Here is a 144179-nt window from a genome sequence, read left to right as displayed (position 1 = left end):
CAAGTAGAGTTTGAGTAGGTCAAGTAGAGGTTACATATGTCAAGTAGAGATCAAACAGGTCAAGTACAGGTCAAATAGGTCAAATAGTGGTCAAATAATTCAAATAGAGGTCAAATATGTCAAATAAACGTCAAATAGGTATAATAGAGTTCAAATACGTTATATAGAGGTCAAAGAGGTGAAATAGAGGTCAAATAGGTGAAATAGAGGTAAAATAGTTCAAATAGAAATCAATTAGGTCATATGGAGGTCAAATAGTTCAATTAGACGTGAAATCGTTCAAATACCTCAAGTAGAGATCAAATAGAAGTTAACTAGAAGTCGAACAGGCCAAGTATAGGTGTAACAGGTCAAGAAGGGGTCAAGCGATTGAAGTAGAGGTCAAACAGTTCGAGCATAGGTCAAAGAGCTCAAATAGGTCAAATATAGTTCAAATGGGTCTAATAGAGTTCAAATAAGTTAAATACAGGTCAAATAGGAGTCAAATAGAGGTCAAATAGAGTTCAAAAAGGTCAAGTAAAGGTCACATGGGTAAAATAGAGGTCAAATAGATGAAAGAGAGGTCAAATATTGATCAAATAGGTGAAATAGAGGTGAGTTAGGTCAAATATACGTCAAATAGGTGAAATAGACGTCTATTAGGTCATATGGAGGTCAAATAGGTCAAATAGGGGTGAAATCGATCAAATAGACCAAGTGGAGATCAAATAGAGGTCAAGTAGCGGTCAAACAGGTCAAGTAGATGTCAAACAGGTCAAGTAGAAGTCAAATTGGTTAAGTATAGATCAAAGAATTCAAATAGGTCAAATAGAGGTCAAATAGAGATCAAAAGTTCAAATAGAGATTAAAAGGTCAAATAGACTTCAAATAGGGGTCATTTAGAGTTCAAATAAGTCACGTAGAGGTCAAATATTTCAAACAGGGGTCAAATAGAGGTCAAATAGTTCAAATTGGTGAAATAGAGGTCAAATAGACGGCAAATAGAGGTCAAACATTTCAAGTGGGGATCAAATAGGTCAAGTAGAGGTCAAATAGGTCAAGTAGAGGTCAAACATGTAAGGTAGGGGTCAAATAAGTAAAATAGAGGTCAAATAGGTCAAATAGAGGTCAAATAGGCGTCGAATATGTCAAATAGGTATAATAGTGGTCAAATACGTAATTTAGAGGACAAATAGGTGAAATAGAGGTCAAACAGATGAAGTAGAGGTCAAAAAGGTGAAATAGAAGTCAAATAGGTGAAATAGAGGTCATATAGGACAAATAGAGGTCAAATAGTTCAAATATATCGAATAGAAATCAAATAGACGGCAAATAGAGGTCAAATAAGTCAAGTGGAGATCAAATAGGTCAAATAGAGGACAAATAGGTCATATAGAGTAGAATAGGCCAAATAGAGGTAAAATCGATGAAGTAGAGGTCAAGTAGAGGTCAAATATGTCAAGTAGAGGTCAAACAGGTCATGCGGAGGTCAAACAGGTCGAATAAAGGTCAAATAGGTCAAATAGAGGCCAAATATGTCAAATAGATTTCAAATATGTCAAATATATGTCAAATAGGTCAAATAGAGGTCAAATAGGTAAAATAAGATCAAATAGTTGAAAAAGAGTTCAAATAGGGGTCAAATAGGTGAAATGGGTGAAATAGAGGCCAAACAGGTCAAATGGAGGTCAAATAGAGGTCAAATAGGTGAAATAGGTCAAATAGACATCAAATATATCAAATAGAGGTCAAATAGACGTCAAATAGGTCAATAAGGGTCAGATAGTTAAAACAGAGGTCGAATACGTTATATAGGTGTCAAATAGATGAAATAGAGGTCAAATAGGTGAAATAGAGTTCAAATAGGTCAAATAGAGTTCAAATAGGTGAAATAGGTGAAAGAGGTCAAATAGGTCAAATAGAGGTCAAATATGTCAAATAGAGTTCAGATAGGTCAGGTAGCTTAGTTGGCAGAGCGCTGGTACGTTCAACCAGAGGTCTCGCGATCGATACCTGGCCTCGGAACTATTTTTACCTTGAAATTATTCAAATCTGCTTTACAGGGAGCGTTACCTGAAAGACTAGATTTGTAGAAATTTATCCTTTGAAGAGGAGGAAAAATTCAAATATCTGGGAGCAACAGTAACAAATATAAATGATACTCGGGAGGAAATTAAACATAGAATAAATATGGGAAATGCCTGTTATTATTCGATTGAGAAGCTTTTATCATCCAGTCTGCTGTCAAAAAATCTGAAAGTTAGAATTTATAAAACAGTTATATTACCGGTTGTTCTTTATGGTTGTGAAACTTGGACTCTCACTTTGAGAGAGGAACAGAGGTTAAGGGTGTTTGAGAATAAAGTACTTAGGAAAATATTTGGGGCTAAGAGGGATGAAGTTACAGGAGAATGGAGAAAATTACAACACAGAACTGCACACATTGTATTCTTCACCTGACATAATTAGGAACATTAAATCCAGACTTTGATATGGGCAGGGCATGTAGCACGTATGGGCGAATCCAGAAATGTATATAGAGTGTTAGTTGGGAGACCGGAGGGAAAAAGACCTTTGGGGAGGCCGAGACGTAGTTGGGAAGATAATATTAAAATGGATTTGAGGGAGGTGGGATATGATGATAGAGACTGGATTAATCTTGCTCAGGATAGGGACCAATGGCGGGCTTATGTGAGAGCGGCAATGAACCTCTGGGTTCCTTAAAAGCCAGTAAGTAAGTATGTAAGTAAGTACGTAGGACTATTGTAACAGTTCAGCTTATCTAACTTTTGAGGTTAAGTATTGTTGTTTCGTATTTCCGTTCAGTATTTGGCAACAGTGGCTCTAACTTTTGGAAAACATTGGGTGGGCTCGAACATTCGAGTTATAAGTTAAAATAAATAAATCTGATTAATAATAATAATAATAATAATAATAATAATAATAATAATAATAATAATAGTAGTAGTAGTAGTAATAATAATAATAACACGACAAATTATTGGGTTGGTTCGAGCCCCATGGGCCCATTTAAGTTGGCGCCACTGGTTTGCAATAGTATTTAGTATGCCGTGATGGATAGCAGTTTGTTCTTAGCTTCATTACAAGGAAAAATAGTCTAATAATGTCTTATTGCTGTGTTTTATAACAATTATTAAATTTTACTTAAGTAATTGGGTTTTGCAAGTTATTTAATTTTATTCGTTGAATAACCGACCACCACTACTCGTACTCTTTAGCGTTTAAGTAAAAATTCTAACAAATGTGAGAACGGGACACGTCAATGTGCCCAATCCTTGTACTCTGGCGATCAGTAAATTTATTCCCAGCTACCGTGTAACAGTTTGAGGTTTTGGTTCGCTCTGTGCTCAAATCAATTTATCGCATAATGAAGTTCAGGAAATAGTCCAGTTTCAGGCTTGTGCTGCTGTAATGATGAAACTTCATGACTATAACGCCGGCAGGGAGTTGGTTATTGTAAGGGAAATTACATCTTCGGTTACAGGGATGAGATAAGGGAATATCGATTTCTGTCTACTATTCTTTCACGCAAGAGTAACTTTCTGGAAGCGAAACTTTGATATGGAGGAGTGAAATGTCCTTTACTATAAAATTTCAGTTCAACTTTTGGGTCTTGTTCTGCTTCATTGTCGTTGTAGTGACGCATTGATCGCGAGAATATTCTTTTTCCTTTCATAGCGCACTGTAAAGTTGCAACCCACATGTACAGTACATAGGAATACTAAGAATGCAGAAACATCGGAAATTCTTCATTAAATTTCCTAACAAATCATATTATGTACTAACAAAATCTATTAACTTTTCTCTATTGGTCACAAATAAATTTACGCAAGCTAACTGAAACTTTTCAATAGAATTTGCTATGTTTATCAATTTTAATAAGAACACCTATTAAAACACCTTATTCTCGGTGGCATAGGGGTTTAATATTGGAGTCGATTTTCCCGCTTCAAACCCGATCGAGGGCAATAATTTTTAAAGACGACTGTTACACTTACTACTTTTGGCCATTAAAACGGTACGAAACAACGTGTTTCAATCAATCATGGCTGCTTATTCTATAATTTTTATCACCTCCCTAGCATTTGTTTTTATCACCTCCCTAGAATTTGTTTGTTTTTAACAACTCTCTAGCATTTGCTTCTTTGTTTGTCAACATATTGTGCCTTTTAAAATGATTCATGTTTATTTCATCATCCTTAATTAAAACTTTTCTAACATTTATCTTGTTTATATTGTGACGGCGACGTGAGATTCGAACTCACGACCAGCGTCCCGCAAGAGAGCAGACCGCGCGTGAGCCGACACAGGCTCCACGGAGCACTGAGGGATGGCGCGCGGCGGAGAGAAGAGAAGGGAGAGGGCCTACGCGGCGAGGGAGTTCGCGCGCATCTGGTGCTGGTAGAGAGGAGAGGCCTCTGGATTGTTCTGGAGTGCTATCTCTGGAGACGCGTCGAACTTTCGAGGCTACTTCGCTGTGATTATAAAAGCAGAAACGCCAGCGAACTCGGGCAGTTTTCAGTTTATTCATTCAGTGAGTAAGCCAGAGCAAGCAAGCCAGTCTTGTGTACCGGAGTTCGACTCGAGTGTGCGTCCGCAACTGTGACAGCATCCGAAGGCCTGAGTTCGAGTGCAGTGGACCGCAGTTGGAGGGACCTGAGTTCGAGTACAGTGGACTGTCTCTGAAGGTCTGTGGTTCGAGATGCTGTGAACTCGAGTGACTGAGCTAGAAGAACTGTGAACTGAGAACTAACAGTTCTGATTTGTAAATAGTGCTTTGTAAATATTAGTTAAGATTAACAGTTCATTGTTGTTCGTAATAGTCCAAGTAAATTGTCATTGCCGTAAGTGGAGTGCTATAACGAATACTGTGTTGAGTAAAGATCCTATTGTTGACGAGAGCGTTTAAGGTGAATTGTAGAAAGGAATTATTGTTTGAAGAATAAAATCCTATTGTTGAGTTGAAATAAATTTACAATATTATTTAGGTTATGTTATAGATTCTGCTATATGAGATTATGAATAGTCATGTATCAGAGATTGTTTAGTATATATTGATAAATGAAGAGGAATGCAACTGTTTTAGTAAAAATGAAACTGAACCAACAAAGTCTTCTTGACTATTAATCGTCCATAGAATTCAATGAAGATGGTAACAAATTGGTAACAAGAGAACAGCCGATTATAACACACTACTACCATCTAGCAGAATATTTGTAATGATGAGATGGTACAATAATACATTTTCAATACAGTTTAGTATTTTAGTACGTCATTTAATATTTTATGCTCGACCATGCCGAAATGTAGTAATTATACACCTGTTAGCAGTCCTTTAATGCATGTCATTAAAGTACACCTATTCATTAAAGTTCAGGTTTTCGATTATTCTCGGATATGCAATCGAAAGACGAGGGAAACGTCACGGAGGCTGGAAATCCAATACTGTCGCAGAAGGTTATGTTCTGTTACTATAATAATTAGCGTTAATTGTAAATAATATTCGAATAAATTCAATTTGTCATCTCGTTTTTCAATTCTAAATCAGTTTTCAGGTTATAAATTCTCTGCATTACATCAAGGTCAATGACATTATTGTTCCTCGGAAAAAATCAATACTTTCGCGTCTGCGCACATCTCACAATTTCGAGCTATGAACAAGGTCACTTCCGATCTTCTGTCAGATACAAATTAAATTAATATTTCTAAATAATTTCAAGTTAGAAATATGGTCGAGCATAAAAGGAAGTTTGAAACTTGCCTATAACGGTAATTAAGACGCTCGTATGAAAATTATGAAACTCGCTTGCGCTCGTTTCATAAACAAACATACTTGCGTCTTAATTACTATCATTAAAGGCTCGTTGCATAATGTACTATTATTGTATTAGAGTATTTTATTTCTTCTAATCTTTATATACTTTCTTCTAATCGTGTAATAGTCAATTAAATCCGACTCGAGTTTTGATTTTCTCTAGATAAATCAAAACCACTAGTGAGATTACTATAGACTATTACACATTTACTACGCCATACTACGTTTGACCAATAAAACTGTATGAAAGGACGTCTTTCAACCAGTCATGGCTGCTTATCGCACAATTTTATCACTTCCCTAGTATTTGTTTAATTTTATCACATCCATAGTATTTGTTTGTTTTTATGATTATCTTAGCATTTGTTTTTTTTGCCAACATTTCAAACTGTAAATTCTTTACGGTACTATAAAATATGCTTTGCGATTGTCATTTGTTTTTCGCATAGATAGTCAACTAAAAATGGCGGCTCCGTTCAAACGTTTTGGTGAAGCTAACATTAGTGAGATAGATTTATCGATAAAATCAAAACTTCTAGTGAGATTACTGTTGATAAAATCCTTTGAAAAGATTCACTTGGAAATTAAAGAAAGCTTATAGCTAAGAGACCCGCGTCATAGATCTATGTCAAGTAAAAACATCCTTTCCTTACATTAGAGACATTCAGTTAAAATTTACAGGCCATTTGTGGAAAAGTGATATTTTGTTCCTAAAGGATATATCTACAATTTGTGAAAATAGCAAAGCTGTAGGATAAAAACGTAATTTTTTAATAAATGTTATGCATTACTTTTGGAGTGAACCTCGTAATAATGAAACAATAATAATATAGTAATAATATAATAATAATGATAATAATAATAATAATAATAATAATAATAATAATAGTAACAAACAAAGAAATGAGTGGACATAAAAGTGTGGCCATTCATTCGTATTGATCTCGTTCGTTTTTAGGAGTAGGTACTTTGATGGATCTAGGTCAAGAGTTCTAAAATACGGTTTACTGTATGTATGATAATTTTGATATTTGGACCAAAGCGGCACCTCGCTGAAAGCGACTAATGCGATACTCGATTACTTCTGTTTGGGAATATTTGAGCCCCCTATCAATTACAGTACAGCAGCGCTTAGAGTTTGTTTGTGCAGTTTGTATATGACACGCTGGAACGGAGAGAGCTCTTGTGTTGCGAGTTGAAATTAACATTAACAACGGTTGACGCACGACTTCCCATACTCAGTTTAAATCATTTCAAACGATTCGTTAATTTGTACATTACTGTGATATTTCGATAATGCGATTTAAATTCGTAGAGTTTTAATGAAACGTGCTTGGATTATGTGAACCTTATGATTAACATTACGGTGCACATTCTCTTCTATCTATCTATCTATCTATCTATCTATCTATCTATCTATCTATCTATCTATCTATCTATCTATCTGTCTGTCTGTCTGTCTGTCTGTCTGTCTGTCTGTCTGTCTGTCTGTCTGTCTGTCTGTCTGTCTATCTATCTGTCTATCTATCTATCTATCTATCTATCTATCTATCTGTCTGTCTATCTACCCATCCTCCTATCTATCTATCTATCTATCTGTCTGTCTGTCTGTCTGTCTGTCTGTCTGTCTGTCTGTCTGTCTGCCTGCCTGCCTGCCTGCCTGCCTGCCTGCCTGCCTGCCTGCCTGCCTATCTATCTATCTATCTATCTATCTATCTATCTATCTATCTATCTATCTATCTATCTATCTATCTATCTATCTGTTCAGTCTATCCTGTCTATTCTATCTGCCTGCCTGCCTCCTGCCTATACAGAGTGATACGTAAGCTATGCCATTAATTTCAGGGGGTTATTCTTTGAGATATTTCAAACAAAAATGTTTAATACAATTTTGCTCGTTTTTGCTTTCTTTCGAGATAAAAATTGTTTTACATGAAATATTTCATAGCGTGTTTTGAGAAAACCATTAATTTAATTCCCAATATGCTCAGTCATTTAAGAGAGCAGTGCATTATGTTAATAGATGATTGAAAGAATTTTAGTTTCGCCCTTTAAATATGCAGAAATTTGATCGTAACAAAGGTAACTTTTCGTTCTGAAAAGGAATTTTAAAGCGTGTGTGCATTGTATTGAAATGTGCGGGAAGCACCGAGTTGAAACCCCCATACAATCTGGAACTCTGCACTGGAGGGAAGTGAAGAGGTTAACAAAATGCTCAAGTCTCCTTTTATCCCCATAAAAGAGAAGATGCTCACATTAATAGGAGGGTAATTGGACCCAGAAATCGTACTGGGTTTCATGAGATGAAAATTCCTTTATTCCTGGTTTTAAATCTGCTTCCTCTCTGTCTATTTGTCTGTCTATAACAACTAAACTCAGTTTATTCCTAGACAACTGTTTCCTTTTTTATGTTATTTATACTCCCTTTAACATCTCTAGTCAAATCTCGAGCTAATCTTTTGCGTGAAATCTGAGGGCCTGTGTACTATTGCTGAGACTGGTCTATTGTTGTGAACTAGATGGCATCTGTAGATATATTACTGATTTGTTATGGATATTATTTTGGTGATGAATGAAGCCGATGATATTCAGGACTATTGTGGTCCGAATTTCCTGGCATTTGTCTTACGGTTGAGGGAAAACCCTGAAAAACCTCAACCCGACCGGGAATCGAACCCAGGCATGCTGACCCCTACACCACAGAGGTGATCCTGTTTCCTTTTATTTAATTGAAGTCTGCATTTATTCAGTGAAGAAGATTTTATTGTTTACAGCATGAGGGTGAAGAGTGTTTTCTTTGTTGAGAAGTTACTAAAGCAACTAAGACTCGGCATAAAATGTGACAAGAATTTATAAATTTTCATCTCATATAACAAACGAAGGGTTCAGTTATTTAGGATGAGAAATACTCTTATGGAAAATCAACTTACAGAATTCCAAAACAAATGTGTAAGCATTAGAAAATATTTAAAGAATAAGGCAAGAGTAGGCAAAAAATTTCTGTAAAATAATGCTGCCCCAGTTATGAAGTACAGCACATGTCAGAGTCGTGGACATTAAACAAAAATTTATAAGAAAAATAATAGAATCTTTGAAAATGCGATTGCTGAGAACAGCATCGGGAGAATAAATAAGAATATTTAAATAATATGAGATATAAAGAGAAATCTCAAAATGAATTAATTGAATCAAGAAATATGAAATAACAGTACATCTCACTCGACGATATTTGTCAGAAGAAGAACAATTTCATTGTTTGTATATATCCCAAGTCTGATTAGTGATATAGGTTACAAGTTATCGATGTATGCGGTTGATGGGGGAAAGGAACTGGCCCAACACACTCATTATCTCCTGGCTTGGCTGCCTCATGAGTGATGCCTTATTGGTGTCATGAGGTTGCAACATGTCTTCTGACAGACATATATTATTGAGGAGTTTAGAAAGATTGAGCAATCAAGCAATAAAAATATTATTATTATTATTATTATTATTATTATTATTATTATTATTATTATTATTTCGAGGCTTACTGTTAGGTTTCGTAACAAGCTGTTTTTACGGTGATGGGTTGTTAGCCCTTCGCCCAACCCCCAAGCTGGAGGACCACCCCTTATCGGCTGTCCACGACTGCTTATTCAATATATTCGCAGCTACCCTCTATATCTGGGGCCGTCTTCTTTATCCATTTATCATTTATCTCTATTCATTTATCCTTCGAAGAGGTGGAAAAATTCAAATATCTTGGAGTAACAGTAACAAACATAAATGACACTCGGGAGGGAATTAAACGCAGAATAAGTATGGGAAATGCCTGTTATTATTCGGTTGAGAAGCTTTTGTCATCTAGTCTTCTATCAAAAATTCTGAAAGTTAGAATTTATAAAACAGTTATATTACCGGTTGTTCTGTATGGTTCTCTCACTTTGAGAGAGGAACAGAGATTAAGAGTTTTTGAGGATAAGATTCTTGGGAAAATATTTGGGGCTAAGAGGGATGAAGTTACAGGAGAATGGAGAAAGTTACACAACACAGAACTACACGCATTGTAATCTTCACCTGACATAATTAGGACCATAAAATCCAGACGTTTGAGATGGGCAGGACATGTAGCACGTATGGGCGAATCCAGAAATGCATATAGAGTGTTACTTGGGAGGCCGGAGGGCAAAAGACCTTTGGGGAGGCCGAGACGTAGATGGGAAGGTAATATTAAAATGGATTTGAGGGAGGTAGGATATGATGGTAGAGACTGGATTAATCTTGCTCAGGATAGGGACCAATGGCGAGCTTATGTGAGGGCGGCAATGAACCTCCGGGTTCCTTAAAAGCCAGTAAATAAGTAAGTATTATTATTATTTCTTCCACGAGACAAGACTGAAATAAGAGATGCGTTCCAATATGATTAGTCATTCTGAAGTATTACACAGTTACAGGTGGAGGGCAATACATGACGCTCTGTGTGAACCGGAACAGAGGCTTAGCCTTGAAACTCGGGAATAAAACTGCAGCACGCGTCGTTATAATTACCCCGAATAACGACCTCTTTTCGTAAACGCATTAAGCAGTAAATCTTAGGTGCTGGCGACTGTAATAAAACAGGAATCATTTTCTCAGGCTCCTATTGTGAGAGTAGAGAACAGAAAATCTTGGCTAAGTGTAAGGTAACTTCAAATTAGCAAACATTGCTTTAATTTTATTATTGTGCCATTGTACTCCCTATATCTTACTAAGTGAGTTCTCACCCGCTACAACTAAATACCTTTGTTAAATATAATATCTTTTGAAATACCCTACATTACATTCAGTTGTGTCATTCAACATGAGACTGTACACGTACAGGTTAATTCATGGATTAAAAGAATAGATTGATAAAAGGAGGGCTGGAGGGAATGGAGGTGAATGGACGGATGGAAGGATAGTTGGTATAATTAAAAGAGATTTGATTGATATATTTATTTACTCTATTCATTGATCGATTGATTGGCTGGATGGCTGACTGGCCGGTGTGTCAGTCGATTGATTGATTGATTGATTGATTGATTGATTGATTGATTGATTGATTGATTGATTGATTGATTGATTGATTGATTGATTGATTGATTGATTGATTGATTGATTGATTGATTGATTGATTGATTGATTGATTGATTGATTGATTGATTGATTGATTTTCGTTCCGAACAGACGGATTGATGGAAATACATATGCATGAATGAATGGATACTTGGGTAGACAAAAAGGTGGTTGGATTGGCTGTCCTTGATGTGGACCAGACCTTGAACCAAGCTGTTATCTCTTTCTGTAGCTGTGACTGGTACCTAACCCTTCACTGATGCCTACCATCCTTGATCACATAATTATATAACAGATTGGGCATTCCCATGTTTTTAATTGGTTATTAGCCACGCTGTATCAACGAGGTTATTTAGCGTCGATGAAATTGGTGATAGCGAGATGATATTTGGCGAGAGGAGGTCGAGGATTCGCTATAGATTACCTGCCATTTATCTTACGGTTAACCTCGGAAAAAATCCAACCAGGTAATCAACCCAAGCGGGAATCGAACCCGCGCCCGAGCGCAGCTCCTGATCGGCAGGCAAGCGCCTTAGCCGACTGAGTTACTCCGGTGGCTATCCCCATGTTAAAATCGGTAACATGTGGAAGAGAACAACCGTCAGGATCGCCACCTTCGATTGAGAACGACCGTTAGATGGAAGTACAGTTGCTCCATGCAATTCGAATGAGAATTATAACGTGACTTCTTATGCAGTAGCTAGATGGCAGTATAGTGAAATTGATAAAAGTTGTTATCGTCAAAGCTTATAAGGCTGAGCAAATTGTTAGATATGTGATCTGGGCTACCACTTAATCTCCTGATCGCCAACTCTCCAGCTCCCAACACTATGTCTTGCACTATGAGCTGGATACACATCTTGCTGAAAACATTCATTTTTTCATGCAAGGTTATGTGACATATATGACTTATACACGACTTGCTAGTGTCCTGTGGTACATGCATAAAAAGTCACAAACGACATAATTATAATCACACAAGGTATGCTGGAACCTGAATGATTCGAAATTGATTATCTCATGGCTATTATCCTAGCGATAAGCGATACAGAAGTGGAGATTGTGTGTCAATCTTCGAACTTTTGTGGCATTACTAATAAAATAAATGTTTTTTTACATCTAATAGTGTTACGCTGGTAGTAAACTTTGCATTCGTAAATATAAAAAGTAGCTACTGAAGCAAGTATCTGCTAGATAATGGCTTCATAAACCACATTTCTATCTAGTTCTACTTTATGACCAACTCCTCCGAGACAGTCGCCATGAGAATGTAGTAAAGTACAATGGCAAACTCGCAACTACTTCGTAGAAACTCCGAATTAATTCCTCCGGCAACTTCCAGTCTAACAAAATTCAGATGATCCACTAGCGAAACTTTCTGACAACTGCTGTTTTCTCTGTAAGTAAATACGACGTCTTTTCTTCTGGTTTTTAAACAGAGAGACTTACTCGTAGCCTACCGTATAAGGATATCTGCTTTGTACAAGTTGTTATAAATTGTACTAATTAAAATAAAGTAAGATGCAAGCTTCTATTAACGTAATTCTAAATTCTTTTTATGAGTATGACTGTCAAGAAATTGACACATTATCTTCCTTTATTATTATTTTGTTATTATTGTTATTATTATTATTATTATTATTATTATTATTATTATTATTATTATTATTATTATTATTATTATTTTAATTTTCGCAACAGTTCAGTTTCTTTATCATGTTTTCGATTATATTGCTGTCCATAGTTTATTATTTCTCTGTGTATTTTATTGTATATCGGCCATGTCTATAGCATATGTCCATACTCATGAGTAGGTCCAGGAAGTTCATGCTCTAAAAACCGAGAATGGGAAAATATCTATTTATTTGGGAAAGTGAATGAAAATATCATATAAAAATAAAAGATGTCAGAAGTTCAAAAAAAGAAGGTTAAATTAGCTATATAAGGCACCTACAATTTCTGCAAAAGTAAATTTTAAAATAACTAGCTATGCAGTTGCATGAAATACATAGTCAAACTACATCATACTGTAGTTCCTGGCTAACGCTCTGAATAAATATCATTATCATTCACAATACGAACGGGATTTCTACAAAACGTGTAAAATTCATAAAAGGAAAGTATGTTTCGTCTTTGTGATATTTATTTTTATTGTCTTTGTTTTTACTGATTGTTTTATGAGTGCATAATTCATCAGACCTGAACGGTTTTCTATTTCTTGTTTTATCTTTGTGATATTTATTTTTTATTGTCTTTGTTTTTACCGATTGTTTTATGAGTGCATAATTTATCAGACCTGAACGGTTTTCTATTTCTTGTTTCACCTTTGTGATATTCATTTTTTATTGTCTTTGTTTTTACTGATTGTTTTATGAGTGCATAATTTATCAGACCTGAACGGTTTTCTGTTTCTTGTTTCATCTTTGTGATATTTATTTTTTTATTGTCTTTGTTTTACTGATTGTATTATGAGTGCATAATTCATCAGACCTGAACGGTTTTCTATTTCTTGTTTCATCTTTGTGATATTTATTTTTTATTGCCTTTGTTCTTACTGATTGTTTTATGAGTGCATAATTCATTAGACCTGAACGGTTTTCTATTTCTTGTTTCATCTTTGTGATATTTATTTTTTATTGCCTTTGTTCTTACTGATTGTTTTATGAGTGCATAATTCATTAGACCTGAACGGTTTTCTATTTCTTGTTTCATCTTTGTGATATTTATTTTTTTTATTGTCTTTGATTTACTGATTGTTTATGAGTGCATAATTCATCAGACCTCAATTGTTTTCTATTTCATGTTTCATCTTTGTGATATCCATTTTTTATTGTCTTTGTTTTTACTGATTGTTTTGAGTGCATAATTCATTAGACCTGAACGGTTTTCTATTTCTTGTTTCATCTTTGTGATATTTATTTTTTTTATTGTCTTTGTTTTACTGATTTTTTTATGAGTGCATAATTCTTCAGACCCGAACGGTTTTCTATTTCTTGTTTCATCTTTGTGATATTTATTTTTTATTGTCTTTGTTTTTACTGATTGTTTTATGAGTGCATAGTTCATCAGACCTGAACGGTTTTCTATTTCTTGTTTCATCTTTGTGATATTCATTTTTTATTATCTTTGTTTTTACTGATTGTTTTATGAGTGCATAATTCATCAAACACGAACGATTTTCTATTTCTTAGGCATGCATGAATTCAAGGAGTTGGAAGAGAAAGAAGGGACAGCGTAGAGCTGCATCACTACCTCCCAGACTTGTCGTCACACATCAGCCTCTATCTTGCATCAAATCGCGATTTAGCCTCCGGTGCCAGACACATTCTGACTCCGGAGAGAAAAGTTGTAAAAGCCTGTCTGAAAGCACATGGGACCCTAGATCCCGTATTAAATTTTCAGACTTCTGAAATATTTCTCTCCTGGTTTCTAAAAACCGACACAGACGGCTGATCAAGAACTCCTCACACTAGTCGTGACTTTTGACATTTTCGAAACCCTCACAGAAACTAAAACTTTTTGTCGTGTGTACAGGGCTGTACCATGCTTGGTGCAAGTGGTGCAGCCGCACATATTTACACTTTCCTACCGAAGCTTAGTGCTAGATATCGCTCATAATTCTTTGATCTCTAGTTTGAAACTCCTACATTAATTTGAGTTGCACTTATCATGAACAAGGTCTAAAAAATGATAGAATTTTTCGGACTTCTCCCGTTTCACTCTGGAGGTAAAAATAGATTTTTTGTATTTTTATTTTAGATTTGGTGACTTTTATACGTTCTCTGTTGATTTACGAAAGGATTCAATCCAATTAGAGTTATAAATAAGTTAAAAATATAATTTTTAAGGAAACGTAGAAATTTTTTTTGTGAAACATTTATATTTTTTGTTTTCAACTTTAAACAATTGTACATGATTCAGAGAACCTTTCCACAAATTTTCATACAGATAGACCTCTTCAGTCAGCTGTTTCGGACCGTCATTTTTAGACGGTTTCACTCTCCTCTCCCAGTGCTCCAATTCATTTTTTTTTAGTCTAAAATGGTCGTTACTTCTCCAAATTTTGTACTATATGCATGGTTTTTGTATGCTTAACAAAACTTGTCAGGATTTTCTTTTAACTTCAAAATTTCTGGGAAAAAATCTTTTTTCTGGTAGGCATCATAATTTTACTGATTTTTATATTTCACTATATAGAATAAGTACTGCCATGTATTGTGGGTCCCTATCACCACGGCATGGCGCGTCCTCAGATTGCGGATCGAGGAGACGGCCTCCAGATATGGAGGGTAGCTATGAATATATTGAATAAGCAGTCGCGGACAGCCGATGAGGGGTGGTCCTCCAGCTTGGGGGTTGGGCGAAGGGCTAACAACCCATCACCGTAAAAAAACAGCTTGTTACGAATCCTTCAAATAAGCCTCGGAATAGGACTGATTCTCTGGCACGACCACAGTTATTAAAATGGATTTGAGGGAGGTGGGATATGATGATAGAGAATGGATTAATCTTGCTCAGGAGAGGGACCAATGGCGGGCTTATGTGAGGGCGGCAATGAACCTCCGGGTTCCTTAAAAGCCAGTAAGTAAGCATAGTATAAGTACTGATCGGTGATGTGTTTGGGCCACACAGCAGCGCCACCCGTAAGCATTGCTAAGTGGCTGTATCTGAAATGACACTTATAAATTATAATAAAATAAAATAGTTATCATTAAGGTTAATGTTGTAAATTAAAATGTCATCATACGAAAGCGAAATAATCGTACTTTGCGGGTGATACTGGAATGACAATTTCCAGACATCTACATAAGACCGTGGGGTCAGTTTCAACGAGGACTGTGAGGTGGAGCTGCTATTGAATTATCCACGTGAGGCAGGTCACCACCTCTCAAGAGAAATTAGATTAAGCTCTACTACAGCAACCAACAGAATTTTGTAACGTCACTTGAAACTTTCCGTTGCTCGATCCGAGCTGAACAACTCTTGAATGCAAATAATATGAGGGCCAGCAACTCACACGTAGAGGGTCTGGAATTAAATCACAACCACAAGTATGTGCAGACGCAATTTGTCTTCATGCGTATACGAATAAAAACCTACACAGAACTTAAATTAACTTCTCCTTTTTCTTAATATTAGATGATAAAAATGAGTTTAGTTTTAAAAAATAACAATGTGTAAGTATAAAATAGTATCTGGGTCATTTGCAGAATTTGCATAACAAATTATGTCCATCAATTCTTACCTTTCCCATTATTGCATTTATAACGATAGAACTATAAATTCCTAACAGTGAGTAGTTTCAATACTAATGTAGTAAACGCCACAAGAATTATTTCCTTCATGCGAAATATTTCACGAGAATAAAATAAAATTCCCATAGTGACAGCTAAAATGTCGTGTCCATACTACTTAAGTTTTTAAAATGGAGCATGATTATGTCTAGATAAAGGTTTGTTTGATAGTGTAATTGAGAAAAAAATTAAAGAAACATTTGATATTATCAAAACTTCTTCATTTATGTCTGAGTTTATATTTCCTTAAACATGATTACATAATTTTATTACTCTAATCCAGTAAGTCAGTCAGGTCTGTTACACCATTTTTCAACTGTGTATCCATGTTCCTATGGATACACAGTTGAAAAAGAAATCCCACAGATGTCAGCACAAGCCAAGATGATGTACAAAGACCCATTTTGATTGTACTGCTATACTCATCCATTTTGATTTGGCGAGTTTGTGTGTCTTGCTTTTAGTCTAAGCGTGCATTTTTACTCTGTCAGATCTGTTTGTGTTGTATTTTCCACAAATAACAACATATAAAGTCAAGATCAAGAGGACATAATAGTACACGTGTCCAGTAGTTAAGTTGCTATTTTGAAGATTTTTAAGCAAAGAAATTTTAGGTTAGCACATGCTTGTTTGCTTTGTTAAGTCTGTTACCTGTCAGATCTGTTACTCCATGTCATGTCTGTTACATCATTCAAAACAGTGCTGTAAAGCAAGGTGAGTGTACAGTGGTTGATTATTATGGCAGAGACATTGCACTGTATTAATACATGCAGAATATGCACTAAATAGTACTTTAATTTTGACGTTCTCAATCGTCCATTTGTTATACAAATTTTGCAAATGACCCATCTACATGTTATAGCATAATAATTCCATTAATACTGGAACCGCTGAACTTATTGCTTATCGATTCTGTACGCCAATAATGGTCTTTATTTACTTCTATATGAAAGATAAAAGGCTGTATTTGATGCTGCAAAAATTCTATTTTGAAATGGTAAAAGAAGACGTTTTCAGCGTCCCTCATACGGTGAAAATGGTTTCGGATTTATCATCTGTCTCTCCGTATGACCGTGTACAGCGATTTCTCCCAAATTTTGGTCGTATTTTGTTCATATTCAATATCAACGAATCAGTTTATCCAGGAATACTGCACATAAGACATGCAATAATTTTTCAAAAGACTAACAGGTCTTTATTTGAAATTACACACACAATGGCGGTCCACTTGAAGATTCGTCATATTACTTAGCCTACTATACTTATTTGTGATTTTTGTATTACGTTGAAAGAACTGAAATGGCAAAATGAAGAACATATCAAGTAAAAAGGGATTTCCTTAAAGTAATTAATTATTATACAGAGTGAGCAAAATAAACCTGGCCCGGAAAATCTGTAATATGTATATTTATACATATTTATAGTTATAGGACCTGCATCTGTAATGTGTAAAAAAATATCCCTTGGAAAGAAAGAATGAGTAAGCTCGTTGCTCAGTGGGCACTTCACTTTCTATCACAATTTCACAACAGTTCAATGTTTCAGGAAATTGTTCGCAGTTCTCTTCATCTTGTTGATGGCGTTATTTTTCGTTGCGATTTCGTCGGACTTCGTTCCAGGCTTTCCTGCACTCGAGCAATGTTTTCTGGTGTTCGAACTCTTTTCGGATAGTTACGGTTTTTATTCGCTACAGAGCCCGTTTCACGCCATTTTGTCACTAAGTTTTGCATTGCTGGAGGTTTTGCCAAAACACGTCCAGTCTGAAACTCTTGCGCAAAAGTTCCGCACACCTTTTCCATGAATTGTGCTTCGCATAACACTCGACAATGAACACGCATTGTTTCATCGTGAGCACCATTTTGTGTTGCATTCAACTGGCCACTAAACACGTCTGCTCCTCTCACTCACTCAAATGTAATGACACAGCGAAGCTCGGGACAGAGCATGCGGGAGATGCGCATGCGCGGCCATGTGTCATCAGCCCATTGTTGTATCGAAGTCACGGTTTCCTGCATTGTCAGAGCATTTCCACTTCAGTCTTATACATATAAATTAATGTATTTCATATATATTTTCCGCGGGCCAGTTTTATTTTTCCCACTCCGTATAAGGATTTGTCCTTAATTTTATTTTCGAATTTTCTAACACGCTTGAACTGTAAAGTCACTAAAATCGGTATAGTGTAGGTTAAAGGATTATTACGGTCTCTGCTATAAGTATTTTTTTGTCCGTCTGTCCGTCCTTTCATCCATTCTACCTGCCTGCCTGCCTGCCTGCCTGCCTGCTCTTATCTACCTACATAAATAAATACAAATAAGGTACTTATTCTACAAAAGAAGGCGGTAAGAATTATACCAGGGGCATCATTTGTCGCTCACTGCAGACCGATGTTTATTCAGGAAAAAAATATTCTCTATAATAAACTCTTATATTTTTGAGTGTTTGATTAAAATTGAACATTCGTTACGAGAATATTATACGGGTAAGGATCGACATTCCACAAAAAGTAATTATTTATTGGATAAGACCAAGGTTGGATTGGTTAAATCAAATAAATGGTATTACAATGTGGCTATTGACCTATTTAACAAATTGCCAAAAACAGTGCATCAAGTAAACCCGGAAAGGTTTCAAGCCTGTTTATATGACTGGTTACATGTAAATCCCTTTTATGATATTATACAAGGGTACCTGAATTCGAATATCAGTATACCATTCAAGTTCGATTGTTCATTGACATGTCTGAAACAATGTATCATTGTTATTGACTTATTTAAAATACAATACATCTATCTATCTATCTATCTATCTATCTATCTATCTATCTATCTATCTGTCTATCTGTCTGTCTGTCTGTCTGTCTGTCTGTCTGTCTGTCTGTCTGTTTGTCTGTCTGTCTGTCTGTCTGTCTGTCTGTCTGTCTGTCTGTCTGTCTGTCTGTCCGTCCGTCCGTCTGTCTGTCTATCTGTCCGTCCGTCCGTCTGTCTGTCTGTCTGTGTACCTATCTATCTATCTGCCTGTCTGTCTGTCTGTCTGCCTGTTTAGCTGTCTATTTATCTAACTATGCAGATCCTCTGTCTGTCTGTATGTCTGGCTACTGCCTGTTTACCTATCTGTCTACCTGCCTGTCTGTCTGTGTGTGTCGTTCTCATTCCCCTACTAGAGGTAACTATCCAAGTCCATATACTTTAATTTCTAGATAAATTCTTAGACAGCAAGTGACGAATTTCCGTTACGTACTGTCAGCACGAGAGAAAGAAAGAATTTTCCTTTACTGCCTGTATAGGTTTAACAATTTGCACTCTGTCATGGAGACATTTGTGTAAAATATATATATATATATTTTTTGAGTCCTGACGCAGAGAAAGGAACAAAGAAACAAAGAATGAGTAAAAGGAAGAAAGAAACAAAAACGGCACGCTGGCGACTGAGTAGCATTTCTTTTACTGTGAAACGTCTGAATGGTTCGATTTGAGAAATATATCTTTCTTTAGTTTTACTTTCATGAAAACGAAGAATTTACTTCAAAATACTTTCCCTTTTTTTATTGTCTGGCGTAGGAGTCTGAGAACACAACGACATCCGCAAACATCAGCCTTAACCATTCTGAAATGGAAAATTTAGGTGCAACTATGTATCAAAAGAGACACCATCAATTTGTTGGGAAGTGTTAAGTGATTTCCACATGAACTAAAATAAGGTAGAATTCTGTGCGATATATCATTGATTTTATTGCTCTGCTTTCAGAAAAACTCCAACCTTTATGCCAAAAACACATCAATTTTAGACTCTACGAAACCTTTAGGGTTTTTCATTTTTCTTATTAAATGGCATCACATAAGTGGCTATCCGTTTTCGAGTTACGATCAGAAGTTAGATTTGGTATGTGAGCTGCGCTTAAGGACGAAGGTTGGGCGATCTGGAAGAAAGTTTGGCGCTTGAGAGATATTGGCCGTTAATTTTTAATTGATTATTTTACAACGCTTTATCAACTGCTATGGTTATCTGGAGTCCGGATGAGATGAAGTTGACATTGCCAGCGAAATTAATCCAGAGTCCCAGCCGAAAGTTTTCCAGCATTCTCTCTCAATTGTTTGAGGTAAACTTCCAGAAAAATCCTCAACCAAGTAACTTGCCCCATCCCGGATTTGAACCCGGGTCAGGCATACTAACCGTTACTCCGCAGCTGGCTGCTCGGTCTTGGCCCTTCATGGGCTGTCTCGCCACAGATTTAATTTTGTTTTAATTTAATGTTTTGTACGATTACTAATATTCGTTAATATTGCACGAATTTACCGAAACGGAAGTTCAGATCAGACTAAAATTGAATCCTTCCTCTCCACACCTACTGATGATACAATCACAGTGATGATAAGTAACGAAGGAAGATTTTTGCAGTCACGATAAATGCGAAATGTGCCAAATGCTGTCAAAATAAGTAATTTTATGTTTAAAAGCAAGTTAACTATATTACTGTAGTTTTTTAATCCGCGATAAAATGCAAAATTGAGTACAAAATGCGAAATATAGGTGCTTCTACGAAATAGCGAAATTACATTATATCGGACATTTTTGTGTTTTTTGTAAAAAGAAAAAAGTCAGAATCTATCTAAAGGCCCCGCCACATACAGGGTCTTACATTTTTTTAAATAATTTGGTCACCGTGCTAACTACACAATACCTCCGTTCTCGATTGATGATCGTTTACCTCTGCTGAAGTATGTGAAAGTGAGGCTAGCAGCTGGCTGATCGGTCTTGGCCCTTCATGGGCTGTCTCACCACGGATTTAATTTTGTTTTAATTTAATGTTTTGTAAGATTATTAAATTATTCTTTCTAGTAAGCAACACGAAGAGAGGAGAATAACATTGACATTCTTTCGTTCTAAACACTGCTGAACTAATTTATTATAAAACTATTTGAGAACAGGACGTCAAGTCATCCTTCAGCCATATGGAAAACTATAACACTGTTACAATGCACGTTAATTAATTAATTTTTTAGACAGCTGACACAGCATCACTTTGTAGCTGCAAGTGCAAGGAAAGGAGCGAAGTGTTTAATTTAATATTAACTTATAGATATACATTAATTTGTCCTACAGAATTTATCTGTAATATTGACACTTAATATTTTAGGAGAAAAATTCGCTCCGGCGCCGGGGATCGAACTCGGGTCCTTGGTTCTACGTACCAAGCGCTCTGACCACTGAGCTACGCCGAATTCAATCCACAGCACCGGATCGAACTTTCCTCTTTCGATGTTTCCCTTTGTGGCCTGACTCCAAGTTAGGCATATATATATATATATATATATATATATATATATATATATATGTTGACGTGTATCCAATGTCAACTGCCATTATACTAGGAGCGCACTCAGCTGAGTGGAGTCAAGCCACAAAGGGAAACATCGAAGGAGGAAAGTTCGATCCGGTGCTGTGGATTGAATTCGGCGTAGCTCAGTGGTCAGAGCGCTTGGTACGTAGAACCAAGGACCCGAGTTCGATCCCCGGCGCCGGAGCGAATTTTTCTCCTAAAATATTAAGTGTTTAATTTAATGTTTTTCCTTATTATTACTGTATTGTTAACATCGATTCGGTATTGAATTACATTGCGTCTAGATGACCAGGTTGGTTTTGTGAAGCATACGAAATCGACATACAAGTTTTTCACATTTAAATAGATGGCTCGTAAGTCGTAAGAGATACGAGCTTTTCATTTTAAAATTAAAGCATAAAGAGACATGTGTTTTCCAATTTTTTTTTCTTTTTACATGAAAAAATAAAAGTGTACATTTTGTCATTGTAGACCGTAAGAGCACGAGTTTTCCTATAAATCTGAGTGAAAACCGCATTTTCGAAAAAAAAAAAAAAAAAAAGTCGACTTACGAGGTTTTCACTCTAGGTGTCGATAAAATGTTTGATCAATGTAAGCCTACATTCTTCATGATCGAGTAAATAGTAAAATTAGCGTCTTCTAGTGTACAGACCAAGAAACAAAATTTGGGGCACCTTAATTTTCCCCAAGTTCTAGTTATAACGTATTGCACATACTCACCGCTTACTGAGCATGCGCATTATGTTATAACTGGAACTTGTAAAATTCAGGTGGCCCAAATTTTGTTTCTGGCTTTGTATATAGTGTAAAGGGACTGTCAGATATTGACTACTTTCAAAAGTCAGTTGTCAAAAAACTGCTTTTCGTCTTTATAATATAATGTTTCTTCAAATATTACTTTTGTAGAATATAATTTTTATTTTAAATATATCAATTTTCCTCATTATGCAAATCATTCCTTTGGTCCAAATTGTCTTATTTAACTACTCAATTGTAATTGTTTAACTCTTAGAATTACATGTATCTAAACACATTTCCATTTTGTAATATAATATAATGTTTATTTTGGTATTCAGTCTAAATTACTTATCATAGTTTGAAAAACATCAACAACACCACCAAGAACGGCTTATCCTCCCAGTGAGAACCTTATCTACATTCCAAGTTTACAACCAACAGAAAATTATCTAGATTTTGGCACATTATGAAGCTTAATATTGTTTAACAACAACCATATGATTTTACTATGTTGTATTAATAATGACACTATTAGTAATTAATTAAAATATACGATCAATAACAACATACATTTTAAAATAACAATCAAATTTATTATAGGACAATTTTATACAAATTTAATCCATTTTAATTCCGTAACTTAATTTGAATTCCATGGTTGTTTGTTTATTACCATAGAGTTGATGATAATCATTTCAAACCGTTATTCAATCATTGATTTGTACACATGATTTTTAAATATGTTAGCTATAAATTGTTTAATATATTATATACTCTACAGCCAATATATTATAAATTTATATATACGATATTGTTTGATCAAGTGCCTGAAGACGCCCGAGGGCGAAAAAGTTAGCACATTAGTTTGTCCTTAACTTTCAATGAATATTTACATTTGTAAGTGTTGTTTATGTTTTTTAAACTATAAGTCATTTAGACTGAATACCAAAATAAACATTATATTGTATTACATTGTATATTGACTATCTGAAAATTACTACTACTATGCTTACTAACATTTACATTTTGCTCTTACTATTATTATTATTATTATTATTATTATTATTATTATTATTATTATTATTATTATTATTCGATCGTTTTCTGTATTTCTGTTATTTATAATATTTACTATGTATTTTTATACTGGGTGAATGGAATACAAGGCCTAAGGCCTCAACTCTGCCAGTAAAAATAAATCAAATAAAATAAATCAATAAACAATTTAAATTGTAGGACAGGTCATCGTAGTATCATTCTCTATGATGAGAATGTAATGTGAACAGTCTGCGGGGTTTAGTTTTGAATCATTAATATAATGTCAACTACATCACAAATAAGACGCAAATGTCCCCTAATAATACTTGTGTCGCTCTTGAAACATGACGTCACGTCAATATAGTACATGAACAACTAAACTTATCTCCATACTCCCTGGGACAGATTGTGGTCCGTAATGATTACACGCATTCGTGTGCTGCAGCCTCATAAGAATGCATGTAATAACCGTCACATCGAACAGTTCGAGACAAAACCATCCTGTCCTAGATAGAATGTCCAATGCAGTATGCTACGAATCTACGACTATTCGTCCCGGAAAAATCGTACCGCGACAATTCGTCCCAAACTATTTGTCACAACGCTTTTTGGTACCGCTACAACATTTGTACCGTGACAAATCGTTCCAAAGTATTTGTCCCAACATGTTTTAGTCTCACGTTTGTGCCAAATAAGTCATAAATATTGCCAGTTTATTGTCGGCATTGAAAGAGAGGAGCCACCGTCTGCCATTCTTAGCAATTTGGAAACGGTCTGGTATGACTTCCAAATCATCCAGGGATTTAGCATCGGGAGATAAATTTTCTTTACGAACTCTTGCACCAAACGATTTATGGTTTAATTTTTTTTTTTTTAAGTTTTAAGTACGTCTCACTTGACCCACACTGAAATGACGATTCACTGTTGAAGTTGTTGCTTCGTTGGATGACTGCGCTCACTCTTTGATCTCTGCTAAAACTTCGATAGCTCTGCACTTTCCCCAATCAGGAGCATACGTATGACCACTTTCTTTTAGAACTTGACCCTACTTCTAAATGAACTCTAGCAGAACATTCTCCTCTTCTTTCACATCTCAATCCTGTTTCCTTCCTTCCTTCCTTCCTTCCTTCCTTCCTTCCTTCCTTCCTTCCTTCCTTCCTTCCTTCCTTCCTTCCCTATGCTTGGTGTACAAATATCCTTTCCAAATTAATTTGGTTTTGCCTTTCTGAGATATGGTGAGATGTGAACGTTCCATGATTTTAACCAGTTTGTACAACGAATTTTGATCTTGTTTTAAATTTTCGCCTGTTATTAAGTAACTGCTAAGGTTTATTCCTAGACAATAATTGCTTCATTAATCAGGTATTCTTGTCGTACTTTAATTTTTATTGTAATTATAATTGTAAATTTAATATTAATTGTAATCTTATTGTTCATGTTATAGTTGTAATCCCCTGGTAGAGGGGCAGAGAAGTCCTGACGGCCTTATCTCTACCAGGTTAAATAAATAAATACTAATACTAATACTTAATTATTGAAATTTCTTAATTATTAAAATTTCGCAATGGGACAATATATTTTATTTATTTTATTATATTTTTTATTTATTTTTATTTTATTTTAAATCCACCACCAACAGAAGCAAACTTCCAATTACAGGTGGCTTACATGGATACATATACAAAATACATAATAAGGAAAAAACAAAACAAACAACACAAACGAAAGAAAGAAAATACATATCGGTAATATTGTGGTACGTCGTAGATTCGGGACGAAATATTCTTGGAACAATTTGTTGTGGGACGAATTATTATTCTTGGGACGAATTGTCGCGGTACAAATTATATTCTTGGGACGAATTGTCGCGGTACATAGTTCCCGGTACGATTTATCGGGATTCCGTATGCTACCGACCTTACATGACGCAATCTGAAAGGCTTTCTTCTTTAATGAGATTTGGAATAATCAGAATAATCACCAAATATTTCTAGGAGGAGCCAACTTATAACAATTTATTTTGGCCATTTTGTATAATCAAATATGGGTCCTCCGGATTTGTAGCTGGAAGCGCTATCACTTGATCCACAATATACGTTATGTCCATTGTAACTTGCTATCTGTTTTTTTTTTTCTGTCTCTTAAAAAACAACATATCACAGAAGTCGTTTCCAAAAGAACGGATTATTTATGTTTATGTCTATTACGTAGGTAGATGAAGTTGGCAGCATTGTCTTTACGTGCTCCACAAACACATTGACGGTATGCGAAATATGTGACCTGATTGAATAGCTTCTGTGTAATCGGATTAAGCGCGGTGATGTCCCCTTCCAACCCCCTCGCTACAACGCTTTGGTTTGAAATCCCAATCGCCCGGCTTGTTGACAAATGTTATAACATACCATACATTTTATATGAATACTTCGAAACAGGACTCGCATTCAATGCTATTAAATCGTAAGCAAAATATTCCAAAACATCAAAGTGATTTTTTTTACACATTTACGACTATATGTATGGAAATAATATCTGCATGTTTGTCTCTCTCATTTCGAATAAAATTTATTAATATCACATACTCACACAAAGCAAGGATTTAAAATATTTATATAATATTTCATAAAAAATTAATGTCGTAGCCAGAAAAATAGTCCATAACTTCAAGCTCAAAATGAAATTTTTTAAATAAATATATTTTAAAATCTATAACAATACCGAAATTCCGTCAAATGGAAGCTGTTAGATGCTGCTTTTCATTTCATATACTAGGTAGAATACATTGCACGTACTGTTCAACGAAGAAAAGCGTTCAATTTATATGAGTGGTTGTGAGATCAACTTAAGCTTAGGTACGTGAAGTTTGTTATAAGTTATAAAAAAATACGTCATTTCAGTAATCAAAAATTAATAAATGTTATTAAACTGTTGCAGAAGTGTCAGAGAAAGATTTAAAAAATATATTTAAACAAATGTTTTGAAGAAATCACGAGTATTTACGTAGAATATGTTTTTCTAGCACCGAGCATGGGCACTCTTATAATTTATATGGCTAGATATATACAGGATGTTAAAAAGTATCCAATATTTTAGGAGGTGCTAGTATGCATCAAAACAAGAAAATAATGTCTAATAAACGTGGATCCTACAACACATACTTTCTGAGATCTGAACACTTCTTCATAGGAGATGTTCAATCTGACGTCCATTCATGGCAATGCATTTCTCTGCCCTTTGGTGTAAGGAATCACGCACTCTTGAAATTGACCTGGTTCTTCATGTGTCCCTATAACCAAAAGTCTAGGGGATTTAGGTTTGGGGAACGAGCAGGCCAAGATTTGGGGCTTCCCCGATCAATACAGCGGTCCTGAAATGTCAACGTCAGGTGTTCACGCACATTGCGGAGAAAATGTGCTGGTGCGCCATCATGCATGAACCACATCTGTAGTCCTGTTGACATGGCACATTCTCCAGCAGGGCAGGCAATACGCTAATAAGAAAGTCCTAAAAGTCTCTGTGGCACCGCGTATGGCCCTATTAATCTATCACCAAGAACGCCTGCCCATACGTTAATTAAGAATCGGTGCTGATGTCTTGTTTCTTCAACTGCATGGGAATTTTCATCAACCCACACATGCTGATTACGAAAATTCACACCATCTCTGCTGAACTCCGCTCATATCCGCAACCAGACTTTTGTTTTCAGTATTCCTTGCGACGTATCAGTATTCCATGCCAGGATGTCAACTACGATATGATTATCTGGTAGTCTGCTGTATTGTAGGGCAGAGGAATGCATTGCCATGAATGGACGTCACATTGAGCACTTCCTATGAACAAGTGTTCAGATCTCAGAAAGTATGAGCTGTAGGACCCATATTTATTAGACATTATTTTATTATTTTGATGCATACTATCACCTCCCAAAATATTGTATACTTTTTAACACCCTGTATATTTTTTTGGTTTATCTCCTGTTGAGATGTGTGATCGCAGTTTGAGGGGAGAGTTGAACATGAGCTCGTTAACAGTTCCTTTATACTGTAATTACAAGCATAATATATAATTTTCTGTAAACCTTTCTATGGTTCTCCCGCTACTGGACCTTTTGCAGAAGAACCAGCGCTTAATAGACCAAAAATAAATGCACCGTCGAACGCAACGGTACTACCGAATCATATCGGTTCTTGCCATTAGGTCTACTGTCACAGAGAAAGTATGAAATGAAGAGAATGCAGAAAAAAAAGGACAGCATGGAAGAGGAGGATTAATCTGGACAATAGAAGAAGTAAATGAAAAAATTACAATGAAGGAAAGGCAGATGCAAGTAGAACAGGAAAATTACAAGGAGAAAGGACAACGAAAGAGAGAAAATGACAAGAGAAGGGTAAAGTGTAATAAAAGGACGAGAAAAAGAGGAAAGTACAAAGAAAAAGGGAAAAGAGGAGAAAAAAGCACAAAAAATAGGACAAGGCAGCACAAGTACAAGGGAAAATGACAAAGACGAGAAAATTGTACAAAGAGAAAGGAAAAGGCGAAGAGAAAAAGAACGAGGAAAAGGGACACGAAGAAGAAATTACTGCAAAGAAATAGGGAAAGACTGAGAGGAAACGTAGAAGGGTAAATGATAAAAAGAAGAAAAAATACAAGGAAAGTGATAAGGACATGAAAATGCAAGTGTAAACGACAAGAAGGAGGACACGACAAGTACAAAAGAAAAGGATGCGGATGAAAAAATGTACAAAGAGAAAGCACATGATGAAAGGAAAATGTAAGAGATTAAAAGACAAAAAGGAGAAAAAGTACAAGAGAAAGTAAGAAGAACAGAAAAAAGTACAAGGGTAAAGGACAAGGCGGACACAATAAGTACAAAGGAAAAGTACAAGAACAAGAAAATGTACAAAAAGAAATCACACGGCGGAGAGGAATATGAAAGGACAAGGCGGAGACGAAAGTACGAATAAAAAGGACAAGAAAGAGAAAAAGTACAAGAAAAATGACACATAGAAGAAAAGTACAAGTACAAGAGTAAAGGACAAATTGGAGAGGAAACGTACAGGTATGAGAAAAGTGTACAAGTAAAAATGACAAGGAGAGGAAAAGTACTAGGGTAAAGGATAAGGAATTAGTTAAGGACAAAGTATGAGAAGAAATGAAAGGAAAAAGAAGAGAATATATAAAACACAAGGAGAAAAAACAAAGAAGAGAGGAAATATGCAAGGAAAAAGACAAGGACTAGAGAAAAAGTACATGGAAAATTAGAATAAATAAAACAATGAAGATAAAGGAAAATATAAAAAGCAGGAGAAAGAAAATGAGAAGATCATAATTATGAAGGACAACAAATATGGCAGAAGCCTTGGATGGCTGTTGCCAAAAGAATAGCAGATATAAAATGCCAATATGAAACTATGCCAATTTTATCAGTTTCCCGCTCATAAGGTGTGCACATTCATTTGGTGGCTTGATCTTAACCTTTACCTGGGTATAATCAAACTAAGTCTAATATAATTGCTATCCATAAATATGACATAACATATCGTTAAAACGAAAACAGTTATGTTAAATGAGGTAGACATGACGAGAAAAATAATTTAGGTTGTATCTTGTAGAATCCAAGTTAATGGGAGTAAAGTATGTTTAATCCCTCATCGACATATTTTCTGTGCACATATACTGGTCACAAACATTCATGGACCTGTGAATCGAAAGGATTATATGTGGTTCAAAGAGGATTTAGCTGTCGAGCAAGCGGAGAGGATTAGCCAATGCTCCTGGACATCCTTGTCCACCTTCATACTCCAGTTTTTTTACTCGTACAGCTGATAGAAATGTTTTCAGATTTACGTGGTACACTTCAGAACATCACTTTTTCACATTTGTGTCATCTACTGGAATTATACTCGAACTGAAATGTATTCACAATTCATACTCGCCATAAATAACATGAAATGGCCTACTTAGCATTAACTTTATAGCAGGGAAGCAAGAATAACACATTACTGACTTACTGACTGACTGACGAACTGGTTTATTGACACATTTACCGACTAATATAGCTTTGACTGACTGACTGACTCTCTGACTGACTGACTGACTGACTGACTGACTGACTGACTATCTATCTGACTGACTGGCTCTGACTGACTGACTGACTGACTGACTATCTATCTCACTGGCTGGCTGACTATCTCGCTGACTGACTGACTGACTCCAGACTGACTGACTGACTGACTGACTGACTATCTCACTGGCTGACTGACTATCTCACTGACTGACTGACTGACTGACTGACTGACTATCTATCTCACTGGCTGACTATCTCGCTGACTGACTGACTCCTGACTGACTGACTGACTGACTGACTCACTGACTGACTGACTGACTATCTATCTATCTCACTGGCTGACTGACTATCTCGCTGACTGACTGACTCCTGACTGACTGACTGACTGACTGACTATCTATCTCACTGGCTGACTGACTATCTTGCTGACTGACTGACTCCTAACTGACTGACTGACTGACTGACTGACTATCTCACTGGCTGACTGACTATCTATCTCACTCACTGACTGACTGACTGACTGACTGACTTACTGACTATCTGACTGACTGATTATCTGACTATCTGACTAACATACAAACACGTTCATGTCTGAGTATTTCTGACAAAGTAAATATTATTCAACGCCTTGAAAACGGTGAAAGTATTAAAGATATTGCTGGAGTGTTCCAAGTAATATTTATTTATTTATTTATTTATTTATTTATTTATTTATTTATTTACTTTTATAAATATATATTTTATAGGAAATAAAATTAATTTTATTAGCATTGTATCAGATTCACTTTTTATAATGAATTAACAACCCGTATGAACATTTTTTTACTGTCCATAACATTCCTTGACTTTCGTGCTCTACCTAACCATGATGCTTGCAGATTGCAGGGGACTTGCTTCGTGTGTCGTATCTAAGTCGGTAAACATTAGCTTTCTCCTATATGGACGGAGCCGTGTACACCTTTACACACTTTAGCAACCGTTTCAATTCTTATCATACTCATAGTATCATCCTGTATAAAGAAACGCCCTAAAAATATTAAACATTTTGCAGTTGTACAAATTTTAAACATTCTACACAGAATTTTGAAAATCGTTGTTTGCATTGCCTGGAAATGAGAATTTCCATTTTAAATAGGCTTGTAACTTCTTGTAACGTATTCATGAATTTTCTGCACAACAAACCTATTGATATTAATATTCATGAGCTTTAAATTTAATATTCTGTTAAAATCCCTTTTTAAACACTTTGGAAAGCTTCACAATTTATTCCGAGGCAGAAGATATGAACAAGTCTCTTGTGGCACAGGTAAATGTGTAGGCATATCAACGTCCACAACTTTCTGTCTGTGCATGTGTGAGTCTTCACATACCGTACTCGGGGATCACATGAGAGAATCCTGCGTTAACTGACGAATCCTTACTAAAGAGGTTGAGGTTTATTCTCTGAAATTTGTGACATAGATGGCGGATAGAGACCAGGTATTCTCAAAACACTCCACTCCCTTCGTCATTACCTTTCCACTATGTCTGAATTACAGCTGTATGATAATCTCATCGCTTCTGGATAGCTTCTGTAATTTAAAATTGACGTTAAATAGAGAGTATAATTGAATTGCTAAAGCATTACCGGAGTCGTGTTTTTTACGAAAGATAAACGCGAACAATCATTTACAGGTGAAACCAAAAGTGTCATGTGAATAGTAAGCAATTTATATTAATATTTTAACTCGAATTTTCTTGAGTTTTAGCTATTTCTCTCAAGTATTAACCGTTTACGCGATAAATACAATGTTACAGGTAATTTCGTCCAATTTAAAATGTCCACAGACAAAAAGGTCCAGTCAAAAATATTCAAGTAAAAATCGTCCGAGAAGTTTAATCCAAGCAATAAATGCCCAAAAAGCAAAATGATTCAAAATGTAATACATCCAATATACGAAATGGACCAATACGCAATAGGTCCGATATATTAAAGGCCCAATATGTACGGAAGTCCAACATGTAATAATACAGTATAACTTGTGTAAATATTTGGCGTTTTATTGAACATTTCAAACAGCAACAAAGCCAAATAGAAACCATGGCCTTACAATTACTTGCAGATCACACTAATATAAAACAGGCCCTAAATAAAAGGTATATAGAGAACCAATAAAGAATCGCCATTCTAATAAACAGCTACAAGCAATATAAAGCTGAAAATTAATTGCCTAGCTATTTAAGAGCAAATTCATATCATCCCAAATTATACAGTAACCCGGATGGGCCTGAAAATGTTGACGAATACTAAATTAATGTTATCCTACGTTTCCGAAGTCCATAAAAATTTACTGCTTATAATGTTTTTGTAATAGCTATTATAGCCTATTAGCAAATAAAGTTATATTGCAGACATCGTTATGTGAGTAATTGTGTTGTTATATTATATTTACATTTGACTTTTTCGTATCTTCTACATTACAATCACATGGACATTGTCGTTAATTGGACATTTTGGCCTTTGGTCTTAATTACTGCGTGGATATTTTTGCGTTGGACATTATACTGTAGTACCTTTCAGTAAATATTGGACATTAGAAGCATATGGGCATTTTCGTATGTTAAAGCTTTCTGTATTGGACATTATCTCTGTTCACCAAATACAATAGAATAAAATTGTTTTTTTTTTTTGTGATTTAATTTTATGTAACAAACATTAGACATTCCGTCGTCACTACTATTGAACTTTATACAATTCTATACAATTATTAACCACATTATTTTCTGAATCACATACATAGAGCTATTTCACCTTGTTTAGTTCACTGTTTTTTTTTAATTTAGCTTCCTTATGAATCAAAAAAGAGTCACAAAGGCTCTTTTAAACTAGTTTTACTCTATCTATTTTTGAAGACTGTTTCGTTTATATGACGTCATTCCATTTTCGGCCAATGAAGTGTGATGAAATTTTGAATTACAACCAATCATAGTCTTACATCGCGATAATTTCTGCAGCTCGATTTATCACTATCAATTTATCGCATGGTCGTTCTTTTGTTTAGTCAGTGTCGCCAACTGTTTCTACGTAGATCGATGAGCATGGTTCCATTGTACTAAATCAATTGCGAAAGCCTACTTCCACATCTATATCTTCATCTAATTCCATGTCCATTGTATCTAAAAAAAATTACACTCCTTCATAACAATTGTTCATTTAATTAATGTATTAATCAGGTTATTTGTAATTATACTATACAATTTTTAAATTAAATTATGATTTCAGCAGATAATGAAAACGTATTTCTGTTATAATAACAAGAAAAAAGCGCAGTACATGTAATTTACATATTTAAGCCTGTATTTCACTTTTCTCAATTGGCATTACTGAATAAAATTCAATTTCTTTATTGCAGTAATCGTTATTCATCTATTTCGACTTCACAGTGTCTGAATAGGTTAATTATTCATAAATATACAATTATTAACATTTTGTGAGTGAATTTTAGGGATATATTATTTACATTTCACGAAATAGTCCTAATAAATCTCAGACCTGTTTTGACATTACTATAGATAATTTTTCATAGTCATAACTTTTTATTTTTAACATTTAATAACATTTTTCTACGATAGTGTGTAAAGTTGCATTTTATCCACTGTTATTGCGTAAAGTGAGTCTTTAAAACACTAGTGCGCAAGAAAGTCAGTAATCACTTTACACACTGCTATTTATTTTACATATTACCAAAAAAAATGTAATATTCAATGTACGAACTTCATTCAATAAGGAATTAATACATTACTTCGATTTTTCATTACTTAAATATTACACGTAACATTCACATTTACATTTTATCCCTTATTAATTTTGAAGCTACATGTTACTCATTGCAACAAGAAGTAACACTCAACTTTTTCCAACCGCTTTGTTGATTATGTCCGGTTAAGATGGCATGAAATCGTGATTATTAATAAATGAGGCTGTAATTCCATGGTTACTTAATTCTTAATGATTCTCAATGTAGACGGCCATGACATCGTGATCTTATAACCTCTCCAATTCTAAATATTATTATTTGATGTAAATTTGTGATATCGTAGAAAAAACATTGTACGATACACATTCGTAAAGTTATTTTTTGGCCCTTGTATGTTTGTGAAAGTCGACTTCGCCTCGTTCCATAAATTTTACACTCGTGCCAAAAAGAGAACCTTTATGAACTTGCCTCATAAATAGCTATTATCTACGAGCCTGTACTAGATACAAAATGTAAGTCACGCTTACATCGTGATCTTATAACCTCTCCAATTCGAAATATTATTATTTGATGTAAATTTGTGATATCGTAGAAAAAACATTGTACGATACACATTCGTAAAGTTATTTTTTGGCCCTTGTATGTTTGTGAAAGTCGACTTCGCCTCGTTCCATAAATTTTACACTCGTGCCAAAAAGAGAACCTTTACGAACTTGTCTCATAAATAGCTATTATCTACGAGCCTGTACTAGATACAAAATGTAAGTCACGCTTACATCGTGATCTTATAACCTCTCCAATTCGAAATATTATTATTTGATGTAAATTTGTGATATCGTAGAAAAAAACATTGTACGATACACATTCGTAAAGTTATTTTTTGGCCCTTGTATGTTTGTGAAAGTCGACTTCGCCTCGTTCCATAAATTTTACACTCGTGCCAAAAAGAGAACCTTTACGAACTTGTCTCATAAATAGCTATTATCTACGAGCCTGTACTAGATACAAAATGTAAGTCACGCTTACATCGTGATCTTATAACCTCTCCAATTCGAAATATTATTATTTGATGTAAATTTGTGATATCGTAGAAAAAAACATTGTACGATACACATTCGTAAAGTTATTTTTTGGCCCTTGTATGTTTGTGAAAGTCGACTTCGCCTCGTTCCATAAATTTTACACTCGTGCCAAAAAGAGAACCTTTATGAACTTGCCTCATAAATAGCTATTATCTACGAGCCTGTACTAGATACAAAATGTAAGTCACGCTTACATCGTGATCTTATAACCTCTCCAATTCGAAATATTATTATTTGATGTAAATTTGTGATATCGTAGAAAAAAACATTGTATGATACACATTCGTAAAGTTATTTTTTGGCCCTTGTATGTTTGTGAAAGTCGACTTCGCCTCGTTCCATAAATTTTACACTCGTGCCAAAAAGAGAACCTTTACGAACTTGCCTCATAAATAGCTATTATCTACGAGCCTGTACTAGATACAAAATGTAAGTCACGCTGGCCAGTAACATCGTTAAATGCTAATGACTCAGTATTTGTAAAAGCTAGACAACAAAAACCTGTATCTAAATTTAAGAGTAAATACAGAATTTCTGTGTAATTTAATTTTACGCCATAATGAATATTTTACACGTTGTTACAGAATCACTATATGAAAATATGCAACAGTTTTCGCTCACCCCACACCTTCAATTGCTTGACACGCCCATAGTACGAGAGGTGAATCTATACATATTGCGAGTGAAATATGTAAGTGAACATGAGCTTTTCAAATATGTACTCATATTTTAGCTAGCTTTTATGGTTTAAGATCTTTGGTACAATTTGTTAATAAAGTTCTGTTATGTTGAAGAAACTGTTACTTATGGTCCGTTCCAGAAATCTGTGGAGTAGAAAGACGAAATAAAACCTGTGCGCAAATGGTATATGGGAGGGCTAGGACCAATAACCACTCTGGGGGAGACATTGATTGAACGAAACTACCAATCCCTTGCAGAGAGGGGATCATTTCTATCTGAACACTCTACCACGAGCATCTTACCCTTTAGCGGCCTCGAACTGATGCTGACCGCAATACACTGCGGCACAGATAGATTCCGCCCCCACATGTGGCGGTTCACTGTACAGATTCCTGGGACGGACCATAGTTTGTTGTGACGTTTGCGTGCCGAGTACGTGAATATATTTTAATATTCAATCAAATTCAAAACGTACGTATTCAAACAACATAACGTTATTCAACAACTTTAAGTTGAGGATCGAATTTCCCTTGTATTTTTTTAATTGTTTAATTAACGGCGTTATATCAACTGCGAGGGTTTTTTCAGTATTTTTTAAAGATGGAATCGAGGATGTATCATCATTTACCTTACATTCTCCTTACAGTTGAGAAAAACCTCGAAAAGAACCCACTCAGGTAATCAGTCCAAGAGAAATATCCACGTCTGTTCCTTACCCCAGATATGTCGGTGACTTACTGATTACGGACCATATAGACAACCTGAATAACAAGTAAAGGTAATCCAAAATAGTGGCTGGAATGATACCATGTCGAAATAATTAATTTTTTGATGATTATGATGATTATGATGATGATGATGATGATGATGGGGCCTCAAATTTTTAGGTTTGTTTAGCATAGGCTGAAACATACGTTCTTTAATGCCCCTAATTTTAGACAATATCATCGCTCTAAAGTTTCTCGTTTTGCGTACATTTAGGGATTTTACACAAAATTGTTGCAACCTATCCTATTCGAGCCTAAAAATCCGAGGTCTAGATGATGATAAGGATGACGATAATGATGACGATTATTATTATTATTATTATTATTATTATTATTATTATTATTATTATTTTCCCCCTTTGATTTCTTACAGTGTAATAAGAAAATGCAATGAGACCATAAATAAGCATAAGTAAATATTTTATTCCACCATTGAAAATTTGAACAAAAACGAATTAACAAGAAATTAGAACAATAAAAAAAAAATATTTCTATTAAATATCCTCTCAGTTCTTAATCTCTCACGAAGTACTACGAAGGAACTCTGTGAGTCCGCTAGAATCATAACTTACAATATCCAAAACCTTGTTCTTCGGCAATTAGCCTAAGCAAAAACTTACATCTCACTAATTACCATTTGGCAGTAATTATTTTAAATATACCGTCTATTATAATTCTAAATATTAATTACTGTTTTAACTAAAATCATTTGTTTTATATAAGTTTACGAATTATTAAAGAATAAGTAAATTGTTTGGATATTGTGAATTATGATTCTAGAGGACTCGAGTATTCATCACTGCAGAAAACGTTTAATCAATCACTCAAAGCAGGTGTAAAACGAATGTATAAGAAAGCCCTCAAATATTTGTAAGTTTTCTTAATGTTTAATTTAAATAAAATTTTTGATTGTAGTCTATATTATATTTTTATCCGTAATAAAAATCTATTAGTATATTATACAGGCATAAAATGTTGTTTTACTATTTTTATCATTACCTTCACAATAAATGGACTGCAACAGCTTCTTTCCTACACCCAGAGGTCACACGCCGCGCGTAATTATTAATACTACAACGTTCTTTTTTTTCAACTGCAAGGATGAATATTTAAACTTACATCACACCTTTGTCTTTAAACTTCATGTAGTCTAGCTAGTATTAAATGATCTGATATTTCTGTTAAGTATCATTATTGTGTTCATAATTAAGCACTGAAATGAAAAACAATTTAACGTCATAGTATATTCTGTATTTCTGAGAAAATAATAAACACGTGATATCACACGAAAAATCTCAGTGATAGCTGCGAGCGAACGGTTGCTCCTCTGTCGGCTTGAGGAAACGGCCACGCACTGAGCTCATAACTTGGCAGCCTCACGGAGCAGAGAGGGTTGCGTTCTGGGTGCGCCTGCGTTGTCGTTCAAAATTAAATGTTGGCATCAAGCCCCACATTATTAATGTTACTACTACCAGTAAACTCTAGTTCGACTGTTTAACTACGCGTTGTTGTGGTTCGCGAGTGTTTTGTATACAGGGAGATCGTAGTTCGAAACCTAAAACTGATTTATTTTTTGCTGCCTTCCATTTCTGTGCTCTACTATTCGTTTATGAATTTTAGGTACCTAATGTAACAAAGTTTACAGCTATTAAGGAAGTTCAAATTATCTATGCATTTTATTATTATTATTATTATTATTATTATTATTATTATTATTATTATTATTATTATTATTATTATTGATATTATTATTATTGTTGTTGTTATTGATATTATTATTGTTGTTATTATTATTATTGTTATTATTATTAGGCCTATTAGTATTATCATTGTTGTTACTGTTATTATTATTGTTGTTATTGTTATGATTATTATTGTTGTTATTGTTATTATTGTTGTTATTATTATTGTTGTTATTATGTTGTTATTGTTATTATTGTTATTATTATTATTATTATTATTATTATTATTATTATTATTATTATTATTTGCTCTTGGAAAGATTTATCATTTATGTATTCTTTTAGGCATTATACTCAATTATCATTGTCTCATAGTATTCTTGGTTAGCCTATGTATTTTAAAGTCATCCATTATTTATCCCTTCATCGTCATTATTGTAATTAATTGTAATTGTATTTATGTGTAATAATTATTTTTGTATTATGTTTTTGTTATATTATTTGTGCTGAACTGTAATTGGCCACTGGCTGTTGTACAGCACATTAAATATAAATAAATAAATAAATAAATAAAATAAATTATTATTATTGATATAAGCAGTTGACCTGGTATGGGCATGTGACAAGAATGCCAGAAGAAAGGTTAACTAGAAAGGCGCTGGAATGGTGTCCGTCTGGGAGAAGAAGGAAAGGGAGATCTAGAAATTCATGGTTGCAGGAGATCGGAACAGGGATGAGAGACTGCAGACTGAACGACATGGATTGGATGGATAGAGAAGAGTGGATGACAATAATAATATTTTAAGACTTTAGGCACAGAAAGATGTGTAAACATTAGAAATATGTATATAAATAAAAATTATTATTATTATTATTATTATTATTATTATTATTATTATTATTATTATTATTATTATTATTATTATTATTATTATTATTATTATTATTATTATTAAAATGTGTCTCAGTGAAACGTACAGCAGACTCCGTATAGGTCAGTTTGTCAGATGCATTTCCAATTCACTGTGGGCTAAAGCAGGGAGATGCACTATCACCTTTACTTTTTAACTTTGCTGTAGAGTATGCCATTAGGAAAGTCCAGGATAACAGAGAGGGTTTGGAACTGAACGGGTTACATCAGCTGCTTGTCTATGCGGATGACGTGAATATGTTAGGAGAAAATCCACAATTAGGGAAAACACGGGAATTTTACTGGAAGCAAGTAAAGAGATAGGTTTTGAAGTAAATCTCGAAAAGACAAAGTATATGATTATGTCTCGTGACCAGAATATTGTACGAAATGAAAATATAAAAATTGGAAATTCATCCTTTGAAGAGGTGGAAAAATTCAAATACCTGGGAGCAACAGTAACAAATATAAATGATACTCGGGAGGAAATTAAACACAGAATAAATATGGGAAATGCGTGTTATTATTCGTTTGAGAAGCTTTTGTCTTCCAGCCTGCTGTCAAAAAATCTGAAAGTTAGAATTTATAAAACAGTTATATTACCGGTTGTTCTTTATGGTTGTGAAACTTGGACTCTCACTTTGAGAGAGGAACAGAGGTTAAGGGTGTTTGAGAATAAAGTACTTAGGAAAATATTTGGGGCTAAGAGGGATGAAGTTACAGGTGAATGGAGAAAATTACAACACAGAACTGCACACATTGTATTCTTCACCTGACATAATTAGGAACATTAAATTCAGACGTTTGAGATAGACAGGGCATGTAGCACGTATAGGCGAATCCAGAAATGCATATAGAGTGTTAGTTGGAAGGCCGGAGAGAAAAAGACCTTTGGGGAGGCCGAGACGTAGATGGGGAGATAATATTAAAATGGATTTGAGGAAGGTGGGATGTGATGATATGAGATTGGATTAATCTTGCACAGGATAGGGACCAATCGCGGGCTTATGTGAGGGCGGCAATGAACCTCCGGGTTCCTTAAAAGCCAGTAAGTAAGTAAGTGCAAATTATTTCGGGACGCGGGACGCAATGGTCGAAATAGGGACTGTCCCGATAAATATGGGACGGTTGGCAAGCCTAACTCCATACCTCTATTTGTATTCATCATCATCCATAGCGCTACAGCCCGGATCGGGCCTCGGCTTCCTTAAGAATTCTTCTCCATCGGTCTCGATCTTTAGCCACCGTCCACCAGTTCTTCACTCCAAGCCTCTTAATGTCATCCATAACACAGTCTATCCATCGTAGCTTTGGCCTTCCAACTCTTCTCCCTCCAGCAATCCCATGTTCCATCACATTCCTAGGTATTTCACATTCATCCATTCTCTTAACATGCCCTGCCCATCTCAGACGAGCAATCTTAATGGATGTTATTATATCGGGAGACTCATAAAGCTGGTATAATTCGTTGTTATATCTTATTCTCCAAGTTTCACCATCCCTTACAGGTCCAAAAATCCTTCGCAATATCTTCCTTTCGATCCATTTGTATTGCTGGGTCCTAATTTTTGGTCGAGCAAAAATACTCGTATTTTACGAAAACACTCGTCTTATTCTCTGGTTTATACTATGAATCACCATATAATAATAATAATAATAATAATAATAATAATAATAATAATAATAATAATAGTAATAATAAAAATAATAATATCTACCGTAAAAACAATAATAATAACAACTATAGTTTTATGAGTAGAAAATAATATATTTAAATTATAAGTGTACCTAGCAAACTTGGGATGGAACCCTGCATGGGACAAGTTGTCGGGTTGAGGTTTGTTCGGGTTTCGTCTCAACCCTTTAAGAGTGCTGGATAACTTTCGGTGTTGGACTCTGGGCTCATTTCGCCGTCATTATTACCTTCATCTTCATCCATCCTGCCTACTTCCATACTCATGTCATCCTATCATACGGGGCGAAGAGAATCCGATCTAATGAGTGCCTCAAGCTCAGAACAGGATTCTTCATTATAATCGCCAAAATGTTGGCAGAGGCACATATGGTCACGAGTCAATATGAGCAGCATTAGCTAAAAATAATTGTGAAAATTTTGAGTAAAACTTCTAAAACAGAAAATTACAGTAACTACCAATAAAAATAGTACCAATAGTACGCTAGCCTGCCAACACAATGCAATTTTTGCTAACATAATTACGCTTTCGATATACGAAGTATAGCAAAGTGGCATGATATGAGACAAATCATATTACAAGAGCGTTCTGCATCTTGATATCGCAAAATGAAATATGGTGTGTAGTTTCTTTGCCCGTATGTTTATATAGTCTTCCCATGCGAACCACTGAGCGGATTTATTGATATTTAACACTTACGACGTCAATAATATTCAAGACGCATATTGTACACATAACATTTTAATAATTTTAATTAGAATAATTACAGCATTTTATGTGGAATCATTTGTAAAGCAAGACGTAATAGTTATTTGTTACTAAATGGCCACAATAACTTTCATAACCTAAATGAGTCTCTGCTATAAATATATTCTTTCAGAGGAAAGGTTCTTATGTGTAGAAGTAAATACTTTATTATAATAAAGTATTTGGTAGAAGCACGTAGAAGTCTTAGCTGAAAATTGTACTCAGAGTTGCCAGATTCTATCATGAGGAATCCAAGGACAAATGATGATACTGTGTTCCTATCTTAACGTAACTAAACATTTGAATTAATTCAACTTTTAACACAACCGATTTTATTCGTTTTATGTATTTATATTAATTATTACTAAGGTGATCATATTTTTGAAACAAGAAAACAGGACATTTTACATTTTTTCCTCAATGAAACAAGGGACAAAATAGGATGTTTAATTGTTTCTTCATAAATACGAAGATTTCGAAATAAATAAATAATAACTAATATAATCTATATGCATTTCTGAATCCGCCCATACGTGCTACATGCCCTGTCCATCTCAAACGTCTGGATTTAATGTTCCTAATTATGTCAGGTGAAGAATACAATGCGTGCAGTTCAATGTTGTGTAACTTTCTCCATTCTCCTATAACTTCATCCTTCTTAGCCCCAAATATTTTCGTAAGCACCTTATTCTCAAACACTCTTAACCTATGTTCCTCTCTCTAAGTGAGAGTCCAAGTTTCACAGCCTTAAAGAACAACCGGTAATATGACTGTTTTATAAATTCTAACTTCCAGATTTTTTGACAGCAGACTGGATGATAAAAGCTTCTCAACCGAATAATAACAGGCACTTCCTATATTTATTCTGTATTTAATTTCCTCCCGAGTATCATTTATATTTGTTGCTGTTGCTCCCAGGTATTTGAATTTTTCCACCTCTTCAAAGGATGAATTTCCAATTTTTATATTTCCATTTGGTACAATATTCTCATCACGAGACGTAGTCATGTGCTTTGTCTTTTCGGGATTTACTTCCAAACCTATTATTTTACATGCTTCAAGTAAAATTCCCGTATTTTCCCTACGAAATAATTTGCACGCGCATCAAAATGTCCCGATTTTATGGCGTTAAAGACATTTACAGCTGATTTCAATTTGTAACAAATGGAGAAATAATTATCTATTTATACTATTTTTCAACTTGTTTTGCGGTCATTAAGTTTTGTAATTTTTTTTTACATATATTACATGAAGAGAGAGAGTGTGCGTGCGTGCGTGCGTGCGAGCACGCATGAGGAGGGGATAGAATCATAGATAGAGAATACCATACATAAAATGATGTGTGTGTCTAAGGCCTACCCACTTCACTTTACGTGATTCCTCATTCGACCCATTCGATACGGCTCAACGCTTGGTTGCACTGAGTTGCTTGTCTTGCATCTTGATCATAATAATTATATCCATGAGCAGGCTTAAGAAAGGACGTGTAATTCCTAAGTTATTGATTGCTGTCAGCTTGTCGGTGATGATAATACATGAATATTATTTTTTTGCTTACTTTATACTGTAGCCTACTTTATAAAGTATACTCGTAATAAAACAATTATATTCTGTGAGGGAGGGAATAGAAGTTATCCCTGGCAGGGATGTAAATATAAATTTATGAGAGGGGGATAATCTTCCAACAGGGGGGAAATTCCCCCCATTCCCCCCATTAATTCGTATCCTGGTTCAGTATATGAATTGATAGGTGCAAGTAATTATTTTCACAGAATTGTCGGTAGTGTCTGTGTCCATAATTTTTACTTATGAAAGTTGACAAGCCTATATGGATTCAAAATATTTGGGCCAAATTCATGTACTTAATACACATAACCGTGAATCACTATGGCTGTTCCACTGGTGATAAAAGTCCACTTTAAACCTCTTCTGTGTTAATAATATATTTATTCAGTTTTAATATTCACTGTCAGCGCCTTTACAACGTAGATTTCGTGTGATCTGTGCCAGAGCCATCTTCAGTTACAAGCCGGAGCATGGGTAGGTTTGGCAACGCTGAGTGGAGGCGTGCAGAGGCGAAATAAAGGCATGACGTTTGACGTTTTAGTTCTTTGATTTCGTTGTCACGTGTACATTTTCGACATTAATTGATACAAAACTAAGTGCATAAGTTCAAGATTCAGTGTATTGATGTACGTAATTTATTACGGAATCCGAAATGGTATTTTGAGTTTCAGAATACCGCGTAAGTACTTGCATACAGCCATTTATAACTTTAAAAAATTAAAAGCATACGTGTTTTTATTGATGGTACAACGGAAAATAAATAAATACTTAAAGAAATGTTACTTGTACCAAAAATAAATAAAATAACGACGTACTTTCGCAATACACTATTCCAATCGATTGACTATTATGTGGCTAGTAAATTGACAATGTTTTGCGCCTTTATGTCGTTTCATCTCTGACGTGAAAGGTCTAGGATATCATATACATTTTAATTTCATGTGATTATCTGTCGTGCTTTTCTAGAAATATTTGAGATGCCCAGGAAGCCAGTTTTAGTTTGAACCTCGCCAGTCACCATAACAATACTGTTATCCTAAATTATTTGTTATAAATTTTCTAAAATATAATTATAAATAGGCCAAAACCAAGTATGAAGATCTATGAAAAAATGAAGAAGCATACCTTCAACATAATACGTAACAAACAACATTATTATCTATTAACTATATTAAGAATGTGCCAATTACTCGTAGCGTAAAGTCAGTGAAATTTAGATCTTCTAAATAGGAAATGAAAAGAAACATGTTTATAACTAATTTATTACAAAAGAAACAATATTAATAAAATACGCCGTGCGCTATTGTACTAGCCCGTGCGCAACCGTACTATGCCGTGCGCAACTGTACTATGCCGTGCACTGCTGTACTACGTGGTGCGCAACTGTACTGTGCTGTGCACTACTGTACTACGTGGTGCTCAACTGTACTATGCCGTGCACTGCTGTACTACGTGGTGCGCAACTGTACTATGCTGTGCACTACTGTACTACGTGGTGCTCAACTGTACTATGCCGTGCACTGCTGTACTACGTGGTGCGCAACTATACTATGCTGTGCACTACTGTACTACGTGGTGCTCAACTGTACTATGCCGTGCACTGCTGTACTACGTGGTGCGCAACTATACTATGCTGTGCACTACTGTACTACGTGGTGCGCAACTGTACTATGCTGTGCACTACTGTACTACGTGGTGCTCAACTGTACTATGCCGTGCACTGCTGTACTACGTGGTGCGCAACTGTACTATGCTGTGCACTACTGTACTACGTGGTGCGCACCTGTACTGTGCTGTGCACTACTGTACTACGTGGTGCGCACCTGTACTATGCCGTGCACTACTGTACTACGTGGTGCGCAACTGTACTACGCTATGCACTACTGTACAACGCCGTGCACAACTGTACTACGCCATGAGCAACTGTACTACACCGTGCACTAATGTACTACGCCGTGCGCAACTGTACTACACAATGCGCAACTGTACTACACAATGCGCAACAGTACTACGCTGTGCACTACTGTACAACGCCGTGCACAACTGTACTACGCCATGCGCAACTGTACTACACCGTGCACTAATGTACTACGCCGTGCGCAACTGTACTACACAATGCGCAACTGTACTACACAATGCGCAACAGTACTACGCTGTGCACTACTGTACAACGCCGTGCACAACTGTACTACGCCATGCGCAACTGTACTACACCGTGCACTAATGTACTACGCCGTGCGCAACTGTACTACACAATGCGCAACTGTACTACACAATGCGCAACAGTACTACGCTGTGCACTACTGTACAACGCCGTGCACAACTGTACTACGCCATGCGCAACTGTACTACGCCATGCGCAACTGTACTACACCGTGCACTAATGTACTACGCCGTGCGCAACTGTACTGCGCTGTGCACTACTCTATTACGCCGTGCGCAACTTTACTACGCCGTGTGCTACTGCACTATGCTGTGCACAACTGTCCCACGCCGTGCGCAATTGTACTATACCCTGCACTACAGTACTACGCCGTGCGCAACTGTACTATACCGTGCACTACAGTACTACGCCGTGCACTATTATATTACGCCAAGCGCAACTGTAATACGCCGTGCATTATTTTACTACACCGTGCAATATTGTACTACGCCGTGCGCAACTATACTACACCGTGCACTATTGTACTACGCCGTGCGCTACAGTACAATGCCGTGCGAACTGTATTATGCCGTGCGCTACTGTACTACGCCGCGCACTATTGTACTACGCCGTGCAGAATTGTACTATGAAGTGCGAAACTGTACTATGCGTGCACTATTGTACTCAAACGTGCACTAAGCCGTGCACTACTGTACTACGCCATGCACTACTGTACTATGCCGTGCACTAATGCACTACACCGTTCGATACTGAAATATGCCGTGCAATATTGTACTATGCCGTGCACAACTAACTACGCCGTGCAATATTATATTACGCCTTGCGGTAATGCACAACGCCCTGCAATACAGTATTATGCCGTGCGCAACTGTACTATGCCGTGCATTATTGCACTACGACGTACACTACTTAACTACTCTAATAAGTCGTGCACTACTGTGTTTATGTCGTGCGCTACTGCACTACGTCGTGCACTACTCTACTAAGTCGTCCACTACTGTACTTATGTCGTGCACTACTGTACTACGTCGCGCACCACTGTACTACAACGTGCACTACTCTACTAAGTCGTGCACTAATATCCTAAGACGTACACTACTGTACTTATGTCGTGCGCAACTGTACTGTGTCGTGCACTACTCTACTAAGTCGTCCACTACTGTGCTTATAACGCACGCTTCTGTAATACGTCGAGCACTACTCTACTAAGTCGTACACTATTGTACTTTTGTCGTGCGCTACTGTACTATGTCGTGCACTACTCTACTAAGTCGTGCACTATTGCATTTATGTCGTGCGCCACTGTACTACAACGTGCACTACTCTAGTAAGTCGTGCACTATTCTACTGAGTCGTGCACTATTGCATTTATGTCGTGCGCCACTGTACTACAACGTGCACTACTCTAGTAAGTCGTGCACTATTCTACTGAGTCGTGCACTATTGCATTTATGTCGTGCGCCACTGTACTACAACGTGCACTACTCTAGTAAGTCGTGCACTATTCTACTGAGTCGTGCACTATTGCATTTATGTCGTGCGCCACTGTACTACAACGTGCACTACTCTAGTAAGTCGTGCACTATTCTACTGAGTCGTGCACTACTGTACTTATGTTGTGCGATACTGTATTACATCATGCACTACTCTACTAAGTCGTGCATTACTGTGTTTATGTCGTGCTCTACTGTACTACATCGTGCACTACTTACTAAGTCGTGCACTACTGTACTTATGTCGAGCAACTACTGTACTACGTCGTGCACTACTCTACTAAGTCGTGCACTACTGTACTTATGTCGTTCACTACTGTACTACGTCGTGCACTACTCTACTAAGTCGTGCACTACTGTAAATATGTCGGGCGCAAATGAACTACGTCGTGCACTACTCTACTAAGTCGTGCACTACTGTAAATATGTCGTGCGCAAATGAACTACGTCGTGCACTACTCTACTAAGTCGTGCATTACTGTACTTATGTCGTGCGCTACTGTACTACGTCGTGCACTACTGTACTTATGTCGTCCTCTGCTGAACTTATGTAGTGCGATACTGTGCTTATGTCGTGCGCTACTATACTACGCCGTGCACTACTCTACTAAGTTGTCCACTACTATATTTATGTTGTGCGCAACTGTACTACGTCGTGCACTACTGTACTTATGTCGTGCTCTCCTGTACTTATGTCGTGAGCTACTGTACTACGTCGTCCAGTAATTTACTTATGTCGTGCGCTACTGTCATACATCATGCACTACTCTACTAAGTCGTGCACTACTATACTTATGACGTGCGCTACTGTATTAAATCGTGCACTACTGCACTAAGTCGTGCACTAGTGTACTTATGACGTGCGCTACTGTACTACGTCGTGCACTACTCTACTAACTCCTGCACTACTCTATTAAGTCGTGCACTAATGTACTTACGTCGTGCGATACTGTACTTCGTCGTTCACTACTGTACTAAGTGGTACACTACTGTACCTATGTCGTGCGCTACTGTACTAAGTGATACACTACTGCACCTATGTCGTGCGCTACTGTACTAAGTGGTACACTACTATACCTATGTCGTGCGCTACTGTACTAAGTGGTACACTACTATACCTATGTCGTGCGCTACTGTACTAAGTGATACACTACTGCACCTATGTCGTGCGCTACTGTACTAAGTGGTACACTACTATACCTATGTCGTGCGCTACTGTACTAAGTGGTACACTACTATACCTATGTCGTGCGCTACTGTACTAAGTGGTACACTACTATACCTATGTCGTGCGCTACTGTACTAAGTGATACACTACTGCACCTATGTCGTGCGCTACTGTACTAAGTGGTACACTACTATACCTATGTCGTGCGCTACTGTACTACGTCGTGCACTACTGTACTTACGTCGTGCGCTACTTTACTACGTCGTGCAGTACTCTAATAAGCCATTTACTACTCTACCTATGTCGTGCGCTCCTGTACTACGTCGTGCACTACTCTACTATGTCGTGCACTACTGTACTTATATCGTGCGTTACTGTATTACGTCGTGCACTACTGTACTTATGTCATTCGCTACTGTACTTATGTCGTGCGCTACTGTACTACGTCGTGCAGTACTCTACTATGTCGTGCACTACTCTACTAAAGGTACGGTCACACGTCGCTACTTTTGCAGCGCTACTTTTATACTGCAGCTGCAAAAGTTGCGTGTCGTGTTCACACGTAAGCCAAAAGTAGCGCGCTGCACGCTACTTTTCGTGCTGCGCAACCCGAGTGCTGCAAAAGTTGCAACTGGAGGTTGCGAGTCTGTTCACACGCAAGGCACTACTTTTGCAGCCGCAGTCATGCTGCAGGTTCCCATCTCCGTGTTGACTTCTCAATATACATTTTGTGGTTATGTTCGCATTATTAAGAAACTCATGCGAAAGCTTCCTTATCTATTATTTGCCTTTCTGTCGTATCTAGTATTCAGAAATTGACATTATTTTTACTATAAAGCTTTTAAAAACGCCTATATACTTAAATGATAACCAACAGTATATTCACGTAATCAATGTTGGCAATCCTCCTGTTTGGAACTACGCTACGGAAAATTTAAAAATTGAATTATATCGTCAGCAATTATGCTCAGACTGTGTTGTGTATTTAATAACTGTTACAAATAATTAGTTTTCATCACATTTAACATTAAAATATATCCAAACAATAAAAGTAACATTGACACATTTGGGTGGTAACACTGGTTGCAACCGCAGCAAAAGTTTCAACAAAACCGATATCAAAAATGCTGCGGCTGCAACCCTGAGAACCCTGTTCACACGTCGCTACTTTTAAGTTGCGCGCAGCATGGAAAAGTAGCGGGCAGCAGGGTCGGCAGCCGCTACTTTTCGGGTTGCACCGTTGTTCACACGTCGCAGTACAAGAGTTGCGCAGTTTTTTGTACTGCAGCGCTGCAAAAGTAGCGACGTGTGACTGTACCTTAAGTCGTGCACTACTGTACGTATGGCTTGCTCTACTGCACTACGTCGTGAACTAATCTACTAAGTCGTGCACTAATGTACTTATATCGTGCTCTACTGTACTACTTCGTGCACTACTACTACACTACTAAGTCGTGACCTAATGCCCTTATGTTGTACGCTATTGTACTACGTCGTGCACTACTCTACTAATTCATGCTCTGCTGTATTTATGTTTTGCGCAACTGTACTACGTCGTGCACTACTCCACTAAGTCGTGCACTACTGTACTTATGTCATGCGCTACTCTACTTAGTCCTATGGTATTAAGATGCTAGTGTGTACTCTATGTATTCTGTGCTCGTTGTTTCTTACTAATATTGGCTGATTTGATTTCCTGCAACATATCTCCCTTGATGGATATGGGGTTGGGCATGGTAATATTATTGTGTCTCATAAAGTTAATTATATCTTTAACATCGCTGTTCATCTATCATTGCTATCTTGGAATTGTAAAAAAAAAAAAAAAAAAACTAAGGAATGTACAAGACTTTCAAACAGCAAACGAAAACACTTGTGAATTGTTTGAACATGTTAAAAAAAAAGACTGAAATTAGTGTTAGCATTCAGGGGAGAATTGGCAACATTTATGTTTGCTTCAGAAAGCGGAAACAGAGATTACCCCATTCCCCGAGTGGACAGAAAAGTTTGGGGGGACCGTCTTACTTCAAAAGGCAACCGCTCAGCGCAGTGAAAGCAGAGAAACGGGTGGCGGGAAGGAAGTTTCACGTCCGTGAAAACAAAAAATTTCGGTGGCGATCGAAAACGTTTTGCAGGCACGGATCACGGAGAAACACTGAACGTGTCAACGAATGCCGTTGCAGGAGATGTAGGAACGCACCGCTTTGTCTGCAAGGCGACGATATTTTATTTTCTCGGAAGATGCCGCCACGTCACGGAAAGCATCGTCACGTCCCGGAGATGTGTGAATAGATCTTTATTGAACATATATTCCGATCTCGCAAGGGAACTGAACTTGGAACCTCTAATCAACGAATTCATCAGCAAAATAACTGTCAGGAGGAGCACGTTTCAGTCTCTCCCTATTTAGGTGAGTGATCATGTATTTTAAGTTAATTTTGTAGCATTTACATTTACTATAATTATATAAGGGGTAATTATGAGTTTTAAAGTGTAACATGATAAACATTAAATCCAGACGTTTGAGATGGGCAGGGCATGTGGCACGTATGGGCGAATCCAGAAATGCATATAGATTATTAGTTGGGAGGCCAGAGGGGAAAAGACCTTTGGGGAGGCCGAGACGTAGATGGGAAGATAATATTAAAATGGATTTGAGGGAGGTGGGATATGATGGTAGGGACTAGATTAATCTTTCTCAGGATAGGGACCAATGGCGGGCTTACGTGAGGGCGGCAATGAACCTCCGGGTTCCTTAAAAGCCAGTAAGTAAGTAACATGATGAACATACTCCAAAAATTTTCAAAAGTCGGCGCCTCTGAGGCAAACACTTCATAATTCCGAAAACGATATTTTAGAAAGGTATTGAGGCGCCGAGCAGTGCAGTCAATACACAAATAATTATATATGAACATTAATAACCGTGGAGGCCTACCTGACCCCCACGCGCCTACTTACGGGTTAATAGATAATGATGTGTTTTGTTACGTATTTTGTTGAAGGTATATTTCTTCATTTTTTCATAGATCTTTATACCTGACCTAGCTGTATTTACATTTTCATACTTTATTATAACATGTCAATAATTTCCTCTGTTTGCATGTTTATTTTATTTGCATAATTTACATTCTTAGCTAGTTTTCTATAGTTATATTTATTTAAAATTATATTTTAAAAAGTTTATAACAAATAATTTAGGATAACAGTATTGTTATGGTGACTGGCCAGGTCAAACTAAAACTGGCTTCCTGGACATCTGAAATATGTACGACAAATAATCACATGTAATTAAAATGTATATGATATCCTACATCATTCACATCAGAGGTGAAACAACATAAAGTCGCAAAACATTGTCAATTTGCTAGCCACAAATTTGTTAATTGAATGGAACTGAAGAATATTGCGTAGGAACTTACGTCTTTATTGCATTATTGATTTCATTATTTTCGGTGCAAGGAATATCTTCTTTATTTATTTACCTTTGTACTAGCAAGAAAAAACATATTTTTTTAATTATTATTTTAAGTGGCAGTCTTTGTATGTAAGTAGCCTACTTGCGCCGTAAAGCTAATTGATTGCAATAAAACACTATTTTCGAATCTGTAATAATTTACATCACTAACCTGAATCTTGATCTTACCTTTGTGCATAAAGTAATATTGAAAAAAATGCATGTTACGTACAACGAAAGCAATGAGCAAGCACTATTACTTCAATATTACATTAGAATCTCCCGCCTCCACTCAGCGTTGCCAAACCTACCCATGCTCCGGCTTGTAATTGAAGAAGGCTCTGTCTGTGCCAACTCGTTGGTCTGTCTGTGACAGAGCCTGTGACCAATGATGTCGATACTAGCGACATCTGTAGGTCAATTTATATGACTGCTAAGTACTACTGTCGGTCATACATTGCATTAATGGTCGTGTCGATCTGACTTATTCGATGTATCGATCATTTTTGCATCATGTTAAATTTTGTGACGTCATAAGGTCCTGTCTTCATCTGTTGGGAAGAATTCTAAAATTCACCATCTATCAATAAAAAGCGGTATATAATTTACACCAGTGCAATGACAGGTTCGTAAGTATTAATATTGTTACACTTAATATCCATTACAAGTTTTGTTTGAGGAAGAAAACATCAAACTAACGCATACTCGTGGTGAAACTGCTCTCCGTAATGCAAGGCGTCTAATCCAACCTCCAAGATTGTTTGGAGTGTAAACTCCTGAGGATGATTTTATGGTATACTCTAGATTCTTTAGTATTTCATTATATTTGTAATTCTAATTTGAAATACAAAACATCTTTATTTTCTTAAATGAACAACAATTTGCATTGCTGTTTATAGAACAAAGGAAATGTGTACGTTGAATAGGTTATTACAAGCATAATTGTTATCTTAATCTCTAGCATTATTTTACCTACCTTTGTTTGTATAATTTTCCCCTATTTTACTAATTGATTATAGTTACGCAGTAATTCATGAAGTCTTTTATCTTTCAGAGACATATGCTGACCAATGAAAGTGTTCTGCGTTTGTGATGTGAATATCATTGCTGTAATTGTGGATACGCCAAAGAAGCCAGATAACAACCACTGCGAAGTGATTAAAGGAAAGGAAAAGGTACTGCATTTTGTTTATTGAAGTCTTATTTATTTTATAATAGACGAAACAAGTGATTATTCTCAGAGTACAGTTATTAAGATAATAGTCATATAACCTCAACAAATTGCACAACAGCTATTCAGCTCTGTCATGTGCATTTAGTTCTAATAACATAACCTAATTTTTCTGGTGAGTTTTCTATCATGAAATATTGATTAACTTATAGAAATCTGAAATAGTTTTTCCTATAATGCTAAATTATCAATTTCATGACACTGTATTTACTTAATTTTAAGACAACCTTACTTTTATTTATACCATCGTAACATAGCCTATTAAAATATTGTACTCTTTACGGTCCACTTTGCAAATATATTTCTTCAGTATGCCTTTGACTATTGGCTTGTTTGAAGATATAATTACCGAAGATGAATATGTGTGATAGACTGATGAAGTCTTATTTTCAGTGTATCTGTATTGTATGTGACATGTGACGTTTTGAGGTAAAATTGGAAAATACACTATTGAAAGCATTTTCCGTAAATTATGAATGGAAGCTTTGTGTGCGATTTGTACAGTTTTTGTTTAGGTCTAAATTTGTGATTTGGAGGTGGGGGGGGGGACACTTAACTTACTTGAATGATGTACTTCAGCCTGCGTTATTAAGCATGCATTTGTTGCCGGTAATTAATATGCTGATAACTTTTCAAATTTTCAATTTAATTCAGAACATAGCAAGCATATGAATGATAGCTAGTTAAAATTATTATCAGAAGAACCTTTTGCCACAATCTAGGCCTATGTATTTACTTTATACAGACATAAATAATTATAACAATATTTATAAATCCTATCGACATGTGTACAGTAGGGCTTACCTATTAAAAATGAAGCATAGATTTTGAAAGTAACCTTTGTTGTCAGTTGTCATTATTTTCTCGTGCGTGGTTTCGGTTTTTTTTTCAGAACCATTGTGTAGTAGTCTTTATTTGATATTCTAATAGCGCCAGTAGATACTTTTTATCTCATAATTATATTATATTCTCCGAATGAAATTTCAATTATTAATTTAAAAATAAACCCTTATAGCCTATCTTAAATATTATGAAAAGTTCTTATGTAAACAGCATAGCCTACTTAGTAAATTTTTTTTTACCTAGTTTCTTGTGTTTTTTATGAATTCTTTCAAAATGACGTGATTTGACAGTTTTAAAAATAAATTCAGAAAATTGTTAATCTTAAGATGATTCTCCACCACCAATTCAAATTTTTGTTAACTTATGTATTACTACAAATAAAATGAAACCAAGAAATGGATTCGGAACACATCAAAATCTGTGCTTTAATGGCTGACCATGACAATATCTTTGAAAAATATTAGAATGCAAGAGGTCAAATGATTTATTGTCAAACGCCTGGCATTATAAAACAACAACAGCAACAAGTAAAATGATGATAAAAGCGTATTGTTGTGACAATTCTGTTATAAATTTGGTCATCGCCAAAATAAATGTTAATTCTAAAAGTATTGTCATTACCAACGATGGTATGTACCCTTATACCTCAGAAGTCCTAGAAATTCATTTATAAACATTATATTACTTTGAAATATAAAATTCCATGCGCCCAATATTCCAAACAGTATGCAATATGGAGTCCCAATTAAAAACCTTTTGATACAATTATGACTTGAGTTTGAATTGTTATGGGCAGGTATTTTTTTAAGCTCTTTGGCTTCCTCTATCATGTTTATTTCTTTCTTACTAATTTGTTGTCATCATTGCCATCGTAGCAGTGGTAGACCTAATAATAATAATAATAATAATAATAATTCTCTCAGTAGACCTTATAGATTAAAATTATCATTAAATAATGAATTATTATTATTCTTTCCTCCAAAGAACAGTTAAAAGTACCTGTTTCGACTTCATGTCTCTTAAACTTTTGCTGAACTAATAATTCATTACATACACTATAATGAGAAATGTTAAATTTATTCCAGACTCTCCTAAGTGTTCTGTTTATTACTTCCTAACTGACCTAAATCTGCATGCATAGGCTACACGCAATATAGATTATACACGAAACTACTGTCACTTATACTGTTGGTTAGGACGCACATGATATCCATAAAATATGAGTAAAATTAGTAGTGAAAAATACAGTTATTAGTCTCGAAGGAGACTAAAAGATTAAGAAATGAGATTGACTGGTATACAAATCGCTTAAGCATGCGAGGAATACTGGGTGAACAATCCTTCACGTGTCTGCTTCCACTGCTTGTGGGTCTTGGAAGAGTGAAGCCAATAACCACAGTGAACAGGTGGCAGGAAGTCCACAGTAAATCAATCTACAGTTTGTCGCGTAAGTTATTAAAAAACACGTCAAAATATCTATCTGTGAATCATACCTGAATACCTGAATTGAGCTATATGAACTTAATTAACACACTATATTGTATTCTTATTTGAGGACCTCGCTGTCCTCTATTGAATATCGTGTATTCCATGATTTTGTATAGTCATCACACTATTAATGGAAAAAAAAATTCGTCCCGACACTGGGAATCGAGCCCAAAACCTCTCAGTTTAGCGCACTGAGTATTCTTAACCAACTGAGCTATGCCAGGATCTGATCCACAGCGCTGGCATATGAAGGAGGATACCTACATCTTGATTACACAACTTTTAACACTGTATCACTTCGGAATATGTATGATAAGAACTTTCTTGTGTTAAATTTTAACGTACCTTGTTAACATGTTTCGACCTATTTTCGGTCATTTGCGTAACTGGTCGTGAATGTTAAAACACATACACTCTTTGACTCTACACTACGAACGCACCCACACAAGAAACAAGAGGCGCCAAGACTAACAACGATCAGTTCCGAAGATGACCGAAAATAGGTCGAAACATGTTAACAAGGTACGTTAAAATTTAACACAAGAAAGTTCTTATCATACATATTCCGAAATGAAGGAGGAGTTTGTAATGAAGTTTCGAAAATCTACATGTTCACTAGAAATTGCCATCTCCCAAAAAAAAAAAAAAAAAAAAAAACATACAAAGTAATTATCACATCATGGGCATTAATAATTTGTACAAAGAAGTTTTGCGCCATAAAGTGCATGAAATGTTTGATATGAGTGAATACTCAACACTGTAGGTGATGATTATGCACATTTTTTAAAAAGTCTTCTAATTTAGTAAAAAAAAAAAACAAAAAAGGTAAAGGTATCCCCGTCACACGCCATGAAGGCACTTGGGGGGCATGGAGGTAGAGCCCCATGCTTTCCATGACCTCGGCACTAGAATGAGGTGGTGTGGTCGGCACCACGCTCTGACTGCCTTTTACCCTCGGGAAAGACCCAGTACTCAATTTTATAGGAGGCTGAGTGAACCTCGGGGCTGTTCTGAAAGTTTGGCAATGAGAAAAATCCCGTCACCACTCGGGATCGAACCCCGGACCTTCCCCGCTGCTCTACAAACTGAGCTACCCGGCCGCCTCTAATTTAGTAGCTAAATGGAAAAATGTTGCAAGCGCCAAATTAAAATTTTACAGGAACAGAAAAATAAATGCTTGATGCTTAAGATTGTGACATTTCCCCACAACCTTCTAGGTTCTACAGCCTATATTGAAGGTTGCACTTCAATTTTCAACCATCAGAGTTTATAAGAGTATAAGCATGTGCAATGTGTTATATTAAAACATTGCAAAAGAAATAAAATGTCGTTTGCAGTGTTTTTCCACTTAGCTACTCTGGCAAAACAAAACAGACAAGACATTGCAGTCTTTGTATTTTTCGTCCTTATAATAAGTAATCCAGGCCACAATAGCCCTTGAAGGGCCAAATCATACCTTATATGTAATTGAAATGCAAGAATAAATGTCTTAAAAATTCTCCACACTAAATAGCTGCAGATCATTTCGTAATCTGTGTACATTATATCTATAGCTATCATAACAAACCAGTCAACACTGGTTTGGCCTTGACATTCCTTTTTGTATCAAAACGTGTGAACTATTTCAGAGGTAGTTTCGACACCTGGAAACAATAATAAAAGATCATCATAGGGCTGATTTTTCCTTGTTTCCAAGTTACCAGCCATTTTATATTTCAATAATTCCTTCTATTAATAGTGTTAGCGAAGTTGTTTCTATTCAGGAGTTCATGAACGGTAATAATGTTCATGTTGGTTGTTATTTAAACGAGAAACTCTTGTGTTCTTAGAGGTTCGTTTGATAAGAGCATCACATTTGAATTGTATTGGGTAGTTGTATTTTCTACGAATGAAGACTTGTTTAATAAAAAATATGGCAGGAGTGCAGTACATGTACGGATTTGTGAAATATAATCTTGTTTCTTGTAAAGGGGAGGAGGAGAAGGAGGCATTTCGTCTTATGTTATAAGAGTGAGGATGAGATATTGTTTACTTGCATTTAGGCCTTTTAGGGATCATTTTATGAAATTAAGCACATAGTTGCTGTATCAAATTGGATATAATTTGAAAACAGGACAATCATAGAATTGTTTTTAGTTAATTGGATCATTTTCCATAATAGTTTTGCACATATGATAAAACCTATTCATAGTCTCTGTAAAGTGAACTAAATATATTTTTTCCTCACCAAAGAATAATTTTCAAGTAAAGGTTGCTATTCATATTCGATCTTATTCTTAATGATCATGTGCCCAAACTGAACACAATACTTTCTACTGCAATTACATTGAGTTCCTTATAGACATGTTTGTGTTCCTTAAAATAACAATTTTCTAGTATAAAATTTGACCTGACTATTTCTAAATAAGAGTATTTGTAATACACTGTTTTAAAAACAATGAACTAGGCTTATTATCGTTATGGTTTGCCAGGAGATAAACTCTTGCCATTTCTTTGGTTTGTTATCTTATCAACAAGCAGTAACCAGTGTGCCATGTGCAGCTGTGAGAAACTTTAGCTTCTAGTCTGATATCTAAAATGCACTTAAAATACACTACACTGTGTATAAATATTATACTTGAAATTTAGCAACACTGGCAGAAAAACCCTGTAACAGAATGGCCTGACAAAGTTCAAGATCTTTCTTTGTTTCTCTCTCACGGGAACTATCAAAGTCATGACTTAGCAGGCAAAGTGTAATACCAATTAATTTTACAATATTTATTTTCATTTTTTAAATGTTAATTCTTTATTCAGTCGGTTCGCAAATATGAAAATAATGAGGTTATATCATGAATTTACAGATATTTTCCACATATCCAGTACGAGAAATCCATGTTATTTAAATACCAAGTGAAAGTATGGGAGTATTAATATACTCGTATCAATGTGATACTATTATAACCCAGGGACAAACTAATTTTAAGGTGATTATGTTAATTGTGCACGTCTCTGTTTTTGCCATTTAATGACGAGTTTCAGCATTATGACACATTTGTAATTATGTTGAGGTTGACATTAAATATTTTAATTATAGGATCCTGGATTTTATGTCATTAGATATCTTTTAAAAATATGCAATTAATAAGGTAATATTTTGTTAAATTAAAAGTAACATGGCAACTGCAAATACAGTTTTGGTTCTACTGCAATTAGTCATAAAATTCTGCGTACTATTGTATCTATAAAAGAAAGTAAGTGGTTTTCTTATTTCTGTAGTCTGGAGATCTGGTTCAAAGATGAGAGCAAGTGAAAATTCGTGATGAACATAGACCATATTGGGCTAGATTTTTTTAATATACTTTCCTTTTTCTGCCACTTTTCCACTTTTTGTTTCTTTCATAATCATTCCTAATACAATATACAACTGAACAGAAAACTAGTAATTTGTATAATATTTCTCAAAGATTTAATTTCCCCCAGCACAGATAACAATAGACAAACACAAGAGTTGACACCAAAGCATGAGGTAAAGTTGGTTCGAGTCAGACAGCATGAATAAACTTTAATTATGCTAATGTATTGTATAAAAACATTTGTTTTTGAGTGAAACCAAGTTCGATTCCCAGAAATGAAGTACTAAAGATATTTAGGTGTGTGTTTGAGTGTCATTTCTACTTTATTTTATATTTCCTGACATGTTGCTCTTTGTCTGATTAGATAAGAAATGGATGAGTCTTCAAATTTTTACAATTTTCTTTTGACTCTCAATAAAGAGTTCAAAATTACCCAAAGATAGCTTTTTTGTGTGAGTGTGAATCTAATGTGAGCTAACAAATATTTGAGTAGATCTTTTTTTATGTATACAGGGGGGAAGGTGTTCCAGTGACAGTAATTTCGCATGGTAAATCCACAAGACCAAAGAAACAGAATTTTCCTCTGCCATTTTGCGTTATGTCTTTTTATTTAGTGGCAAATCGACTTTGTTTGTGGAAAAAATTGGAACTTCGTAGTAAATATTGGCCCAATTTCTTCAACCTTTGTTAAATTATAGCAGTGTGTTATTCCATTTTAACTGTAAACTTAACAGTTGAAGCATTTCTTCAACTACTGTTAGTACTAACAGGCTGTTAAAACCTATGTTAATTTAACTGTCCAATTTCATGCAGTTAAATCATTTAACTCTGTGTTAGCATACAAGTATCCAATATGGCTGGTGCATTAGATACTGAACTTATATACCTGCATTATTTAGAAAATTATATCCATGAATACATAAACAGAGCGGATGATTTCTGTGATTTGACAGACCAGAAGTTCATACAAAGGTTTAGGCTATTTTCTGCCAAGCCTCACTTTTCGTTTTCAACTTAGATCCTTTAGTTTGTTTATTCTCATTAATTGGTTTATACTGGGAAATAATTTCCAGCAGAAGGTTTCTTTCCAACGAAGAGAAGTTAGTCCCAAGATTTATTTTTGTTCCAGTGTTTTCCATTTCATAACAGCAATACCTATACGCCGCTCCACGCTATTGTGATACAGACGAGGAAAGAAGCAGAAATCAAACCTGAGAGAATAGAAAGACTTCTATTCTCTCTGAATCAAAAACGGAAACAAGCGAGAATCGCAATTGTCAGAGTTCAGAAAACAGAAGTGAGCCTATACTTGGTTATAGGTTATGGTTAAACTCTAGAATCTCTGGTCCTAACAGAGAGTTAACAAACAGAATGTTAAAATGTGAAATGTAAAGTCGAAGAAACGCAATATCTTTAACAGCAATTCATACTTTTAACTTACAGTTAATTAACGCTATGTTAGGTGCATTATAACTAAAGTTGAAGAAACCGGGCCTATAATAGCACTTACCAATGCATGGAAACACCTCCACAACAGTGAAGGTGGTTATGCCGTCAGTGTCAACATCACACCTTCCTTAGTAGGTGACTGCCCTTAATTCCTGTTGTAGTCAGGCCTTTAGTTGAAGCACACTGGTAACACGATTGCCAAATATCTATTACTTAAAGTGATTTATTAATAATTAAAGTATTAAAAAACTCTTAAATCATAAATATGACAGAAACATTATGCAAAATTGTTTATTGGAATTGAGAACTTCAATGTAAAGACTTTTATAAAATGGGTATTTCTAAATATAATGGGATCAAAACTTATTCATTTATTCATTCATAGTTTCTGTCTTTTCGCATATGATCCATATATCTTAAAGTTGTCTATCATCTGATATCTTCTTCTGCCCTGAACTTTTCTCCCATTCACCATTCCTTCTAATGCATCCATCCTTCAATAGGCATTTTTTTCTCAGTCAGTGACCCAACCAATTTCTTTTTTTCTTCCTGATTAGTTTCAACATCATTCTTTCTTCACCCACTCTTTCCAACACAGCTTCGTTTCTTATTCTGTCTCTCCATTTCACACTTTCATTCTTCTCCATATGCACATTTCAAATCTTCTAATCGCTTCTCTTCACTTCGTCATAATGTCCATGTTTCTGCTCCACACAATGCCACACTCCACACAAAGCACTTCACTAGTCTCTTCCTTAGTTCTTTTTCCAGAAGTCCATAGAAGATGCTCCTTTTTCTATTAAAAGCTTCCCTTGCCATTTCTATCCTGCTTTTGACTTCCTGGCAGCAGCTCATGTTACTGCTTATAGTACACCTGAAGTATTTGAAGCTGTCCACTTGCTCTACTGCCTCATTTAGAATTCGCACGTTTACCTTCCTTGTTTTTCTTCCGACAACCATGGTCTTCATCTTGTTTGCATTTATCTTCATCGCATACTGTTCACGACTGTCATTTAGCTGCAGTAGCATATCTCTTAATATCGTCTCCTCTTCTACTAACAACACCGTATCATCAACAAATCTTAAGCACTTTATTCTTCTTCTTCCTTCTATCATCCCTCTCATATTCTGGAAACAGTTCTTCACTAAATCCTCCAAGTAGATGTTGAACAGGGTGGGTGGTAAAGGCATCCTTGTACTCTTCTCCCTATTTCAATTTCTTCACATATTTCTTCTCCTATCCTGACCTTGACTTGTTGTTTCATATAAAGATTACTGAATGTAAAATAATAATTTCTGGGAAATCTAAACAGAAAGGAACAAAATGGTAGAGGACTTTTCCATTATGCCAAGGATTCGTTTCTTAAAAGGACTGTTATTGAACACCTTCCATCCTTATTAATTTCCATGAAATTGTATTTTCCCTTTGTAACTAAAATGAAAGTAAAAATGTATATCTTTATACACGCTAAACATGTTAGTCTTAGTTACTGATTTATTTAATCACTTGATACTTCGGTGTAACCAAACTCTATAATAAAGGAGAGCACTGATCAATGTGGCTCAGAGTTGAACATTCTTAGGATTTTTAGAGGTTTTCTCGATCATAAAATAACTAGGAAAGTAGTTCTTTAAAAGGCAAATGCACCTACACTATAAAGATACAGAGACTGTTTCGCAGAACCTGACGGTGTCTTACATATGGTCAGTAGATGACAACATGTCTGTGGACTGGTCTGTGAATGACATAGAAATGGAAATCCAATGTAGAATATCGTTCTCAGAAGACAGTTGGTGTGGTGTCGCAGTAAAAGTGGCTTTATATATACCAAAATAAAAAAGAGAGAGGGAGACAGAGCTTTTTGAAACTTAGAAGAAATGCAGTTTGTGTCTGAACATCTCATATTTCATGAAGCCTATTATTCCCTACTCATTTTGTAATCCAAACAGTTATGAACTTGAAAGTAACAAAAGATAAAACGATAATAAATGCGTTTGCCATGTTGCTCTTGACTTTCAACATAGATTACCTCAGAAGCCGCTGCTTATTTTTTTAAGAGATCTATTATACAAATTTTCAGGATCCTTGAATGGTGCTAGTGTTCCTTCTTCCTCAAAAGTTTGCGGACACATCATGTTGGAATCATTGAAGGTAGGAATTTAGCAAATATGACATTGGGATAACTCCCAATGGCATGACTTTCCTACCAAGCTTTATAAAATTGGCTTGTCTCTCAGATTATAAAAATATTAAGCAGCATGCATTTTTATAAAGGCTTATAAATTATCTTTTAAAATTGAATTTTAATAACTGTAAATATTAAATTATTTTACCTGGCAGATCAGAGCGCCATCACAATTTCGAACGTAGATTAATAACAAACTGTTTTTAAATATTATAATCCGTTGTGCTAAATAATGTTATCTTCAGTAAGGATATAATTTTCTTAAATGTTACATAATCAAGCACTTGTTTTAAAGACGACATCTATGAGTGTTATATTGAATATCTATCGTCTTATCTGTTAAGAAGAATTTACTATAATATTTTACTTCTCTTGTCAAATTTTGCATGATATTGAAAAATACCTATGGACCTGCATGAGTAAATTTTTATTCGGAAATGGAATAATCTTTTAAAACTCTTTCATTTACACTTTCCATAATATGAAAGGTAGTAATGTGATCACTGTAACAGGTTGCACATTTTCTGCAAATTGTATGATTTCTTAATTAGTAGGCCTATGTTGACTTAATGTGGCATTAAATTTAAAAGTTGCGTATGTATATTTCTTATTATATATATTGAAGTATAATTCACATTATATTCAAATAAATAACTATATTATTAATAAAAACACGATGAAGGCTTTGTAATCTAAATATTGTAACTTCTAATATGATAGACTGTCATGGTATCTGTTCAGTGAACAAAGTGGTGTAAAGTTTTTTGATTTTTGCACCATGTTATAAAAGTAGAAACATGTATTCAACATTTCAGAGTTACTTAAGAGTTGGTTTCCCCTTTTTACTTTCCCTGTTGCAACCTGTACATAGTTTCAAAATATTGTATGTGTCTACATGACACAGTGCAGAAATCTTTTTCTACATAATTTTGTCCTCCAGTTCAATTTCAGCTGTTTTGATATAAATGTGAGAAATATTTTTAGACAGCCATTCATAAAAGTATATCTTTTAACTCTAGGCCAACTTGTTATAAATTGATTATTAGAGGAGAAAAACTTACTCCAGCGCCGGGGATCGAACCTAGGTTCTTGGTTCTATATACCAAGTGCTCTAACCACTGAGCTAAGCCGAAGTTCACTCCACAGCACTGGAACGAATCCTCCTCCTCTAGTGGTTTTCCCTTTGTGGCCCTTTGTTCGATCCCCGGTTCTGGAGCGAGTTTTTCTCCTCATAATTATTGTTACCATAACATATATTCTGTAGGACCAAAAATTAATCTTTACTTAGATTGTTAAAAATTGTTATGTGACAGCATGTGAAAAAGTTTTTTTAATACTGACTTGCAACTGTTTACACCGATTATTAATTGTTTCCCACTAGATGTCACATGGCAGCAATCATAACAAATAAATAAAGTGATTCAAACATTGCAAGCCTACTTTAAAAATGATTTTTTTTAAATACACTAATTAAAAAAATTGCTTTGACAACTGTTCCATTGATAACTATATGAAATAATTAATTAAATGCGAATATAAAAAATAAGTGACCCAGGTTCGAACTGGGGACCTCTCAATCTGCAGTTCAGTGCTCTACCACAGAACTGCAACACCACTTGGTTGTAATGAGTTACGTCTAAAAATTGTGTACAATACACATGTTAAAAATTATTTTATTTTGCTCATTGGATTGCTTCATTTGACCTGTAGCCTCGTTTTGCAAACATTTCTATTCACGAAATGAAATGTCATTTTTAACACTTGTGTCGTAAATAATTATTACTTAATACACTTTTAATTACAGAGATTATTGATTTATCAACAGAGATTCGAGGAGGAAGGAACATGGGGAGAGGGGGGAGCATTAGATCAAAGTGATACAGCTTACTATCTCTCTCTGAGGAGTTGTAATAGATTTAGCTGCAAATTAATGTACAGACCAATGTTTATGTAAACATGTTTCTAAATACAAGCATTCATTAAGCGATTTATCTTTTTATAGTATAGGTAACAAAGAATTGGGACATGCCTGGAACATTTTCTAGAGAGAGAGTTCATTCAGTTCATTTTATATGGCGAGATATCAGTTCCTTTTTTAAATATAGAACAAAGAGTGGAAGTAAACGTATTAGTAATAATGAAGAACCTGCTAACACTACAGATAATAGTGTAAGTGTTGATGTATCTGCTAATAGAAGAGCATGGAATGAAAATTTCAACTGAGAAATAAAAAACAATGCCTTTTAAGGGATATAATCCAATAAGAAGTAAAATAGTATTAAACAATAAAATTGTTAAATATTTTTAAGAATAACAGGAATTATTAAGAACATATTTAAACCCACAAAATGTTCAAAGAGTACTGAAATAAAATTTATATTACTTTGGCTCTTCCAATATTAATGTGCAATGGCAGGACCATTAAAATCTGAACACTAAAAGCCAGGGGTAAATCAAGAGAGCATCTGAAATGAAATATATATACTTGGTCACATTATAAGATAAGAAATTCTAAATGAATTAAGTCATTCCTTTTTTAAATAAAATTCAGGAATACAAAAATAATTGGTTTGCATATGTCCAATTAATGCTACGAAAATGTTTGCCAAGAATAATTAAATATAATAACCTAGAGGGATAAGACTATAAGGAAGATCTCTAAAACCTCTACTAGACAATTGAGAACAGAAATGATATGATATGATATGATATGATATGATATGATATGATATGATATGATATGATATGATATGATGATGATGATGATGATGATGAAGAAGAAGAAGAAGTCCACACCTGTGGAGTAACGGTTAGTGCGTCTGGCCACGAAACCAGGTGGCCCGGGTTCGATTCCCGGTTGGGGCAAGTTACCTGGTTGAGGTTTTTTCTGGGGTTTTCCCCCAACCCAATATGAGCAAATGCTGGGTAACTTTAGGTGGTGGACCCTGGACTCATTTCACCGGCATTATCACCATCTCATTCAGACGCTAAATAACCTCAGATGTTGATAAAGCATCATAAAATAATCTACTAAAATAAAAAAGAAGAATAATGTGTTAACCTGCGATAACTAGCGCTATGAGGTTCACTCTAACATTTTTATACTTTTTGTTACCTATAATTTCTTTTTTTTAATTTTGAATTGTTGTCCTTTTAAAAATGCCTAGTTAGATTATTTGGCCTTGCTGTGGTGTCTTTGTCGAGTAGATGCGATGTTTGGGAAGGGAGAAAGGAGTGTGGAAAGCAACGGGCGATGCGTTGTGTTAATTTCTGTGATCCTGTCTCACAGCGCGAGCAGTCAGGTGTGTCCGCTGTGAGGAGAAATCTAATTGCGCGAGTGATAACGTGTGTGATATTACAAGACAAGACGAGTGTGAATTTAATGTTATGGTTTAATTTGAGTCTCATTATTATTCTGGACATCATGAGTCAAACGAAAATCATTAGTTGGTTACAAGAGGAATCAGACGATGATCATACTCTATACCAGCTACAATTTCTGACTTAGATGGAAATGCTGAATACAGCGAACACGATACAGCTTCAGAACAGTCAGATGAAGGTGATTCTGAAATGTCTAATGAGAATGTTGGAGCTGGGAAGCCAATAAATGCCATTTATAGTGGCACTAGTTATATTAAGCCTATGTTTTGTTTATTAGATGTTTTATAAATAACAATTTTGAGTGCAAAGTTATGATTAGGGGGCGGATGTTGATGATCTAAAAATCTACTTAAAATGATCATTAAAATGCTCTTAAACTAATGGAAAAATGACATATAATTAAAAAAAATTACATTTAAGTATTATTCAAAGTACTCGCACCATAGCTTCTTAATAATTGGTCACTTTTTTCAATGACTGCCTTGCAAATCTCGGAGAGAGGAGGCAACTTCCTGGAATTTGACTATGATAAAGGAAAAGGGCATGCAACAAAATGAAGGTTTTAAAGGAAAACTATGGATTTTAATGAGGGTTTACAATGTGTTTCAGTCAGGGGTGGTTCATGTCAGTGCCTTCATTCTCTGTCTCCTCCTTCCACTCTTCACTTTTGTTACCAGATCTTCCAGATGAGGGAGTGTGAATGACAAAACAAATTGTGGTCGCAGCATGCATTCTTGCAATCTTTATGTTAAAAATACTGTCTACTACAGTAGGCGGACATCCCTTCCGAACCTTGTTGGGGACACAACGTCCTATTGTCAGGAAACAGTGAAAGTTTTCCTTCCCCCCTTCCAAACATAAATTCTATAGACACCCTCGTAGCAATAAAAGAACAGTAGTGGTCAAAGCCCTCACTTAAACTAAGCTGTTGTCAAGCATTTTATATTACTTTCGTTGTGTGAAGTGAAGCCCTCAATGGAATGAGGGATGGACGTTAGATTTCTTCCAAACTATAAAACTCAAACTTCACTGTTATTCACTTATTCAGTAGGTAATTACTACTGACCCATTTGCTTAAAAAAAGATTTAACAGACCATTCTGTAAAGAAGAAAGAAAAATGTATTTCAAATGATCTAAAAGTTCTTCAAGGTATTAAAAATGGCCAAAAAATGCCGAGAAAAATATAAAAATGACCTGTTAGTTCAGAAACATAAAAAAATGCAATATAAGAAATTATTTTTTTTATTTTGATATTAACATGTAAAGGATTTCTATATTAATAGGCATTATCCTAATCTGAAACGTAAGAAGATGACATTTCATCAACATCTGCCCCCTATTTATGAGACTTGTATATTGAATAAAATAAAGAATATTAATAATATCACACAATTAAAACAATATAAAAATAATACATTATGAATTTTATAATTTATAAAAAATATCAGATGTTAGGTACCACCTAACAATGCAAATGATCACGTTACACAACAAAGCATGAGTAATCGCAGGTTAAATAGCTGTTGCCTTTCTCTGTCGCATACATTGTCAGCAAAACATTCCATAAATTGTTGACCCTGAAGAACAGTGAGACTACTAAAAAGAAGTCAATTTTTTCGGGAGAAGGATTTTAAAATTTCATTTAAGAACTGTTCGGCTTAGAATTGTGAAATTTTGTACTGTATGTTTCTGGTAGTGGCAGCTATATGTTAATATGTCATGAATTTTGTTTATATATTATAGTTTCCAACAAATTTGTAAAACCAACCCATAAATATTAAATTTGCATACCTTATTTCAACTTACGTCATTCTTCTTGTCAAATTTATTTTGTTTTTGTCATTATAGTTTGTAGTAAAGAAAATTTCGTACCAGAATTTAATTATATTAATTACAAATAACTGCAAAATATAACGCAAAAATTTTAAATACCAAATTATTGTTGAATGCAGTGACATAGCACTGTATTGAAAAATTACGAATTAGTATAAAATGTAGAACTACAATTTGAAGACTCCTTTTATAGTTTTTACAGCATAGATGAGTTTCTTAATACCTAATGATTGTGTCTTTGATGTATTTCAATAATGACGAAGCCTATTATAATTGTATTGTTTAATGGCTAATAAAGATTATTAATATTATTATTTATTTTTTTATGAAAATGTAGATTAACATTTTGTAATGCATTTCCCTTTTGGTTGTGAAATTACATATTAGTAAAAAATACATTTATTTTTCAACAACTATAGCAAACCTTCTTTTTTCTTCTCATATATTCCTACTCTCTTTTTGTACTTCTTTTTCAAAGAGACATTGTTGATGTTATTCACTCTGTTAGTTTTACCTGCCCTTTTAGTTGGTCATATTGATAATGGAGAGAGATTCTCTTCCACAACAAATATCAATCACAAAGTTATTTTTGTTAGACAGCAGTGAAAATTATTGTGAAGCTTTTATTATTTACATTTGTCTCACTACAAAACTACCAAAATGGATGGTATTGCTTATGTTTAATGTCATTTAATATAATGATACCCCGAATGAAAGTTATATAAAATGTCATGTTAATTATTTTGTCATGTAAAAGTCCAGATTGGGAAGAAATTAAATCTTATGTTTACATATCAAAGATTGGTGGACAGAGAACAGAGTCTTAAAATCAAGTCTTTAGGCTAAAGGAGACTCCACCACAAGGCTAAAAAATAACTCCTAAGCTCTGTGCCAGTTAGAAATCAGTACAACTCATGTGTAATAATAGTTTTTCCTTTATATCTAACCTAAACAATATTTTTCTAAATATAAGCCTACTACAGCTACATATAATTGTCGGTTTGCAAACTACTGGGGTTGAAATATTGTTAAAGAATGGACATTTTGCGAAATGTTTGTGACTTCTTTAAAATATTTTATCTTTTGCAGTTTTGCAAGTAACTGCAGCACTATATGCATGATTTGATGACAGTTTGTCGAACTCTAGCATAAATTGTGAAGATTTGTTTGAGGAACTAACAATGTGTACGGTACTGTATCTATACATAAAGATATTTATGCATCACTAAAATATGCAGTAGATTATAATTTGATTGAAGTATATTTCTTACATATATTATGTAATATTAAGAACTGTACCAACAAATTCTGTTAGAGTTGCTTTAGTGGAAAAATCTTTAAAAAAATAAATAAAAAAAATACATACAGTCTATTGTTTGTTTCGAGAGAATGTCACTTCCGTTTTTGGCTAGATCTGAAGATTAGATTATTGGTCCTATTGTAAAATAAGTTAGTGTAGCAGAAATTACAAAAATGAGATAAAAGTATATAACTGTAACTATACAACATTTCTATTAAATGTTTGTTTTTTGTCAGTGATTCAATTAGCTTAAAATTGGATGTTGTATTTCTTCTAAAGGTTCTCATATATAACTCTAAAGCATCACAAAGACTTTAGTAGCTACTTCTGCTTTAGACCATGGAGTGAGAGAACAATTAAAAAGAGAAGTGCATATGTGTGTGTAAAATTACTAAAGAAAAGGATTAGAATAAGGAACTGAAGGAAAAATGAATACTAATTAGACATGATTTACACAGTAATTTGAATTTCCATTACGGTATTGTATTCCAGAGTCTCTTCAGTTAAATTGTGATTTTGTCATTTTGTGTAATCTACAATGAAATGTTCCTCAATGTTTCTGTTAGCTGACCAGTGGCAGGTCCCTTCCCACTATCACCGCTGCTTGTGTCCGCAAACTCACAGCCCTTCGCTAGATTAAAACTTATGTACTATGTTATATTAATAACATCTGGTACTCAGCCTCCAAGCAGTAGCTGCTGGAAGTGTTACCCATCTTGTGTGATACACAGTTCACATCACATCATTCACAGAACTCGTTTCATTAAACCTGTTCACCAAATTTAATATTGTTTTTATACACAGAACTGAGTGGCTAGGAAATTTACATCTAAAGTTTTCCCTTGTTCTGCCATACGCTTTCTTTTTCCATATGTATGTTTTCAAAATATGTACACATTCACTCACTGAATACGTATCCATTGCAAAACACAACATTACGTCATGAACTGCACTTACTCTTATAGTAGCTTAGTTGCTGTGTGCCTTTTTTGGCTGCTGTCAAGAGAAGACTACAGACTAGCACATCTCATTTCAAGGGACAGGATTCACCAAGCAGTTTTCACATGGTGATCTCTCTCTTTTTTTCATTTTCTTCCTCTTGACACATACACATTAAGAATTGAGGTGTGAAGGATAACATAAACACCAGTCAAGAGTGATCAAATAAGCTGATTCACCAGCCATGCAGACAAACTCATGAGAATAGTCAAATCGGCATCTTTAGTGGTTAGTCATAAAATAGAGATGTACAACTTTGAATACTTGTTAAATTTATTACTGTAGCATAGTACGTAAGATTTAATTCTGTGAAGCATGAGTTTGTGGGGGTCGGTGTACAGAAACACCGGGAACTTTCACTGGAACTCACTGTATAATTTCTGTCATGTATCTTTTCAATTACTAACCATAATCAGAATCTCCAGAAGCAATTAAATTGGTTTTTTTAAATACAGCAATAAGGAATGCATGTTTCTATAACCTATAACCCCATACCTTTATATGCTTTCGTGGTAAACTTAAAGTTATTGTGAATTAATTTTGTTACATTTCTTGGAAGTACACTACTATGCTATGAAAGGGATGTTTGAAAACACTATAGTATTGTTACTCATTGAAGTAGTATTTCTACAAGAAAAAACATTGTGTTAACACCTACAAGTGGTGAAGTGAGCTTGTAACGGGGGTCACATTACAGAGATATGGTTGCATATGGGGAGGAGGAGGGGAAAGCGGTGCTGTCGAGCAGTTAGAAGGCAAGCTCATTTGCTATAGAACCTTTGTGCAGGAAACAAGCATTAAGATTGTTGAAGTATTTGCAATTTAAAAAGAAGTGGAATCATCTGTTGGGAAAATGGCACAGAAGGTAATTGCATGATTAATAAATACATATAATTTGGCTAAATAACTTTTAAGTTAAATATAATTATAAGAATTTTTGTTTTAAAGGTAAGGTAAAGTTCTACGCCAGGGAGGCATATAGGGAGCATGGAGGTAATGAATACGTGCATGCATTCTTGATCCTGGCATGAGATAAGTGCTTAAAATTCCCCCCTGTAGCTGTGACGACAACCGTCTTAACAGTAACCTTATAGATGTAAAGTTAAATCATGGAAATTTGTTGATGTTGTATGTTTTAAAGTTCTAAGATAAAAATTTAAGCTTTAAATGCCCTTTTTCTTTAAGTTACAAATTTACCAAAAGTTTCGTTATTTAAATTATATATGTATACATTTACATTAGAATCTGTACAAATATTATTGATAATGTTTTAAATAAATCCTGTTGCTGATGATTAAATACAAAGTGTTCAGCTCCACTCCTGGCCAGGAACATGTGCATCAGACATGCTTGCATGGTCAGCATAACTTATACAGCATCATCATCAATCTGTATATACTCCCACGAATTTTTATTCATATAACTTCGATCAATAATAGCGTGCAAACACTATATTTTTATTTCTTAATGAGTAGTAACCTGTGTTGTATTAGTTTTTCAAAGTGGTGTCTATCTGCATTCACACATTCTGATATCTTTTGATGAAATTGTTATTCACACCCTAAAAAGTGCAGGAGTAACCCCCCACACTGTAGAGGAACTTAAAAACAATGTAAGAAGAGAAATTTCAAGATTTACTGAAATACATAGCAACTTTGGGTTTGAATAGCAATTTTATGAAAGAAGTCAGGAATGTATGATAGAGGATGGACACCACTTTGAACAACTCCTGTAACATAAGTTGGTATAGCACTGATTATGAATTAAAATTTAATTGTGCGCATGCTATTATTAATTAAAGTTATATCAATAAAAATATGCTGCAGGTTACAGAATGATAATGATGGCATGCAAGCATGTCTGATGCGTATTTTCCTGGCTGTGAGCCTAGCTGAACTCTCTGTACATTGAAAACATATCTGTGAAGATAATAGTATATAGATCTGGTAGATTGGTGTCCCTCGATGTACCTGTGTATTTTCTCATTACATAAGAAATTAAAATGTACACAAAATAGCAAAATTTCTCAGTAATAATTGAAACATAATTATGTAAGTAATTAAATATTACAGAAATTCACAATATGCAGAGTTTCTTTATACTGTTTCTTGATATTATCTCCCCATTTTTAATATAAATTAATACTTTCCAATGTTGATTTTATCTCAATTTTGTTGCAAAACATTGACACTTATGTGTAATATAATTATTTCTGTTATAAATTTGCATTTTGTGCTAAAAATCTTTAGATGCCTGTTTAACAAATCTGAATTTTCAGTAATCCGTTCATGATGTGTAATTAGTCACAATGTATCTAAATATAATGTAATCATGTTTAATTATTTAATGAGACTAGTAATATTGATGTACATAAATATCATGAGATTACTTTAGGCCTTCTGGGTACAGAATGCATCTTAAAGAGAAAGAATGAAATTACTTTCAGAAACAAATTTAGGAAAGATACATAACTATTTAATTGATATATTTGTTCAGGTTTTGTCATAATGCAGAAAAGTTTCCTGATGTTTTAGTTTTGTAAGAAAATAATTCTGCGACATTACAGAACCTTAAAATCTGAAACATTTATGGCACAGCCTGAAGTAACTTGTGTTTATAGTTATTCTTTCTGGAGAAATTAACAATGATAAAAGAATGTTGCTAGTCTTACATGTATGTTAGTTATTGTTATCTCTCTTTCAGGATAGTCAATCTCATGAGTGATAATTTTACATGTTCTTTTCTTTCTTTGAGATATTTTGTTTCAAAACTATGAAAACACATTAGATTTATGAATATTCTTCGAAAGAAAAAAAAAGCTATAAATTTGGAAGACAAAAAAGTCGTTATTTGATAACATATCACCCCTCCAACCAGAGGGAGAAAAAAACACTTTTGAAACTGAAGATTATTGTGAAAAACATATTTTTCTCTTAGAATCTTTCAGCTACTAATGAGCATGTTTCCATGAACTGAGCACTACATAACAAATTATATTTACCAAAGATTTTAAACGATTACATGTGAGATTTTTTACTTTTTTGGTGATTAGAATGAGATAAGTTTTGGATATGCTGGACTGAGGAGCAAAGTTTCTCAATATTTCATAAAACTTTTCTTCTCCATTTATCTTCCAAACGAAATAAATTCTTCACAAGTGTCGATGTATTTTTAAGTATTATTATTATTATTATTATTATTATTATTATTATTCAAACTTCGTAGAAGTTTTGACCTTCTCAACTATTTTCCGTCATTCATTACTGTTTTATATAAGTTTTAGCCAGTTCCTTATTTCCATCTTTCTTATGTCTCCTAAGACGTCATCTATCCATCTGTTTTTTGGTCTTACCTCTGTTCATTGTGTTTATTGGTTTCCAATTATAGATCTTTCTGACTAATTATCTTCGTTCATGCAGTTTATATGTCCAAATCAAGCTAGTCTTTGAACCTTTACGTAGTTTATTATATTTTTATTTTGAATTAGATTGTTTAATTCATTATTATTCCGAATTCGTCAGTTGTCATCTCTTTCTTTTATTGGACCAAATATTCTTTGTAATATTTTCCTTTCAAAAATTAATAGTTGTTTTATTGATTCTTTAAAAACCCATGTTTCACTTGCATATAATACAACTGGTCCATTAAGATACCTACACAATTGAATTTTGAGAAGAGTGAAAAATGGCCTGTAAATTTTATATAATGCTCTGTCATTCAGGTACAGTTGTTTTACGTGTCAGAAATTTATGACATGGGTCTCACAGATTTATTTTTCTTCTGAAGGAAGGGCTTTTATAACATGTAAAGATCCATCACCTCAACCAGTTTTGAATTGAGAATCTTGCATCCAGTGCAATCATGGTAAGTGCTAACGAGTTAAACCATTGAGGGTAACTATTATAAAGAAAAAAACATACATTATTAATTCTTAATAAAAATTCACTAATTACACAGGGTTCAAATTCTGATTTACATTTTTTTCTTTAAGACATTGATGATGTGTCTTTTGTATCCTGGGAATGCTGTAAAAAGCTTCGTCTGGGTACTTGAGAGATAGGATGCCCATTTATCTGGTCCAGTCCATCAGTTTAGTTTGTAATATCCTCGAGTTGTAATCTGAAATGTTGGAAATATGTTTGTCCTTGACACAGTGCAGATGCCCAAAAACTTATCTCAAACCATGCAGAAAGTTTATTTTCTTCAGCCTAGTCTGACTACTCAACATTTTCAGATCATTTCATAGCTAAATATATACATTAAATTTATATCTATAGTGGGAAATGTTTACCTGTAGAAATTATTATTTTTACTTCTTTTTTACACTATCGACAAGTCTCTGTTGTTACAGTTCGTGTTGTTTGATAAAAGTGGTGGGGACAGAGGCAGAAGCCTGGCTCGGGCAACCAATGTGAACTGGGCCACTCACCTGTTAGAGAAACTGGGGTGCGGTTCTGCCATGCCCACGGCTACAGGTAAATTAGTGATTTCATTAACAAAAATTGGATTATGAACTGTCAATACTGAAAGTGTGAATAAGGGATTATTTTATATGTAATGTAAGATTGTTTCACAACAGGGTTTGTCAATCACATTGTTATGGTTACCTTGTATGTCATATATTCAGTTGTAATTTTCTGAGTTTTAATCCAGCTGTAGCACTGTTTTAAGATCGTAGCTTCTTACTAAGGTTCTAGTACTTTGTAGTTCACAGATCTCCCCCTCTCCCCCCCCCCCAAAATTAGTATGGTTAGCCAAAAGTGTCATTTGGATAGAGAGTTGTGAGGACTTTGTTACTATTTGTCTCTGCATTGTTTTCTTTTGTCAATTGTGCACTCACAAGTTGAGATCACCAATGAGAAATGTGATGTTTTGAAAAAAAAATGTATCAAATTGTGGGATAAAATACAAAATGCATAGGCAGAGGAAAGAAAAGGAGGATTAACTTCACCTTTGCCCACCTGACACTTCTGATTATTATGGTTCGGCTAAAGTAGCTGTATCAAGATAGACATCCTTGGTCCGTGTGTTTTGTTTACAAATATTAACTGCTTGGAAGAGTGCTCCCCATTCCCTAGCTAAAACATCAGTGAATGGATAGTTCAGCCCTAATTAATGTTTGTAAACAAACAACACGGACCAAGGATGCCTATCCTGATACAGCTACTTTATCCGAACTGTACTGATTATCCTTAATATAATAAGTAGTTCTATCTGTCAGTTTCATTCTGCTGTTGTTTCATTGGTGTTATCTTTATTATGCAGAATAAGATCTGCATTTTGTAAATATCTGTAAGATAAAACAGTGAATAAGTGTTTCACTTAGAAATAAGTGTCGTCTGTTAGATCTTAATATTTTCAAGTAGCATGTAGTGTATTTTTGTGCATTTGCAGTGTATTATTCCGGCATCTTTTCTTTTTCAAATCTGTGTAGAAAGATCATCTCAGGCATTGAATGGAAAGTCATTTTTCTGATATGTCATCACTTATCAGTGAGATGATCATAATTCTTTTCACATTGGGGTCCTTACATTCCTCTCCAGTTGTGGTTATTATTTTATTAAGTATTATCATGCCTAGCTCAAAAGAAAATGCAAAAGAGAAACAAAAAATAATTCGGTTAGCGAAGACAACCAACCAACCAACCATTATCTCTGAACAAAGAATGCTTGTATGGTAATTAAAGTATGAGTTGAACAAAACTCTGTGGTGCATAAATATCTTCATGATACCGACTGTGGATATCATACAACTGTTAACCTTCACAAGCTTTGAATATACGTCATCTGAATTTTGGTCTTCATTTAAAATTATTTATTTTTCCTACCACTATTAATTAAAATTTCTGTTTAAAATACATATGTTACGTCATCATTAAAATGTTAGCATTTTCGTTTATTTTAGCAAGGTCAACCTTCATATCTAACTTTGTGTTTTACTGTCATTTACTACTATCAGAACTTGTCTAGGTTTATTCGCAGCAAGAGTAGCATAAGTACATGACTTCACATTGGTGAAGTACTTTCAGTTTTGTTTCCATATTGTTGAATGACACTTCTCTCGCAGTTGTATTAAAGAGTTCGTCTTAACCTCATGTATCTCACATTATTTACATTGGCTAAGACCAAGACCTGGATAACACTAAGATGACACAGCACAAACATAAGACAATTGAACTCACCCAATCTTTATGGACGGGAGGTAAGTTTTCTGCTAAGCCTGACAGCCAGTACGAATGAGAATTTCTTTTGTAAATGGATTGTGTTTTTAGTATGTATGTTTCTCAGTGTGCTACACAACAACAAGTGTTTGTGTTTTTCAAGCACTTTCTAACTCTGTCCGAAAAATGTGAGGTGGTTTGCAGAAGACGTTGGTAGAGTTGTGAAATTGTAATATTAATTTTGTGTATTTATAACCCAATTGGTAATGAACTTACCTGATCAGTGTTACAATGTTCAGTTAAATAATTGTAATTTCATTTATGTTACCGAAAAAAAAAAGACACAAAATCATGAAACTGCAAAAAAAAATGTGCACAGTTTGACCATACATTTTGCTATAACAATGTGGCACTGAATGAAAATTTTTGTTTAAATTCAGTGGCAACTGGCAGTTATTGTAATTTAAAATTGACAATCGAAATATTAGAAATAGCTGGTGCCTTCCTTTACCATGGCCCAGGAATAATATCCGTGTCTATGAGTATCAAAGTTATACAGTTCCTATGCTCTGTAGCAGACAAAAATCTAAGATAAATATTGCGTATGCACAGCTCACAGTATGTTATAGTTCACAAAAACGATGTTTCTGGCCATATCCTGAACAACGAAACAAAATCTGAAAAAATTATGCAAATTGCAATTAACAAAGATTATGCTGAAATAGCTCATCCTTTGCTGAAAGTTCATTACGGTAATATCCATTTATAGCATTATTTCGCAATAATTAAACTGTCTTCAGGGGGTTGCAATTATGATGGATGTGAAGTGAAAAAAGGAGCAAAGAGCATGCTTCATATTTTTATTGCGTTTACCGCAATTGCAGTATTTTTATACCTCTAGATACAGATACTTTTTAGTCATCCTACAGTGTTAGAAAATTTAGAAACACTGGAAGTGTAAATGACAAAAAGCATAGGAACCGGTGACGTGTTTTAACCCAGGAAATATTAAACAATGCAATGCTTCGTGTAGAACAGCATTGTCAGACAGAGACTAAACGGAGCGCTCCACTAGACTCGTTGCGTGCTCCGATGTTTCCACAGACATAAGCAAGTTCACGTTCCAATCTAGCTCCACAACCGGTTTTGGAGCTAACAACTCTGACACTACTGGTGTAGAACATTTTAAGAATCAAATTGTGTATTATGTTTTTATTTTTAATATAATAATAATAATAATTAGTGCCAGTTTCTATCTGATGCTTTTCCAATTCACTGCGGGCTAAAGCAAGGAGATGCACTATCACCTTTTCTTTTTAACTTCGCTCTAGAATATGCCATTAGGAAAGTTCAGGATAGCAGACAGGGTTTGGAATTGAACAGGTTACATCAGCTTCTTGTCTATGGAGATGATTTAAATATGTTAGGAAAAAATCCACAAACGATTAGGGAAAACACGGAAATTTTACTTGAAGCAAGTAAAGCGATTTATTTGGAAGTAAATCCCGAAAAAATGAATTATATGATTATGTCTCATGACCAGAATATTGTACGAAATGAAAACATAAAAATTGGAGATTTATCCTTCGAAGAGGTGGAAAAATTCAAATATCTTGGAGCAACAGTAACAAATATAAATAACGTAGAATAAATATGGGAAATGCCTGTTATTATTCGGTTGAGAAGCTTTTGTCATCTAGTCTGCTGTCAAAAAATCTGAAAGTTAGAATTTATAAAACAGTTATATTACCGGTTGCTCTGTATGGTTGTGAAACTTGGACTCTCACTTTGAGAGAGGAACCGAGATTAAGGGTGTTTGAGAATAAGGTTCTTAGGAAAATATTTGGGGCTAAGAGGGATGAAGTTACAGGAGAATGGAGAAAGTTACACAATGCAGAACTGCAAGCATTGTATTCTTCACATGATATAATTAGGAACATTAAATCCAGACGTTTGAGATGGGCAGGGCATGTAGCACTTATAGGCAAATCCAGAAATGCATATAGAGTGTTAGTTGGGAGACCAGAGGGATAAAGACCTTTGAAGAGGCCGAGACGTAGATGAGAGGATAATATTAAAATGGATTTGAGGAAGGTATGGTATGATGATAGAGACTGGATTAATCTTGCACAGGAAGGGACCCATGGCAGGCTTATATGAGGGCGGCAACGAACCTGCAGGTTCCTTAAAAGCCATTTGTAAGTAAGTAATAACAATTAGTGAAATTATGTGTGAGTGTCTAAGAAACTCTTTCGTGACTATCTTGGTCGTAGTAGTGCAGTTGCTGATGGTGAAATTGTCTCTTAAGAGTAATAAAATAAAACAGGGACTTTGTGATAACTACAGAGGGAGGTAGATGGAATTGAAATTAATATCAATCTTCAAAATGTTGATATGTCATCCTTGGTGTGGTGATTATCATATTTGTCTCTAGACACAATGTATGCATAGATCTGATTGTATAAATTGTACATTTTAAGATGTAGGCAAATGTCTACCTGTATTTAAGCAGAATTTAAATTTACTTATAATTCAGATTGCCAGAAGATCCTAAGGCAGAGTTTAACTAAACAGTGTCTCTCAACCATAGGAACGAGTGTGTTTTTAACCAAGGTCTTCGCCAGTAACATTGGAGTGTGGGCATAAATGCAATAGCCATTTTATGTATCATATGTCCTTTCACATGATCAGATCACTGATTTTGCAACAAACAAAACACTTCTGGTGGCTCACTGGCCGTCATAAATTAAGGAGAAATTGGAGAATAATAAACATTGATACCAGTTATTATTCAGTGTGAAGTGTTTGATTGGAGTGGTCACTAAAAAAAAAAAATGGAGGGTCAGTTATTACACTGCAGAAATGCAAGCACAATATTTAAGCTGTTAAAACTTCTAGGAATCAACTAAAGATTTGTTTGGTAAAAACATAATACGGCTAACGCCAGTAGGGGAAGTTATCCCCACCCGCGCCGCTCGGCATCTCGCTCGCATGCTCTCTCTCTACTATCTGTCCCGCTTCGATGGATCACTACCTCGTCTCGCACGTATTTCATAACGCGTACTAACAAAATCGCACGTATTTCATAACACGTACTAGCAAAATTGGGGCATTAGACAACAGCATAAAGTACAACACAACACAGCCCACCACATGTACTAACACAACACAATACAATGTAATGTGGTTTTTTCATTAAACAACACTCACCTGTTAACTTCGCACTGCCCCACTGTCCAATGCACACCATCAGTTTGGCGCTAATTTCATATTTCTCCCACAGGTTGGACACTCCTAATGACTAGCAAGTAGTCCATGCTCCTCACAGTACCTTACCATATCCGCCTTCAAATTCTCCCTGCACGATTTGGGGAAGAAGTACACGTCTTCGGTACGGCTCATCACGACACGTGGTTACGTCTGTACACGGAGCTGGACACGGACACAATGAAGCTCCACCAGCGCGTGTTAACACTTATGCCACCCCAGCAGTCAACCCCTACCAAGTTACATTCACAAGCCCGCCACTTTCTACCCTCGGTCATTGTCCCCCGCGCCATTCTTCTGCAATACATTATGGCAGTTCCCTTAAACATAAATAGATTCATTTTCCCTTCTACCCCCAACTCGCCTCGGTAGCCGAGAGGTCTAAAGCGTGCGTGCGTGCGTTTAGCGTTTAGTTACGAACTTACTTGGATCGAATCTTACCCTCTGCGAAGTCATAAGAAAAAAAAAGAGAGAGACATGAAGCATGAAACAGAGAAGGAGAGGCTGGAGAGAGAGAGAGAGAGAGAGAGAGAGAGAGAGAGAGAGGCAGACAGGACGAAGTTCCTCTTTTGGTTCATAGATGTCGTCGCATTTGTTCTTTTTGTTCCACTTTCCTACACTAGATGTCACCCCACCCTAAACCCCTATTTCCACTCTTTCCCGCTAGAGTGTGTGGTGAGCTTGTAGAGGAAAAGTGGAAAGGGGTCGTGGGCGGAGCTTAGCGTTCGCCGTATTACGTTTTTACCATTTATTTATTTATACCAGTAAGTGATACGAGGAAGTTACATGTGTTGATGATAATTGGTCGACCTCGTTTACTTCGAATTACAGCAGTGGTAAAAAATATATTTGAGAACAAATTTGGAGAAATTCTATCCGAAAACAAAAATTGATACACATTAGATGAACATATCCTAAATCAATTTATGAAGGGTTCTCATTGAATATCTAAAACTGCTAGCTTATTGCTGGAACACTGATAAACTGCTAACACTTCGATTGAAGAAAATTAGATAGGGAAGAGCTGTATGTCTTCTCCGCTGGCATGCTAAAAATGGCCACAGAAAATTTTGCTTTACAAATGAGAAAAGTTTCACTATTAAAGAGAAGATCTACAGTGTGTACATCTACAATGAAAGAAACTTGTCAAGTTTCCTTCTATTTAACGTGGACATCATCAATATTTGTGATGGTTTGGTTGGGGAGCTGTATCTGTGTGTTACAGAGATGCATTTTTGTGAAAAAAAAGGTGTAAAACAAATTATGAAGCAGAATGGATATTTAGCTAAAGACATCACGGGCTCTTTGCATAGAGCAAGACACAAGAAGAAGCAGCAGCAGCCCATCACGGACTCACAAGAAGCGGAAAAACCAGCTATAGCCTGTCTACCATTCACAGGGAAGTTGTCGGGAAAGATAAGCAGACTGCTCTACAAGCATGGAATAAAAACAATCCACAAACCTCCGCCGAAAATTAGGAATAAGGTCAGATCAGTAAAAGACGATCTAGGCCTCAGAGTACCAGGGATCTACCGCATTCCTTGTGAATGTGAGGCTGCTTACATTGGACAGACGGGACGCACAATAACTATGTGTCTTTCGGAACATCAAAGAAGCATCAGATTAATGCAGCCCGAAAAATCCGGATTGGCTGAACATTGTATTGACAAAAGCCATAGGGCTAATTTTAATAACACCGAGGTCCTGGCAAAGTGTTCGGGCTATAGGGATAGAAGAGTAAAGGAAACCCTGGCCATAGCGGCGGAACGCGGTAACCTGAATCGGGACTCGGGTCTCCAACTAAGCGCAGCATGGGCACCAGCTATTAAATTTCTCAACGCCCAGATGACAGGCCGTCATCAACAGAGGACACATAAGAACTCGTCCGCCGAGCCCATCGTGAGACCCACAGTCAACCAGCCGAACAGCACAAAGCAAGACGACACGTTGGCCGCGTTCACGCCATGGTCCGCACTAATAGGAGCCAATTAGTGCACAGCTCCTCGGCTGACTCCTCCCTCTGGCACTATAAATTAAGGAGCTGGGTACCCTTAGTTATCATTTAACCCTGAAGATGAGGAAGATGAACATCTCGAAACATCGGTGGATCACCAACTTATGACCTGTCTGGAAGTCCGAGAAAATTTTGAGTTATCACGTTGCCAGGAAAGCTTCAGTAGTTATTTCAAATTGTGAAGTGTAAAAAAATACTGTTTTAGAAGCTTGTACAGCCCCACCACGAGACCATATTCAAGAATCAACATTGGATCTTCCAACAAAACTCGGTACTGGCTCATACAGCTGCACATGTGCAAAAGTGACTTAAAGACATTGTTCCCGAGTTTATTGCATACAAAGATCAGCTGTTCTGAAGTCCAGATCTCAGTCCACTGGCTACATGCTATGCCACATTTTGGAGAATACAACCTGTTCTACATGACACAAAAATCTCTACAATGAAATGTCACAAACATAATGCTCAACATTGTTCAATAATTACAGTAACATCAGTTAGGTTTATTGGTAATGTTACTTACCTGGAAATTTAAGCAGAATCATTTTTTATGTAAGTCTATTTAGTTGGAAAGGTTATCCTTCTTAATCTCATTTGGCAAATTGCAATTCCCACACAGTACACTGCTGTGAATGTACTTCACCCATTCACATGTACAGTTTCAGAAAAAAAAATTGCGTACCTCATTTTTCTATGTTCTAGATTCAATGCATTGCACATGCTCACTGCTCCAAAGCAGTGATACATACGAGATCACTTTGGCAGCTATTGAAAGTCATTTTACTTCAATTGTTGTTGTAACCCAAAAGGAATTTGAAAAGATGCAATGAAAATTTATCTATTCTTAATAATGAATGTGTAGTAAAATGGAATGGTAGTAAACGAAATTAAACTGCATAAAAATTAAAAAACTCTTTCCCCAGCAGTATCCGAATTGTGAACTCCGTAGTGTGTCAGCAACCGTGCTAGCACCACAGAGTTATCAGAATGTTTGCAATGAATTGTCATAATCGGGGTTGTCATACATTATTGTGTTTGTTACATAATGACTCTTAGGCATTAATTTGGTCTTATTTTCAGATTAATTTCGTTTAGCGAAATAACATCTTGTAATACTATTCAAATAATACCGGGTTGGAAGTTGTTAAATAATTGTGGTGTGGATCGTGCTCTGTAAGGAGCTTCAAGAATCGGACCATTTTTTGTTGCTGAGACTGTACATAGCCTCCATTAATTATATAAAAAGCACCAGTATCAGAGAATTACAATATCATTATTAGCTTAGAGAATTAATTCTTCCTAGTATTGTGTAAGTGATGCCACATAACCTAGCCCCTAAAACAAAAACTAATCGTCTTAAATCCTGTTTCCTATAATCTTCTAGCTTCTATCAGATTGCATCTTTCTCATAGCACTCAGAATTGTTTACTTAACAAATTTCTCTAACACTCTCCCAGAAGATAAGAAAATGCATGTATCTGAGTTTCTATTGTAATTCATAGAAGATACTCAAACCAAGATCAAGACAATGTTTATATATTGATTGTTAAACAGTGAGTTTAAACCATACCTGCACAAACAGCGCTCATTGAGTGCGCACACTCCTTTGGAGCGGGAGAGCCGTGTTTACCGCTCGCCGAAACGGAGAGGAAGATACGTCAGAATGATATAGACTTACTATAGGTAGAGGAGAGGGAAACGACCACTCAGTTATCTAGTGGAGTGCAGTGTGTAGGCCTATTCTCAGTAACTGTTTCACGTTGCTTACCTACTGCTACAGTACAGTATGGAGGAATCTAAAAGACGGAAAATAACATTTAACGATTTACAGCTCGAACTTATTGATCTTCAGTGTGACCTAAGGGCTAAAGATCGTTTGAATAATACTACTAGCCTGGTTGAGTTTTACAAGACTAAACATTATCACTAATATCCACGACTACACAGGTTGGCTGTGAAAATGATTGCTATGTTTGGCTCAACATTTATATTTGTGAGCAACTGTTTTCTATAATCAACTTTAATAAAGGCAGACATCGGACATCTGTAACTGATGTTTCATTACAATCAGTAGGCTATTGTTCCTTTCAGCTGCCAACAGCATAAAACCTCGTTTTGATGTACTGATAAATGAAAATATAACAAAATGATATTGTACATTTATGTAGCTATAGAATTTCTATTATTTCTGTAAAATAAATATTTCTTTATTAATTAATAATAGTCCAAGATAGTTTTGCAAATACTGAACGGGAATTCATTTCATAAACACTCGTAATAGTACTTCCTTTTGTGCATATTTTGTACGAGATTACCCCTTCTTCCAGTCCCCCCTTATACAGAGCGCAATTCATTTCTGCATTCCGCTCATGAGCTGTGAGCCAGCTCAGAGAGTGCAAACCTTGTGCAGGCCTGGTTTAAACAGTATTTAAGACAAAAATAAGAGTCTGCAATGCAACTTCTGTACTTTGACATTGTTCAAGAATAAATTATACCTAATCATTGCTGTAGTCATCCCTTAAGTCAGCACTGTATGCTAATTAGTGGAAGTCATTGCATCATTTGTTACAATATGAGCAAGTTTAATAAAGTTTGTTGAGCCACAAGAATGTATTAAATCGAAATAAATTCTTAACATTTCACATGAAGAGCTCCAAAATTTTGAGGTACATTATTAGAGAAATGTGAGTAAGGTGTACAGAAGGTCGTCATTTCAAATGTTTATTATAAATAATAACAGGTAAGGTTTTTGTTTTATGATTATGCTAAGATTATTCTCATCAAGCAGTGATCTACGATTATTTGAAATCACATAACCACCAACCACTTAAACGTTCTACGCAATTACAGGGATTCCACGAATCTCCTACATCCTTTTTCAGTTGTTTACAATTTACTGGGAGATGTCTGGTCACTATCAGACTTAGTGGCCTTGAGAGACATCCAGTGGTGTATACAAATTACTTCCCACTATTTTAGGTAAAGAATGTTTCTTGAAATGACAATTTGATAAAATAAATTCTCTTCATAAGGTATATTACTATCATCATGCTTTTTCTGATATCTAATTAATCCAATTATTGGGTTGAAATGCTTAAAATCTTGTGAAGATTAGAATATATATGTTGTTTCTTTCTTTTCGTATTCTTTATTCTTCATTATCAGTAAATATTTTGTCTCTTTTTTTGTTACCATTATTTACTTTTTAACATAGTTTTTTACAGCAATATAAATAAATTTTGTTTTGTTAATTTCTGTCTGCAGCATTCAACAAATTGGATTTCAAAGTTCAGAAAGATTAAAACATCTTCTTTGTAAATACGCGGATTCTAAACTTCTTCACTTGATTACCTTGATGCAGTTGAATTCCCTTTTATCCCCTCGTATTCTCTTCAGTCCCTCCAGAAATGTGAGGACAGTACCTTACTGCAGGCTACCTTTCACATCCTTTACAGATGTTCATCCTACAGTTTCTCATTTGGTGCTGACTAACTGCTGCAATTGATACATGCTGAGTGTTGCAGTGTAGTGGCTAGCACTGCTGCTTTATGTTCTGGAAGTTCTTGATTTGATTCCCAGCTGGGTATACAACTTTCCTCAGTGAAGTTCTCGTGCTTTTCCTCAGCCCCTTCACACAAATGTCAGGTTAGTACCATAACACCGGCTCTGATCATTATCTTCAACATGATTTCAGTTCGTAATTTCAGCATTCTCATTCAGTGCTAAATAACTTCTACAATTGTTAAATCGTCATTAAGTATCTTAAGACTTTTACAGTATACCTTCATCTTTTCTATATGCATCCAGAATTCAGTGCCTGATCAGAAGAGACATTGCACTTCTTTACGTCTGATGTTGATAATTGTTTGCTTGACATTTGTACCTATATTTACAACCTGATCTTATTCAGATATTATTTATTGTAAATAACGTAATTATTTCTTCTACATGTAGGCAGTAGTAGCTCACATAGTGGTCATACCAACATCCCGAGTAATGAAGAATGTGGAATTCGAGATGTCTGGGGCCACAACTTGGAAGAAGAATTCCGTACCATTCGTCAGGTGGTGCAGCAATATCACTACGTAGCAATGGTTAGTAATTGAATAACTTGTAGGTACAGTTCGATTATTGCTGTAATTTATTAAGGTTTCACAGAAATTTGTGTGTGTGCGCTTGTGTCTGTACTGTGTCATAGTAAACCTCAGATTTCAGGTTAAATGCCTATTTTTTTTTCTATAGAAATAAGTTAAATTTGTTAAATATCTTCATATTTTGTACGTTTGAAAGTGGTTTTATGGTGCCTAAAAATGTCTATTTTGCCCATTCAGACCTATTTTTAAGGTTTTAGAGCCTAAAATTGCCTATTTCTATGTGTTACATATATTTTTTTAAATTTTCATATAGCAGTGAAAAAGAAAGTTTTGAATATCGTGGGGTGGGTATGGTTTAAATATCCTGTAATAGTTTGGTTGTAGGAATGAAGAAATTTCTGGAAGTTGTCTGGTTTTGTTGAGCACTTGAACAGACAGTAGGAATGTGATGATTCGGGAGAATGTAGTTCTCCCTGAAGAAATCAGCATGGCAAATATTGCTAGATTTAAATATGCATCTGTTGCTTCCATATCATTGGGAAGATTTTTTTTTTCGCTTATAAAATGGTTCTGTCTAAGAAAAGGCAAAGTTTCACAATAGAAAATTAGAGAAAAACGTTGTTATGTATTGCAATGTCAATTATAAATAATGTGTTAATTGTAAATTCATTGGTAAATTAATTCATTTAATTGTAATATGAACAATTATGTATTAACAGCCTTAGAGCAATGAGGCTGATGAATTCATTAAAAATTCATAATTTAAGATTTAACAAAAATGTAGTTTCTAACCGCAATATTTGTTTACTGTGTTTGTCACTGTTTACCATAATGTTTAATACTCACTAATTAAGTGCATTTTTATAGTTACTGTAGTTTGTGTGGACAGTAATAAAATAACATACTTACTTACTTACTGGCTTTTAAGGAACCCGGAGGTTCATTGCCTCCCTCACATAAGCCTGCCATTTGTCCCTATCCTGAGCAAGATTAATCCAGTCTCTATCATCATATCCCACCTCCCTCAAATGCATTTTAATATTATCTTCCCATCTATGTCTCGGCCTTCCCAAAGGTCTTTTTCCCTCCAGTCTCCCAACAAATACCCTGTATGTATTTCTGGATTCGCCCATATATGCTACATACCCTGCCCATCTGAAACATAACATAAATAACATAGATAAAATAAATGTAAATGTAAGTCTGAATATTGTGTGACAGTGTTTTGCCATAACAGCTCCGAAAAAATCACTGTGACAGATGATAGTGATTTTGTCACAGTGTGATTTTTGTGTTCGAATGGTTCTTGGTGATTGTGAATGTTTCTTATGATGAGCAGACAGATGTTTATGTTTATCGCTCGTGCGAATTGACAGTCTATGTATCCAATTAATACCCAGGCGGAAAGCCTTGTGTTGAATATATCCTTTTTGTACACAATCAATACTTGTAATGTCAAGCGGTGTCATGTCTTATATCAACAGTACTGATTAACACAACGAGTATAAACAACCCGACTCATTTGTAGAAGAATATAGTGAATTTGAGATATTATGCATTCATATTTCAGTATTCAAACGGGACTTACTGTCATTAATATTACCATTATTAGGGCTTGGATATTTGTGTGTTTAATCCAACAGAGTCGCCACTACCCCTCCTGCTTACCCAGTAGCCATGAATGCACCAGTGTGCTTGCTTTGAAGAGACGCTAGCCCGAAATTGCACTGTGCTGATGACTGCTGATTTATGTGAAAATGTAGTTGAAAAATATGTTTTACTCTTCTAATTTTTCGTTTCATTAAGTTGAAATTGGAGAATTATAGCAATAACTTATCAAACAAATGCTCTTTATGTAACAGTAATTATGCCAAAAGTAAATATTGTTCTCATACTCATGTTCTCTGCAATTGCCGATAACTAAACAGTTGTTTTGTGATGCTTAGGACACCGAGTTTCCTGGAGTAGTGGCAAGACCAATAGGAGAATTCCGAAGCACTGCAGACTACCAATACCAGCTGCTTCGTTGCAATGTCGACCTTCTGAGGATTATTCAACTTGGCCTGACTTTCCTGGATGAGAATGGCAAAACACCACTCGGATACACTACCTGGCAATTCAATTTTAAATTTAATTTATCGTAAGTAACATTGTTTCACTAAATTTTGAATAGGTTTTCAGTATCATAATCATATTAGGATTATTTTTTTATTATTATTATTATTATTATTATTATTATTATTATTATTATTATTATTATTATTATTATTATTATTATTGGCCTGTTACTTTCAGTAACAAATCAAATAAATAAATAAAAATACTGTCCCCAAGGGAAGAGATCTTTAGGCCATCCAAAAAAATGTGGACTCTTATTGTTGTTATTATTATCCATCCAGATAGTCTGAATTGGAATAAACTTCCAAAAGCTATGCTTCAGTCTTGAACATTGTAATTGAGCTTTGCCTATTATGTTCAGTAACAAAAATACTGTCCCCAAGGCAAGAGATCTTTAGGCCGTCCAAAAAAAGATGTGGACCGAGAATGACTCACTGAGACCATAACGGGCATTGGGTCTTATACTTGTTTGGATGATATTATTATTATTATTATTATTATTATTATTATTATTATTATTATTATTATTATACACTTAACATGCACTGCACTAGTTACTAAAAATCTGGGAATGGTGGCCTATAGTGTATTTACATGACCACCAAGGGTTAAAACTCTAATATACAGGGTGTAAGTGCCATTATTTTAACTGATGATTATTCATTTCATAAGGAAGAAAAAATGTCCTTACAATTTTTTTTCTAATTGCAATGTTTAACTATTAAAGTTTACAATATTAGACGTTTGACAATGTTGCTGGATGGGGAGGAGGGAGTTTACAAGTACACAGTACAGCTCAAGCGAGTTGATGTTGTTTTTGTTTTCTAATGCCAGGCGTTTGACAATAAAGTCATTTGATCTCTTGCACTCCAATATTTTTCAAAGATATTATCGTGACCAGCCACTGAAGCACAGATTTTGAGGTGTTCCGAATCCATTTCTTGGTTTGAGTTGCACAATGGGCAGTTAGGGGACTGATATATTCCAATTCTATGCAGGTGTTTGGCCAAACAGTCATGGCCTGTTGCCAATCTAAATGCAGCTACAGACGATTTTCGTGGTAAATCGGGAATTAACTGTGGATTATGAAGCAGAGAGTTCCATTTTTTCCCTTGAGATAGTGTTATCAAATTTTGTTTGTTGAAGTCTAAGTATGTAGATTTAATAAATCTTTTCACAGAGTAATATGTAGATTTAGTAACAGGTCTGTAAGTAGCAGTGCTGCCCTTCTTTGCTAGTGCATCCGCATTCTCGTTTCCCAGGATTCCACAATGAGATGGTATCCATTGGAATACAATTCTTTTATTGAGTGATATTAATTGAGAGAGCATTTTAGTTATTTCTGCTGTTTGAGATGAAGGTGTGTGTTTAGAGACGATTGATAGAATAGCTGCTTTGGAGTCTGACAATATAACTGCATTCCTAAATTTATTGATGTGGCATAGAAGATTCCTGAGACATTCACTTATTGCAATGATTTCACCATCAAAACTTGTTGTTCCATATCCAAGAGATCTATAAAGTGAGAAGAGACAGCACGTAACACCTGCACCGACACCTTGTTCTCTGAAGATCAAGGATCCGTCGGTGTATAAATGAAGCCAGTTTTGAGCTCAAGCAAGTACAGACATACGTGTACAAAATAGATGCTCTGTTCTAATGCAGGGTTGGACCAGGACAACTGTTGTTTACATAAAACGCGCAGCAAATACAAACTTTCAATCTCATTAATAGAACATTATGGTAAATTTTCATTTGATTTTAAAATATTGCTCCATTTTTTAATTGTACATCTGAAAAAGAAACAATAATGGTTTACTGCACAAAATCGCAGGAACTTTTTTTCTAATGCAAAATTTTAATCTCTCCCACTTCATAAAGCAGTATCATTTTTTAAGAAATTTCCATTTGATTTAAAAATATTGCTCCATTTTTTAATTGTACGTCTAAAAAAGAAACAATAATGGTTTACTGCAGAAAATCACAGAATCTTTTTTCTAATGCAAAATTTTGATCCCTCCCGCTTCCGTAAAGCAGTATCATTTTTAAAGAAATTTCTGGTTGTGTAATTTTCGAAACGGGGTAAAAGACTCAGATTCTAATAATCGTTGAGAAACTGCTACAAAATTCGCCGTTTAGGTAACCTTTTTTGCGGAAAACATTGACGGTAAATCCTTCTTGCCGCACTTGAATTACGACGACTTTCTCCATAAATTAATAACAATGATATTTCTGAACTGTGAATGACATTGTAAGTTGTTTATCGAATACCTGTACTAGGAACTGCCATCTGCTCGGCATGAGACTTATGGACAGGGAGTTTGAACTCACAGCTGAGCTGTACGTTGGCTGCATGAATCCTGCTGAACATGTTGCCACGTCTCTCACGCAGAATATTAACAAATTTAAGCATGCATTATTATTTAATTTCACGAAAACGTAATAGAACACACAAAATAATATTATTTATTTAAACTAATATTAACTCTTTGCTAGATATATTTACTGATGTAATTGTTTTCGTAATTTTACTAACGATATAAGCAGTATAACGCAAATAAAATAAGGAAAGAAATTTTTTTTTTCTGGGAAAACTATAAAGTTTTGACCCTATGTTGTATGAACATTTTTTTATTCTGTATACTGTGAAAAAGATGGCACTTATACCCCTTACTTACATCCTGTATATCTTCTTGCAATGCAGCATTGAAATTCAAAACATGCCATTCTATTATATGCTGTTTAAATAACAGATTTTTTTTTCTTGCTTAGATATTTTATTAAAATTTAGGACACTTACCGTCTGAATATTCAAAGTTGAGTAGGCCTAATGCAAATTCATAAGTTCTTCACCAGAAAAGATGGCATATATATGAAACCTTCATTATTATTGATTTTATCAGTTCGTTTTTTTTTTTTTTTTTTTTTTTTTTTAATTTCTCTCTCTACTAATTATGCATTGTTGATAACATGTGTATACACCAAATTACACTTAACACCAGTGTCACGTGATTTATTTCCATGTTCAAGTTCGTGTTGATTGGTTGGATCTAATACACAACACTTCATTTTTCATAGCACTCAACATGCCTTCTTATACGCACATAGTAACTTACAAATACTACGAACGGAGTTCTGCATTTTAAAGCAAGGATGATGTTAACCAGCATAACTGATGTTATTTATATCTTTCATAAAGACGTATTACGAAATGACCTTCGGAATAATAAAGACGATGCAAGACAAAAGACCCCTCCTCACATGAATGTGAGACACATGTGGCTTTGAAGTACGAAATGGTGACATTTGTTTAGAATGATGTTACTAGTGAAACATGTATTTTGCTGTAATAAATCTTATAAGTTCAATAACATGTTAGTGCAGTTAACTGCTACATATTTTAAGATTGTAACTTGTTTCATTTAAGGGGACACTTCTGCGAGTTTTAAAACTTTTACAATTTTCATCCAAAATTTATGAATTTTAAACTACATAAACATACCTACAATACGATCAACTGTACAAAATTTTGTGCCATTAGGGCTAATCATTTTGAAATGATATTTTTTAAATGTATTTTATATTGACGTCACTAAAGAGGCTCCTTGCGTCACAATTTTTAATTCATATTAGCTCAAAAGCTTGAAAATAGTCGTGGGAACATAAATTAATTAGCTTTTTGAGCTCTGTCTAAATAGAGGGCCACAATAAATTTTTAAATCGATTTTCTTAATTTTTCAGCATTATTTCACCATAGTGTCCCCTTTAAGTGCCAAATGAAAAATTGTTTAAAACAAAAGTTGTTTAAGTACAATGGCGAAGTAATACTATTGGCATATCTTTTTCATAACCTTGTTCATAAAGGAGATACGAGTAATGATTTCATTTCTTCAAATGGTAACATGCACTTTTTATTCAGGGAATCATTTAACTTCTTGAAGGACTGTTCAAAAATGTAATACAGTGTACCATTCTAATACACAAGACATTGAGAGGCATAAAAGAATATGGAATTCTTAGTGTACGTAATTACTGCAAGTTCGAAGTAAAATAGTACTTTGTAGCACTTTGGTACCCTTACTAGTTGTTGTCGTTGTTTTCTAATGCCAGGCATTTGACAATAAAGTCATTTGACCTCTTGCACTCCAATATTTTTCAAAGATATTGTCACGGTTAGCCACTGACACACAGATTTTGAGATTTAAATGGCAAGTTGTAGCCGATTTAAGTGAACACCATATTTTAATGTTTTGGTGGCTACTTCATTCACACACAACCCCCAGAATGTCTGGAGGACCACACCTGCTGTTGGTCGATGGGTCCATTGAACCTAGTTGGGAGATCCTGTTGATCACCAACTTTCCCACCTTAAGCCACTGGAGGACGATTTTAGTGCCATAGCGTACCCATACTAGTAAAACAGAACATTTAAGCCTTGGTTTTTCTGAACTGATGCATGCGAGGTGCGAAGCAACCTCACACAAATCTGGACTACACGAAAGATAGTGAGTGGTTTCTATAGCTATGAGGTCTGGACGATTATCTTGTCATGATCATCAGTATCCCTGAAGATGGCTGCAGAGCTAGTAACCAAAAGCTTGAAAGATATCAACAATTTGACTCAGATGATAGCCCGTTAAACCATCGTAGAGAAGTTACAAATTGTTTGAAAATAATACAGACCCCAAGAAACTCCTAACTGCAACCTTTTCCCTCTGCATGACAGTCTGGTGTGCTGGACCACACAGACACCTCAGAGATTTAATATGGTCTTAATACACTTTGTGAACCAGGGAAAAGACGTTGAGAAGGCATCAATAACATTCTGAACATGAAGGAATATGTGAGGCATGTGGCACTATTACTATTATTCCTTTATGTTGGAAAATATTAGAAGAAGTCTTCACAAAAGTATTAATAAGTGCTTATGTGTTAGATGTTAATGAAGGTTACTTTGAGTACTTAATAAATTGATGCAAAGTATTACCTAATTATATATTATTTATTTAGTATCTTTACCTGCTATCTCATTTCAAACACGCTCTTGTGAGATCAGAACAGAGTCATTATGCTCTTGATTGATTGATTGATTGATTGATCGATCGATCGAAACTTATTTCTTAAAAGCAGGCGTCAGTTACTTTTCTTTTTACAATAGTTCTATTGGAACTTTAGAAACTGTTCTCTAAAATGAAAATTTCTATAAAATGAGAACATGAAAACTAGGTTTTACTGTATTTATGTTCTTACCCATTCACATATATCCATCCATGAAACTTATTGTCTACATAACTTTCTGTCTTGTCTGTCTGTCTGTCTGTCTTGTATATCTTATTTTCTAGCATGTGATGTACACATTCTTTTATTTATTGAAAATCAAGCTATCATGTTCATTTGAGATATAAAACTGAGAATATTAACACGTGGTACAGTCTGCGTCACTGTTTTTGGTGTGTGAAATAAGTAATGAGAATGTTAAGTACAAGTGTTTTACCTTTGCCGCAGTCAGTTTGAAAACTGTGTTTGGCAAATGGCTGATCTGACGTGCATAAGAATGGTACCATTCTCAGCTGCACTATCCATATGCTCACAAACTCGGCATTATACTCTAGGACACACGCCAAAACCCTGGCGCCAGTTGTATAGGCTATATTCAAGAATATTAGTGTAACAGAAATATCACAGATTTGTTATAATGTTGTCAGTGTTCAATTTAGATCATGCACAATCATAATCCTTTAATAATCTGTCTTGTAGGGAAGACATGTATGCACAGGACAGCATTGATCTTCTTCAGAATTCAGGAATTCAGTTCAAGAAACATGAGGAAGAAGGAATTGATCCTTTGGACTTTGCGGAACTCCTCATGACCTCGGGCATTGTACTCATGGATAACATCAAGTGGTTGTCCTTTCACAGGTATGTGAAGAAACTAGATTTAATTACCAGTAATTTCGAATTAATTAGCTGGACTGGAAAAGTTTAGTAATTTGTTTCCACTTTAAACAATTTTGAACGTTTTGAGCCTCAAAACAGGGCTACAGAGTTGGTATACAAAACTTTCAACTCTGCAGCACTGACTCGTGGTTACTAGCCTGTTATTTCAACCTCCCAACTTGCATGATTATTACATATTTTATTGTATTTAAAGCCATGAGCATCGAGAGTGATGCAGTAGACAGCTATAAACTATAACAAAAAGGATAAGAAATGCAAAATGTAAAGTGGTAGGCCTCGAAACTCATGGATACTAGAATCAATGGCAAGGGTATTTGATTCCATCAACAGATCATATATATTTTTTAAGTTATTGCAGAATTCGGCATACCATCTAAATTTATTAATTTGACTAAAGTGACGCAATCCAGCATGCTAAATAAAGTTAAAATTCAGAATGAGTTACCCAGTAGTTTTACTATAGATAGTGGAATAGACAAGACAACTCATTTATTTAATCTTGAACTTGAAAAAATTATTAAAGACATGAATAACATCAATCCTGTAGGTACACTATTTAACAGGTCAGTTCGTGTGTAGCATACACTAACAATATTATTCTTTTATCAAGAAACGTGCATATTTTAGAAGAAGCTACACGAAAATACAAACAACAGCAGAGAAAGCTGATTTGTATATTAACATAAGCGAAGCTAAATATATGGTATAATATAGTATTATCTTCAAATATCTAGGTGCTGTACTTACCTATAACAACCAGTGGCGAAGCTCTTGAGAGGCTTTTGAGGCTTATCCTACCCAAAAAGTTTGAGATTCCTAGTAACAGTAGGCCTATAAGTTTGTAATAATGATATATTGTAACAATTGGTTGCACTCAGATCCTTCCATATACTGGGTGGAAGGTAAGGTAGTACATTAATTGGCAGGAGCCATAGAACTCATTATTTAGAGTAAGTTTTGTCAAATAAACAAAAATTATAGGACTTACGGATAGTGACATAATTACAAGTGTTTCAAAAGCGCTGACGGCAATTGCAAGATATCTCAACGCCGCATAAGTAGCACCCCACACCCCAAGCAGTCAGTGACTTGAAGAGAGTGGGTTAAGTTCAACTACCTTTCACCATGTATCTTGCAGCAGGTGAGGGGAGGATGGCAGCAAACAAAATGTACTGAGCTTCGGTGCAATACTTTGCGAGCTAATCTGGGGATAAATCTTCGCACAAAAATGACCTACGTAAACTCCGGTTAGGGATGTAACTGTTATTTGTTTAGTTTGTGCAATTTAATGTCAGAAAATGTAAATTAATAACCCAAATGAACAAAATAGCTCATGTCCGGCCACAGTTCAACAATGAATGCAGAATTATCAACTTACAATGCAATACACTAACAATTCAATACTAAGTATGGCGTAATAATTTTAATGTAAGAAAGAAGTATGTGCAGCAATAACAAGAAATAACATGAAAATCCGGAAATTATGTCCAAATTAGTGACAACACTTAGAATTAATGTTTAAGTTACAATTAATGAAAAAATAAAACTGATGTAACTTTTGAACAAGATGTAATTAACATTAAAGTTTGTTGTTTTACGAATCACTAATTCTGGGCGTTAATAATGAAATAAAGAGTAATAAACTCTGTAAACCATATTCCACTCATATCTTACAGATACTGTTCAAAATGTCACCATCAGCTTGCATGCAGCTTTCACATCTTCTGGTCCAATTATGACGAACTTTGGCCAGTAGTTCTTCACTGTTCCGAATTTCTTCCGCGGCCTGGATCATGTCTAAGTACTCACGATTTGTGAACTCTGACATCTCGTAGTTTTGAAATAAACTAAACTGTATCGCTGTACGTCCAACTGCACACTAATGCAATGTAAACATCACAACAGCTGATCAGTTGCGAGTACTAGGCGAACTGTCTGCCGTCCGGACAGCGATGCCAGATTTTTATACCTTGTGTACAATAAGCTTATACTGCAAACCTCCATCAAACCTATTGTGGTGTATGGAAGCGAGACATGGATCCTAACTGAAAAAACAATCTATTCTAAGTATGTCCACTGTGTGTGATAAATTATTGGAGACTAAGGGAGTTAATGGCTTTATTGTGAAGAACTCAGCATTAGTTAACAAAAACATTCTAAGTACTGTATATCAGGGAAAACTATAGACTGATCCTTGAAAATGGCATATGACGTATTCAAACTAATCTGGAAATTCAAAATATGTACAGAGATAAAGATATCATCATTGATATTCAACTTAGAAGACTAGAATAGCTGGACTAGGATGAATGGTGGAAGAATGTCAAAAACTTCTTTAGATGGAAAATTGGAAGTTTCGAGAAAAGTTGAAAGACCTAAGTTACTCTGGCTTAATGATGTCCATAATGATATAAGGAAGATTTGGGTTAAAAAATGGACAAATAACACCTAAGATTGTCGAGAATGAAGGGCTACCATTAGGAAGGTCAAAGTTATTCTAAGAGGACCATAGCACCATAGAAAAAGAAAACTGTTATGAAATTTAGTAGATAGAGAATTTTGATGAATAAGAATCTTAATATGTTTTATTTTTAGAATAGTTACATGTCTTTCATTATGTAATTCTGCGCCTCCTCTGATTCATATTCTTTTGTTTTAGTGGCTACGACTTTGGTTATCTCCTCAAGTTACTGACAGACCAGAACCTTCCGCAGGAGGAAAGTGATTTCTTTGAGTTGCTGAGGATATATTTTCCAACTGTCTATGATGTTAAAGTAAGTCATTTAATCAAAGGAATTACGCTAATATCTGAGTTTAGTAAGATCAGAGATGTACCCATGTAAATAGGAATAATAATAATAATAATATCATCATCATCATCATCATCCTATGGCAGGATTTCACATTGTCATCATTTTCCTTCTAGCTTCCCAATACAGATACACCACATCTCCCTTTTGTTGTTTTGTGGAGTTCAGTTTGTTGCGAATTAGTAAGTGTTCCTTTGTCATGAGTAATGACATTGTTTCGTTCGCCATACAGAAGACATGCTGAAGATTGAAGAATCTTGTTCTGGTGAAGCTGATGAGCAAGGCAGTCATGTCTAGACCTAGGGCAGAACAGACAATTGACTCTTGATGATCTTTCACTTTTCCATAGAGTTCCCGGATGTTTTCCCATTTCTTCCCCTTGGCTGCATTCTCCGCTTGTAGCTGCTGGTTATTGAATGTTTTTTATTTCTTGAGTCTTTCTTCTAAGTGTTGTTGTGCTTAAATAGCTCTGTAGCTTCGGTAATTAGTTGTGTAATTTTTGCAGGTGAAAGACTGTTAGTATTCCAGTACAAAATTCTGATGTTGCCATGTTTAGCTCTTAGAAGAGCTGGTTTGATCTGTAAGGGAAGATTTTTTTGCCTAGCAATGTTGCTCATTTTGCACCACCCAGAAAGGATGTTACGGACACGAGAAATTTTGTCCCCCAAAAATTGTAAATTTCCTGTACAGAATGAAACGTTACATCATTATCATAATACAGTGCTCTCTTAAATTGACTGAGCATATTGGGAATTAAATCAATAACTTCCCCAAAACACGCTGTGAAATGTTTCATATAAAACAATTTTTATCTCGAAAAGGAAGCAAAAACGAGCAGAATTGTATTAAACATTTTTGTTTGAAATATGTCAAAGAATAACAGCTGAAATTAATAACATTAGTTACGGTTCACCATGTGTATATAAATTTTACTGTTATTAAGTTCTCATTAATGAAATACTTGGTAATTGTTTTCCATTGCAGTATCTTATGAAGAGCTGTAAGAATCTTAAGGGTGGTCTGCAGGAAGTAGCGGACCAGCTCGAATTGGAGAGGATCGGGCCTCAGCATCAAGCAGGCAGTGACTCCCTTCTCACAGGAATGGCTTTTTTCAAAATGCGAGAAGTAAGTGGTATGATACTTTTGGAGTTATTTCACTCTGCACAACTTGCAACACAGTATCAGTGCAACATGATCTCATATTAAATAGTTTTATTATTTTTCAGTTTATGACTCAGTATGCCATATACTTACTTACAAATGGTTTTTAAGGAACCTGCAGGTTCATTGCCGCTCTCACATAAGCCTGCCATCAGTCCCTATCCTGTGCAAGATTAATTCAATCTCTATAATCATATCCCACATCCCTCATATCCATTTTAATATTATCCTCCCATCTACATCTCGGCCTCCCCAAACGTCTTTTTCCCTCTGGCCTCCCAACTAACACACTATATGCATTTCTGGATTCCTCCATACGTGCTACATGCCCTGCCCATCTCAAACGTCTGGATTTAATCCATTAATATGCCATACTTACTTACTTACTGGCTTTTAAGGAACCTGCAGGTTCATTGCCGCCCTCACATAAGCCCGCCATTGGTCCCTATCCTGAGCAAAATTAATCCATTCTCTATCATCATATTCCACCTCCCTCAAATCCATTTTAATATTATCTTCCCATCTACGTCTCGGCCTCCCTAAAGGTCTTTTTCCCTCCGGCCTCCCAACTAACACTCTATATGCATATCTGGATTCGCCCATACGTGCTACATGCCCTGCCCATCTCAAACGTTTGGATTTAATGTTCCTAATTATGTCAGGTGAAGAATACAATGCATGCAGTTCTGTGTTGTGTAACTTTCTCCATTCTCCTGTAACTTCATCTCTCTTAGCCCCAAATATTTTCCTAAGCACCTTATTCTCAAACACCCTTAATCTGTGTTCCTCTCTCAAAGTTAATATGCCATATACAAGGTATAATTCTTTTTTATTACATAATTAACTATTTGTATAAACGTTTTTGTTGCTCTTATTGCGACATTATCAGATACATTTATTATCTTACATTTTCAATATGTTAACCTCATTTTAATTCTTGTGTAACAATCTCGCGTGCGTGCGTGCGTCCGTGCGTGCGTGTGTGTGTGGCGCGCGCGGTTTTTTTCTGAATCCGATGCTGACAAGTGGGCCGACCTACCTTCTGCCCTAATAGAGCCAGGTCCCATCCCCAGACCAATACCTGATAAGTCTAGACTCGAGTACCAAGCTCTTCTATATTAGCATTACAAACTATAGTACCCGTAAGACTTGACCCCAGCCTATTTTTTAACAATATTGCAGATGATAGATGAAATTAGAGGAAGGTGAAGTGTGTTGGTGGTGTGATGGAGGGGGAACTAGGAGTAACCCGAGATAAACCCTCTGTAACATCTGCTTTGTCTACCACAAATTCCATCATGACCTGTCCAGGAATCGAACTTGGCCCTCATGAATGGAGGATCAGTACTGTAGTACTCGAGCCACAGATGCAGCTTCTTTTTTGGCTACCTTTATACTGAAGAAGCCACTAGCTCAACTGCAACGTTGAAAGTACTATTTAAGATACGGTCACACGTCGCTACTTTTGCAGCGCTGCAGTACAAAAAACTGCGCAACTCTCGACTGTGACGTGTGAACAACGGTGCAACCTGAAAAGTAGCGGCTGCCGAGCCTGCTGCCTGCTACTTTTTCATGCTGCATGCAGCTTAGAAGTAGCAACGTGTGAACAGGGTTCTCAGGGTTGCAGCTGCAGCATTTTTTATATCGGTTTTGTTGAAACTTTTGCTGCGGTTGCGACCAGGGTTGCCACCCAAATGTGCCAATGATATTTTTATTGTTTGGATATATTTTAATGTTAGATGTGATGAAAATAAATTATTTGTAACAGTTATTAAATGCACAACACAGTCTGAGCATATTTGCTGACGATATAATTCATTTTTTTAATTTTCCGTAGCGTAGTTTCAAACAGGAGGGTTGCCAACATTGATTACGTGAATATGCTGTTGGTTATCATTTAAGTATATAGGCGTTTTAAAAGCTTTATAGTAAAAATAATGCCAATTTCTGAATACTAGTTAGGGTAGAAAAGCAAATAATAGCTAAGTAAGCTTTCGCATGAGTTTCTTAATAATGCGAACATAACCACAAAATGTATATTGAGAAGTCAACACGGAGATGGAAACCTGCAGCATGACTGTGGCTGCAAAAGTAGTGCCTTGTGTGTGAACAGACTCGCAACCTCCAGATGCAACTTTTGCAGCACTCGGGTTGCGCAGCACGAAAAGTAGTGTGCAGCGCGCTACTTTTGGCTTACGTGTGAACATGACACGCAGTACAAAAGTTGCGCAGCAAAAGTATCGACGTGTGACCGTACCTTTAGTTGTAAGGTTAACTCAGTCACATATTACATGACATAACATTAGATACCACATATAAATTTCTTAATATAATTTCTCCCTAATAATATAAATTGTGTTATCTTCTTTTACAGATGTTTTTCGAAGATAACATCGATGATGCAAAATATTGTGGCCATTTGTACGGGCTTGGTACATCATTTGTGATGAACGGAAACAGTTATCATGACAATGGTGACAACAGCAGTTCGTCGTGATGAACTGGGATGGATGAATGGGGCCGTAAGATAGTGTGTGTTGTGTGCTGAGGAGACTGCGCCACATATTTTAAAACAAACATGATCCCCATCATCCCCATATAAAGATACATTTTATTTTATGTACAAATAAAATTTAAAAATGATTGAGAAGTTTGGAGACTGCCAGAAAGATGTAGAGAGATCAACTCATAATCATCTGTATGCAATGTGTCAGCTAATGTGATCGACAATGAAATGTAACAGTTTTCTAATTTCACGTCGGCATTTGTGGAAATGGTGATATGCTTAGGATTGCCTTGAATCAGATATACCTGTATGATGATTTCAGAAGCTTTGTATATCTTTCTTAATTACCAAATGTCAATCCATTTTAGGACAAATATTTGGAAATGAAGAACTGTTTCTTTTGGGGATGGTTGAGGAAATGTCATTGCACTGCCATCCCTTCATGTTTAACACGCTCCCTCCACCTGTCCATTTCCTTGGCTTGTAAAGGACATCAACCTTCCCTCCTTTCTTTCTATTTAACAATGTGCATGCTGACAGTGACCAGGCTCTAGAAAAAGAAATATCTTAGATTTTATATGTATAGTATGATGATAGTCAAATGTGAAATATTGCTAGGATGCACTAACTCAACTACACGATATCGAAAAAATAAAAACATTTAAACTATATGCAAAAATTTTGTTCAGCTTCATTTGTAGTGAAATTAATATTTGTATGTAGCAGGGTCAGTTGCAATTAGTTTTTTAAAATCAGTGTCCATTTTCATTGTGTAGAAGTACATTTGGGGCTCTGTTGTCGGTATCAGATGCATAGCATCAAATGTTACAGTAATTTTACTCTTCCAATAAGCTTTTATTTACGTTTTACTTTCAGAACGTAGTCATACCTTTTATCTATGAAGGTTTTAAATGAAATTTGTATTTTTATATAATTTTTATAAAATATTGTTTATTTTAGATTGTGACTGGATTTACACTTATTTTACAGCAATTCCTGTTTTTCTACTACATTCTTGGATAAAGAGCACAGTCATATTCCACAGTTACTTAAGGTGCAAGCATTATATGAATCCTAGATGTGTAACGAATACTAATAGATAAAATCTCTACATCGTATTTGTGTGTTTTGAGACCTCAATAAGAAGTGCCACTGCCACACAGTTTTGTCATTATATTGGGGCCTCTCAAGATACACATGTAGTCACTTGTTTTGTGTGAGAATTGTTGTTGCTACAAAGAAGAAGAAGAAAACTTCTTACTGTCCTTGTTCCTTCTTGAAGTATATGCAATAGCAACTGCGTTTTTCACCTGGAACAAGTGCATTTGAATTACTGAACTACATCTTAAGCTTTAATCTGGGATTGGAAACATCATGGCTGCCTCCTGAAATAATCACCTCATGCAGTTCATACAAACTTGTTAACCTTCTATGGAAATAACTGTTCTCAATTTGACTGCATTGGTTACTTCAGTATTTTATAATTCATGTAATGTAAAAAGTACTACATTTACATGGACTTAATGTGCACTTTCCGTGAACATGACTTCCACTAGTTGTGTTCAGGTACAGTCTGAATTTTCACACGAATTATATTCTCGGCTCTTATTTTTTTAGTGTTCTATTTTGACTAGTACATTTTATGTGAGATACTTGGTTTAGAAGTGCAACTTAACATTTTGTGAAATTCTTTTTTCCTGGTTTTTTTTAAGTCATTGTTTTTTCGAAACAATTCTAGGCCGTCTGAATGTAACAAAAACAAAAAACGTGTATTGCCAGAGTTCAAATAATCTTGTATGAACATGATTATTTTTTCAATTTTTCATAACAGAAATATTTAAAAAACATAGTGCACATTTGTTGGTGAGCATGTATGTCAATTCTAATACCAGAACATTGTTTTTGCATTAATTATTGTATGATTTAGCAATGTGTAAGAAAAATGTAAATATTAGGTAGGTGTATAAGGGAAGAGTGGATGACAACCATTATAGATTCTTCATCTTTAAACAAAATTTTACAATAAAAAGACAATATCAGGTGAAGAGGTTTCTCCTTTAATATAAATTAAGTGTAAGAACATTTAAAAGCTTTAATTAAAATTTTGTAATTTGTCATTAATTTTCTCCATATTTATATATAAAAAGTGATACACTAGATGGTGTTGAAATCCTTCACACTTTGCATGTGTAGCTTTATCATCCCCTTTCTGTTCCTTCTTAATTTTCTATGATAATGGATATAAAAAAAATGTTGAACCTCGTAGGATTAGTCTCTTATCAGTAGGGCTATAAAAAAGGGAGCAGTTAAAGCTAGTGATGGTACCGAGTATAGCTGCGGCGGGCAGAATGGGGTGAATTTCCTCTACAACTTGACATAAGCAGCGTACAGTTTATATGTCAAGTTGTAGGGGAAATTCACCCCATTCCGCCTGCCGCAGCTATACTCAGTACCATCACTAGCTTTAACTGCTCCCTTTCCATAACCATACTTATCAGTTATAAATAACTTCATTCCACAAACGACAAAATAGAATGTAATTTATTTATAAAAAAGAAAAGCAAATAGCGAAGAAAAAAAAAAGAGAGATTTTTTATAACATTTGTATTACTTCTCAATCAAATATCTCATACATTGTAATGAAACTCTTTTTATCTATTATTTACAGATTCAAGTGAACTGTAGGAGCTTGTAAGTGTTATGTCACAACTACAACATGCATTTCAATCTAAATTTTTAGGCCATGAAAGTACAAAACTGTTCACACTACCAATTTACCATTTTTATGCATGTATAACCTCAACAAGTGTCAATTTTCCTTTTTTCTCCTCTCTCCCATTCTTCATTTCATTGTGTACGTTTTAATGCTTTAACACGAATCATCAGAATTTGTAAAATAGGAAACACCCAACCATTTTTTTATCATCTTCAGAAGATACGTAATTTTGACTGTTACATCTTCAACAGAAGTGTATTTATTCTTGATAATAAATACATTAATGTTCTGCATCATGTATCATGTTAGTTTTGCTACATTCATGACATCACTTCACTGAAATTTCATACTCCTCTTTCTGTGGTTGCTTACATGAGAAAGTGGTTTTGAAATTTTTATACTTATTTTCCCTAACACTCATCTTTTGTAGTACAGTGAAACCTCGGTAACACGCTCTTCAAGGGACCATATAATAATTGCGTATTAAATGGGACCACGTGTTAGAAGGAGTGCTTATTTTAGAATTCTTTCTATTTTAATCTAAAGAGATAATACAATCTAAACATTTATTTAAACACTATAAATATGAAATACATTATATTACAATAATACAATTTTTGCATGATAAGAGTTTCATAACTTGCTTTCTGAAAAAATACGAGAACACAAGAAAATATGGATGTGTGATAGATTGATAAAAATAAAAAAATTAACAAAAATGTAATATCTCCAGAAAAGTAACAAACTAACTTACAGAATGGAATAAAGAATATCAAGTTGCTTATCTTGGAAAATCCAGCTTTCCTAAAGCAGTTGACAATAGTCTGAGGATTCACTCCTTCCCATGCTGCATGGATGAAATTCATTGCATCCAACATTGTGATGAGTTTCATATTTGTTTCCACATGCGTATTAATTCAAGGTAACATATGACTGCAAGCTTGTGATAGAAGTACTTTAACACTTTTATTATCCCTTGATCCCTGGGTTGTAGTTTCCTTATGTTCGAAGGCAAATATGCAAGCTCAGTATTCTTTAAACTTACATTTTTGGGATGCACGGGACAGTGATTTTCCATCATTTTGTTGCCTTAGGTTCTTCAACCATATATGTAATTGTATGGTAGAGTCTTAACGTTCTTGAAACCGTGTGGTTTGTGGGAATTGTCTATTACCAACAACAGAGGCAATTTCTTAGAACCATCCGAATTTGCAACAATGAGTACTGTCTTCACTGACATTGGAATGTAAAACTGGCAGCCAGACTCTGTACAGAGCCTTGCATGTATAAGGGTCGAATTCTATTGTATTCACCAAACACAGACTCCAACATGCCCTTGACATGCAGACCTGCAGGTGTTAATGGTAAATTGAGAATTCCAAGTAATTTTTGTAAGTACTCTTTAAAATGTGATATTTTAAGAACTTAACGGGCTTGTATTATTGGGGTTTCACTGTATTTCTATCTGGCAAATCTGTTAATGGAGTAACATAAGTTCTCAATTCCTATTATGACGATATTAGTCTACCTTATCTATTAAAACAGAATCCCAATGTCTTTTGCTGCTGTCTTTTATAGTAAAAGCATAGGATTTGTTGCTTCATAAACAAAATTCAAATTAAAAGTCTAGAAACAAGAGAATGTTGTATATTCTCTTTCTGGATTTGTACAATGTAAGTTGCATAAGTTACCCTTAAGTGGAGAGAAGGGAAGGGAGGGAGGAAGAAAGAATTATATTTGAAATTAAAATGCAATAGTTATTGCTAATTTAATATGTTTTATAGTGAAAATTGTCATTTTTATTCCATTTTTAACATTTCCAGTAAATTTGCATAACCAAATATATTATATTATAGTAATAAAACTTGTTTCAGTAACTTACCCTTAACATTTCAATAATTCTCACCCATACCATAAGGAATACATGCACATTCCATTAATGTTCCCTTCTTATATAAAATTATCCAATATAATCATGTGAACAGTATTATAAAAATGACGCAGATTAACTTACATGAGTAACATTATTGTACATATTTCTCCCTATATTTTTTTTTTCAGTTTTGTCCACAAGTAAATAGCATGAAAGTGGGCAGGATGTCTGTTTAAAAAAAAAAAAAGTTTGTTCCCAATCATGTCACTTGAAGGATGAACCTCAAACATTTCATAATATAACTTTGAAACTTCATCATAAAGTAAAATTAGAACTTAACATTTTTTGGAGAATATATATTATATGCAGGGCGGGCAGGGATCGAATTTGTTTTAAATAATGCACTGGCAACCTTCAGGCTTGACCAAAACAGGTCCAAGAACAAGACAATTCTTCAATAATAGGAGGCGGAAAATCATTGGTCAAGCATAGCCAGTCTCTTGTAAAATAGTGTTTGTAGTTACATAATTATGTTGTATTTTACACTAAATGAGAAATAAATACGTAAAGTTCTCTATATTTTTGATTTACAACTTGAAAAATTTGTGTGTGAAAAATTCCGCAGTTTATGACAGCAATTTAATTAAAAGTATTTTCAAACTAAGCCAAAAGAGCTGTTGTTTTGGACATCATCTCTTTACCACCAAAAATTGTTACTTTAAGCATAGGGTTACAAGACATCCCCATTTTCCGGAGACAATCCCTGAATTTTGCTTTTTGTTTCGAGATATCCCCACATTTTCAGTGTTAATTATTAATATGGTTTAATGATCCTTGCATATTAATACAGATGAATTTTTGTTAATGAAAACTGAAGAAAGTAAGAAATTTTTGCGATATATTTCGAAGAAGAGGTTTCTTATAGCACAGAATTTCTCAGTGTCTCTTTGTGAATTTTATGAATATGTTATTAAATGTCTGTGTCGGGATTATTCATTCACAAGATAAGATATCTATGGAATGTGTATTGCTGTGATCTCCTCCAGAAAGAGAAAAATCTGAGGAGACAGTCTCACGTTATTTTTCTTCAAATGTAGATGGACTTGACCTGGATGAAGATAATTTATTTGATGAAATTTCTTCCTTGAAGAATATGACTTCAGAGAAAATAGCAAAGGCAAATGGAGAAAATGCTACCCATTGCTCAAGATGGAGTGATATCTCTCTCCCTCTCCCTCTCCCCCCCCCTCTCTCTCTCTTACGGAATTGAACTTTTTATTCATAATTGAAGGACCCACACGATAGGGCAGATTTAGCTACTGAAGCAAAAGTTTGAGTGTGAAAAATAGTAAGTGAAGTGGAATGCTGAGCAAAGGAGAGAAGTGCAACAACCTCCTTTTCATGTTATTTTTTTTTTTATTTGTTTGTAACATTATTTCCTAAATAAATGCTCCTAGATGAAAAAATAGCATTGCAAAAAGTAAAATTAAAGTGTTTATATCATTGGTTTTTTACCTTAAAGTTACTGCTTATCTCTCAGCTGGGGTTATTGGTTTGTGAATCGATTATGTGGATAATTTTACAATATTTTCAATTGAACTTAAAATGAAATTGTTCCGGAGAAAGTCTGAAATATTCCTTAAAATTGGTAGGATCATTATCAAGATGTCTTAATATCAATGAATTAAAAGACCTGTGTATACCTATTTCTAAACATGACATTAGCTACTTTAAAGATCCATACTTGTTTTTTCAAGATAAAGCTTAAATTATAACGTTATCATATCATCCATTTATCAGCTGATCAGACATGGTCAACTATATAAAACAATTTACTATCCACCCACGAAGTTTGCCGGTAAAGAAACCACTCTCTGACAATGAACGCTGGCGATTTCAATTGCCAGTGTTGATCGTTCGGCAAAGATCATTGTAAACAAACCATAGCTTTAGTATAGTACCCTCACAATTCAAGATTCGTGACTATATACTGTATTAGACTGTGGTACTATTCAACTCAAAAATGTCAAAAAGTGGACATGACGTTTTTTTCCCCTGAACCATTGACATTGACACAAACTATTTAAATTTATTAGTGCTGTTGATCAGTCAAAATATTTAATCGAGTTGAAAAAATGTTTTAATATACTGTAATACACAATTATTGTTAAATTTAACTTGTGTTCATTGATAAGCATAAGTATTAAATGTTGTATATATTGTATTGTTATATTGCAAAACAACTATTTTAATTACTAACATTTATTATGAGGTTTATAATTTATTGTGTCAATTTCTCCGGGAATTTTTGAGACAAACATAAATAACAAAAAGTATGAAGACTCACCTAGTTAATACTGCTTCATCTATGATTTTAAACATGTGAGTGCATTCACATGCTCCAAATTAAGTGCCACTCTACGTTAGTAACAGTGTTTTCTGCATCACTAAACACGAAAAAACTTTTCTTTTCTGTCAAGCACTTCTCCATGATCGTTCAATTTAAATCCAAACGTTTCACCGAGTTTACCTCTCAAATTCTCATATGACATAACGGAATTTATATTTTTCACAAATCACAGAAAACTGATTTTTTTTATCTTTATCAAACTAAACACACAACCTTGATATACAAACTCAGTACAGAAACTGCAACTGCAAGAGTACAGCTGTCGAAACAGAAGACTAGCCCTATTGTAATCAAATTACCAGATTTTAGAAAGAGAAGACTAGTTATGCTTTCACTTGCACACAGTGTATACATGGCTATTTTATAAGGTACTGTATGAGTGGGACAAATCCCAGAAATGTATTTCATATCCTAGGAAGATGAGCTGACAACAAGGTGGAAGTTTTCTTGGAAAAGCATAGAATTTAATAAGGGTTTCGCATTGTGTTTCAACTTTGAATAGAAGTAGACTAGGTCACTGTCCTCTTATCTTCATCTATTTCTGAAGTGTTTGTGCAAAGATTTTCCGTACGCTACCTGGTTTACGATTGGAAAGTAATAGTACTATTGTGCTTTTAAGTAAGCAATTTCCGAGAGAGAAATATTGTCGGAATTATCTACTACAACCGATTAATTTTAATCGACTCGATTATTCGATTAAATATTTTTGATGGATTAATCTTACAACAGAAATTGATCGATTAAATACCACAACACTAAAATTTATACATCAATCAAAATTTTAAAGTACCAAAACCTCAAAAATTATTATTATTATTATTATTATTATTATTATTATTATTATTATTATTATTAAAGTTACAAGTTCCAATTTTACTATTCATATGTAATAAGTTTTCCTTAATTTTTTTTAGATAAAATGTCGCATCTTGATTCCCCCCTCCCCTCCAGTTTCTGCTTGCCTCCCTGTAAATAAAGGCTAGTGGCTGAAAATATTTGCTGTTCAAAATTGGAGCCTATGTAATATTATACAACCGTTCAAAATTATTTAAAGAACCTCATGAAGTAAGTCACTGTCACGTAACTTCCTGCGTTTCGCCGACCCTGCGATATAACCACTTGGTCAGACAGTAACTTGTTCCAAACAGGATTTGAACCTGGGCCCGCTCGTTTCATGGTCAGGCACGATAACCATTACTCCACAGCGATGATAGTACCGAAAATACTGTTTATTTTTATTATCACTTTTTTGTTATTTTTGGTCCACGGTAAAATATAAACTTTTATTATGGAGGAGGAACCCAAACGCTTGCACTGCTCCTTACCACTCCCGGGTCTGTGAATGATTTTGTCGAATACAGCACGCTGCACCGTAAACTTTACCTGGGCTATGGTAATGATGACAATGACATTTAAATTAATGATGACGAAATGAGTCCAAGGTCCAAAGCCGAAAGTTAACCCAACGATATTCTGCTTGAATTGGTTGAGGGGGGGGGAGAGGGGAAAACACGATTTAAACATTTAAACCCGGCCCGCTCGTTTCACAGTCAGATATGCTAACCGTTACTTTAACGCGGGGTAGTATACTTCAAATAAATTACAACCCCATTTTTTTAATAAGTGTTGGAGATTGGGAAGTGCAATCAAACGGCCTTATAAAAAACTATGATGGAGTTCGTGCAAGATCAGTGGCGTAAACAGAGGGCTCACCGGACTGAAACCCCCCGTTTTTTCCAAGAAATATTTACAAATTATATTAGATGACCTGAAGAAACAATCCACCATTGACTTTGCATTGCAAGTGGGTCACTGAAAGAAAAATACTGTTTCTTTCTACCGACAATGACCAATATTAGAATAATAAATCCTTCATATTTCTGCTTCAGAAACAGTGTAGCTGCCGTTCTCAACAGAATACCGGTAATTATATTTATTTTGGGTCACCGTCTGTCCATTCACTTTGCAACGACGGAGAATGGATTTTACCTTATAACAACTTTTGGGGAGACGAGTGATTTTAAATTTCATAGTATTCAACAATTATTATTATTATTATTATTATTATTATTATTATTATTATTATTATTATTATTATTATTTAAATATGTTGCATGCGAGTTCGACACATTTGCCAAAACTTGCTCCACATCTTAAATTCTTGGCTACGCCACTGTGCAATATTGCCTTTTCATACAGTACGCTAAAAGGGCATTGAACGTTTTGTCTCATGCTCTCATCATATCCATATTTTTTTTATGATAATTGCTGCAATTCTTTAATGTGGAGACTAGATCACATGCTATAACAGTCACGTGCTTTGTTTCGTTTCAACGCAGTTTGTCAAATTTCTCATTATTATTTATCTAGTTTCCTGAAGATGGCAATAGTGTAGATAATCTAACGAATCAGGAGTCAACATTGAAAACATGTCGGAGGTTATGCGTGCTTTACTTTTCTTGCATAACAGTACCGTCTTGTAAAAGTGTGAATATTAAAAAAGATTAGCGTGCTGATAATTTGTAAGAGTGAAAACAATGGTGTTATGTACAACAAAGAGTCTGTCGTGAGTAATAAATCGAGATGGGTATAAGGTTAGTTCCATATGGTTTTTCCAAACACTGGACTAGGAGATGGACGTTTCATTGTGAAATGTCATTGTTCTGAGAAATGTGTTCAAAATGTATTTCTTTTGATATGATATTAGAACATACGTGTATAACAATGCAGTATAATTTTACTTTCCTTTATTGATACTAATATCATAAAAAAATATTCTTTTTTACAAATGTAATATTATGAAAGGCTTAGTTCAATTAGGTTATGATTGCTTGGTAACATCCTTAATTTGAAATAATGCATTCAAGTCGTTGTGTGTAAGATTGAATTTACTTGTGCCAGAATTAGTATTCCTTAAGAACATATCTCTTGGTCTTTATGATTCGTTGCTCGTCAGAAAAAAAAAAGTCCGCTGTTACAAATATTTTCGTTTTGTTGAGTTTACAGGATCTTTAACATCCATAAATGGTATGAAATGATGAAATATTATGTTTTAAATGTTGGCTCGATTTTTTTTCCTCGTTTCTATTATAAAATGATATTCAATTGACATAATATAGTAGATCTTCACAGAATGACACTTAAAATTCATGCTACCTAACAGCCAATAATTATTGTTCATATTGATGGAATCATTTAATTATATAGCTTAAATAAATGATAAAAATGGATTTGAGGGAGGTGGAATATGATGCTAGAGACTGGATTAATCTTGCTCAGGGTAAGGACTGATGGCAGGTTTATGTGAGGGCAGCAATGAACCTCCCGGGTTTCTTAAAAGCCATTTATAAATAATAATTAAGCATAAATAAATGTTATTCGAAGGTTTTTTATTGAAACATGTCAAATAAATAGGTACAGAAATTTAAGTAACTAGCCTATTTGTGTTTCATTTTTTCCCCACATTAAATATTATTTTTTACATTCATAAACATAAGTCCTGCTTATATGCTTTAGCCTATTTGTTGATGTTTTTAAGAAATTTGTTAGTTTAGCTCATTGCCAATTTTCATAAATAAATATAAAAGTGGTTAAGAAAAATTAAGAAAAGAATGTGATGCAGGAGTCCCATTTAGGCTAACAATTCGTTTATGAACATTGTTGCAGTATGGCCATTAAGTCTCTTAAGTAGCTCTGTTAATGTATACTTACTTACTTACTGGCTTTAATATATACTTTTGCTATTATTTTTATAACATCGGGAACTAGAACGAGCAGAGCATTAAAAGAAAACCCCTTCTTTTAAATTTAGGCGTATACAATTAGCCTACAAATTCATTACAACTGAGGAATATTTCTACATTACTCTTAGGTCTAGGCCTAACTTATATAAACACTTTATTGTTAAAGTATACTTAGGAAACATAATTACCAAATGAAAGTAGGCCTATCCATTAGCTAGATGAGTAAATTCGGTTAAGTCATTTAGCCATGATAACTTGATTGTTTCATATTGTTTGCTATGAACTTTCATTTTATTTTCGAAACTGTGATGTGAATTCCTTTTACTACATTAAGGTAACGGCAAGGCCTCTGTAAGTATGTCATATATTATCTTCCATTTCTTCTCCAGAGGTCCTTAAACCAAGTCCAAGAGGTTGACTTTTTTTAAGTTCTGGATCACCATGTGGGGTTGCGTGTACATATAGTTGACTGTGTTGCCAGTACAGGATAGTATGTATTCTATTATTGCTTCCTCTATTTTGCATTTGATGCAGAATGGAAAAAATTTTGTTGAACATATTATTTTCATTATCTTGTTCATTTTACAATCTTGATTTTGCCTATTTAATTTTAACTGAATTGTTTCACCTGGATGCCTGCCTTGTATCATTTATGTGTGAGTGGTTGTGTCCACTTGTGGATTCTTCTTCCTTCTCTTCTTCTGTTGATCAAGATTTAGGGCAGATTCCATCATTATAGTGTTCTACCAGGCTTCAGATACTTGCCTGCACAGGATGAACAAATCAAGGTCAAGCATCGTACGGCTATGACGCTTGATATTGCCGCAGTTACTCCTACTTCTGCTGCCTGCGAAGGGGAAGTATGCTTGCTGCCCAGAATCGTCCTATCTGACGGTGACTGGTTTAGGATTTAGACCCTCAGGAGCCTTTCTGAGGCTCAGGTTTGGTCTGATCAATGCTTTTCTGCTCTTCCCATAATTTTTCTTCCTCTTGGAATACAGTTGAGAACCCTTTTTGGGAGTGTGCTGTCATCCATTGGGTTTATATGATTTTTCCATTTTAATTCATATTTTATCGTCTGATTGAGGTTCTGGCTGATATGTACATTACCAGACAGTACATCTCACTTGACGATATGTGTCAGAGGAAAAACAATAATTTTTTGTATACATCTGAAGTCTGATTAGTGTAATATTACTAGTCAATGATGTATGCAATGGAGGGGAAAAGGAACTGGTCACACTACCTCATTTTCTCCTAACTTACTTGATTCTTGAGTGATGCCTTATTGGTGCCACTTTTGAGGTTTCAATCCTGTCTTCGGACGGTTGACTAAACAAGCAATTCATATTTCTTTCTGTCTGTAACCATATTAGGTACACCTTAGTTTTTTCTTATTTTTTTTTTTCTTAATTATATCTAGCTAAAGTGAAACTGTGATATGGTACATAGATTAGACTAGATTCCAAGTCCAGATTAAAAACATCATCATCATCCTCATTCTGACAAATATTAGGTCGAGTGGTCTGTTACAGTCACTTGTTCAGCCTAGAGTTGCTCCCTGATATTCTCATTTCACTTTGGTCGAATTTAGTGTATAGGCTGGTTCACAATAAACCGGAAACGAGAATCGGAACGAAAATGGTAAAATTGTTAAAATGTGTACATTTAAGTGTAAGCATTCACAATTAACAAAAAGCTTGCCGGAGCCCAGGATCGGGAACGGAGAGTTGGCCAAGTTTCAACTTTGGCATTCACGTTTCCGATCACAGCCCACTAGATTCATTCTATTGCCATCTAAAAGCTATTTTGTCGTATATTTTGTAGCAAGAAGACCGTAACATAACCTATGCATTATTTTGTTCTGTGCTGTGCATCATGGAGCAAGTTTTATTTGATGAGATTCTAATATTGAGTGTTGAGGAAAATCCTCACATTTACGATAGTGGCGTGCCTCGTATAAAGATGAGAAAATGAAGGTGAATACGTGGCTTTCAATAGCTGCATCTTTGAACACCGATCATAAGCGAATCATATTTTATTATTGTATTGGTTGTATAACACACCACATATTCATGCTTCAATTCAACAATTATTGTTGTGTCCGTTTTTGTTCTATTACAAATGTTTCTTCTCTAATTATTATTTTACGTTATGGTAGACTTAAAATAGGTTGTGATAATAAATATGCATGGGCATATTTATTGTACCGTACCTAATGAAATGTTTCAGTTGAAATTTCGAAATTGGTTAACCTGTGTTTATGTTGGCTGCCTTGTACTCGTGAGAAAACACCATTGGTCAATTATACACATCATCAGAATGCGTAATATCGACTTTACATATCATTATTGACATGCATATCGATATGCATAGTCGTCTACGTTCTCGGTTTATTGTGAACGAAAAATTTTCATATTCACGTCCTCTGCTTCTCATTTTCATTCTGGTTCTCATTCCCGGTCTATTGTGAACCAGCCTTATCCCGCAGTCATCCTCATGAATCTCATTTCGCATGCTGTGATTCTGCTAATATCATGAGCTCTTAATGTCCGTACCTCACTTCCATAAGAGAGAACTGGTCTTACGAAAATATTAAAAACATAACCTTGTTTTATGTACAAGATGTGATGAAAACAATTTAGGTACTGGGTATTGGTACTTATACCAAAATACTGTATAAAGAAAATCTATTACTGCATAGTAATAATCCAGTTGATACTATCTTGATAAATCACAAAAGTGTTAATAAGAAAGTAACTTAATAGGCTTGTACATTCCTTCTGAAGCAAAGCTCTTACATTATCCATGAACTGAATAGACCCATATATATTCTGATGGTTCCCTCTCTGACGAGGTTGAAGGAGCTGGTGCAAGTGTAACTTGTTAGTTGTTCTCTTTTTTTATAAGAAAGTAGTTGGACACACCACAAATTTTGATGGTGAAAGTGAATCAATTTATACATCTCTACAAAAAATATTTATGTGGCTGCAACACTGCAAGAAAATTGTTACATTATCTGATTCTAAAACTGAAATTGAAGCAATAGCAGTAGCGTCTGTTACTTGTGCAAAAGTGACCTTTCTACGTGAGAAAAAATGACAGCTGCAAATTTAAATTATGAAATTTGAGACAAAGCGAGGCCAAATTCTATGTCTTCAACATTTTCACCACTAATTATTTGTTGTTGTTTTATTGTAAGTTCTGAAATATAAGACTGTAAATGGCAACATTTGTAAAATGCAGTATTATGCAATTTAACATAACATGTACTAAAATATAAAAATGGAATTAATATGTAAGATGAACCTTTAAATATGTTTTATTATACATAAAAAAACATGAATTTATCCCAAAAAGACCAAAACATGCAAATATACACGGAAAAAGTATTCGTATTTTGGCTCACTAGTTGGCCTGAATGGTGCAGTCGGTACAGTGCTGGCCTTCTTTACCCGACATTGCAGGTTCGATCCCAGCATAGGTCGATGTGCTTAAATGCGACATGCTTATGTGTCAGTAGATTTACTGGCATGTAAAAAAACTCCTGTGGGACAAAATTCCGGCACACCAGCGATGCTGATATAACCTAGGCAATTGTGAGCGTCTTTAAATAAAACATAATTTACAATTTCGACTTACTAAGTCATGAAACGGATATTTACAAAGTTTGAGAAGTGTACTTAGCAAGCTTATATATAAACATGCATTTGGATGAAAATCGTGCATTTAGTTAGACTATATTGACTCTCACCTATTCTTTGCCTTGCATCGACGTGACTTTAGTTTTGTTTATGGAGATATTTATATTCCATATTTTCTACTGCCATTAAATACGGTAGATTGTGTGTTGCTGTTTGAAAATTATCTTCAGAATCACACATTACAACTTGATCATTTGCATACAAAAGCAATTATGCAGTTTGCCGAGATATTCTAATACCTTTAGGTTTAGTGTTCTTTCAGTCGACTTATTTATATAAGAACTTTATTCTCGGAATACCCTTAACCTCTGTTCCTCTCTCAAAGTACGATCATAGAAAAGAACTGTAATGTAACTGTTTTATAAATTCTAACTTTCAGTTTTTTTGAAAGCAGACTGGTGGATGACAAAGTTTCTCAAATGAATAATAGCAGGCATTTCCCATATTTATTCTACGTTTAATTTCCTCTCGAGTGTCATATATATTTTGTTACTGTTGCTCCAAGGTTTTGAATTTTTCTACCTTTGCAAAGGATAAATTTCCATTTTTTTTTTTTTTTACTTTCATTTCTGGTCATGAGACATAATCATATAATTTTTTTTTTTCGGGATTTACTAGTACTTCCAAAACTATCATGTGTAGTCTTAGACACAAAAAATTACCGATCTTCTGTAGCATGAATTTGTCGAAGTCCACTTCGGGCAGCGCCTGGTTCACACAACTAGAGAAAGGATGTTTATTTTTCATCTGATTTACGCCTTGATTATAGCTTTGTTTTAGATTAATTATAACCAGTGCTTTTTTTTTTCTGGCGGTATGCAGCAGTACATAATCCGGCACCTTTCCCCATTCAACATTTTAAATTTGACATTCTGTCATAGGATGGAGAATGGCAATTTAATTGTACAATCAGCAATGGATACAAAAGGCAAGCTGTGACTCCATGAAGAAGAGTTGCCCGTAAAATACTTTCCTAACTCAAGTGCTGTTATAAATCTATATAACTTAGTTTTTGTATAAGAAATTCGTTCAGCTCTCATAGAATCAGCTAAAGTCTTCTGAGAGGGACTTTGCATATGGCAGCTGGTCATTTCTTTTGTCTAAGATTACATGCGAGTTTGGGTCTCATGTTTTGCTGCTAACTTCAAAAGTTCTCCCAAATTTAAAACTGGTCTGATCACTGTGGCTTTAGATTTCACTACATCTTTATCTGTTGTACTCATAATAATTTGTTACTTTAGTTGTTACCTTGTATAATCCATTCTTACTGTTCAGTTGAAACCTATAATTCTTTCTCTTTAACAGCATTGCTTTCTTACAGTTTGTTCCAAATAACTATATTTCAGATTTTAATTGTTTGTGTGAAATGTGTCATAACCTTAAGAAAACTTATTTCTTGGGCTTCTAGTTTTATTTCTTGTAGTACTTGACAATAAATTATGTCAGTTTAGATATATAATTTGTACAGTTTCAGTAATATATTTTTTGACATCTCATTAACGTAAGTCTATACTGTATTTGAAAAATATTTTAGTTGCAGGTGATCAGAAGTAAAGCTGTGAAGTATCACTATGTCTCGATATGGACGTGAATCAGAAAGCAGAGGTGAGATAGTTTGAATCATTAGATCAATAATGATTATTGATGTTTTATTATGAAATTAATTTCTCAAAACTTTTTCTTACTTATTTTCCAGTCTTTACATACGTGGATGATGTTCCAGTCAAAATTGCTGAACAATATAAACCACCAAGAAGAGTTACTTTACCTCTTAGCTATCAGCATCGCCTTTCAGTTGAGACTGTTACAGAAGAGGTAATGTAGTAGAAAAGCGAGGTCTAACAATATTGTTAAGAATAGATTATATTTGAAAAAATTTTGTAATTTTATATTTAATGAAGGGATGCAGTATCTATTAAATATCACTTTACTTAGAATTGAAAGTGCAGTTTTGTTGCAGTATAGAGGTGACTGTTGTGGATTCAAATCCTGCATAGGGCATGTATATTTACCCTTGACGTCCTGCATTATCTTTTGTGGAGACTTAATTTTACGAAAGTCCTACTTTGTGTCCCTTATGTCAGTCCAAAATATACAAAATATAAAGAGAAACTAGGCCTATTGTGATGCTGCAAAAATCAGTTTCGAGATTTTTCTGAATGTAAGTACAGCTGTCAAAAAAAAAAAGTGGCCGCACTCGTGAACAGTGAGTATTTTCTAAGTCTACTTCAGATAACAATGATGTTACATGATGCATACCATTATAGAAGCAGTTTTGGTACTAAGATGTTTAAGCAGGAGTCATTCACATCTGCGTCTCATAGAGCAGTGGTAGCATGTTTGCTTAATGATTTGAAGGTTGTGAGTTGGAGTTTTGTTCAAGTTATCATTTTATTTTGTTATCGTTCTTTATCAGTATAAATAATATTGAAATTACTATTTATATTCTGTTATCATTCTTTAGTGATATAAATAATATTCAAATTATCATTTATACTCTGTGATCATTCTTTAGCATTATAAATAATATTGAAGTTATTTTATTTTGTTATCGTTCTTTAGCGATATAAATAATAATCAAGTTATCATTTTATTTTGTTATCGTTTGTTAGCAATATAAATAATATTCAAGTTATCATTTGTATTGTGTTTTTGTTCTTTAGCGATATAAATAATATTCAAGTTATCATTTATATTCTGTTATCATTCTATAGCGATATAAGTAATATAAATTTAATGTTAGATTTGAAACAATACAATTGCATAATATCGTATTAGTGTTAGTTTTTTCTTCTTATATTATTACATTATACTATCCTGTAAGGAAAAGGAGTGACGAGGATTTGAATCTGAGACGTTAACATCTAAATTCCGACGTTTTCCGACTAAGCTACGAGTGCATAAGTGAAGAAACATATGCGGAAAAATTGGCCCAATCCCCCTCCAACGACGTCCTGATGATTTGTAGAAGATCGTCCAGGATGCCATGGCTCAGAACTGAAAAGAGAAAGACTAGTCGATTCCATGCCCACTCAACTGCAAGATGTGATCGTCGAGATGGGAAGAAGATGGACTGAATATTGAATCGTGTCTTTGTGTTTTTTTTTTTTTTCTAAGGCAGATGCCAGTAAGTTTGTTTTGTTTATGCCACGAAAGATATTTTTGTTGAGAATATAATCTTTCTTTCCTTCCATTTGCAGCCATAATGTCATAATAAATAATGATAAAGTCATGGCATAATACGATTCATGAACCTGATGTTAATTGCTATAACAGTCATAAAAGAGACAGGAGCAGTTATATTCTCTCTCTCTCTCTTAAAAAAAACATAAAAAGCCCTAGGTTGTGTTTGAACACACGATCTCACAAATACCAGCCCGAAATGCTACCATTATGCTACAACAGTAACATCGAGAACACTTCAGTTATAACTGTAGATATCAGACAACGTTGTCCAACAACATGTAACATCGCCTGTCTCCGAATTGTAGCGGAGATATCCCAAAGGGAACTTAGTTTCTAGAGAGCAGTCACTTTTTCTTTTGACAGCTGTATATGTTTTCAATGTCTCTGAGTTAAAAAGGAAAGTGGCTTTGGGCACTACATCTGTCTCTGTATACAGTGATTACTTCTGAATTGTTAATATTCAGTATCTGGGGGAAAACTTGATGGAATTTATTTCGAGATTATTACGCAAATACACCTTTTATTTCAACATTATTACGGAATTACAATTTTTTATTTGAAAAATTTTAAAATTTAATTATTTCAGAAGTAGCTATACCTTTTTATTTTAAGATTTTTACTGAAATTAACTTTTTATGCCAAAATATGATGGAAATACCGGTTTTTATTCCAAGATTATTACGGAAATACATTTTTTTTTGTTCCAATATTATTACAGAAATACCGGTACACTTTATTTCAATACTGTTATGGAAGTATATTTTTTATTTAGAAATTATTTCAAGATTGTTATGGAAATATACTTTGTATTTCAATATTATTAAGGAAATATAATTTATTTCATTATTATTAGGAAGGAAATATACATTTTATTTCAAAATATTGAAATACGTATTTTTATTTAAAAATACAAAAATATAACTTTTTGTTTCAAAATTATTACGGAAATAATTCGTCTTTCATTTTAAAATAATTATTACGGAAATACACTTCTTATTTCAATATCATTACAGAAATACACGTTTCTTCTCCTGGCCTAGTTGGCTCATAAGTGGTCTCTTCTTGATATCACTTGTGAGGTTCAGACCTATCTTCGGACAGTTGTATGTATTTATTCACACTGCAAATGGGTAAATTCTAGGTTCCAAGATCTTGTCTTAATTGGAAAGAAGTTTAAAGTTATCATAATAAATTCCTTCATCACCAATTGAAACAGTGTCATACGATTTACAGCATGAACTTATTGAGTTGACTAAACAACAACATTTTTTTTTTTCAGAAGCATTACGAAAATACACTTTTATATTTCAAGATTCATACAGAAATACACTTTTTTATTTCGAGATTATTACAGATATAATATGACTTTTTTTTTTTTTTTTTTACTCATAAATAACTGAGAAGATAGTTTGTAGCATTCTGCCTGTGTACAGTGAGTTATCTTAATCTACTTGACAGATACTTGTTCACATTCAGTGCCAGTACCTATGAATCAGAAAACTGACTTAATTTGAAATAACGCCAAATGTAGAGAGGTATAAAATTGATTTTTTCTGGTCTTATCTTCGTTCTTTTTCCTATAAGACAAAGGGAGAAATGTAATGTAGTGTGTATGTTTAAAAAAATGCTAATTATATTTAAGTCTGCAATCGAAAACTTCTTCAGGTAAAAGTTTTAAGACTTACAAAGATCTACATAAATTTCTTTGAAAAAAATTGACTTAACCCTAGTAACTAGGTTCATAAAGCAAGAAATGATATATTTTCTGCAGAACCTTTTCTGATATATTATACATATTACTACCAACTACCACAGTGGTTTAATGCTTGCATGCTCGACTTATAAGCCAAGGAACATGGGTTCAAATTCCTGTCAATCCACCCTGAATTTATAACTTGTGTTGGGCAAGCCTATGATCCAGCCAACATAGGGGTTTTCTCCATGTACTCCAGTTCCCCTGTGACATCCAACTATTCTCCACCATCATCATCATTAATTTTTTTTTTTTGTTATTTCACAATATAGACCTAATATTTCATGATTTAATTGCTTTTTCTATTTAGTTTTTTGGCAAATTAGGAGATAGTCTTCGTTGAAGATTTGTCTTGTCTCATTGCATATTGTACATCTGGGTCTTCATGAGAAATGTTTTACTATTGCTTCTCATGATACCGTAAATGTATAATTAAAGTCCGTTCAGTTTACGAATCTGTGAAATGGATTTCACTGTCTTATACATTTTGATTTCACTGAGTAAAACTTAAAACTGTTTATTGTTGTAGTATAACTTCAAGTTGGAAAAGAGTGTACTGCAGAAGATGGGAGAGTGGAAGAAGTTACGAAAGAAGGCTGTCATGGACCGAAAGGAGAGACTTAAGACTCAGGAAATGGCAATGTCTGAACCTCAAGAATCGCAAGTGGTCACTTCAAACCCTAGTGTGAGTCCTTCACCTTCTCCCTTTCCTACTGTGGAATCATCTAGCGGTTCCTATACCAATTCTACAGATACGACGAAAGTTGTTTCGTTTCCAGAACCTCCACCTACATTCACGAAATCACTCCCATCCACCACTAACCCGTCTTTGACCTCCGCTCTTCAGAGCATCTCATATCCAAGCTCTGGATCCACTCCAACTTCTCAGTATTCCATATTAACGCCTGTTCCAATTGCCCTATCTTCCAATATTACACGTACTAACAAAGCATCTACACATTTCAACATCTCTGACTTCGAAGCAGACACCTCGAGTCCGTTTGATAATATGGAACTTAAGACAATAAACGACATGGAAGAATTAGCTCATGTCTTACAGCCTTTGTCACATTCTCCCAATCAAATAAAACAGAAATCATCTGATTCGAATGTACCATTAAACAACAGTTTTACTTCCCCTGTAACTGTTTATAATGTGGATCAGGTAACACTTTGCAATACGTTCGATTCTAAACTTAAGAAAGTTCCAACTGTTCAGCCTCATATAAATGGTCTAACTGGATATGGTCTTTATGGTACCGGTCCTCGGATAAAAGAACAAGGTAGCAGAAATGATGGTTATGTTACCATGGTGTCACGTCCATTTGATTATTCTGTAGCTGCAATGCCACAGAAATCTGAAAATTCATATTATTATACAGAACGGACATGGGTGGGTGGTACGAATGCTGGGCGTGTGGATACTAGCTATCCTTTAGATCCAACTAAACAAACTAGCTGTTCTGTTACTTCTGAAAACTCGTCAATGATTCAACAGACAGTTATGGCTTGTGCTGGAACAGTTCAGCAGCCTGTTACAGTTGAAAGATCTGGTTATGCAACTCACACATCTACAATTCATCATCCACCATTGACTTATGGTGCGTCCTTTCCGTCCACATGTAACTCCAATCAGGACCAACATTCCCCGGGACGATCCTTGTCCAAGAGCGTTCCAGATATTGTCCAAGAACTGGAAAAGGAGTTGAAAAATAAGCATGCAGAAGAAAGTACTTCATCTGCAGGCCGATCAAGTCACACTCCTCCTCCTAGACCTAATAGCTTTGGGTCTACCGGACTTGAGGTGAGTTATCTAAAAAAAATATGTACTTGTACATAGATTAAACTTTTTAGATTAGAGATTCTTCCTAACATTACTTAGTTTTATTACAAGTCCATGTGACTCGAGAAAAATGTCGCAAGTTTCAAGAACAGAAATATCTATTTGTACTTGCATTTTGTGCTACTTCATGAATAAACTGTTGCATTTCTTATATAATATGTAATAATATATTACGATACAAGATTGGGAAGTGCTTTTTACAAAATCGAGGAAAAGTTTGAAAAACGGCGAGTTTTTCAATTTCTAAAATTTTGTAATGCTCTTCACAAATGTGTATTGTACAACATTTTTTGCGCGATCATTTTTTTTTATTGCAAATACAATACATTTTGCATTGAAAATTTGGAGCAATATTATTCCAAAGCCTTTGAAAAACTGCACTGTAATGGTAACTTAACAATAAGTGCACTGTAATGGGTCTATTTCGTCCCACACAGTGACATGTGGTCTAAGGCATTCTGCCTAGGACTCACATTAGGGAATGCTCACTGGTTCGAGTCCTCATGGGGGGGAGAAATTTTCTTATGAAATTTCGGCCAGTGTATGGCACTGGTGCCCACCCAACATCGTAATGCACTTGGAAAGCTACAATAGTGAAATCCGGTTGCGAAAGCTAGCTATAATGGCTAACCACATGATATCTTCATTCTGGTTGGATAATTGGTAGTGTTCTGTTATCTTGGTGTGGGTGTGCTTATAAACACCAGTGTTGTGTTATGTTTATTTAACAAAATAACACAATCACTAGTGATAAACAAGTATATATGAATTGTTTGTTCCGGAATTTGAAATTAATATATGCAACAAAAATTCAAAATTAAAATTTGGATTTCTGGCATTGAAGTGGGAAGAATATTTTAATTTATTTATCTCAGTTTTGAAGGGCCAGCTTAGACAATATTGGATTCATACGTTTACTATTTAATTATTCGTCAATTTATAATTTACTTTTCCCATAGGATAGGTTATTAGTCTTATCACTGTGTAGTCCAGTAGTGGGGCTGCCACTTTTTAGCCTCTGACAAGGAAGTGGTTCATCATTTTCCCTGTAATTGTCGGGACAGTTATACTGTCTGACATGGAAGAGTAGGCAGACTTCTCAGAGATCTACTACTGGATGAGGTTAAACAGGTCTAGAAAGGCCTAATTCGAGCTGAATGATACTGATGCTATTTAAATTATTATTATTATTATTATTATTATTATTATTATTATTATTATTATTATTATTTAACAAAGTCGCCCATAAACAATAATATAAATCAGGAATGGACAGAAATAAAAGAAATAATAATACAAGCAGCAACAGAAGCGCTAGGAACAAGGAAGAAAAATTACAAACGAAGAGGACTAAAAATATGGAATGAGGATATGGCAAACCTGACCAAAATGAAGAAAGATGCATACATAAAATATCTTAATCAAAAAACCAACGACAATTTAATTGACTATAAACATAAATGTGCAATTGTCCGTAGAGAAGTTAGGAAAATAAAAAGAAACTCCTGGGATAAATATATAAATGATATAGAATATGATGTTCATGGCAGACAGGATAAAGCTTATAAAATTTTAACACATCTATGTAAGAAAGAAAGAGATAATCTACAACTAAATCTGATACCAGAAGAAATATGGCTACAATATTATCAGGATCTTTGGACAGAAAAGGAAGAAACAGAAGAAGAAATTTTAACACAAATAGATGAAAACGTAGATCCTATTACTTTTGATGAATTATTATTAGCCCTTAACAATTTTAAAAATAAAAAATCCCCAGGAACAGATAATATCTATAGTGAATTAATAAAATATGCTTCATTACCACTGAAATACAGATTATTAGATTTGATGAACATATGTTGGAAATACGGACACATACCAGAAGAATGGAGAGTAGGGAAAATATGTCCAATACATAAGAAAGGAGATAAGAAAAATTGCTCTAATTATAGAGGAATAAGCATTTTGAATACATGCTATAAAATATATGCGTCAATATTAAAAGCTCGACTTAATATCATAATAGAAAACATGCTTTCAGAAAGTCAAAATGGATTTAGGAAAGGAAGATCTTGTGCCGATTGTATATTCTCCATAAATCAAATAATAGAGAAACATAGAGAACATAATCTACCAACATACATGATTTTTGTGGATTATGAAAAAGCATTTGACAATGTTTGCAGAAACAAACTATGGATCATAATGAAACAGAAAGGTATTCCACAACATTTAATATCAGCAATTAAAAGTTTATACGTTCAAAATAAAATTGTAATTGGAACATCAATGGAAAGAAAGAATATAGCAGCAACAATAAATAAAGGAGTAAGGCAAGGGTGTCCACTTTCACCGTCACTTTTTAATATTTATATTGACAAAATCGTAATGGATTGGCAGATGGATTTAAATGAACATTTTAAAATTAAGAAAAATATATTCGTAGATACATTGCTCTTTGCGGACGACCAAGTTTTAATATCCAGTTCTGAAAATGGGGCACAGAGGGCTCTATTCCAATTAAATAATATAAGTAAAAGTTTTAGCTTAAACATTTCAATTAATAAAACAAAAGTTTTAGCATTTAGAGGAGCAGATACATTAAGAGCCAAAATTGTCTTGGAAGGAAAAATTATTCAACAGATAAATTGTTTCAATTATCTTGGGTGCAACATTTCTTATATGAAGAATGAAGATATTCAAAACAAGATTAATAAATTCAGTTATGTATGCGGTGTCATTAATAGATCCCTAAAAAGTACTAGAAAAGAAACAAAAATTAAATTTTATAAGGTAATGGCAGTGCCAATGTTGCTTTATGGGTGTGAATTTTGGATCCTGACTAAAAAAGAAGAAAGAAGAATAGAAGCAGCAGAGATGAAATTTCTAAGATCTGTAGCAGGTTACACCTTATTGGATAGGAAAAGAAGTGATGATATAAGGAGGGAACTAAGCATTTTTAAATTAATAGACAGAATAAAACAATGTAGAAACGATTGGAAACAACATATACAAAGAATGGAAGTAGACCGCATACCAAAACTGATGATGAACTATAACCCAATAGGTAGAAGAAATGTTGGTAGACCGAAAACAAGATGGGCTCAACAGTATTAAAAAAAAATGAGACTGGAACGAGCCTTATAAGGCTTAATCCATGATGCTAATGATGATGATGATGATGATGATTATTATTATTATTATTATTATTATTATTATTGTTGTTGTTATTGTAGAAGATGTAGTTGATAATATGTGTTTTTGTAGAATTGGAAGCCTTGGCCTGACTTGGACAGTCCTGAACGACCTCAGTCTGGAACAAGGAAACCAACAGGAAATTCGACTCTGCCGAATCCATTCCGAGATCTGAGTCCATCAGCTCAGAATCTAGCAAAACACATTAGTGAAATGGGATTTTCTCTGCCTCGTGTAGCACGAGCCTGTCAATTACTAGGGGAGGATGATAAAAAGGTAATTATTACATATTTTATACTTTAATACTGCAGAACTCTGCTTTTAAGTCCCTGTAATCTTCGTTTTCCCGCCATTTACACAATTATTTTTGTCCTTTCAATTTTCATGTCTTCATAATTCTGTTTACATCCTGCCTTTATATTAATGCAATTTTAAGTTTTCCACCATTTACACAACTGTATGAGAGCAATAGTAAGGCACTACTGTGGAGTAACGGTTAATATATCTGTGGAACGAGCAGTCCTGAGTCCAAATCACAGTTAGAACAAGTAATGTGGTTGAGTTTTTCCGCAGTTTTCCTCCCTCAACCATTTTAAGTAGAATTGCTGGATAACTTTTTGTGTTGGTCTTTGGACTCATTTCGCCTTCATTAAATCAGCTTCATCTATTATCTTTCAATAACTTCAGGTCATCCAATAATGCAGCAGATGTAGCATCGTGATGTGCATCTATATGAGGAAGCTGCAGAACTTTCATGGGGATGCAGGGGCATTCGTGTTATGTAGTTGAATTGATGGATGGCATTAAGTAATGAATCATGATACCTACAGTAGTGCAGTCTTCATGTCAATATAGGATGCAACAGATGTAGTATTGTGATATTTGTATATAGATGACATCGATCTGAGGACACTGCAGAACTTTCAGGGGGATGGAGGTGCATTCATCGTCAGCTCCACATGATCTAGGTGTAGTGTAACAAATTTCTTAATTAAATATTTCACTTCTCCCCAGGCATTCCTGTTACCTCTCTCTTCTTATATCTTCAATCCTAGCATCAGCACATCTTCGAGTTACTTCCAATCAGAATCATAGGACCAACGAATTCAATATTCTAGATTTTCTCAACGGCACTTCCGTTTCCTTTGTCCACAAACAAGTGAAGAACGCAAATTACTTAAATAATTATATCTGAAACCTGAGTTTTTCCTTTCTACATTGTCGCAACATCACCCCTTCCCCCACACACTTCGACCCATCTTGTCCTGTCACTCCCATTTCCCCTCTCTCCACCTGTGATCACAGCATCAGCAGAGGGACCAACATACGACAGTTTTAATGATTTTGTCTAGTTGGGCAATGCAATTTACAGGACTTTGTGGTTATTATTGCGTATTGTAAGCATGTGACAGTCGTCAATTGTTAATACAAAGAATATAAAATGGAGGTGAAAAAGTTTGATATTAGAGTCCTTCTAAAGCACTACTGGAAACAAGATTATAAAGCTGCTGCCACAGCTCGAAGAATATATGAAATCGAGGGTGAAGGTGTCATTAGTGAGCGTGTAGCACAATGATTTTTTTTCCCTTGGATATTTAAGAACACTGTATCAACTACGAGGTTATTTACTGTCGATGGAAATGATTATAGCGAGATAAGGCCTAGGATTCGTCATAGATTACCTGACATTTGCTTTACGGTTGGGAAAACCTAAAAAAAAAAAACCCAAGCTGGAATCGAACCTGCGCCAAGTGCAGTTCTGGATCAGCAGGCAAGCGCCTTAGGCAACTGAGCTACGCCAGTGGCCAGCACAATGATGGTTCTAGCGTTTCAGTAATAGAAAAAGAGATATTAAAGATTTAAAGTGTCTTATAGATTGAGAATACACACAAAATTTTGGAAGAAATTCAACAAAAATGAAATATTTGTATAGTTTGACAACTTCAAGTGAAACCCCGTAAAACACGCCAACTTCTGGAATCTCTCTCTTTCTTTCTTCTCTCTCCGTCGCTCCTCGTCATTCAGTCACCAATCACCGCGTAAATATCTGAGAGGGTGTGTGTGGGCATCGCGACCAATAGAAGAACCACTCTCCAGTATTACCACAATAACGGATTCTTCATTTTTGCCTTGACTGTCGCCTAGGAAGGTTCCATTATGCTAGCATTGCAGGCAACTAGTCAACCTTTTAATGCTTTTGTTAGCAGGTTTGACAAACTGTGAGTGGACCTGCAAGTACATAGTGCATTCTCCCTTCCCCCCGTGCTTTCTCACTTGCTCCTCCCCAAGACAGCCAGCGCTCACGTAGTAACTCGGTCAGGGTTTCAGTTCGATTCGTCAGTCTATAGGTTGTTACAAGAACTTGGTGCTTCAAGAGGTACAATACATTGTCACACTAAAGACATTTAGAAAGTCATACAGAATTACTCTCTGCTAACGAGCACCGCTGACAAATGACCCGCATTGGGCGTCCATAAAGAATGAAGTCAAGGATAGCTGGTGACCAAGCAAGCCAGGGTAAATGGGAGGGAGTCGAAAGTGAGAGTGTTGTAAGAGAGAATTGTGAGGAAGTGGTTGGTTTGAAGACGAGAGGAATTCCGACTCAAAAGCTGTGCAGCTCCCCTTTTTATTGAGGTGACTCTTCCGCATCACGTGGCTAGTGACGTGACGCCAGACGTCTAGGTGGGAGAGAGCTAAGACGCCATATCTCGTGTACATGCACAGCAACTCGGTATGAGGGTGATACTGCAAAGTGCTAAAATTCGATGGGGATAGCGTAACTGGTCACTGCCATTTGCCTGGCCACCCTCCTAACTCTGGCTATTCAAGTGTTACAGAAGGGAAAAATGACAATACCGAATGTGACCAGCACCACACACTTAATTTAAGAAGGAAGAACCAGTGAATGTCTGGCGTGGCTAAACTTTTAGCTTGAAAATAGAAAAATGAAAATGACATGAAATTTAGGTACCCTCTTTCCAGCTAAAGATTGAAGTAAATGTAAATAAATGCACGTGACCTAATGGTTCCTGATTGGCTATTGGACGCACAACGCCTCCTAAATCATGCTTGTCATCTTCTTTCTCACATAAAAATAGTTCCTTCTAAAATAATTAAATGTATAATATACATGGAATATGAGTGAATTAAACATGCTTATAAGAACACTTTCTTACGATTTAAACAACATGTTTATATTAGTACTTTCAGACATTGCGTGTTAAATCATTGTAACGTGTATTATGGCAACGCGCATGCGTAATAGGCATTAAATCCCTCCCAAGGTGACTTGCAGCTTCACAGAGCACATCAGCACAGCTGGTATAACACAGTGCGAGATTCAGTGTTGCCAGTCTCAAATAAATTTCTGTAGAATTAAAGAAATTCTCCACTCTTCAAAGAATAACATTTAATCACGAATCTACAGAAAAAGAAAATCCACTATTCCCAGTAGAGAAATAATAAATATTAACCCTCTGTGAGCATTTTACGGGTTAGTTCAATGAATGTGTTGAAATGTCTGCAATATATCAGACGGTGGCTGCCCTGCGTGCTCACTTGCCGAAAATAATGCGCCCTGGTGGTTGCTTTGGTAGCTAGCTTGCGATTGCGGAGTAATACATTTCGGTTTTGTTTACGTCTACTTCAGTCTTTAGTTGGAAATAGAGTAGATACACAACAAAGTCCTACAAAACACCAAACATAAAAACCTGACATCGGAATGGAATTTATGGGAGGGGGGGCACTGTGGTTCAACACTGCGACCTGTTACGATCTATTGCGCTAACTCTCAAGCTAGATGCATTGCCAAACATTACTTATGAAACGACCAAATAATAAGTAATTGTTCCTGTTTAATGGTCAGCCAACCCTCATGTCTCATAGAGTGCCACTTTTTAGCTAAATAATAGTCTACAATCAGGTCATATAGACAATGACCATTTCTTTACTTACGAAACATGCCATATATATTAAGGTACGTGTACATCAGTTAAGAGAAACAATGTTTATGAAGTACTCGTCACTAAAAATCACTTGATCACACTTTGGAATTGTGTCAAAAGCCGAAAGCAGTGTGGTACTTCCTTCCTCCGACTTAAATCTTTGTCAGATAATTCTTGAACAAACTTGTGTCATATACTTGCTTATTGTCAACTGGGATATAGTCATTTGCACAGATTGTTTGTGTGTTGATACCCTTGACGATCTTACTACTAACTCCTCGACTTATCTGCAGTGTTCCTCTTTGATTGGAGGTCCACAGCATTGTGCTACCTGTGGTAATGATTTTATGTTTCCATCACAAAAGTGTTCTTTTTGGAGGAGACTTTTAGTCCAAATCATTACTGGAAGTTTACACGCACTTTTCCTGTTCTCGTGCTGTTTTATGAACCCAACAGCTTTCAATAGTATGAGTACATTCATTGGTGCAATCGCTTATATCAGCCATTGTTACATTATATTATCTGAAAGAACAATGTATTTAATTGATTAAATCGATATAGAGGTGACAGAATTTTGTGCCCACTCTGTTGGAATGTAGAACTTCTCTTTCTATTCTACTTATGTAAAAAGGGAACTTCATATTTTATTCTGTGTGACATATTATCATAACATAAATCCTCTGTATAATTTCAGATAGTGGAGTTTTTACTGCAAGTTCAGGGATTGGAAGAGAAGAATTATCCTGGTGACCGAGTGGAAAAAGCCCTTATTGTGAACAGATACAATGTTAAACATGCTGTGAAATATCTTGATGCAATGGCGCAACTTCTGGATCTAGGCTTTCCAGAAGATCTTGTGTCAGAGGCTCTTGTCAAATTTGATAATGATAGGGACAAGGCTTTGGATCAACTCATTTCCTAACTTTCTAGTCCACATGTTGAACTCAATGGAGTATTTTTAATACTCGTGATTGTACAGTGAGTATGGTGTAAACATGAAGAAGCATTACAGTGTTTGTATGTATGCTGTCCAGAATGAAGAAAAATTTGACGGAATAAAATTCACAAGAGTTCTTAGTAGAGATAATAAATCATCTCCTTTTTTAAATGTAAATATATAATTATATAATTATTTACATAGACTACTCATTACGTTAAAAAAAACAGATGTAATAACTTAGTAATATTAATATGTACAATTTTGGATCCTTAACATTTATTTCAAAAAATAATTTTTCCCCTAATACCTACAAGATTTATACAACATCTTTGAAGAATGTTGATATCGTGCTTTGATAAGTTCCTATGAAAGGAATCTGTGATTATGACGAGATTATATTGTACCTTTAATTTGAGATAAATATTCGATTCATAAAATTTCATTCATTTCCATAATGTATGTCAAGATGGAGAAGTGAATTATATTAATTGAAAATAATATAAGATGCAGAAGAAAGAATAATATTTAAAGTTCTGAAATGAGTATAGTTATGATGTAGTAAGACAAAGAAAGTAGCTTGAATTATAAACATCTGGAGGAAGAGAATCTGTTTTTAAGAAAATTATATTCAGAATTACTATACTGCAGTGAAACCTGTAAAATTTTCTCAGGTTAAAAGAAAAGGACCTTATTATTTTCGTTGTCTTGATTATATATCTGTTTTCAATAATAATAGTCTTACTTGAAGCCATATGATATTGTATTCATATTGATTTGGATTGACTATTTAGAATGTTACTAACATTTCGTAAGAACGCATTTTCAACAATATCATTATGCTTCTGTGTGTTCACATAAGCTATTTTCGCCCATGAAATTCGCTGTTTTGCAGACATCTCTCAGGTCACCATTCCTTTAGAATTCTTTGTAAACAGAGTACCACAAAGATCAAGTTAGCCAGCTTGGTGGCTTTTAAGTGTTCTGTTTCTTAGCTTTGCAATATATACAGCAGATAACAGTTTCATTTACTCTTCATGCTCTAAATTGCGAACTTTGACTCTGAGAAAAATTATAAAATTACTCTATATAACTACAGGTATAATACAGTAAAACTCCTTTTTAACGAAACTCTAGTAGGCTTGAATAATTTCAAGGGAAAAATTGTTCCAGGGCCGGGTATCGATCCCGGGACCTCTGGCTGAACGCACCTGTGCTCTACCAACTGAACTATCCAGGAACTCTACCCAACATGTCTCAATTTTTCCCCTTATATCCACATATCTGACGAGATGCCAGAAAACCACATCGAGTGCACACAAACTCTGTGTGACTTGAAATTGTAGTTTTCTGTTAACGTACCTACAGTAATGTAAATATATTGCAAATCTAGCCTTCAGGTAAAGCTCTCTGTGAAGTAGACGTGAATAATTTCAAAGGAAAAATTGTTCCGGGGCTGGGTATCGAACCCGGGACCTCTGGTGAACGCACCAGCGCTCTACCAACTGAGCTACCCAAGAACTGGAAGACTAGTTTTTTTTTTATTATTCTTTTTTTTTTCCTTAAATGCAGATTTTTTTTATTATGAGCAAGGAAGGGTTGAGAATAGAAATTGAAAGACCTATAGCCAATTTAACTACATTATGATTAGTTATTCTTCATTCCCTTTAAATTTACTATTAGCAAACACACATTAACAGATTTTTGCAGCCACCAGTGTAGTTCAAGCAGTAAGCGTATTTGTCTGCTGATCTGATGCTGTGCTTGGGTGTGGGTTCGATTCATGCTTAGGCAGATTATCTGGTTGGATTTTCTTAGACCTTTTCCCCAACTCTAATGTGAAAGTTAGATAATCCCATGACGAATCTTTACCTCATCTCATATGATCTCACTATCGCCAATTTCATGGACCCTAAATAACCTAGTAGTTGATACTATTAAATTAAATAACTGACTAAAAATAAATTAACTTTTGCAAACACATTTTACGATATTTTTACAAAATTCCAATAAATTCACTTATTATTGATCAAAATATCGTTCGCAGTGTATTACCAGTAGTGCCACCACAATACCTTGTACAGAAATCGACCCCACACATTTGGGATTTTGCTAAAACCAACCACCGTTGTAGCTAAGGAGGTAGGCACATTTGCCTGCTGATACTGAGCTGCACTCAGGCATAGATTTGATACTCGCTGGCTGAGTTTTTTAAGTCATTTCCCCACTGTAAGACGAATGTCAGGTAATCACACATTGAGCCCTTGACATCTCGCCAGATAAATACATCTCACTATCATCATTTCCATCAATACTATATAGTCCACACCTGTGGAGTAACGGTTAGCGTGTCTAGCCACAAAACTAGGTGGCCCGGGTTTGATTACCGGTCGGGGAAAGTTACCTGGTTGATGATTTTTCCGAGGTTTTCCCTCAACCCAATATGAGCAAATACTGGGTAACTTCCGGTGTTGGACTCTGGACTCATTTCACCGGCATTATCACCTACATTACATTCAGATGCTAAATAACCTAAGCTGTTGAGAAAGCATCGTAAAATAACCTACTAAAATAAAATAAAAATGCTATATAACCTAGATTGTAGTTGGTACAGGTCATTAATAGCAGAAAAGAAAAGGTTTTTCTAAAATGGGTTCTATACTGTAGTCACAAATCGATTAAGATCTATTCTTTAGAAGCAGAGTTTTCCTTAAAGGCTGGAATCATTTACACTGTTAGCGTGTACATTTTTCATATAATCATTTACAGGGGAAAATACACTACTGTTAGTTGAGAGGGCAAACGGCTTTTAGCTGGGAACCTCGATCTAAAGTTAGTGAATTGCAAGTCGGGAACCAATGGAGGCATGGGATGCTTACCCTGCCTGCCATTTTAAACATCATTCATTCTTTCTTCGTCCCCTTTCATTCATTCATTCACTGTTTGTATAATAATTAATAGAATGAAAAAGTTAAACAACGCAGACATAATTGGACAATCTCGAGGTAGAAGGTAGTCACTTTTTTTTTTTTTTTTTTCATTTTTCAGTTTATGTCAGAATATTGTAGTATTTTGAAAGGTGCATGTGTGGGTAAAAGGGAATAATTTAAAAGTTACATTAAGAGATTGGAAATAAGTCTGTGAAAAAGGGAATAATTAGCTGATAATGTGATATACCCCGAGTAAAAGGAAATAAAATAACTTGTTTCCTTTTACCCTGAGGAGTTTTATTTTGTAATATGCAAAGCATATGTTATGACTTATTCCATATTAATTATTTTTAATAATATTTTATACATTTACGGTATCTCGTAATTTTATGTTTGCTATGCTGGCATATATTTTTCTCTTAATTCTTATGTTGCCTAAACTGACATCATTTTTAACAATGTAAGTAATGTTTAAAATAGTTTTTAATTTATCATTGCTGAGGTATTTTTGCTGGAGTAGGTAAAGAAGACAGAATATGAAAAAATGAAGGAACACAGGAAAGGTTTATGTAACTGAAAGTGGAAAACAGATCAGGACAAGATCCTTCAATAGGCTAAGTACCTGCCTTCTCATAATACAAGATCATCTTATCTGTTAGAATTAATAGATTTTCATTTCCCAAAAGTCTCTAGGACTAGAGAAAGAAAGACATCAGAAAATAGAAACACGACAGATTGCTTATCAGTATCATATTTTCAGTAGAAGAAAAAAATATCAATATATGGTGGTGGTGGTTGTTTATTTATTTATTTTTTTATTTTTTTGTTTATTTTTTTTTTTTTGCGAGATGTCAAAATTGTTGTGGATTCCTTATCATCAAAAGCAAAAATCCCCAGGAAACATGGTAACTCTAGATTAGCGAGGCAAAAAATCTCCTTCAAATAAAATGTCTATACAAAATAAAGAATGTTTATGACTTTTTTTTATATTTTTTTTTGCCATTAAATGTAAGCCAGTACTGTCGAAATGAGAGCAGTAAAAAATATTTACCACCATCATATGAAAGCAGAATGAAGTATGATTCTGATTATGTTAAGATTGAAAAATTAAAGAAAAATATCACATGCCCATCACTCATCGTCATGACTGATCACAACTAATAAGACATTAACATTTCAAATGCGCTTTCATATTAACATTATGGCGTACTTCATTCCAACTACAAAAAATCATATCTTAGCCCACAGTTCTTTTATGTATCACTTTCATACTGACCACAAAAGTGGTAACAGGAAGTACTGGAGATGTGAGAAGCGTGACATTTGCAATGGAGGTGTGTAACTAATGCTGATGTAAATGATTGTAAAGAAGAGAATAATACACATAAGGCTGCAAGGGCAGATGTTGGAGTGAGACAGTTACCAATCAAATCAAACGAAGAGCAAAGGAACATCCGAATGAACCACTGTCTGCTATTCTTAGACAGGAAACTTGATTAAACTTTTAAAATGATTTCTCACCATTGTTTGTGTTGTTTATGATCATGTTCTTCCACTAGTATACTGTCTATGGAAGGATGAATCAAGCCATTCCAGAATTTGAAGAATTCTGCCCAAAAGTTTAAATTGGAACTTAACCTCTCAGTATTTCACTGATGATTTCGATATCAATGCAGTGAATGCAATCTGTTTACTATTCCCGAACTCTTCGAAAAAGGTTGTTTGTTCCATTTTACATAAGTTAGAGAAACTTTGTTAATCACGGCCTGAAGTAACTATCAGTGATGGTAAAGAAATTCGAAAGGACATCCAGAAACTCGTTACTTTTGGTGTTCCAAATAACTACTTTAGTACGATTTTTGGCATCTCTCAGTGCAGTCCCTACCTGGAGATCCGATTGAGAGACTATTTTACCTCTGGAGAATTTTACACTGAGGGACTCCATGAATCATAAGCAGTGAAAAATATAGTGGGACTGCGTTGGTACACCCCAACTCTGGCTACTGGCAACAGGCATCTATAATGAACACCGATTAAAATACCCCTCATTTCTCGTGAAAAATAACAACTGAATATACTTCAGTGGACTATAGTGGACTTTATGTTGTCGGCAAACAGCTGGATAAATTAAGAAGATTGATTGATTGATCCAGAAACTCGTTACTTTACCCTTTATCACTTTGGATAATTCAGAAGATACATTCAATGGTCTATTGGACATAATCTGTGATCAAGTAAATGATGTTGTCACTTACATAGAAAGTACTTTTATCAGAAGATGTCCAGCCAGAAACGAGCTCTTTTACCACGTTTTGGACATGAAATATGGGACATACATGATCTGATAATAAACAGTACACAACACACAAATAACTATGTTATTCTTGTTTTCAGGGAATGTTACTTACACATCACGCATATGTGTGGAAGTTCCTAGAACTCCTCCAGAAAGCTCGAAGGAACAATTCTATGTTAATATTACAAGTAGCTGAAGGTCATGACTGTGCCAGATATCCTATAAAAAACGTTACAAACTAAATCAGCAGCAAACTAAAAGAAATGTTTGCAGATATCAAGATCATGAAGAAAACAATGACGTTGACTTGCAACTGTGTGCAATCAGTCATAAAATTAAATTATATGCAGTGGAACTGAAGGGGAGAATTAGCAGCTGGAAGAAACATTATGAAAAATTCCACCTTGTACTGTGTTAGTAACAAACATTACGAACTCATTGTAACAAAGTCCACTCTGTATTAATATCACTTGTAACAAATTCTGACCAACAAAAAATGGTATGGACTAAATAAATTGTGATAAAAAAATGTATTTACCAAAAATAGCATGAACGAAACCTATAGCAGACTTGGTTGCATTGACCAAAAGTGGCATGGGCAGAAAATAAGGTGAACATAAATGTTAGTGGACCACAGATTGGGTGATCAAAAAAATTAGTTCCCCCAATGTTTGTTACTCAACTACCTAGGGATCATCTGGCAATATACTGGGCTGCTCATTTCATTTATTTATTAATGTTTTGCAGAAGAGAACATAATTCAGAATGAGTTCTAATTCATCATCATGTTGTGTTTCTGATTGAGTTACTAATCTTTTATTATAAATTATTATCTTTCATGATGTGCATTCTTCCGGAATAAAATGTTTTGTAGGTAATGAATGTGAACAAAATCCGTCCATTAGTTCAGGAGAAATCACTGTACACAGACTGGCGAACAGACAGACAATATGCTGAAAACCACTTTTTTCGTATCATTGAAAACATTTTTTTTTTTTTCTAAATGTTGAAATAGATTTTTACAGCATCACAACACTTTATGTTAAAAAAAATAATACAAAAAGTAATGTGAGTGCTTAGAAGAATGTTTCAGGATGATTCATCTCTTAGCAGGTCTTTTTTTTTTTTTTTTTTTTCCAGAATTTAGTGAAGAAAAACCGGGGTGCACACCTTATTTGAAATGAAGTTGGTACCGCTTTTCCTCAAACACTGGATCCCGTTATACTATAGGGTTGTCTGGCCTCGCGCCTCAGTCTGTGTGGTGTGGAGTTGGGGAACACGATTCTTTTTCAGAAGTCGGTTCCAATAATTCAATCATACATTTCGATTTGATTCTAATGCTTTGTTCACGATTCTTTCCAGTCTGCGATTCCAACTATTCTTTTGAATCATCAACGAACGATTCACAGGACTCTTCCCTTTGCAAATCACGGGTAGAATAAAAATGTTCTACATCTATTGCATAGATGGCATGAAAGATGAGACATTGGCTGGTCTCTTTCTGATTGGCTGGAACCATTCATTATGACCTCCATTAGTCTACAAAATTATCCGAGATAGCATTTTCTAATTTGCTATTGTAGATAGAGTCCTGGAAGCTTCTACAACAACATGTGAAGATTATGACACAGTTCTTAAAACAAATTTATATTTAATTTAGTTTTGGAGTACATCATCATGTAGGATTAATTCTTGTAAATAAAACGCAAATTACAGTCTATTTTCTTTTTTTTTAATTTTCTTTCCTAAAATTAGGGTGTGCGGATTATTCGATGGCATGGTGTATTTGTGTATATACGGTAGTTCATTATTCTGTAGGGTATTGTGTCTTCATTCTGCAGACATGCTTATACTAATTCCATATTTTACAATTTTAATGTTGAGTTTAAATATTCCTACTTCTTGGCGAATATCTCCATATATCCATCAGGGTGTAACCTGCCACAAACCTCAAGAATTTCATATCTGCCACCTCCAATCTTCTTTATTCAGACTCCAACATTTGGATCCACATAGCAGCACAGGTACTGCTAAATCTTATATAAAATTTAAATAATGTTTTTTCATATAGATTCGTTGGTATTGTTCACTTAATCATGCCACAAATGTGCAGGAATAAGATTTTTTTTTTTTAATCTATCCTTAGTTCTGTAATTTCCTAAAGGCTGAGTCTTCTTACTTTATACCCTAAGGGTGAAACCTAACCAATTTTTCCCCCTATTATTTATTAGTATTACATATGCTGTCGGTCTGGTGGTGCAGTCGGTACCGTAGTGGCTTTCTGTGCCCAAGGTTGCGGGTTTGAACCTAGCCCAGGTCGATGGCATAATAAGGTGCTTAAATGTGACAGACTTATGTCAGTAGATTTTCTAGCATTAAAAGAACTTCTACGGGACATGATTCTGGCACACTGGCGATGCTTATATAAACTCGGAAGTTGCGAGCGTCGTTAAATAAACCATAATTATTTAATTTATTTATTACATAAGCTAGTAGATTGTACTGATTTTATAGTTGTCAGGTTGAATTTTCTTTTGCCACTTTGTTTCGAATTTTGGTACTGACAAATACTACAATTGGTAGTTACTTTCTAATTGTTGTTGTTGTTGTCTAGTGCCTTGCATCTGGCAATGAAGCCATTAGCAGTCGTGCTTTCCAATACTTTTGAACTGTAGTTTCTTCTGATCTTAATGCTTCACAGGTCTTCAAGTGATCTTCATTCATTTCTGCTGGATCGTTACACAGGACACATATTGGTGAAGCTGAGATACCTATTCTGTAGAGATGACTTGCTAGACAGTCATGATTTGTCAATAGTCTGAAGGCTGCAACTGCTGTTTTCCTTGGTCTTGGGGGGGATTATATCTGGGTTGGAAAGTAGTGTAATCCATTTTTTGTCTTTAGCATTTGATTCTATTTCTTGTAGGTATGAATGAGAAAATTTTGTAGTGATCAAGCGTTTTATTGAGGAATATGAGAAATTAAATTTAGACTTTTGTTTTATTGTTGTGCCTTTCTTTGCGAGTGTGTCTGCGGTTTCATTCCCCATGACTCCACAGTGTGCTGGAATCCATTGGAGATGGACAATCTTATTAACTTTTTGGAGTTGTGTTAACATTTTGTAGCATTCTCTTATTTTTGTTGACTTCTTTGTAGCATTTGAACATATTCCCTGAATTACAGCTTTAGAATCTGAAAGAATTACTGTCTTGCTATATTTATTTAAGGGAAGATTTAATAATTGTCGGAGAGCAATTTGTATAGCCTCTATTTCACCATTATAATTTGTTGTGTCTCTGCCAACAGAATGATAAAAGGAAAAATGTGTACATGTAACTCCAGCTCCAGTAAGGTTTTCTGTGGTGGATCCACCAGTATATATGTGTAGGCATTCTTCTGTAGGGTATCTAGTATTGATCGTTTCCAGTGCTAGATCGTTTCTAATTGTTACATTGACAACATCGTTTGCATTTGAAGAAGTTGTCATTATTCATGAAACAAAAGTTACTGGCAAGTGTTACTTGAAATTTGAACGTAATTAATATTAATAATACAGTGAAAATTAATAAATAAACAGTGTAAATTTTTAAGTGGTAAATGGTTTATGGTTTTTCAGAATTTGTAATAATCATTTCATGTGTTCATATAAACCATTTTAGGTTTGGACTCGTGAATCGTGAACTGTTTAGTTGAACCATTGATTTTCATGTTGCTAGACAGAATGCATTTTAATATTATATGTCACTCATAAAAAATGTATTATTATTATTATTATTATTATTATTATTATTATTATTATTATTATTATTATTATTATTATTATTATTATTATTTCATTACATAGCATCGTGATTCTACCTGCTTTGGTGATATCTGGTAACAATTGGCAACATTGAAAAGACTGCCATATTAACTTTTAAGGAACTAATCTTACGTGAAACCCATTATATACTCATATAGACTCCGAAATAATTAAAATCTTTACTTGTTCAGTAGGGGTGCTGTTAACCATTATGTTTATTCTAATAAGATATTTATCATAAAATGCCTTTACGTGAGTTTCATTAGTTGATGTGTTTAAAATTTACAATTGTTTTGTTTCTATATATCTGAAATTTTCTCAAAGTAACCCATTAATGATCATGATTAGAGATTGGCACAATATGAAATAAATATTTCAGTGTTAAAATATCTTTGTCACTAAACAATTTGAAATAGGTTTATGTATAATTATTTACAATCCTTTAGAGACCAATAGTTTTGCCTATTTATTGTAATATGATTCAAAATAAAATAAATCTGCACAATTAAACAGTTTTTGAGCGTCATAACAATCCTTAACTGAATGCAAAAAACTGTAATTCAATTTTTTACACCGAAGAGAACAAAAAAATTGCTTCTTATAACATTGGTTACAGTGCAACACAAGTAACTTTTCTATATTTTTTTGGAAAAAGATTACATCGTCTGTCAGTTAATTTGTTTTGTACAATGATATGATGAGAGAATATTTCTATTGTGCTACATTTGGTAATTTAATATTTGCTCGCATTTTACTGCTCTTAGCTTCAAGCACTTTGCTAACGTGGTAGAGTGCAATGGGTGGTTTGGATTTTTTCAAGTGTTTCTGGAAAACATCTTTGTCGTCTCCTTAAAATATCTGGAAAGCCTTGTTCAATGGTATTTATATAAATATTAATGGAGAGGGAAACAAAATTGTACAAAATAAGAAAAAATATTAAGTTTTTCATCAAATTATATATTAAATTTTTTACGTTAATTGCATTCTACACAGTGTGAACCTTGATGATCTTTGTTCCCATACTACCAGTAGCATGGTTTAGAATATGAAATTTCATATTTTTCCTATCACTAATCATGACGCTTTGTGTGTATTTTAAATTACAAAGATTACGTTTTCGGAATTTCTGCTGTGAGTATATGTGGCTATCAAATTTACTTCTATTTTAATCTTTTCCTTCACTCCCACTCCCACCCACAACTTTCACTGCTAGTAATATATAACCCCAATTTTTGTAATTATATGATAAAGAGCTTTAAATTATTTTCTTAAGTTATTATGATGAATATATATATATATATATATATATATATATATATATATATATATATATATATATATATATATATATAATTTAGTAGCAGTACTATTGCGAGAAAACGAAAAGAAAATAATTGGTTGTATTTTGCTGTATAATTTACAACTCCATTTTGCATTCATATTTCGAAAGGCCAGCTCAAACTGGAAACAACTCAAAATGCAAAGATTTGAGAGATAACTGCATTGTAAAGTTTCATATTGAGTGAAAAATCCAATTAACATCATTCTAATTGGAACTTATAGCACATAAGAAACATCATTAACAAAATTTGGAGTAATTAAAAAAAATTCTTTGATTTTCCACAGCAATCTAAAACTTTAAAATGCAGTTCTCTCAAAACTTTAAATTTTGAGTTGTTTCTCTTTTGAACTGGCCTGTCGATTTATTCCATAATAGTAAATTAGCGCAACCTATAACTCATGAACAATTTAAATAAATATTTAATACCAATTACCTATATTCATTATACTAACAAAACATTTATTGAAGCATCAAGTAGAAAACGTAAATGGTATTTTATAGTATTACAGCTTTTATATCTATTAATTAACTAAGAAGATTACCAGTTTATTTTGAACAGTTTCTAAAAAGATATTAAATGAACAATATTAATTCGGTTTAATTGGCAGCATTAATATTGCCAACCAAACTTTGCTTCTGTTCTTTGTTTTTTCACTCCAACACATACAGTGTTGGGAGAGAGATAGGGGATGGTCTTCGCGCCTTTTTCTTGCCTTGCATAACATCTGTATGCAAAACATTGTGAAATTTTTCTGCCTTGAGATTCTCTAACAAACAAAAGTTTTTGTGATCATCTTATGCTTCCCTTTACAGTTATCCTTGAGTTTTAATGTCACAATGGAAGTTAAAATGACGTGAACTAATCATTTGAAACCCTACTCTGAGTGTACAGAATACTACCATCTCATGAAACTGCATAGGCCTCTGGTGAACAAATTAGGAAACTTCTAAAATTTATGGAACAGACAAAACAAGCCAATAGACGCAGTGTCTAGGGTTAGGTAGTAGATAAGACCTCAAATTAAAAGAAAATCTTCCATTCAAAACCACATCATTCAGTTCAGTATACTTTTTTTTTTCTAAATGAAATAGCGTTAAAAATTATACAAGTAGCAAAATTAACTTTTTATCACAAAATATAGTTAAGACACGTAGACTTTCTGGAGTAAGTTTGTATTGTTTCGAAGAATAACTTGAATTGGACCAGAAATATCACGTTTTTCAAATGGGTACTCTTCTGCAGCATTAATAATATCATGTACACTTAATCATTAAGTGTAACATTGATATTTTAATTGAATACATAAGTACATAGTTGCAGAATAAATGTTTACTTATTTTTAATAGATTATCTGTCCATTTTCATAAATACCATAAACATTCATACTTCGTTCTGAGTATATATATATTTTTTTTTCCAAAAACATCAGTTCATAATACATGAATGACTACAAGGATCTTGAATTACAATCACAACCAAAAGGTGTATCTTGTGTAACAATTATTAACAGTCTGACAGTTGGTTGAACAATATACAGTACATAAATTTATATGTTAAAAGGAGAGAATGAAGTCAGTTTTAATCTGCCAGATCATAATTTAAATTACGCAAATAGTCATTTTGATACAGGTTTCACTGTACAAAGTTAATAAAGAAATTAGGTATGTAACTAAAATCTTCATACAATGCAAACAGAACTCAATAACATGAAGTAAGTATATATTGTGAACACTTTTTCTTTTCTGGCCACAAAAATTTTGAGAAATTGTATTTTTTACCATCTCAAAAATATGAAATATTGTAAAAGTTAAGTTTCATGATTTTGAAAGAAATGCGCATTTTCAATATCTGTGCTGTGAAGTAATCATTTATTTTTGACATTTATTTACCGTTTGTCTGTTCATCTACCAGTTTGTCATATTTATTTATATTAAAGAAGTGTCAGGTTTCAGTAATTATTAGGTAATTTACATAAAAATGTGCATATAAAATTTATTTATTTTTCGAATATTAACAACATTTTAAATGAAGCTGTTAGAACATTATCATCAAGAAATGGGAAATTTTTCTATGCAGTAGAACCCTGTTTATCCAAAGTAAAGGAAGTGGAGCCATTTTGAATAATTCAAGGGTACTATCTTAAATAGTAAAAGGAAGACACTACGGTATTAATATTTGAAACAAGTGTAAAGCAGAAACATGCACTTCATTATAATATGGTACATGTGAAACTAATGTAACTACACTCGATGTTTTATTCATAACAAAATTCTTACATACTATATGCTTATTTCATGTTTTGTAGTCACGAATATTGTATTATATATAAGACTGTTCGGAACTGATTTACGATTTTTTGTGACCAAATAGAAGAACGAATTATTCTTCTACTTTGTATAAAGACCTAAAAATGTCGTCAATTTTTGTAGTTACGTTAGTTTCACACTAAGCCCTCGAATATACTCTACATACGAAGAAGGTATTTCACACACAGTAATCAGTGATTTTCATTCCCCTGCAATGCTTACAAGCTGCTATATCCATGCCACCATTTCATGAGTAGTATATCATCTGGTTTAGAGTCATTGCTTTTCAAACAAAACAAAACTGATACAGAAGTGAATACACACGAAATCAATTGTCATCTCTCATTCAGCCATACTTGGTTCCACAATTCTTAGGGTATGGGGTAGAAAGTATGTAAACAAAGAATAACTTTTGCTTGAGAGGACCAACGTATACTCGATGACTACTACGAACGCAAAACAAGTGAACTGAGAGTGTGGAAAGTAGATTTTTCTACCTACTGCATTCTTTTAAGAAAATTCTCTTTTATTTTTATCCTTGCTTTGGGATGAGAACAGTAGTTATCTCATTGACTGACCTTCGGAACATACGACACTGTTATATTTTAGACATATTTAAGAAGTGCGTGTTATTGTCCAAAAATGCAATATATAAGTGTACTCCACCACTTGGTTAAGCAGGGTTTTACTGTATAATTTCTAACAATGTTTCTTTCGATTTTGCCTCCCCCTCCCCGCAGGAGAAATGATTCTGAGTATTGACCATTTGCATAGGAATTGTTTTAGTGAAATTGGCTTATAGTGATAATTATTTTGTGATAATACATCTCAAATAAAAATTTGAACTTACAAGATTTGCATAACTCATTAAGAATAAATCTATGTAAAGTGAACTTTTAAAAATATATTAGTATTCAATAAGTATCTATTATTTCACAACAAGTTTCAGATGGAAACTGAAAGTCTTTGTGAGATCTACAGTATATGGTCTGTTCAGCATGAATTTCTTTATAATTAGCTATTTTGCAGTTAGTGTTATATGTGTAATAAGGAAGTATGTGCAGTATACATTGCACTGTTTTATTATAATTTATATTTTATTTATATATAATTATAAAATAAACGAAATTGTTAAATATCTTTTATTAACTTTTTTATAACTTTTCTGTTTCATAAAATGTCCACTGATGATTCCTTCTTGAAGTCTTTTGTTTTTATTGCCGAGGATATATTATGTAAGAATTTATATACTATAACAGTTGAAGTAATTCAAACTTTCTTTTGTTTTTATTTCCGAGGATGTATGTAAGAATTCATATACTATAACAGTTGAAGTAGTTCTAACTTAATGTATTTCTTGGAATATTAATCAAATTTTCCTAAAATATTACTTCAAAAATACTTACATTACATTATAATTATACAGAGTGTTAAAAATGTCGCAGTGCAGTCTGTTTAAGTGAGACAGCTAAATACCATTGATATCAACAAGAGCTCAATGCTAAATACAAAGAAGTTGTTGGCAACAATTAGACTGGAAGTCACAATTACTGTCCTAGTGAGCAAGGGAAGTGAGAGGATTTGTGTTCATAAAAATAATAAGAATGATGAAGGAATAATAAAATAAACACAGTAATAGTATATTATGTATCGAGAACTGCGAGACTTATCTGGTCGAGAATGCAGTTGCCAAGCATTCGAGATCAGATAAGTCTCTTACAGTTTGTGGTTAGTGAATAACTTTCTGCAATACTTGAAAAAATGTAAAAAGTAATAATAAATCAAAATTGCATTTCTAAATTTTGCAGTAGATTCATTAATTCAAGTAATGCATGACTTGGTTGCTTTGTTACTTGTTTTTGTATCGGAATTTAATGTTTAATACAGAGTTGTTATCGATCTCTGATAACGAATTTGAATGACGTCATGTGCGTCAGGAATCACACTGACAGCTGAATTGCGGCGAGAGGTGACAGACCAGTAGTGAGTGATTTCATAATCAGAGTGCACGGTATATCACAGTAGCTATGCCCAAGAAAATCGAGGCTTTTTGGAAGGGATACATAACAACCCTTTTGTTTTTATTGCCAAGGATATATTATATACAGTTACGTGAAAATCATAGGAGCCTGCAAAAAACGTAGTTTCGTTATTTCCAAGAAAGGCATCTTGTGTGTACCTAATAAGAGTACCGTAGTAAAGTTCGGATGGGATTAACTCCAGAGTGGAAAAAGCAAGCAAATCCACCACTCATCACAAGTCGCCGCACCCCACGAGACGATACAAATTCCATTCAAGAGAGAGAATTTTAGAAGCCTTGACGTGCGTGCACAGGGAGCGTGGGAATCGTTCGTCATTTTTTATTCTTTTGCATAGGTCACACATCTTCAAGTCAATCCAGACTGCAATGTGGCAGGACGGTGTTATGGGTCTCAAATGATTCGTCTGAACGAGATTTTACCAGAAAACGCTCAATCAGAAACTTCTAAATGGATAGTGAAAATAAGGGACTAAAATCGAAATGTCGAAATATTCGCAGCTTAAGCCCCAGTTAAAATACGAGAAACGTATATGGGATGAAAGAAGAGTTCAAAAGGAATCGATTGAGCTCAAAATTACTCAGGCCGAACGATGCCAACCTCTACATGTCAACAATGGATGTGTACACTGAATACGATTCAATAGAAGCAAACATACCGAACCAGTAAACATAGTGAGATTTCAAGAAAAATGTGAGAAAATATAACACGAATTAAATGAAATTACAGGGCAATAAACCATACGTTTGTTACTTCTCATATCAGCGTCTTTTAATAAATAAAATTCTATTATAGTTCATTTGTCTTCCATTTCACTAGCAACTACTGCATCAAATCCCTTATTACCGGTACTGTGATACAGATCAAAAGTCCCGCATTTGTGCAACACCATCTACGGCGTTCATTTGTGTCACCAACACAGTCTACCTCAATTTTCGTTTAATATACAATTTATTTATTATATATTATATTAGGGTTAAAGATAAATAATGCCCGTCTTGCAGTAAGTTTTCTCCTTCATTCAATAGCAGATTCAATAGATTTTTTTGTTTGCCGCCTCGTGATATATAGCTTAAGCTGGAGAGAAAGGAAAAGTCTTGTTTATGGGTCGAGGCAGTCCACAACTATGCCGCTAGCACATCATTGGGCACATTAGTTAAGGAACTGAATAACTATATGAGAACTCTCTGTTCATAAGATAATCATAAAATATTATGGATGAAGAATTTATGAGGTTGGCATAGAATTGCATATTTTAGACTGCACGTGAACACAGTAAGCTTACAGTATGTACCTGTAATAAATTATCCAATCCCATAATACGAATTAGATCTTATATCATTAATTCAATTACTTATTTAGTCCTCCTTCGAAAGGGAGGAGGAGACCTTGAAATAAAAGTGTCAACTATCGCAATTTCGCAATTATGTCTTGCTCGTCGCAGTCGCGACCTTACTCCCAAAAGGAATAAGGTGCTTTGACCTCTATTTTGTTGAAGGCCGAAGTCT

At 34.7% G+C, this 144179-nt stretch overlaps 3 protein-coding genes across 9 annotated transcripts in view; 2 read left to right on the top strand and 1 right to left on the bottom strand.

Annotated features, from left to right (window-relative positions):
* The window catches only part of rdgC (retinal degeneration C), a 484209-nt gene extending 447234 nt beyond the window's left edge, over positions 1-36975 (bottom strand). The window contains exon 1 of the mRNA XM_069835771.1: positions 36633-36975. The gene's annotated coding sequence lies outside the window, so the exon portion shown is untranslated. The remainder of the gene's footprint in view (positions 1-36632) is intronic.
* A 14004-nt stretch (positions 36976-50979) lies between these two features.
* Pop2 (CCR4-NOT transcription complex subunit Pop2) lies at positions 50980-103816 on the top strand. Of its 7 annotated transcripts, XM_069835767.1 has the most exons (10): positions 51566-51686; positions 60939-61009; positions 69258-69425; positions 72912-73035; positions 83956-84095; positions 86042-86235; positions 91971-92132; positions 94831-94945; positions 95966-96106; positions 98517-103816. In XM_069835767.1, the coding sequence occupies exons 3-10, from the start codon at positions 69414-69416 to the stop codon at positions 98637-98639; spliced, it is 1011 nt and encodes a 336-aa protein (XP_069691868.1). In that variant the 5' UTR covers positions 51566-51686; positions 60939-61009; positions 69258-69413; the 3' UTR covers positions 98640-103816. The 7 variants fall into 7 exon arrangements, with proteins under 7 accessions (XP_069691863.1, XP_069691864.1, XP_069691865.1 ...); XM_069835762.1 differs by lacking the exons at positions 60939-61009; positions 69258-69425 and adding an exon at positions 50980-51136; XM_069835763.1 differs by lacking the exons at positions 60939-61009; positions 69258-69425 and adding an exon at positions 51015-51140.
* Positions 103817-107964: 4148 nt separating this feature from the next.
* LOC138706443 (ubiquitin-associated protein 1) lies at positions 107965-128231 on the top strand. Its single transcript, XM_069835752.1, has 6 exons — positions 107965-108241; positions 114629-114699; positions 114791-114909; positions 118563-119837; positions 123147-123350; positions 127713-128231. Exons 2-6 carry the CDS (start codon positions 114666-114668, stop codon positions 127938-127940), a joined length of 1860 nt encoding a protein of 619 aa, XP_069691853.1. The 5' UTR covers positions 107965-108241; positions 114629-114665; the 3' UTR covers positions 127941-128231.
* The last annotated feature ends 15948 nt before the right edge of the window (positions 128232-144179 follow it).

This window comes from Periplaneta americana, chromosome 9 (assembly GCF_040183065.1).
Source record: "Periplaneta americana isolate PAMFEO1 chromosome 9, P.americana_PAMFEO1_priV1, whole genome shotgun sequence".
Classification (NCBI taxonomy): domain Eukaryota; kingdom Metazoa; phylum Arthropoda; class Insecta; order Blattodea; family Blattidae; genus Periplaneta; species Periplaneta americana.
This window is presented reverse-complemented; position numbering and strand designations above follow the sequence as displayed.

Bases quoted from the DNA above. Each gene is read 5' to 3' on its own strand.
- Pop2 (XM_069835762.1), top strand. From the start codon at position 51,582: ATGAAAGTGTTCTGCGTTTGTGATGTGAATATCATTGCTGTAATTGTG. The intron at 51,687-72,911 runs GTACTGCATTTT...CTGTTGTTACAG, and splicing joins TGATTAAAGGAAAGGAAAAG to TTCGTGTTGTTTGATAAAAG. The intron at 96,107-98,516 runs GTAAGTGGTATG...CTTCTTTTACAG, and splicing joins CTTTTTTCAAAATGCGAGAA to ATGTTTTTCGAAGATAACAT.
- LOC138706443 (XM_069835752.1), top strand. From the start codon at position 114,666: ATGTCTCGATATGGACGTGAATCAGAAAGCAGAG. The intron at 114,910-118,562 runs GTAATGTAGTAG...TTATTGTTGTAG, and splicing joins TTGAGACTGTTACAGAAGAG to TATAACTTCAAGTTGGAAAA. The intron at 119,838-123,146 runs GTGAGTTATCTA...GTGTTTTTGTAG, and splicing joins TTGGGTCTACCGGACTTGAG to AATTGGAAGCCTTGGCCTGA.